This window comes from Lagenorhynchus albirostris, chromosome 21 (genome assembly GCF_949774975.1).
Source record: "Lagenorhynchus albirostris chromosome 21, mLagAlb1.1, whole genome shotgun sequence".
Lineage (NCBI taxonomy): Eukaryota > Metazoa > Chordata > Mammalia > Artiodactyla > Delphinidae > Lagenorhynchus > Lagenorhynchus albirostris.
The window spans coordinates 28720884-28865062 of record NC_083115.1 but is presented as its reverse complement, the minus strand read 5'-3'; the positions used below and the strand labels follow the sequence as shown (position 1 = coordinate 28865062).

Below are 144179 nucleotides of genomic sequence, written 5' to 3'. Positions count from 1 at the left end.
CTCCAAGTCCAGTCTGGTGGTTAGCGGTCAGCGTTGCAGTCAGCCTAGCTGGGTTCTAGTCTCTGCTCCATCCCAGAGAGCGTGTGATCCCTGCAACTTAACCTTTCTGTGTGACGTTCCCTCGCTCTGAAACAAGGGTGATAGTAACAGCCCGTGTTAAAGGATCGTGTGTAGAATCGGGTGGGGTAAGACCCGCCAAGCTTCTGGACAAGTATTTGGCACAGATGAAAAACACAAGGTTATTAAAGATTACTTTCCCAGGTGGTAGGCACGTGGGGAGAGCTGAGTAAGCCACGAACTCATTATTTTCTTGCCTACATTTAAAACTACATCTTTTCTCTGAGACGTTTGAAATCCCTAGAAATGTGCAATACCCACTTGGCAGACTTTGCCTGCCGTGTGCTCCCAGGAGGGGTGCCCTGGAGGGATGCCCCAGGAAGGAAGCCCCAGGAGAGGTGACCCAGGAGGGATGCCCCAGGATGGGTGGCCCACGAGGGATGCCCCATGGTAGGGAAAGGACACCAAGACTCCACCCTGTGCCTTGTGGGCTCGCTGTCAACCATTCAGACTCCCATAAGGCCAAGGTGAAACTCCTACAAGGTCTTTTGGGCCAAAGATAAAGGCCAGGAGTAGCTCACATAGAACTTTCTTTAGGGGGAAAAGAAAGATTACAATTTTTTCATGGTTCAGAGTTTTTGACGTGCTTCTTCTTGTTTTTCTTCATACTTGGGGACAGCAGAAATGACACACGGCCACCCCATAACCGTGGTGTGCTCTCCAGTGGACCATGATATATTTACTGAGAAATTTTTAATAAATAAACCACAGGCTTGAACCCATGTGCCCTTATAAACCAGCCGGTTCTCATGGGGAGAGTTCAGGAGTTTTTATGGAGCGATACTATGTTCTCATGAGAATTTTATTAGAAATCAGAGACTTGAAATGCATCAGGCAGGGAATTTATGAGGTTACATGGGAACCATCCTTTCATTTTGTCATTCTGGGTTAATTTACTTCTTTGCAGTGTGTTGATTTACTTTGTAAATTTCAGTCATGAATTCTGAACTTTTCAGCAACTTTAAGCCAGCTCCTTGATTTCTTGAACTTTTCAATTCCCATTTTTATCCTTAAAATAAGATAGGTAATTATTGATAGCCTATATAAGAAAGTCCCAGCATCTATGGGAAACACATATTCCTGGTCAGAAGTATGTCCAAGCAGGTCTTTCCAGACGCCAAGAAATAAACAGAGCTTAGAGAAAAACATTTTTATAACTGCATGCAATTCTTTACGTCTCGAACTTTTCCACTTCATAGTTTCTCCAAATAATTTTTTAAATTGTGTTTTGCAAAGTACCCAGTTAAAGTTTCACTCACCAAAAAAAAAAAAAAAAAAAAAAAAAAACTTGTTTATTATCATGTAACCTAACTTGGAAAATAGCCCATACCCAGAATAGATGTTTGTACTGGTGAAGTGGGGAGGAAGTGTTCTAAACAAGTTTTTGTCTGGGCCTGTTCCAGCATTTCATTAATTGTGTGTTGATGGTGTGAGGAAAGACGCCAGGCCAGGACTGGCCTTGGCTGGAGTCGAGAAAGTGAGCGAGGGATGCGGGAGCTAGTCTTCTATTAACCAGCTATTAACCCCTTCTATTAGCCCCTTTACTGATATCTGAGCTTGACTCCTGGGTGAAGTCCCCAATAGGTATTTTCTCTTAATCTCTAGATTTCATTCTCAAGTCCTAACTGTGTTTTTCCATCCAAATATGTGCTTCAGGAGTTGGAGTTTACTGAGCTGTGGCCATGGCATAACTATGCTTTGTCTTAACCTTTTCTATCTACTCATCACCCCCAAACTCCTAGACACCCATTTTAGAACAAAATATTCATAATGAAACAACACAAGAAGACACCCTGGTTTCTGGCTTCAGATTTCCTGGAAAACGATTTCAGCTCCCTTATCGCAGCTCAGCTATTATTTGGACTAATGGAATCCGGTCATTCCTCCAAAATGCAAACTGAGCAATCCTCATCACCGTCCACTGACCTTTTCTAGGGTCGCCCACGTGCCAGGCTCCGAGCTACGCTATATACATCAGCAGGTTTACCACTGGAAACAACCCTCTAAAGAAGGTCCTAGAGGTTTCCCTGGTGGCGCAGTGGTTAAGAATCCACCTGCCAGTGCAGGGGACACAGGTTCAAGCCCTGGTCTGGGAATATCCCACATGCCGTGGAGCAACTAAGCCCGTGCGCCACAACTACTGAGCTTGCGCTCTAGAGCGCGCGAGCCACAACTACTGAAGCCCGTGTGCCACAACTACTGAAGCCCGTGTGCCTAGAGCCCATGCTCTGCAACAAGAGAAGCCGCTGCAATGAGAAGCCCGCGCACCGCAACGAAGAGTAGCCCCCGCTCACCGCAACTAGAGAAAGCCCACGCGCAGCAAAAAGAAAGGAAAAAAAAGAAGGTCCTAGGCTTCTCCCAGGCTCAGGTGGGTGAAGTGGCTTCTCCGTGATCACACAAACAGACATGCTCTTACTTGCCCTGAGGTGCCCAGACTCTTCGGGAATAAGCTCCGACCTAGGAGACGTAGACTCTGCCCTCGGTAAGCTCTCTTCCTAATTTCAGGAATAAGGAACGTGAGACCAAGGCCAGTGCTCAGATCCCAGTGACTGCCCAGTACGATGCTGTCATTGTGTGGGAGAAACGAAGCTCTGATGGCAAATAAGCACATGAAAGAAGATGCTCTGCACATCATATGGGAAGTGCAAGTTAAAACAGCAGCGAGAGACCCCACACACCTATGAAAATGGCCGGATCCAGACACTGACATCAGTGTCTGATGGGCATGCGAAGCAGCAGGAACTCTCATTCATTGCCGGTGGGAATGCAACATTTCTTTCTTACAAATTAAACACACTCTTACCTTGTGATCCAGCAATCACACTCCTTGGTATCTACCCAAAGGAGTTGAAAACTTACATCCACCCAAAAATCTGCACGTAGATGTTTATATCAGCTTGTTCATAGTTGTCAAAACTTGGAAGCAACCAAGATGTCTCTCAGTATGTGAATGGATACATAAACCGTGGTCCATCCAGACAACGGGATACTATTTAGTGATAAAAAGAAATGAGCCGTCAAGCCATGAAAAGGCATGGGGAACCTTAAATGCATAGGACAGAGTGAAAGAAGCCAATCTGAAAAGGGTTCATACTGTCTGGTTCCACCTCTATGACATTCTGGAAAAGGCCAAACTATAGAGATGGTAAAGATCCTCACAGGTTGGGGGTTGGAAAGGATGAAGGGGTGAAACATAGAGGGTTTTTAGGGTGATGAAAATACTCTGTAGGATGCTATAGTGGTGGAAACGCAGCGTTATCTATTTGTCCGAACCTATAGGATGTACAACCCCAGGAACGAAGCCTAATGTAAACTACAGACTCTGGGTCATGGTGATCTATCTGTCAGTGGAGGCTCATTGATTGAAACAAGGGTAGCACGTGGTTCAGGGTGCAGCTGGTGAGAAAGGCTGTGTGTGGATGGGGCAGGGGATCTGGGGGGAATCTCTGCACCTTCCACTCAATTTTGCTGTGAACTTAAAACTGCTCTCAAAAAATAAAGACTATTAAGAAAAAGAAAACAAATGATCAAAGGTGCCCTGGACTCAGGGAACGGCGACCCCAGTGGCCTGAGAGCAGGCACCCTGAAGCAGGGTTTCACCATCTTAACAAGCATCAAAGTACATCAAAATGAGCAATCCGGCTCATTGCTGTGGAGGATGCATCCTGCAGGGCAAAGAGTGTTGGTCACAAGATGGAGACAGGCAGGAAGCCTTCCTGGTGGAGGAGGCCTTGCAGGGCGTGAGGGCCCATGGCTGGATAGGAGGCAAAAGCCGGGCCTGGACCAGGGCCTCACTCATCTGGCTGTGGTCTTTGCCCTGGGATTTTGCCTCGAGATTCCTCTGCTATCTGCCCTGGCCTCTTTTTTTCTGAGAATTGTTAACAAATTGGTTTCTTCCACCTCCAGGCAAGCTGTGTTTTGGAGACGAGCCAAGGAAAATACCCACTGAATACAAACCAGTCTCACAGAACATGCCCAGCAAAGTGCACAGGAAACGCTTTGTTCTCAGCCAGCACTGCAGATGGTCTCTCCTCCCTCCTTCCTCAGAGGCCTGAGGGCCTGGGTGGCAGGTATCGAGGGACCACACTCTCCACGGGTCTGCAAGGAAGGACAAACGGGCCCTGGGTGGGGGGGGACTCCTCCCGCCTCAGTTGGGATGTTTCCAGCATCGCACACAGAGGAAAGTCTTCCAGCCCTGGGAGAAAGCTCGGCCTCCTGGGAGCTGCTCCAGAGAGCACAGCCTCTAGATTAGAGGCTTCCGGGGGTGGGGACCACAGCGGGGTTAGAGGAAAACATGCTAAGTCCAAGTGGCCCCGGCTGGGGCTGCAGCCTACCCCGTGTCCCCGCTCCCAGCTTGGCTGGCACTGCTGCTGCCCAGACAAAGGGGTCTCGGGCATCACAGTTGAGATTCCAAACCGGCTTCCACCGGGGCTCTCGCTGCGGCCCGTCCCCAAGGCGCTGCTCCAGTCTGGGCGGGAAGGTGACCCCCTGTCCACTGTCTCCTGCTTTTAACCAATTGCCCTGTCAGGGGTTATGATGATGAGGGTGCCTGGTGTCTTCCTTTCTTTCCTCCTCCGGAGAGCTCCCCAGCATTTGGAGAGGCTCTGCACCCGAAGCCAAGGCACTGAGGCTGGGCAATGGTCCCCTTTCTTCAAGGGAAGGCGCGGACACCCTCGGTGGCGTCTGTGCCAACAGCTGCGACCCACCACCCGCCTGTCGTCCTCACCTACAAGGCTGAGCTCAAAGCAGGACGCAGGGCAAAGCCGCTGCACCTGCACGTTCGGGAGCCCCACCCTCCGGAAAACAGCTTCGCCTGGGGTGAGGGCAGAGCCTGGCCAGAGCCCAGCTGCTGAGCGAGGGACCCGCTGGCCTCCTGGAATCTGTTCCTCCTGCACACGGGACGGTAACCAGCTCTCCGTGCAGGGCCGGGGGGCGCGGCGGGTGAAGGAGATCCGCTGGAGGTTCTCCTTCCTGTGAGCTGTTTCCCTGCACAGGTGGTGACCGTGGCCTCTGATCGCTCCCATCAGACGTGGGTCCGGGGTGGCTTCGCCCCGCACTGCACCCCGGGGCTTAGGACCCTGCCTGGTTCTAATACCTTAAGTACTCAATATGCATTTATTGAATAAATGACTTTTCGATGCCTTTGTCTGTGCAGTGAAATAGCAAGGAGACCCTAGATGGTCCTCTTTGGCGTGGTGAGTCTGGAGTGAGGGGCATCTCCAGAGCCTGAGGAGACAAGGCCCCCATCAGCAGCTGTTGAGGGGCCCCTGTGCTCCCCTCTCCAGAGGATGCGTGTGCAGCTGGTGAGGGCCCCGAGCCCTTCCCCACCTCCCCTTGGTCCCCACAGGCCAGACCGTTGCCCAGAAGTTCGAGAGGTTTGATGGCAACTTTAACTCACCCTCCAACACTGATAGCCGTTACCCAGGCTCTGGGAGGAAACCCGCAAAGCAGGAAACCAGCTTCACTGTAAATCCCCCTCTTCACTCTGAGGGGGGCTCTTTGTGCTTCTTCTTCGGAAATGCGTGACCCACCCCCTTCTCCCCTGCGACGTCACCCACGGCACTGACACTGACACCCTCCCCTGTGCCTCAATTTAACCGAGCTGGGAAGATGGACCCCATCAGGGGAGCCTCTTAACTTCCCATATTTTCCCCTGGAAAGCGGTTGGGAGTTTCACGCACCCTCTCTTCTATCTCCTGTCCTCTTCCTTATAGGATCCCGTCTCCCACCCTGCCACCTCCATCCCTTCCTGCTTCCCCCGACCTCCCTCCATGAGTTATCCTCACCACCTCTCTCTACATGCTTCTGCTAAGACTCAAAACACACCTGAGTGTCCACACAAAGAAGTATTGCTTCTAACCCTTCCCCGGCCCTGCCGCCTCCTCAGGCCACCTTCTCTCCCTTCCCTGCTGCGTCTCCAAGTCCAGCCCAGCCCCTGAGGCTGCCCCCATCCTCGGGCTCTCCCTGAGGCTAACCCTAACCCTAACCCTAACCCTAACCCTAACCCTAACCATAGCTCCCATCCTTGGGAGCTCCCTGAGGCTAACCTTAACCCTAACCCGATGCATGGCCTCCAGCTGACACAGAGAACGTATTTGGATCTCGAAGAAGCCTCAGGGGCCATCGAACCTGACCCTCTCCTTTCAAGGCTGAAAGACAACAGAGGTGACATTACTGGCCCAGAGTCGCAGGAGTTAAGGTGGACTCAGGATCTGGACCCTGACCTCCCCTTTTCCGTTCAGAGCGCTCTCCAATCCCACTCAGCTCCGCATCCCGGGACCGCGCACATTTCAGCACAGCAGACTTCCCACTCCACAGCTCACCGGCTTCTCTTCCTGCCTCTCCGAAGGCTCCTGCTTGGGCTGGTTCCCTCCCCCGCCCGCCCCTTCCCCACTGGCCCACAGATGCTGCCATCTGGACACTAACTCTTCCCTAACCCCCTAGCTCCCCCTTAGCCAGCCCTTCCAACCCTACACTTCATCCTGATGCCAGCACTCCTCTCCTCCTGTGATTTAACACAGGGAACCAATTCTCTGCATTTACTTCTCCAGGCTCTGCTCTTGAGGTGGGGTGTCTCTCCCATCTCACTGCGTTTCTGCAATAATGATGAAGACAGTGTACACAGACAGAGCCCGTGTTCCTTGAACAGTGGGGAAAAGGGTTGAGGCAAAAGACATTTTAAAATAATTTACTATCCAATGATCAGTTTGTTAAGTATGAATATTTTCATAATTTCCTTTAAACAGAACATAGTTCCCTTTCCAGAGGGCAGATTTACGTCCTCAACAAATTCTTTTCGCATCTGTCTCAAGTCCTGAGTTAAAGCACCACCGTACGTTTGTCCGGTAGAAGATATGCTGGATGCAGTACCACTGTACCTGCTGCATGAGACTTAGACATCCTCTGTTTAGAGAGCTAATCAGGGAAATGTTTGTTTTATTTTTTTCTTTCCCTCCCCACATATCCCCAGGACAGTCCTGCTGAAAAAAAAAAAAGAAAGAAGAATTCTAGAACTTGTCCACTGCACCCTAATAATAGAAACAATAACACTTTGTGCAGAAATGTATAATGAGGTTGTTTAAAATACCTTCTTTGTAACACTTGGCAATTTTCAAGATACTTTCTCATCATGCTTTGGCCATCTCCCAGAAAGATTCTATTTTTATCTGAAAATGTACACAACATCTATAAACTCAGGGTGGAAAATAAATGCATCATTGAGCAGCAAGACCTGGACCTCCAGGAGGGGCAGGCAAATGCAAAGGGCAGTGCTCGGCTCTGTGTCAAGCGGGCCTGCCGTGACCTCAGTCGGGGTCCCTGCCTCCTGCCTCAGTCTGCTCCTCCAGGAAGTGGGCTGAACGCTAGCGCCTGTTTTGCAGGGAGGTTGTAAGCCGTTTTGAGGTCACACAAGGAACGGGCCTACCGTGGTGTTTGGCATGTGAGGCTCGCAATATATACTAATTACCAAAAAAAGGAAGCAAGAGAGAACCTAAATTGAAATACTGTAGCGTAAACCTCCGCGAGGTTAGTTTCTTCCTCTCTCTGGATCGTCAGCCCTTAACTTGGTTCCATGTGCCCCGCCCTCACCGCCACCAGCTCCCGTCGCCCCGTCCTACACGGCAGGAAAGTCTGCCCTGTCTGGTTGGGTTTTAGCTTGTCCTTCACCCCAGCCAGACGCTTGCTGCAAAACACAGCTTCCACAGTGATGCCCGCCCCAGCGGCCCTGACTGCTGCGGCCCCACCTGGTCAGCATCAAGACCAGGTGTAAATGGATTTGTATGTTCGGTTCTCTAATCAACTGGTCTCACTCTCTGCCAGTAGGTAATTGCTTTCAGTGCTTCATTTCCCGCCAGGTCCCCAGTTTAAAAGGCCTCCCTGGGGCCTGGGATCTTTGCCAGAGAACCACACAGACAGGCCTTTGAATTCCCCTCACAAAACCTAACCAAAAATTCCTGCTGGTGGGGGTCTGGGTGTCTGCTGGAGCACAGCCCTGCATGAGCTGGGAACATGGCAGCTTCTAGAAAGAATGGCATCAGCTGGAGGGGCCGTCGCGTTGCCTGCATTAAAACCTCACAGCAGTTTTTATCATAAATGGGTGTTGAATTTTGTCCAAAGCTTTTTCTGCAACTACTGAGATTATCATATGGTTTTTTTATCCTTCAATTTGTTAATATGGTGTATCACATTGATCGATCCAGATATACTGCAGAATCCTAAAGTAGGCATAGAGGGAAACTAACTCAACATAATAAAGTCCATATATAACAAACCCACAGGCAACATCGTCCTCAATGGTGAAAAACCGAAACCATTTCCTCTAAGATCAGGAAAAAGACAAGGTTGCTCACTCTCACCACTATTATTTAACATAGTTTTGGAAGTTTTTGCTATGGCAATCATAGAAGAAAAAGAAATAAAAGGAATCCAAATCTGAAAAGAAGTAAAACGGTCACTGTTTGCAGATGACATGATACTATACATAGAGAATCCTAAAGATGCTATCAGAAAACTACTAGAGCTAATCAGTGAATTTGGTAGAGTAGCAGGATACAAAATTAATGCACAGAAATCTCTTGCATTCCTATACACTTATGATAAAAAATCTGAAAGGGAAATTAAGGAAACACTCCCATTTACCACTGCAACAAAAAGAATACAATACCTAGGAATAAACCTACCTAAGGAAGCAAAAGACCTGTATGGAGAAAACTATAAGACACTGATGAAAGAAATTAAAGGTGATACAGAGAGATATACCATGTTCTTGGATTGGAAGAATCAATATTGTGAAAATGACTATACTACCCAAAGCAATCTACAGATTCAATGCAATCCCTATGAAATTACCAATGGCATTTTTCACAGAACTAGAACAAAAAATTTCACAATTTGTATGGAAACACAAAAGACCCCAAATAGCCAAAGCAGTCTTGAGAAAGAAAAACAGAGCTGGAGGAATCAGGCTCCCTGACTTCAGACTATACTACAAAGCTACAGTAATCAAGACAGTATGGTACTGGCACAGAAACAGAAAGATAGATCAATGGAACAGGATAGAAAGCCCAGAGATAAGCCCACGCACATATGGTCGCCCTATCTTTGATAAAGGAGGTAAGAGTATACAATGGTGAAAAGACAGCCTCTTCAATAAGTGGTGCTGGGAAAACTGGACCGCTATATGTAAAAGAATGAAATTAGAACACTTCCTAACACTATACACAAAATAAACTCAAAATGGATTAAAGACCTAAATGTAAGGCTAGACACTATAAAACTCTTAGAGGAAAACATAGGCAGATCACTCCATGACATAAATCACAGCAAGATCTTTTTTGACCCACCTTCTAGAGAAAGGGAAATAAAAACAAAAATAAACAAATGAGACCTAATGAAACTTAAAAGCTTTTGCATAGCAAAGGAAACCATAAACAAAATGAAAAACAACCCTCAGAATGGGAGAAAATATTTGCAAATGAAGCAACTGAAAGAGGATTAATCTCCAAAATATATAAGCAGCTCATGCAGCTCAATATCAAAAAACAAACAAACAAACAACCCAATCCAAAGACGGGCAGAAGACCTAAATAGACATTTCTCCAGAGAAGATATACAGATTGCCAACAAACACATGGAAGGATGCTCAATATCACTAATCATTAGAGAAATGCAAATCAAAACTACAATGAGGTATCACCTCACACCAGTCAGAATGGCCATCACCAAAAAATCTACAAACAAGAAATGCTGGAGAGGGTGTGGAGAAAAGGGGACTCTCTTGCACTGCTGGTGGGAATGTAAATTGATACAGCCACTATGGAGAAGTGTATAGAGGTCCCTTAAAAAACTAAAAATAGAACTACCATATGACCCAGCAATCCCACTACTGGGCATATACGCTGAGAAAACCATAATTCAAAAAGAGTCATGTACCACAATGTTCATTGCAGCTCTATTTACAATAGCCAGGACAATGGAAGCAACCAAAGTGTCCATCACTTTGATGAATGGATAAAGAAGATGTGGCACATATATACAATGGAATGTTACTCAGCCATAAAAAGGAATGAAATTGAGTTATTTGTAGTGAGGTGGATGGACCTAGAGTCTGTCATACTGAGTGAAGTAAGTCAGAAAGAGAAAAACAAATACCGTATGCTAACACATATATATGGAATCTAAAAAAAAAAAAATGGCTCTGATGAACCCAGGGGCAGGACAGGAATAAAGACACAGACGTAGAGAATGGACTTGAGGACACGGGGTGGGGGAAGGGTAAGCTGGGACAAGTGAGAGAGTGGCATGGACATACATACACTACCAAATGTAAAATAGATAGATAGTGGGAAGCAGCCGCATAGCACAGGGAGATGGGCTCCGTGCTTTGTGTCCACCTAGAGGGGTGGGATAAGGAGGGTTGGAGGGAGACGCAAGAAGGAGGGGATATAAGGATATATGTATACGTATAGCTGATTCACTTTGTTATATAGCAGAAGCTAACACAACGTTGTAAAGCAATTATACTCCAATAAAGATGTTTAAAAAAAAAAAAAACCTTACGGCAGGAGAAGTGAGGAAGCAGCCGCTCGGAACTCGCTGAGTCCAGGGGCAGGGGGTGTCTGGAAACCCTCTGCACCTTCCCCTCAATTTCGCTATGAATCTAAAGCTGCTCTAAAATATAAAGTCTATTTAAAAGGGGAAGAAAGTCTGGAGATGGATGGTGATAATTGAAGTAGAACAATGTGAATGTATTTAATGCCACTGAACTGTACCCTTAAAATGTTTGAGAGGGAACTCATACAACTCAATAGCAAAAAAACCAGACAATCTGATTTTTAAAATGGGCAGAGGACCTGAATAGACATTTCTCCAATGAAGACATACAGATATCCAACAGGTGTAAAAAAGGTGCTCAATATCACTAATCATCAGGGAAATGCAAATCAAATTCACAATGATATCACCTCACACCTGTCAGAATGGGGATCATCAAAGAGACAAGGGATAACGAGCATTGGTGAGGATGTGTAGAAAAGCGAACCTTGTACGCTGTTGCTGGGAATGTAAATTTGTGCATCCACTACGGAGAACGGTATGGAGTTCCCTCAAAAAACTAAATACAGCACCATACGTACCAGCAATCCCACTTCTGGGTATTTATCCCAAGGAAAGGAAAACACGACCTTGAAAAGATACACGCACCCCCATGTTCATTGCAACATTCAAGACGTGGAAACAACCTAAGGGTCCGTCAGTGGATGAATGGAGGAAGAAACTTATCTATCCTTCTATCTATAGATACGTACAGAGATGGTACCCAACTCTACTGAAAAGGTTTTGACTTTACGATGATGCAATAGCCATAGGTATTGAGCACACACCGCATCTCGTATTTTGAACTGTAGTCTTTTCCCAGGCGAATGATAAGCTGTCCGATAACCTCTTATGACCCCCGGCATCACCAATTAGTCACTAAGAATAACTATTTCGTCCTAATGATGACAGCATCTGTGAGAATAAAGGAGTTAAGGCATCAGACTGAATTGTGATTTTAAAAATCTGTTTGACGAGAAGAGTTCTAGCGGGATTGGCAAATCACAGTTTTCTCGGCTGGTGAGGGACATGTGTTGACTGTGAAACAGGGAGAGAAGAGTGTGTGAAGACGTGAGATAATGCGTGAGAAGTGAGATAAGTGCGTGCCCCATGGGGTGTGAGAGTGACTGGGAGTGTGTCTGTGTGTGTACATGTTAGTGTGTGCATGAGAGTGTGTGTGTGTGTGTGTGTGTGTGTGTGTGTGTGTGTGTGTGAGTGTGCGTGGCGGAGACAGTCCAAAGCACAGCCCAACGATGAGTGAACAGGAGGGACTGATTTTTTTTTTAACTTCTATTTTATATTGGGATAGAGGTGATTAACAATGTTGTGTTAGTTTCAGGTGTATAGCAAAGTGATTCAGTTATACATATACATGTATCTATTCTTTTTCAGATTCGTTTGCCATTTAGGTTATTACAGAATATTGAGCAAAGTCCCCTGTGCTACATAACCAACAAGGAGGGACTGATTTTTTTTTAATTTTTATTTTTTAAAATTTATTGGAATAGAGTTGATTTACAATGTTGTGTTAGTTTCAGGTACACGGCAAAATGAATCAGTTATACATAAACATATATCTGCTCTTTTTTAGATTCTTTTCCCATATAGGTCATTACAGAGTATTGAGTAGAGTTCCCTGTGCTATGCAGCAGGTCCTTATTAGTTATCTATTTGGTATATAGTAGTGTGTATGTGTCAATCCCAATCTAAGGAGGGACTGGTTTTTGAAGGAAGACGGAGTGACTAGATCTGCAGAATTTCACTACACTGGGACTGAGGGGGCAGGGCATGTGCTAACAGCCCTCAGATATGGGAAAGGTGTAGCAAGCGGGAGGCATCGCTGTACAAGGAGCTGGAAGCAGGAGTAAGGAGTGTCCTCAAGGAGAAAACTTCCTGCCAGCATCACACCTGCCCACTGGCCGGCACGTGGGCTGCAGAGGAAGACAGGGCTGGAGACCATGTGCTCATCCCAGCACTACCCAGGGCCGTGGCGGTCCTGCTTCTCTCCTGAGGCCAAGAACACAGGGTGAGAGGGATGGGACTGAGGGATGCCGGGGCCGTGCGGGCGCTCATGAGGTGGGCGCTGGTGACCCCAGAGGCCACCCTCCGGAGCCAACAGAGACTGGAGCTGACCTTCCGGAGGACCCCAGCCTGCGACTGAACCTGAACCTGGCCACACGGGTCCTGGAGGCTCAACGGTCCCCAGGGGAGAGACAGCTGGGAGGGAAGAGACCCCACAGACCTCCCTGCTCCACCCACCTGCCACTGAACTCGGGGTGGTCCCTTCCCGAAGCAAAACTAGGTGAACTTCAGCCAAGTCCGCCAGTCATTTGTACCATTTACATCTCACCTCAGAGCCAATGTGGAAAATTACTAGGCTGGAGAAAAATTTCCTATATTACTGCTTTTGTGTTTGATAGAGAAAACAAGGGTGTGCACATAATAGCGATCGTGGGGAGACCACTGCTTCACCTGAGAACTAGGTCATCACTACCCACTAACACCCATCCCACTGCCCCCCACCCACACAGGACTCCACTCACAAATGCTGGGTTTATCATTCTCTTGCTTTGCATCTGTTTCTAGTTTCACGAGCTAAAGTCATTTCTAAGGAAAAAGCATTGTTTATAAATGGCAAGTTGACTAGTAACTATACGTGATGATTTGTGAAAAGGATGACATACCCTAGAGCCCTTGGTCCTGGGGTGAGTGAGGTCTTTAAGGAAGATACACCACAGCCAAGAGGTGGAAACAACTCAAGTGTCCACCAAACGATGGGCAGATAACGAGTATGGTCTGTCCATACACTGCAATATTAATGAGGCTTAAAGAGGAAGAAGATTCTCACCCACGCTACAACACGGATGAACCTCGAGGGCATTAAGCTAAATGAAATAAGCCAGACAGAGAAGGACAAATACTGTATGATGCTACTTACGAGAGGTCCCGAGAGGAATCAGATGCACAGGGACAGGAAGCAGAGTGGTGGGGGCCAGGGGCTGGGGGAGGCGGAGGGCAGTTCGTGTTTCATGGGGACAGAGATTCTGTTCGGGAAGATGAAAAGGTTCTGGAGAGGGATGGTGGTGGTGATGGTCGCACAACAATGTGAATCTAACTGATGCCACTGAGCTGTACACTTAGAAATGGTTAAAAGAGTGAATCTTATGTTATGTATGTCTTACCATAATTTCTTTCAAGTAAGTAAGGAAAGAAAGGTACATGGTTACTGGTCTTTGGGGAAGGCCTCCTCGCATCCCCAGACCAGGTACCACAGGCGGAGGCTGTGCAAAGTTCAAAGTGGTGCCAGCCCCAGCTCACCGCACACCACCCTCTACCTGGCTCTGGGTGCCACGCCTTCTCCGGGCGGGTGTATGCCCTGTGGCCCCTCCCCTCCCAACCCCCTTCCTCCCCACTGAGCCATTCCTCCCCGCCCCGGGAAACGGAGCAAAGAGGGGGACACTGGAAGCTTTATTCAAGGTATACACTAGATGCCAGCCGGCTCTGCACACCGCTGCCTGAGGTCTGTGCAGCAGTGGTTTCTGAGTCCTTTCTACCACCCTCTCCAGACAAATGCTTTTAGGTATATGGTTGGATGTGAGTTGGGGTAAAAACTGGGAAATTGTTTCACCTGTTACCCTCCCTTTACACTAAAATGCAAAGGGCTTTGGCAGCTCCAAGAGTTGGTAACATTGTGATTCTGTGCAAGGTCTTTAATCTCTCACAGCTTCTCTGATGTCATTTACTTAAAACAATGGGGGGAGGGGGAAATGAGGTGCTGGCCAAGGGGTACAAAGTTTCAGTTATGCAGGGGGAAGGAGTTCTTGAGATCCTCCAGCATGGTGACAACGGTTAGGATGGACCTTACATCATCTCACCTCACGCGCACATACACACGGCAACTATGCAGAGGTGATGGATAAATTATTTAGCCAATTTCGAACGTTTTAAAATTCATACATATGTCAAAACATCAAGTTGTACACCTTAAATATTCACAATTTTTATATGTAAATGACATGTCAATAAAGTTATTTAACAATAAAGTAATAAAATAAAAACGATGGGGGAAAGAGTAACAAATACTAAGATAATTGAATGAGATAACATATACCACTTGCGGGGAGCGCTAAAGAAATGAGTTTTAAAAAAAGTTTCTGCTGTTGTGTGAAGTCCAGTCTATCCTCTGTACACTGGCTTATATCATAAGAAAATATGATCTCCTTTGGGTCAAAACAGCAGCATCAAAAGGCACATCAAGATGGTCCTGGAAGCAACATGGCAGGGTCTCTATAGCACTCAAGACACCAGGAGACCTGCTTCCAAGAGAGCTGGACCCCAGCCTTGTCTCAGCTTCCATCAGCTTCTCTCTGAGAAAGTTTCCTGCACGGAGCAACATTCCTGTCACCCTCCAGGATGGCACTATCTCTCTGATCTTCCTCTAGACCATCTTTCCATAACAGTTGCATCTCCTCCTGAGCCGCCTCATAAAAAATGTTGTGGCCTTTGGTGCCTTCCTTGGGAGACAAGTAGTCTGGAAGCAGTTTGACAAGTCTCTTCCGACACTTAGAGAACCTTGCCAGACACCTCTGGGGGACCCCGTAAGGGGTTCCATTTTTCTTCATCCAGACAGAATTATTTAAGGTGGTGAGTGGAGAACTTGAGGAAAAAACATCTCTGCTGAAGCTGGCTGGTCCAGAGTGGGCAGGCAACTCAGTGGCCAAAAGACAGTTCACTCTTGTCCACAGGTGCCCAGCAAGGACTTCCTCCGTGCTGACGAAGAGAAAGAAATCATCTGATGGTAAGGAAGTATCAGGCACAATAGAGAAATTGCTTAAGAAATGCCAACTGGATGGATGGATGGATGGATGGATGGTTGGGTGGATAAATTGATGGATGGATGGATGGATGGATGGATGGATGAGTGAATGGATAGATGGATGGATGAATGATTGGATGAGTGGATGAATGTCAGGTGAACATATCAATAGACTCACATCATTAGCAACTTCCCAAAGCAGAGACAGTATGGCTTTCCACCCCAAATCCTCTCCTAGTGTTTGCTCAGTTATCAGCACATGACGCAGGTGGAAAGAGCAGACATCTGGCTTCATAATCTTCTCTTTCAACTTTTGTCTCCACATGGACACAGATAAGAACAGGCAAGGCTGGGTCTCCTCAGTTTGCTTTAGACGACGAAAAAGAAATGGACGCATCGTGATCACTTTTGTCTCCAGGTATGGAACTACTGCACAGCCTGTACAAAGCACGCTTGCGATCTGGGGGCGGGGGGGCTACTTCCAAGGGGTTTCCTGCTACACGTTGGCAAATTCTGATCTACCACAAGGATCCTGTGTTCACAGAAAAAGTCATAACTGGGTGATAAGGCGTTCTGTTCTCTGCGATTTATAGGAAAGGATTCAACATGCCCGCTGGAAGTTCAAGCAGTTCTACTGCCTGTCCTAATGTAATTTCTTCTCAGTCTGTATCAAATGCTTTTACAAATGAAGTTTTATGATTATCGGTACTCGTAATAACTGGCACAATTACATGTTTCCTGAGATAAACACTTAATAGATGCAGAAAAATTTAGAGTTACCAGATTGAGTGAATTCTGCTTTTTTCTCTAGATGAGAGCAGGTGGAAGAGTCCCCAGACACATTTGAGGGCTACAACAGATCCCTGCTGAACTGAATCACTGATATCCAGCACTTAATATACTAGACGTGTACCACAATGTTCACTGCAGCTCTATTTACGATAGCCAGGACACGGAAGCAACCTAAGTGTCCATCGACAGCTGAATGGATAAAGAAGATGTGGCACATCTATACAATGGAGTAGTACTCAGCCATAAAAAGGAATGAAATTGAGTTATTTGTAATGAGGTAGATGGACCTAGAGTCTGTCATACAGAGTGAGGTTAAGTTAGAAAGAGAAAAACAAATACCGTATGCTAACACATATATATGGAATCTAAAAAACAAACAAAAAAAACAGGTTCTGAAGAACCTAAGGGCAGGACAGGAATAAAGATGCAGACGTAGAGAATGGACTCGAGGACACTCAAGTGGGGAGGGGAGGGGGAAGGGTAAGCTGGGGCGAAGTGAGAGAGTGGCATGGACATATACACACTACCAAACATAAAATAGATAGCTAGTGGGAAGCAGCCGCATAGCACAGGGAGATCAGCTCAGTGCTTTGTGACCACCTAGAGGGGTGGGATAGGGAGGGTGGGAGGGAGACGCAAGAGGGAGGGGATATGGAGATATATGTATATGTATAGCTGATTCACTCTGTTATACAGCAGAGACTAACACACCACTGTAAAGCAATTATACTCCAATAAAGATGTTAAAAAAATATACTAGACATGCAACCCAAATATTGTATATAGATAAAATACTATTTGTAACAAGGTAATCTTGATTCTTTAGCAAACTTATGTTTAAAGGCATCCTTTATATCTTTTAAGTGGGCTGGCTAGTATTTTGAAAGCAAACAATAATTTTCTAATTTATCAGTTTTACTTCATCTAGAAAACTATGTATGTTCGAATCCTGTCCCTTCATAGATATTGGTCTGCCCAGCCAGCTTGCATGTTTATCTGCGTTTGGAAACTTCACCTGCAAGTAGGGTTAACTGCGTTTGGCAGTAGGTTTTTCTTCGGTCCAACAACTTTGCTACGTATAAGAATGGTTGATCAGACCCAAGGGAACCTCAACTTCTCCACCTAATTTTATTCTGAGTTAGAATTCCTCATTAAATCAGTTAAACCTCCCACCCCAAACCTGTATGCATTTCCTAGGGCTCCCATAACCAAGAACCACAGACTGGGGGGCTTAAACAGGAGAAATGTAGTGTCTCTCAGCTCTGGAGGCTGGACGTCCAAACTCAAGGTGTCAGCAGGGCCACGCCCCCTCTGAAACCCCTCCTGATGGTTTGCTGGTGAGCTCTGGCGTCCCTTGGCTGTGGACGCCAGTCTCCAACCCTCCGGCTTCACGTGGAGGATCGTGTGTGTCTCCTGTGTGTCTTCACTTCACCCTCCTGCTGCACGTGTGTTTATCATTATGTACGTGAAATACAATTAGGACTTACATATTTTTCATATATAACACACATCTAATGTTGCAGAGACTTTTCTGGAAGTCTCCAGGAAACAGACTTCCTCCTCCTGGACCCATACGGACCATGTTGCCTGGTGCTGACCTGTCTTACTGGATAAATGACTATATGCCTTTGACCTCTAGTTACGAACGTTCTACAAGCTTTTGCTCTTACGGTTTCCACAACCCTCTTAACCTGAGCCTCACCGACACGTCAACCCTTCCCCTCCCACATACTCATATTCAACTAATATCTAGGCATCGAGCATTGTATAACAAAATGTCACTTCCCTCGGTTTTATTCTGTTAGACGGTTTAATCACCTCCTTTACCGATGAATACACGGGAGCTGAAAAAGAAGAATTTCTCAAGATCATACAGTTTGTAAGTAACCGTTAGGATTTAAGACTGGACTCGCTGGATCCAGCCCTCTTTCAACGAGCGGCCTGTGCGAAGGCCATTCCTGTTCATACCCTGGGCAGCAGCCCCCGTAGGAATAACGTTAAGGACGCTTCCCAACTTGAGGCGGATGGCTGTGGCTTGGGGAAAACTCTCGTTATATCAGGTGGACTTTCGTGTCTGCAATGGGGTCAATGCCTTCTGGCGGTCGGACTCCAGGGAAACGAGCTAGGAAATGCTTCTGTCCATTGTGAGATGCGAAGGATTCCACGACCGTGATGTGATCTCTCCCATTAAATGCGGTTTTTCCATGCGGAAGGAAAGCCATCACCTAGTCACAGGCCTGGTCAGTGGCTGGTGGGAACTGTCCTCACAGCACTGCAGATGGAAAATTGGCCTGCATCATTCTGTCCAGTCCCGGGAAGGGCATTCTCCAATGATTCCATGAGCTGGAGCAATGGAGCAATGGCTTCTCCCCGGCCCCCAGGGAGGGCCTGAAATTCAATGGCTCATGCAGTTGTAAATTTCCTTCAGTTCATTGGCTCATTTAAGTTCCGGGAGAGCTTTTTTTTGACTTTTTTTTTCATGAAAAACCAAACCAAAAAAGAAAAATAACACCGTTCTTTTTTTTAGCCTAAAGATGATAGCTTCCCAGTCACCGAAAAACACACCAGCTTAAAATTTACTTTGATTTCCATGAACTTCTTTTAATGTTATACTGTCTTCAGGTCATAATTGCAAACATTTATCAAGCACTTATATGCCAGCCCTGATGCACCGTTTCATCTGATTTTCCCAACAATCCAACGGGGAAGGAACTGTTACCTTCTGCAGTTGCAAATGAGGAAACCAGGCCTCAGAGAGACTCTTCCCCGGAGCCACTCAGTAAGGGCAGGGGGCCCAGGCTTATATGACCACCGGACACTAGACATGGGAGCAAAAGCCCGCACTCCATGCCCCTCCTGTCTACGCCAGCTTCATTCAATCTGGAAAGGAACGCATTTCAATAGTAACCCCAAGAATTAGGATCTGTTGCAGATTAGACATGGGCCCTAAGTATTTTAATAACATTCCACAATGCATTTCTTCCCAAGACCTTCTTCAGACCTTGCCGTGTGCATTTAGGGGCAGGATTTTCCACTAGTCTGTGGAAGGGGAATTACCGAGGGGTGTTTCCTCTGTGTCTCCTGGCCTCTGAAATCCCCGAGCACCGCAGGCCTCTGAGGCCAGGCTCTCTGTGATTCCCCTCTCTGCAGCTCTTGGAAGCTGTCCCCTTGCTCTATGCTTGCAGTGAATATCTTTCCTCTGGTGTCCAAAGAGAAAGCAGATATCTCTACTTACAGGTATTCTGCACAGAGGGAAAACCAGTCTCCCCAGCACGTGTTAGCTGGGCCTCCACCACTTACCAGCAACAGCAGCTCTCCTCCGGGGAGAAGGAAGCCCCCAGCCACCCAAAGGCGGGGTTGTATCCTAACAGAAGTGCGGGGCCCGCGTTACTGGTGTGTGAGACTGTGAAAGTGGGAGGTTCCGGCCCAAGGTATGAGGTCCACAGTACACAGGGGAACTTCTGTCCTCGGCGTTTATCATATGAGCCATTTCCCCTCCTCCACGGGCCGCATTCCTACATCCAAAGGCCACCTGTGTCAGAATCGCCCGACAGGTGGTGATCAGAGTGAATTTCTGGGCTTATCTCAGACCTGCTGACCCCGTCTCTGGAGGATGGGCCTGGGAGCTTAAGGACCAGACCTCCCGGGTCCCACCCCACCTCTCCCCACACTGCGAGGCAGGGGTGACTGCTAAGGGCTGGGGAGCTGTCCTGCCAGAAGGTCAGTTCTGTCCTCCCAGCAACTGGGAGGCAGGAGGGAGACGGCGAAAGGACCAGGTCACCCTTGGGGCAAGCGAGGGCCCAGGAGAGAACCCAAGACCTGGGGCGGCTACAGGGTCGCTCCGTGTTAACAGGATGGCCTCTTGTTGTCACTGCTGTTGGTTTGTCCTCTGCATCTTCGTATTTACCTAACGACTTGGATTCAGGCAGACTTCCCACCTCGAGGGGCTGAACAGTCGTCTCTCCGCTCGCCACTAGATGGCGCCCCACCCCGGTCTCTGCCCCTCGCCCGCCGGGAGCTGCGGGCCAGCGCCCACCCTGGCTGGGAAGGCAGGTTAGAGGAGAGAAACGGGCAGGGGAGTCAAATCCAGGGGAGAATTTCGAAAGCATCCAGGGAAAAAAGAGACAAAGGCAAATGTGCTGCATCTGGAAGCCCGTCTGGGAAAGAGTATGGAGCCAAAATAATTCCTGGGTCACAGAGGCCGGGATGCTCTCCATGGGAAGCATCGTCTCAGGCCCCCAAAGGTGAAAATCTTACATGAAACGGGGGCCCCCCACCGCCAGGAAGCCGCGGGGCCGCCCACGGGCCTCCCTGACTCCCTGTCTCCACCGCAGTTGCGTTCTCCCGGGCTCCGATCGGAAGCAGGGGGTTGGTGTTTTTTTCCCATCAGCCTGGTCCATCCCCCGCAGGAAACCCGAGCTGTCGGTGCCTCTGCGTCCACAGGACAGGCTCCGGCCTCCAGTGTTCACCAGGCTGGTTGCGAATCCCTTAGCACCTAGGGCAGGCTCATCCCCTGATGAGCAGAAAGCTACCACCTTTGTGGCTCGTCCTGTGGAAACTGCCTTTCCGGGCCGTGACTTTTGAGTAGGGCCCTTGGGAGCGGCAGGCGGCAGGGGAACTGGCTCAGGCAGCTGTGACTTCTGCATCCGGTGCCGTCAGCGCCCGCAGGATGCTGCCCTCCCAGGAGAAACAGGAAGGCCTGGGCAGAGGTCTGAAGAAGCAACATTCCCAGCTTCCCTGAACTTCACCTTGATCACCTTTGAGAGTGGTCTTCTTATCACGGAGGGGATAGAGGCTTTTCCTCGCCTCCTAAAACATCACCAGTTTGTTTGCTTCTGCCTCTGAAGTAAAATGAACAGAAACAATGAGGCCCTAAGTTTATATAACGTCACCTCCTAAGTTGCTCCAGGCTCGCGGGCGGGATCCCTAGTCCTGGAGACTCATTAATTCACTTCGTGTTAATGGAAATCCTTCCAAGCCCTGTGCCCCATGCAGAGAGGAAAACTGCTTCCCCCCAGGGGTCCCCGTAGACCGTCTCAGTCAGCCTGGGCTGCTGTAACAAAATGCAACAACGCACGTTTGTTTCTCCGGGTTCTGGAGGATGGAAGTCTGAGATCAGGTGTCTGGTGAGGGCCTGCTTCCTGGTTCACAGACGGCCGCCTTCTCGCTGTACCCTCACATGGTAGAGAGCGCGCCTGCTCTGGTCTCTTCCTTTAAAGGCACTAATTCCATTTTGAGAGCCCACCCTCTTGATCTCATCTAACCTAATTACCTCCCAAAGGCCCCACCTCCAAATACCATCACATTTCGGGGGGTAGGGGTTTAACATATGAATTTTGGGGGGGACACAAACATTCAGTCCAGAGCAACCTGGACCTGGTTTAACAAGGAGGGATAGTTTTAAGAGGTTTAACAAGGAGGGATAGTTTTAAGAAGGTACTAGTCAACTCAACTTGGGGGAGACAAACCCCTGAGTTGGGTTTTGAGAGACGTGTAGGAGTTTGCCAGGGACATTACAGACCAGGGGACAGGGGATCCCATCCAAGGGTGTAAGTAGTATCAATCTCTCTCAATTGTTCAAAGAGTGAAACAATGAACAAATCCATCCAATAAGTCACTCCTCCAAAAAGCATTTGCCTCAGCTCCTATGGGTGTCCCTCAGAGACCAGCACAGAAGTCAGTCCTTGGAGAACCTCCAGACTGACTGTTCCCCTATAATGGACCTTAAGAGATCTCAAGACTGAGAGTTGTTGAGTTGCTTTTACAATGTCAACAATAAGAAGTTTATAGATCTCAGCAATTTTAGGATGGAAGGGAGACGGAAAAGCCTCAAGGGCATCTCAGTTCACTTCTGTCTAGACAGTTTCTGTGTATTCTTGACCCACCTGAGAGAGTATTCCGGCCCCAGCAGCAGTGGAGCTGGGAGTGGAGCGGCAGAGGGGAGCCCATTGCATTTCTGATGGACCAGGTGTTTCTCAGGTGTCAGTGTCTTCTGCTGGACAGGGAGTCTCTGAGCCCAGCGATGATGTGTTGTTGATCTCTGTGTTCGTTTGCTCGGCTGCCATAACGAAGTACCACAGTCTGGATGACTTAAACACCAGAAATGTACTTCCTCACAGCTCCGGAGGCTGCACGTCCAAGATCAAGGTGTTGGCAGGGAGGGTTTCTCCTGAGTCCTTGGCTTACGGACGTCCGTCTCCTTGCTGTGTCTTCACCTGGCCTCTCCTCTGTGCACATGCATCCCTCTTCTTGTACGAATGCCAGTCCTCTGGGATTAGGGCTCCACCCTAATGACCTCACGCTACCGTAATCACCGCTTTTAAGACCTTGTCTCCAACTACAGTCACGTTCTGAGGTCCTGGGGGTTAGGCTTAAACATACAAATCCGGGGGGACACAGTTCAGCCCATAACCCACAATCCAGCACAGACACACGGACAGCTGGCATACCTGTGATGGCGGAGGGACGGACACATATCCGTTCATTCACCCTGCGGGTCGCTTTGCTTCCACTGGATGCCGACAGGCCCCAGAAAAGAGGGCTGACAGGTCAACAGTGGATTTGCACAGACTGGACACCCCAGGCGTTTTGAGAGCTGGGCTGGGCTGGGCATTTGGGCAGGGTCGAGTGCACGGGAGGGGAGAGTCAGGAGCGCCTCTGGGCCTCTGCAGACGCTCCTTCTTGGGGAAATGCCTACCTGGTGTCCAAAGAGCCGCTTCTCCCCAGGTTTCACCTCGAGCATCCACACGGAGTGGCACCACCGGGCAGACAGATGCCCAGCGAGCGTGCATGTGGATCTGCTCACCGCCCCCACCCACCCAAGTCGATTCTTCGGCCCTGGTGTCACCTTACTGTCCTCACTTGCTTTCCTCTCTGTACATGCAAACCTCCCCCCGCCCTGCCCCCCAACACACACCCCCACGCACAGCAGGAGCTTGTCCGAAGAAAGCAAACCAAAGCACAGAAAAGCTGAGAAACCCTGAAGGAGAATGTGCACATCGCAGCCTGTCCTCTCTGGGTTTCTGGATGAGTTGGTACAATGAGGTCATGGTGGTCCAAGCCACAGCTCCCCTGAAGGGAGACGCTTTGTGAAAAGGAAGGACAATGAGAAAGCAGGATGTCTGACATCAGGAAGAATCAGACCCTCGTCAAGGCTGATTTCAGTCCTGCCGGGCAGGTCCATCCTGGAGAAAGGGGAAGAACGCAATCAGAACTGCTCCACTGGGCTTCCCTGGTGGCTCAGGGATTAAGAGTCCGCCTGCCGATGCAGGGGACACGGGTTCGAGCCCGTGCGCCACAACTACTAAGCCTGTGCTCTAGAGCCCGCGAGCCACAGCTCCTGAGCCCGTGAGCCACAACTACTGGAGCCCGCGAGCCACAGCTCCTGAGCCCGTGAGCCACAACTACTGAAGCCCACGCACCTAGAGCCTGTGCTCTGCAACAAGAGAAGCCACCGCGATGAGAAGCCCGCGCAAGGCAACAAAGAGCAGCCCCTGCTCGCCGCAACTAGAGAAAGCCCGCACGCAGCAACGAAGACCCAACGCAGCGAAAAATAAATAAAAAAACCAAAAAACCAAAACTGCTCCACAGTAGCACGCGGGCTATGACCCAGGTCACCTGCCCAGGCTCGCTCTATGGGCAGAGTGCAGTCCACAGCCAAAGAGCTTCTCAATTAGGCATCGGTTGGGATGACTTTTCTAGAAAACTGACCTTTCCTGAGTCTAAAGTGAAAGTGACCTTGCGGATGCTCTCAAGCCACCAACTTTCCCACGGACGAGGGAAACAGCCCAGAGCCACGGGTGCCGGGCCAAGCAGAGCAAAGCCAGGGCCACACCAGAGCTGCTTCTCCTCATTTCCAGCCGGTGATGGTTCTGGAGGCCTCACAACGGAGCTTCATCAGAGGCTTTGGGGGTGGGGGGAAGCCCTGGTGCTGGGGTCAGACACACCGATTTGGACCTGGCTCAGCCCCTGACTCTTTCAGGAACTTTGCATAAGTTACTTAATCTGTGTGAGCTTCACTTGCCTCAGCTGTTAAAACAGGACAAACTTCTGTGTCACTGGGGTTTTGTAAGGAATGAGTGGGACAGTGCACAATTAAGTCCCCAGCGCGGCACCGCTGTGTCCCAGGCGTGAGCCGTACATCCTCTCCGTCCCCGCAGCCCCACGTGGTGTCACCGCTACACATGCTGTCCCCACCGGCAGGCCCGGGCCCGACCTCACGTGCTCTCCTTGCCGGAAACGACCTTCCCTTTCCACCTCTCTGCCTCCTAGGGCTTTTCATCTATGACCAGGTCTACAGCCTCGGGCGTGTCCCTTCCCAGCTCTGAGACTCAGTTTTCTCATCTGTAAAGTGGGAACAGTGATGCCTGCTTTATAAAACGGTGAGGATGAAACATGTCGAACAACAGACGTGCGGCTGGTACTCGAGATACGACAGACGCGAGTCGCTTTCGCTGTCATTCCTCGAGTTTAGCTCAAGACCCGGCTGCTCTGCCAGGCCTAAGTGCCCCCTGGAAATGAGAGACAGTTGACACCTCACAGGTCTCGGGTCATTTCCAGGGCTGGTCATGTGTCACCCCCGGGCTGTGTGGTGACGGCACCCGTGGGCCAGAGGTGGCCCAGCGGGACCCAGGAGGACCGAGTGTGACCCTCACTGCTGAGCTGTCGCGGCCGCCGGCCGCCAGCCGGCTCTCCAGCAGTGTCACCAGAGGCGTCACTGTCCCTTCCAGTGAGGCTGGAGTCTCGTGAGGGGCCACCACCCTGTCCCTCCTGTTATTCAGGAACGCGCCTAACACCTGCTCAGCTGCAAATTGGCAGGAGTCTTGCCTGAGGTCCTCCCTCGGGGGGGCGGGGGGACGCGGGCGAGGTCCAGGCTGAGGGCCGCGGAGAATTAGGCAGAACGCACCATCTCCCCCCTTGCTCTCTCCCCATGGAGACGGAGGCGGGGCCACAGCCTCGGGCCAGGGGCCCGGGGTCCTGCCGCGGAGCGAGGCGCCCCGGGGGGTTCCACGCCCCTGGTCGCTCGGTGCAAAGTGGGGACCGAGGCGCGAGCGCGGGAAGGGCCGGGCTTTGGGCTCAGCGCCCGAACGTTCCCCATCGCTCCTGGGGTGGCCTCGGGCCACACTGCGCCTGGGGGCCGAGCCCTCCCGCCGGGAACACAGGACCTCACCCGCCGCCCGCCGGGGCCGCCGAGGAGAGCGGGCCGGCCCTGCGGCCACCCTGGCGTCCAGGACCCTCGGGCTGAGCGGCTGCCGGCCAGGGCGGCCCGGGGCCGAGGCGACGGCGGCGCCCCACGCCGAGGGGCCCGGAGCCGGCAGACGGAGCCCGAGGGTCCCCCCGGCCCAGGCCCGAGCAGGGCCACAGGTGGGGGTCGTGCTGGGATGCCCTCGCTGTGCCCCTCACCCTGCCACCTGGGTCCAGGGGGACCACTGCCCCGGGATGGCTGTCCCTCGGCCGCTGCGGCATCTGGGGAGACCCGATCGCGGCCCCCCTGCCGGCCAGGCTGAGGCCTCTGTGCCCTCGTCACCGTCCCCGTGGCACACGTGGCGCAGGACAGTCAGGGACGCGGGGTCCAGGGCCCCCGGAGGAGGTGAGCCGGGGAAGGTTCTCACCCACGTGGCCTCCGGCTCTCACCTGAGAGGCACCTCCACTCCGTCTGCCCGGCTCGGAGGCGGCCCCGCGGGGTCCCCGAAGCCTTGGCGGCCGAGTCTATCCACTGGCCGCAGGAGATCACCCCTATCCTAACAAGACCCCAGGTGCTGTCCAAGGCACCCCGACCAAGGCACGGGGCCGCCGCCATTCCTGCCCCGACGTCAGCGTGAATGAGGATGAGGCAAATGCCTCCCCCGAGGCTCCTGCCGGCAAGTGGCCACCAAGGTGGGGGTCGAACAGTCATGGAAAAGGGGCTGGAATACAAAGGCCCGAGGGCGGCGTTCCTGCTCACCCTGTCTACACTTGATGCCCGCCTCTTACCCCAAAGTCCGTGAACCTAGAGGAACCCACCACTACCCACAGGGTATCTGGAAGTAGGCTTCAAAGTAACTTGTATCGTGAAAATCTAAGGTATCGTGCAATACTGTCTATGAACTAGGCCATTTCTTTTCTTACATGTTCACGGTTCCAAAAGAAATTATTGGTGACTTCTTTTACCCTGTAAACCCCTGCCCTCCCAGAGGCAGGGGAGGTGTTTTTCCAGCTGGCCTTGTCTCTGCAGACCTGTTTCATCCTCTATGGACATAAGAGCAAATGTCAGGCGTCTCTTAGGACCCAGCTCTGCTTTTGGATGAGATTTTTCAAAGGTAATAAATATTCATTCTTACGACTAGGACATTTTAGGGACCCCTATCTACTTCCCAAGGTTACTGTGAGAATTTAAGTAGAATGTATGAAAAGCACTTAGCACGTTGTCTACCAGATAGTAAATAACGGAGCTATTCTAATTATTATGAATGGGGCTTTTATTTGAAAATGGGTGTGGCTGATAATTTCAGAATTTTGTCAGCTGTGAAACCCTTTATTGATTAAACATTTTTGCCCTAGTTTAGCGAAGACAGATACACATGGCATGACTATACATATAAATGTAGTATGTTTTAGGAAAGAAAGATTTCTACGAGGTAAGAGAGACAGTAACAGGGCATGGATGGATATCAGAGAACACAAGAAGGCATGTAGCAAAGTCAGCCATCTCTGGGACGAAGTGAGAGAGTGGCATGGACATATATACACTACCATGTGTAAAATAGATAGCTAGTGGGAAGCAGCCGCATAGCACAGGGAGATCAGCTCGCTGCTTTGTGACCACCTAGAGGTGTGGGATAGGGAGGGTGGGAGGGAGACGCAAAAGGGAGGGGATATGGGGATATATGTATATGTATAGCTGATTCACCTTGTTATACAGCAGCTACTAACACACCATTGTAAAGCAATTATGCTCCAATAAAGATGTAAAAAAAAAAAAACAAAGTCAGCTGTCTCCAAATTAACTAGGAGGCTTCAGGACAGAGGTTGGTTAAAGAGTTTATTATGCCATTGAATAGGAGGTCACCAGCTCAAAAAGTGTGAAAGGACTCTTCAGGGAAGGTCCCCAAGATTCTGGATTCAACATTAAAGATGTGAAGAGAGGTAATTCAGTATTGCCTAAGAATCCTGACCATCAATTGTAAATCATATTTTTTTATACATGGGCACATATATACACACATACATCTCATTAATATGAACTCAGGTTTCCACATCCTATACATTCTTTTGAACATATTATACTCCTAATAAAGTCCCACCAACATTGATGATTACAGTTCAAACTGGCTCTGGTTGGCATCACCACTCGCCCCTCTGCCTGTGAGATCTGAATCCAGTCCCCATGCTTCCTTGGTCGTCACAGTCATTTCTGTAAAGTGAGCCAGAGTGCTTGACTCTCTCTCTCTCTCCTTGGTTTTTCCAACTCAAGCTTCCCTATTGTATCACTGCCTCGAGCTATTTAGAAACTGATCTGATATTGGAACTATTAGTCTTAACCTACAGTGGAACATTATTCAGGAGATTACAAGATTGTTCTAACAACTCAGGGGGAATGATCTTGTTTCCTATACACTGCTGGAAATTAACTGCAACCTTCTTAAAAAGTCTCATTCTTTTGCTGTCAGCATTTTTAATGTGTCTTCTGAGGCCATTATAAACACACTGCCTTTCAACACAATTTATCCCAAGTAATTCCCTCTGGGAAGAATGAAAGGAGCAGACAGAAGTGACAAGATTTTAGCTCTTCATTAGAAGCCGACGCAACAGCACACACCTATTTCCAATAACTACTTGGAAACACTGTACCACATAACATTAACCGATGACATTCATTTAGATACACCAGATAGAGGATTTTTCAATCCCGGCAGATTTTAAGACTTTACTGATTAGTAATGATAAAAAAGTGTTGACATTTAACTAGTCATCATGATACCATATGGAATCATGTTCAGATAACATTGCTAAACAAAATAACCTATGTGCCTAGTATTGATAAAATTTAACATTTTTTAATTTGGAAAAACTTATAGATTAAAAAAAAAAATCCCCCTCTCCCTGCACAGAAAATGGTTTGATGTAGCATCCGCTCTAAGCCCAACCCACATTTCAACATTGTCCTGTTTGCCTCAGATTGTTGTTCCTTGGTTGTGCTTTACTGTCTTGAACATCAATTCCTGGATGGTCCTTCCAAATAGTAACTTCCCTATCACTTTTTTTTTCTTATTATTTATTTATTTTTTTGGCGGTACGCGGGCCTCTCACTGTTGTGGCCTCTCCCGTTGCGGAGCACAGGCTCCGGACGCGCAGGCGCAGCGGCCATGGCTCACGGGCCCAGCTGCTCCGCGGCACGTGGGATCTTCCCAGACCGGGGCACGAACCCGTGTCCCCTGCATCGGCAGACGGACTCTCAACCACTGCGCCACCAGGGAAGCCCCCTATCACTTATTGAATGTTGGTTATACCATTTACTTTTAAAAAAGAATTTGTTGACTTCAGACTATAAAATTAAGACACAATTGCTTTAAAAAACCTTCAGTTGATATTCAATCTGATGTCACGATGATTAACCGTAAACGGTCGAGCCTCGGATGTGTACCTATTGAGTGAGTTTAGCAAACCTTGCTGGGTACCTAACGTGCTGGGAACTGGGGTGGGGTCTCAGGACCCACAAGCCCCGGCCTCTGTCATCTTGTAGACCAGTCTGTCCAAAAGAAACCAACGCCAGACACATACGCACGTTAGAGTGAGGCCGGCAGTCAGTAATAAAATATATCTGGAAAAAAAGAGCCACAATTGATAAAGTTAGAGGACCAGCAGGTAACCAGAGTGAGCGCAGGAAGAAGAGTGTCAAAGACAACCTCAGAGCCAGGAGGTACCCGAGAAAAGGACACATGGAGGGATGCTCTGTACTGGATTTATTTCTGATCTAAAATCCTTTATTTATCTCAACTTCTAGAAGGAGAATGGGGAAGGAATACAGAGACCAAAAAAAAAAAAAAAAAAGAATAAAGACATTAGTGCACAAGAAGAGAGGGATACACTTTTGGGTTGACCTTTTCGATATCCTTTATTTCGTTTCACAATGTGAAGTTTGTGTCTGTCACAGGCCAAATTAGACCAACATACCAAAAACCTGAAACAAGAATGCTATTAGTTCTAGTATAAGGCAGAGCCAGTTATGGACATATATATGGACAAAGAATTCGAGGTAGTTTACAATAAAATACAATAAAAGGCACAGGTACACCAGACTTGTATGTAGTTTAGCTACCAATTTAATACTGGGATTCCTGGGCGGAAGGGTGGCTGCCAACCTCATGGCTCTGAATTTTCAGAACACTAGTAATAACAACAGCTAACATCGAGCGCTTAGAACATGACAGGCGTACTTTATCATCCAGGAACTTCATTAATCATTAATTATTCATTAATCCTCACAACCACTCTATGAGGTAGGGACCATTCTCATCATAGCCATTTTATAAGTGAGGAAACGGGGGCACAGAGACTAGGCAGCGGACCAAGGTCGCCCAGCTGGTGCGGAGCTGGAGGGTTCAAACCCCAGAGGCCTGGCTCCGGAGTCCATGCTCTTACGCCGGCCTCTCCACTCACTCCCCCCCACCCCCACTCCTCCCCAAATCTCCCCAAACAAAAAGCATTAAAAGACAGAATGGATGATAAAGAGCTACACGAAGCCACTCTCTGAAGAGACACGAAGTGTGTAACTGACAGCGTTGGGTGCTGTGACCCCCCCGAGGTGCTAGCATCCTCAAGATCCCCAAGGCCAGAGCAGCAACGGAGCACGGGCTCCGGGCGCGCAGGCGCGGCGGCCGTGGCTCAGGGGCGCAGCCGCTCCGCGGCACGCGGGATCCTCCCGGACCGGGGCACGAACCCGCGTCCCCTGCGTCGGCAGGCGGACTCAACCACTGCGCCACCAGGGCAGCCCGCAGCAACTGCTTTTACTCTTCCTGGTTCCAGGCGAGTTGCCTCTCGGAAGAACGTGCCAGCAATGGATGGCGTCACCAACAGCCGTCATCCGTGTAGGTCCTCGGAGCACCATCGTGCTCTGCGAAAACCTGAACCCGTGTCCAGTAGTATCCCCTACTTCCTAAGATGTCTTTGGCTTTGCCGGATTCTTCACCATCTCTCCTTGCACCCTAAGTAGGCTCCTTTGGAAAGAGCTGTGTCAGCTCAGCCCTCGCAGGTGCTCCGTGATATTTTGTGAGGTGAATGTGCCATGCTGGCTGCAGCTGTAGAAAATCTGGGGAACAACAATCACACCCCCGAAATCTTTAAGTGACAGTAACTGTGCTGCTAGCTCTCGAGATCGCCTTTCAGCTAGAAGGTCAAACTGTAACCCCCACCACCAAGAATAAAATCAATCAGCCAAAGCAGGCACGGGACAAAGCCCCGTAGATATTCTTCAGACACCTTCCAGGGTTCCAGCATGTTCTCCGTCAGCTCCCACACCCCACACACAGCAGCTCGACAGGGACGTGCTCCATTACTTCTAGCTCTCTTCAGCGGGTCCTCAGTTTGAAACTGCTCTTTCTTCTAAGTTGGGTTCTTTCTTTCTTCATCCTGGTTTCCATTATACACAGCAAGAAATGATCTCCAAATGTGCTTACTGGTATGTCCCATTCTGAGCAGCGAGAAGACACTGGCATGGGGTGGGGAGTGGGAAAAACACAACTTTCTCTGGCACCTTCCCCGAAACGAACTTCCAAAGACCTCGTAAAAGATGGAGACCGTCGTGAACACATGAAAACTGGCTAATTGTCCTGTGATGCAGATGCAAAGTAACTCCAGGATGCATGGACCGAACACAACATAAACAGGATCCTGAATGACTCAAAAATGTTTAGTGATAAATATTTCTATGTGCATCAGAAAATAATTATTTAGTCACACATTATACAGCAAGTAAAGCTGAAATAATTTAGAAGAATTATAATCATCCCACTCATGAACTTTACGTAAGAATGTATTTTTTTTTGGCTGCGCTGTGTAGCAATGCGGGATCTTAGCTCCCTGAACAGGGATTGAACCCGGGCCCCCTGTAGTGGAAGCACAGAGTCTTAACCACTGAACCGCCAGGGAAGTCCCTGTAAGAATGCATTTTTACAACTATTATCCCATTTGACTCTTACTAAACTCTGTAAGTATTCTCTTCATTTATAGATAAAGGAGGGCTCGAACAGGGAAGGTAATTTTTCTAACATTATAAACATGTAGTGATAAAGCCTAGATTATTGTACAGTTTGTGATTTCCCTTAGTAAGGGGACTTAGGTGGGATCATTTCAAACATTACGCTCCTCTGTGCCACTGTAAGGAAAGCCCTCTGAACCTGCTGTTACACCTCACCTTTACCAACGTGGGAAGGATGCTGTGCTACCAACCTGAAGGACAGGCACCTCCTTGGCTCTCAGGACCAACGTGGAGTCTGTTTGGAGAGACCATGAGACTTCCCTATGAAAATATGGAGAATCTTTCCTTTTATGATCTCTGGATTATTTGATCTAGATTTAAAACAAAACCTGTTATCTTTAAATAACTATGATCATAGTTACGACCATCCACCTTTAAAGGCACTTAAGTAGCTTGAAGTACTGTGTTACATCGTCACTAAGCAGAAAAGAATGGGAGCGCTTTTTTCTGCCCGGATTATTAGTTATGTGACTTTGTATTATTTTATTCAAACTCTGAGCTTCAGTTTCCTCATCTGTAAAACCGGAGGCAGGAGGAATCTTCCAAGAACAAGACTTATTTAGCACCGGCTACATTCCACGCACTACATATCGTGCTTCAGATGCACTGACTTACTGAGTCCTCAGCAACTCTTTGAGGTAAACACGATTAGTATCGCTGTTTTACAGATGAAAAAATCGGGTCACAGAAACTTTAACTTGCCCAAGGTCAGATATCAAGTGGTAAAACCAGGACCCAAAACCTGGCAGTCCGCCTACAGACTTGTTACTCTCAAAGGCCAACAGATCCCCACTGCTCGGGATCTATTATGAGGATTAGAGATCATGCCTGTGGGTAAGCACAGCGCCCAACGCATAGTAAGCACTCAACAAGTCTTGGCAAGTATAAAAGCAAAATGAGCTTTTAAAACAATATATAGTATTCTATCGCTACAGGTGTCAATAAAACATACTTACATATCACATATACATGAAGTAACTGTAACCAAATATATCCTTTACCATCCCATATATCACCAAATAACTTTTGAGATTTATATTTTCCTTTTTGTTGAAATAAGGAAACACCAATAAGCCCAAGAATATAAGTCAGAATTTATTCTGAACATACCGTAAGGAGACAAGGCTGTTAGTAAATATTCTCTCCTGCTGGACACGCGGAGAACATCCACAGCAACTTCTTCCACTTTTTTTTCAGATGTAAAGATTCATAAAACTAAAATTTTAGAACATGTCTCTCTTACATATTCACATATAAGATCATGAATTGTCACTAATTTGGATGAATGACTGACCTGTCTCGTCCCCATCAGTAAACATTTATTGAGAGTTTGCCGCCCACATCAGATTTTCTCCCACACGGTGTAGAAGGTACCGAGCTTTCCATTTAGAGTGGCCTTCTGAAAAAGTTTTTTGTTTTTTTTTTCTTTCTACTCAGGATAAAAACCAGGAATCTGTCTCTTTGACCTCAGGCATGAATGAGGTCAAAAATGACCCCCCAGCTGGTAGAAGTAATGGATTTACTTTATCATCCACAAATTGGAAAAGGTGTCAATGAAATCTTAGGGATAATGTCAAATCATAACTACTCTAAACTGACATAAATTAGTGACTGCAAACATGGCGCTCCAAAATATCTGAACGAAAAGTTTTAGATTCCGTCATTGCAGATTTTAGCTATATAACATCAAATATCTGAATATTTCCAATTATCAGTTTGGCCAAGTACCAATTTTCAGTCTAATGCTTAGGTGTTAGGTTAAGTTAGTGTGTTTATAATGCCAGTTATACCAAATGGTAACATAATATTCCAAGTTAGCTAATCTTCAATCTAAAAATGTGTAATTCATAATAAAAACACGTCCCTACCCAAAAAAGAAAACCTACTTATAAGCAAAGATGACATCTGGAATAGGGGCCAAGGAAACCTCTTCCCCATCTGACGCTTCAAGAACAAATATGATTAAGGTTACAGTTTAATTTTACTTGATGGGCAAATTTTTTATATTATTTCTTTGTTTTAATGGTCAATTTATTCAGATCATTTTATTGACATGGACCTATTCAGTGAACACTAAGTATAAACCACATAATATTACTAAGGAAACGATAAAGTTTACATAATCTGGCTATAAAGGAGAACTGTACCATTCTAACTGAGAAAAAAAATCACACGGAAATGATACATATGAAAGAAATCACTGGTATGTGTGATGTAAGGATTAGTCAGATTCACACTGGACTCACCAACCTGGCTAATTTTAGGCACCTGACATGTTTCTGTGAGGTCTCCTAATTATCACAGAATTGTTAAGTAATTAATATTTGCCATACATCTTATAAAGTATATGGATGAGTTAACCAAATATACTGCTTCACAATTTTGAAGATTTTAATGTATTAAAAAAACACTTGCCCAATACTTAAGAAAAATTATTATAGTTTTATATATTCAGAACACAAGGCCAGCCATGAAGCCTATTTTATGGAATAAGAGACTGTTGGTGAATTTTTGGGTCACAAAATAGCACAGACATTAGAGACAGTGAAAGATTTTATTTTTTCTTTTACTTTCATCCCAACACACCCTTCTGCGAAAAACATAAAAGCATGCACATTGATTGCATTCTTTTAAAGATAAACCAAGTACCAACTAAGCTGTAAATCAACAGTAGCACAAACAAAAGCTTAAATGATATTATGTGAAAAGATTTACAGGTATACAGGGCTCTTAATTTCATAAAATAATTCAAGTCATATCAATACATGTTAAAAAGAAGCTTCTAATTTTCCAAATATTTTGATACAAAAAAAATTTTAAACAAATATTTTATAGACCTTTTGCGAGAATATAAAGATAGTTACAAGAAACATGCTGTTCAAGTGATCTTATGCAGGTCACCTGGCCTTCTTCAAATCAGTTATAATCAGCATGATTCCAATGGTATTGCTTCTTAAAATTTAAATTGAGAACATATCCATGACATTCAAAGTAAGTTACACAACTTACATTTATTGTGATCTAATTAGAAATAGTTTCTAAGTTTAGGACTGTTAAAAAGAGTATTTAATGAAGACATGGGGTTGATCTAAATTGCACTTTACAGGGTAAGAGAAAATTGCAGTTTGGCATGAGAACAAGTTTTACCTGCACCCCCATTCATAATGAAGCCAACTGTGTCCTGTGGGAATGTGTGTATCAATACATACACACATACTAATAACATACACAAACCAATTCACACCACCCAACTCTTCAGAGGGGTTACTTGAAATGGCTTACTCTGGTTCTGGAAAATCAGACCAAATTTCCCTTAATTTGTGTTTCCATTTTGTTTATCATGATTTAAATGGTGATAAAAATCCATTACTCGGAAGCAGAACTGGTATCTTAAATGACCAGCAGGTAATCAAGCTTGAATTGTAACATTAAAAATAGAGCAGATCACACTTTAAAAAAGGTCCTCTTCTAGGGGATTTATCGTTCCATGACTGAAAATTGTGTGATTTGGTTCCTGAAACACAGCTCTTCTTTTCAGGTGATACAGATGAATTGTGTGGCCCCATTAATACCAATGGGAATGAAACAAATTCACTCCGTCCTGATGGATTAAGCCTGTACTTCACTGGCTTGAGGAAGGTGATTTCTTGACATAAGACGAACGCAAAATGCCTTTGCTGTGGATGGTGGGCTGCTCACGAGAGCTTACAAGGCTCAACTCCGCATCAGGACCAACGCTGGCTGGCGACACAGCGCTTTCCCGTGAGCCCCTGGGCCAGCCCTGAGCAGCACCCCTGCCAGTGATCCAAAGGAAAAGAACACGAATACAGTGGAAACCGACCACGATGACATAAACAAAATGATTTGGGGATTAAACAGTTTGATAAACCCAAGAGTAACAGGCAAAAGGCACATGCTAATAAACCTAGTCAGGTGTTTGAGAGCTCCCACCATCTCAAATATCTATGGACTCAGGTCCAACAAAGGTTCACACTGATTATTTCGATATAAAAAATAACAGGAAATCTTAAGGTTTTCAAGTACTTATGGCACAAATGTCATGAAGTGCTAGGAGCTTAGCTTAAATCTTCAAAAAGCTGAGCAATTTAAAGTTCTGCTACAATGAATCAGGATCACAATTTTAACTTAAACTTAATTCTCGTATTTTTATACATTATTCTTTTGTATAGAGTACAGGGTGTGCAAATGAAGCTGTTTCAGTAAATACCAGAGATGCTAATCACTTTGCCAACATAAAGTGAACTCGGCTAACAACACAATACAATACAAGTCCTCGCTAACCAGAGCTCCCCTCACCAGCATTCCTCAGCCTCTCCTCGTGTCCTTCTCCATACTTAACTACAATTTCTTTCATCGACTTGGAGAAATTAAACACAAGGCAGAATATTACACAGCTGCAAGACACTAAATATTTCAGTGATAAGAGTTTGGACCAGTCAAGTTGTAAAAAACTGAAGATAACAAATACAGTGACATATACTGCAAATTAACGTTCATGAATGCAGCTATCGGAATTACAAAACAGTAACAAAATAGATAATCCTAACAGTCTTCTGGAGCTGACATTAGTTCACAGGAAATGCCAACTATAACATAAACTCTGTTTATCTTTTCCCTTTCCAGCAGCTTCTGGACTAAAGTTGTAAAACCATGTATGTTTGCCTAAGACCAACTGCATATCGGCTTCAGTCAGAAATTCTGTTTCATCCAATGTTCAATCAACAAGGCTTTATTTACACTTCTTATTAAATTCAGGAACAATCGGATGTAATGTGCAGCCGCCAGTAATAAACAACGTAGCACATCCCACTGCCTGGAGACAGCTACGCGTTTACGCTTTAATACTAACCCACAAGCAGCCAATTAAGGTTCCATAAATCCACGTTTTTACATATAGTTTCCTTCCAGCCTCGGTCATAAGCATTCCAGCAGTCAAACCACTTAGGATCAAGAATGATGGTAAGGTCTTCTTGAGACTTAGTTTAGAATTAACACTTTCTCCGGGAAATTTGTTTCTTCTTTCTGGATCCAGTGAATCATAGAATTCTATAAGCAATCTATGGCCAGAATGAAAAAAGAAAAGTGTTAACTTTCAGGTTTAGCCATTTCAATATTGTAATTCAACAAATATTTATTGGCTGCCTATTATATGCTGGAGAAGTTATAGGTCCTTATAGGAAACACCCAGAGAGTTGGTTTAATTGGAGTTTCTAGACACTAAAAATATCTTTAATATGCTCTATGATTAATGTATAGGAATTATATGTAATATGTAAAGACAGATGGTTTCAAGTAACTTTATGGGGATGTTTTTTAAACTTTAGATCTTTAAAACTTCACAGGGACCTGACACGCACGCGGCCTTTTTCTCTGCCTCCCCCCGTCTTTACCCCTCCAGACACTCCTCAGCGCAGCTCCTATTCTACCACAAGTCAGAGAAAAGACCAGCAGCTCTTATAGATGGAGAGTTACCCCCCAGCGCCCCTATTCGCATGGAATTACAACAGCAGGTAAAAGAAGGAAAAGTAGCATAGCTAATGCAGTTTCCTTATTTTAAAAATGTAAAGTTATAATAGCAGAATACACTCAACATAAAAATCGGAAACACAAAGTACAAAAAGGGAAAGTCTTTCTGTTGCCTTTCAACTCACACTCCCTAGAGAAAATCACTGTTTTAAAACGTCCAGACTCATTCTAAATATAAACACCTATAACACAAAATACATAGGATATTAATCATATTGTTCAGGGTTTTTTTTCTGATAACAGATTTTCAGGTCAAAACACATAAATCGTACTTTTAAAATTTCTTCCATATCCAAAGTGGGTAGCGCTGATTAATTGGTTTAACACATTGTCATGTACAATTGAGAGTCAATGAAATACAGAAATTTGTTTATAAACTTCATATAGTTTCATTTTCAACACAGTACATTTTTAATAGCTTTCACTTGTTAATCTAGGAGGGTTAATTAGGAAATATTTTACTGCCATACAACAAGGAGAGAAGAAACAATGGCAGTTTCCTGAGAAGAAGCATTTTAGGAGACTAAAACACAGGTAAAATTTCTGAACATAAACAGAATTTTGGAAGTATTTTTTTCTTGCGGCTGCATTGGGTCTTTGTAGCTGCACACGGGCTTTCTCTAGTTGCAGCGAGCGGGGGCTACTCTTCGTTGCGATGCACGGGCTTCTCATTGCGGTGGCTTCTCTTGTTGGGGAGCATGGGCTCTAGGTGCGTGGGTTTCAGTAGCTGTGGCTCGTGGGCTCAGTAGTTGTGGCTTGCAGGATCTAGAGCACAGGCTCAGTAGTTGTGGCGCACGGGCTTAGTTGCTCCGCGACATGTGGGATCTTCTCAGAACAGGGCTCAAACCCGAGTCCCCTGCCTTAGCAGGCGGATTCTTAACCACTGCGCCACCAGGGAAGCCCTGGAAGTATTTTCTAAAGCCTTTAAAAACCATTCTTTTCAATGTGGTCTTAATAAATTTAAATGGTGCATCCTATAACTCACAGAGCCATTTTTTTCAGAAAGAGGAAAAAAAGTATAGATGTTTAAAACACATCTTTCAAAAAACAAAAAGGATAAAATTTCCACTGAAAACAAAACGAATAGTAAATAAATAATATATGCTGAAATTTTCATCCACGGAAATTCAATTTCTAAGTATTATATCTAAACCTAAGAACCCAGTTTTTATCTTCCTGAAAAGAGAAGAAAATTCTAAAATTTCTACCTTTAGAAATCTGTGTCAATCACAGGGAGACTAACAGGCTCACCCTCATCTGACCTCGAGCTCCGCCTTCGCCAGAGGCATCCAGAGGCCCCGCCTGGAACTTAACTCACAGCAACTCTCAGCCAGGGGCCAACACTGCACTAGCTCCCAAGTCATGTTACTGGTGGGAGAAACACAAGGCCAACCCCAGAAACGGTTTAGGCCCCAAAATACTAAAAGCAAAAGGACACTTTTTTCGTGAAAATGTCAACCGCCCCTTCTTCTTCCAACAAATACACTGGAGTCAGTTCCACATACACGTGAGACACCATCCTCCACCCCACAGCCCGATTCTCCACACACCGCCGGCCTGCCGGCCTGCCCTCAGCACGCACACACTCCCCTGGACCCGGGAGGGCGGGCCTGGGGCAGCTCAACAGTACAAAGCTTTCTGTGTGTCTCTCTCTTCTTTAAAAAATTTTATATCTTTATACACAAATTACTGAAATGCAGTAAATAACAAAGGACAGCCCCCATAACAAGATCTTTCACAGTGACCTGTAACAGTCAAGTTTAAAACATGGACAGAGGAGGCATGGAATGAGATCTGACTTGAGTTCATAAAAGGCTTTCTTAAGATAATAAAACTGTTTACATTCGTCTCACGCTGTTTACTATAGTGACTGTGTTGAGCCACTGTTTCTGAAGGGCTAGAACTGTCGTTACTCACTTATCTTTTATTTCAAAACGTTCGTGAAGCCATCTTTTCATGTATACTTGTTCTTCTGGGACATCTTTTTTGTCTATACGATCGATGTGAATATGAATTTTTGGACATTCTTTGCAGAGAAATTCTAACAAGAAACAAAAATATTTCATTTTTATTATTTTAGAATTCACAGTTACATAAAACGATAAAAATGAGCTTTAAAAAAGTTTAAAAACAATGAAGACCAGATTTTTTCTTTAGCTAAAAAAAAAAAAAGAAGAAGAAAACAGAGATCATAAACTGGTGGTTTTGGGTTTCAAGCTGAAGTAGTAATAACTTCCAAGTCTTCCACAGTTAACTAGGTCACGAGTTAAATCAACCAAATGTGACTTTCCATACAACAACCTTTAGTAGATTCGACAGGCAGCCCACGGTCAGGAGGCTGGCCTCTACCAGAAGCACGGACCCACCCTCCAAAGGGATCCCCAGATGCTAACCACCATCAGACCCACCAATCCCCTTCACGGGGCCACCAGCCTCCGGTCCCAAGCCTAGGGCTTGTCGTGCGTCCCCGCTGCTCCCACTGGGCGGTGAGCCCCACAGGGCAGGGATGGGTGTCGCTGGCAGCACTGGGCGCACAGGGGCACTTAACCCCTCGGTCCTAGTGCTGGGCCGGCCCGGGCCCTGCCTCCACGGCTCCACAGTCCTCCCCGCTCCTCCGTGACTTGCCAGTGGTTTCTACTCACTGGTACTCCTTGCTTTCCTGATCCTTGCTGTATTTTAACGTATTCTACGTGGTTCGGGAACCAAATTTCTTTCCGTGGAATAGCTATGAGCCCTTCAATAATTACAGCTCCCAAAACATGCTAATTTGAAAAAAGCAGATGGTCCTTTTTGCAGCCCACATGGCACAAGGGATAAGGTCAGGATTTATTCCAAGATAAGACAGAACTTTGAGTCCGGAAATACCCTTTTCTGCAGGTGGCTTTCTGTGGAGACATGAGCATATTAACATACTTAAATTCCTGGAGAACAAGGAAATATTGCTACGAGATTTAAGAGAAGACTATGTTCCCTGGGTGGGTACGCAAGTAGGAGGCCGAGATCTTGGCCTCTTTTATCTCAAGCCGATATGTGTCCAAAGACGTGTTCTGAGAAGCGGTGACTAGTGTGCTGCAGAGTTTGAGGAAGACTTGAAGCTAACCCTTAAAGAGGGTTCCGCCTCTGGACCACACACACCTCTTTCTGCTAAGTGCTCGCTACAACTGCTCTGAGTAACATGCTGCTGCACTTAGGTCGTCAAAAATTCTCTCATTTTTTCTACACTTTTAGGAGTGAATTGGCTTTGATGATAAATGTGCAAAAACACTGCCACAGGGAAGATTTTACTTTTTCAATATTTTTCTCTTAATTTTCCTCAAGTTCCATTTCCCTTTAAATCAAAGACTGGCTTAAGAAGTGCTTTCAGGAGCTGAACTGGGCATGGGCCAAGAGCACAGCCAGTGAGCCAGCGGCCTGGGTTCTGAGCCCTCACCAGCCCTGCGCATACCTGTCAGCCTCTCTGTGCCTGTTTCCACGTGCGTACGAGGGAGGTGACAGCAGCAGCCCCTGCCTGAGAAGTTGTCATGAGCTACGTTATTATGAAGGGAAACAAGACGTAGCCGACCACGGAAAGCCACCTCCTCTGATTCCTCTTTGCAACGTGAGGGTGTTGGGAGCACGTGGGACAGGACCCCACACACGCGTGCGCTGCAGGTGACTGACCAGAATCTGTTGGCTGCACGTGGCTTCTCACCTCACCTTCCTATTTCTATTTCTGATACATAAAAACGCAGATGCCGACACCAACTTTCCTACCTTCACTTAATTACCTACGCCTGCCCCTCAACACTTCTGTTAATTAAGTGGTCATCCAACTGACACTGCGTTTATCCTTGATATTCCAAGTCCCGTGCACAGACGTACAGAGTCCGCAAGGAAACGAAACCAACTGCACTTCCAGTGTCAGGAACGAATGCTTGTGAACTCAAGTGTTTGGGACGTGTCAGCAAGGCCTCTAGTAAGATGCTGGCGTGAGGAAAGGGCCCTGAAGTTCGCATGGGTGCTTTTAGGTTTTCCCACCTAAAATGTACACGGTACTGTGGTATTTACACCACGCTTTCGTGCACGCCACTTCATTGGACCTTCGTGCACCTCTCTAGGCAAGGACTGCTGTCTCCCCGTGGGGATGAACGAACCAAGGCCCAGTGTCATCAGCAGTGGAGACAGGCTGGCCCAGTCCCTGTGGTCAGGCGTCCAGATACAGACCATACAAGCACCAGATCAACTCTCAGCGCACCCAGGGGGTTCTCCCACCAAAGATAAGAAATGAGTAACGAATACTTTCCTCGACAGTCAATAAAGCTTTTGTGTCTATATTAGTAAAAACGCTTTTAGTTGGGGCACATTTCATAGGGCATGAGCAACAATTATCCATAATATTTAGGGAATGTAGGAAAGTACTCAAATTAAGGTGTAATTGTTTTCTAACTATAGCTTTTCCAGCAGGTCCCTAGAGTATATTGATACGCTAGGGCCAAACAGAAAGTCTTCCAAGTATCCACACATGTCACAAGGTCTAGTCTCTCAGAGACCGAGTCCCGAGTGCTCTGTGCCTGGGGAGCCTAGCGAGAAAGGCAGAGCACAGACAGCGGGGCCCAGGATGTGTGCAGGCTGAGCTGTGCGCCTCTGCACGCTGGGCCCGCAGGTGGTGCCCATACTGCTTACCGTCCGCCTTACAACCTGCCCCCTTCCCTCTGAAAACAAAAACAAAAAACCAATATGACCTAAATCCAACAAAAACTGGATAGATACATTGTTGTATATTCACACCAATGAACACTACGTAGCCTTATACAAAAATTACATAAGTGTATATACTGACATGTAAAGATGTTCATGACACACTATTAAGGGGAAAAAAAGCAGGATATGAAGATATATATACATATATAAAATCTCATTTAAAAAAATACATAAAGGCACATCACGCCAACATACAGACATTACAGAAAAGAAGACTTTGAGGGAAACATCTGAACTGTTGTCTGGGGCTGCATCTGGACTTCTTTCCCTCTGAATATGTTTTCTTTTCATATAAGAAAATATTAAGACAAAAAAGTTACCCAGAACCATATAAAACGCTTAAACAATATCAATTGTTGTCCTTTAGCTCACAATTTCTTCTGGTACACCACCCATTTTAAAAACAGCATTTATAAATCAATTACAATCAAACTGCCCTGTCTCACCTCTGCCCAATGGACGCTGTCCACGAAAGCGCTCAGACTTTGCTGAAAAGACCAGATGAACCACAAGAGGACGCCCAGATGGCTCTGAGCCATACCCACATTCTAATGAAACAGACCACGAAACGGGAAGGACACGGTTCACTACCTGCCATCGCCCTCTCTGACACGAGGCCTCCTGAGACCCACGCTACTAGACGCTGGCCACCGCAAGGACCCCCGCAGGGCCACCAGCACGCAGCTTCAGCCCCGCTGCAGCGAGCCCGTCAGCAGCCTGCAGTGCGGCTGAGGCCACCCAGGTAACTGATGGAACCTCGATCCTCCTACAGGGCTTTGAGAAACACCGGCTACGGCATATCTATGAACAATCTAGCAACTTTATGGAAAAAAAATTTTAATTGGGCTATTAAATATGAATATTAAATAACAGCCCACTGTGTATGGAGATAACATTTAATACTTATGCAACTCAGCCACAAGGTACCTACAATATTCCAAGTTATGGAATTTTATATTTAACCCTACTTACATCTAAATTTAAAGTGAATCTTAATTTATACTAGACTAAGTAGAGCGGCGTATCAATCAGTTTATGTAATAATGAGTTTTTCAAGCTACAGGTCTCAACTCACAATCAAAATCAACACACAACAGATGTCATCTCTTACGTGCACAGGTATATTTGTAGAATAATGTCTCAGCAGTGGGAATGTAAATGCTTTTGTAACTTTGATAGACATTGTCTGGCCAACTTCTACAGAGGTTGTACTGTATTGCACTCCTACCAGCAAAGTATGAAAGTCTCTGAGATACTTTAATCTCACCCACAGGGCCTGTTATCTAACCTGTTAATGGGGATTTTTGCCAGTCTGATAGTAAAAAAATGGTATCTCATTATACGTTTTAATTTTTCTTATTATGAATGAGGTTGAACAATTTTTTTCTGTGAACTGTCTGTTCTTGCCCTTTACCCATTTTTCTACTGAGTTACTACTGATCATATCAATTTATAGGAACACTTTGTACATTAAGGAAATCAGCCTTTTTCTCTGCAACCCTCCGCTTGTCTTTTGCTTTTACTCTGCTGTAGGCTTCCTTGCGGAAATATTTACTCTTAATTGACGAAATGACACATTTTGTTTTCCACATGGCTTCTGAGTGTGACAGCTAGGAAAGCCAGCCTTTTCAAAAACAGAGACTCTCCGTCATGAATACACAAAGCCCCGTCGGCTACGGTGCAGAGCAAGTGGAGCAACGAGATGGGGCACGGGGTCTGGAGCCCGGGAGACACAGCTGAAAATGGTTTGCCTCCAAAGGCACTTCTGATCTACCTGGGCGGGGGCAGATTAGCCACATGCCAAGTGCTAACCTTACGTGTACTTTGTGCCACGGGAGTGGAGAGCAAGAGGAAGCTTCGTGAGCTAGCAAGCAGAGGAGCGAGGGAAGCCTTCATGGGGACAAGGTTGCAGACTTGGATGAGAGCAACAGAGGGGAAGGTGGCCTGGCCTACACACGGCCCTCGGTCAGAGCCCGCATGGAGGCGCAGGAGGGTTTCAGTGACAGCGAGGAAAGCGGGCCCACCCAGCGAGCAGCACAGAGTAGGAGGAAACGATGTGAAGGAGGGGCTTAGGGACCAGGATGCTGAGTCCCGGGACGCCAGCGCTGATCCCGTGGGCGCGGCCCAGCCCACGAGTTCCTAGGACTGGATGGTGACATGATAAAGCAGCATTTTTAAAAGGTTATTATGGGAATTAGATCTGGTTTTCATAAACAATAAAAATGTGTTTAATCTTACTTTTTGAACAACGTTTGGTAAACGGATGGCAATACTGCTGAATAACTAAATGCACTGTCCTCAAATGCAGAACTGGGTGAATGACTCCTTCCATGGTTAAAAAAGAAAAAAAGTATTATACGTTGCCTTTTCTGTAAGAGGGATGGACAGTAAATTTGTACACACGATACACAAGAAAGGAAGAAAAGTGGTTACCGCTGCGGAGGGGAAGGGGGAGACCAGGTGGATGGGGACAGGGTGGAAACAGGCCGTTTCACTGTACACTTTATATACTTTTGATTTTTAAACTGTATGATGTATAATATATGCCAAAGAATTACACTTAAAATAAAATTTAAAAAGCGTGAGCTTCCGGCTTTCCTTGGAGTTGAAGGCGGTCACGAGAGCGGTCGGTCGGTCTTGCTTTAGGTGCAGCCGCCCCAGGTCTGACCTCCTCCCGCCACCATCAAATTTGCCACCTTTTAGTCCCTTCCCGCCTCAGCCGTCTGTCCTCTCTCCCAACGTCCGGGAGCTACCCTCTGTGCCCCTGAACACGTTCTGAACAGCCGCCTTCAAGAGCTGCTACGGAGAGAAGCACCTGACAAGCAAGCTAGTCGCACGGCCGCCAGCTGCCAAAGCGAAGCGTGAGGCCCCAGCCTGACACCCCGAGGAGGGGACGGCGGCTCCACACGCGTCCTGTGCCCACCCCACGTCCCAACGGCGACAGCAATCACAAGTGTCTGTGGGTATGATTAACTAAAACATTCTGCTTGCTTACAATTCTAGTTTTTTCTGGTTATTCTGACATAAACGGTAGCTCAAAGGTCCCTAATACCTAGCACATGGCTGAAAAAAAGAAAAAGTCACGTAACTGTTAGTGACACTAGATGTCACCGATGTTATATGAAAAACACATACAAAGATAGACACTGAGCATCAGTGCACACCTCAGCGCTGCTAGGTTGCACTCTCCTGCCTCACTCCTTCCTTAGATTCATCTCGGCGCTGCTAGGTTCCACTCTCCTGCCTCACTCCTTCCTTAGATTTATGTAACTTTTCCATTTCTTGGTGTAAACCTTGGGAGGAAAGAGGCTGAGTTAATGATATTGGGCAAGTTCAAGGACTAATAGGACAGCCAAGAAGTACCAAACTTAGCAGGACTAATGAAATTTCAACTGTTACAGATTAATAAAAAATATGTGAGAAATACAAGTATATATACTTGGAAACCATATCAATGTAATGTAGTAGAACACACCCACCTTTTTAAAGAATAACTCTACCTGGGTGAACATACATGACTCGCTCGAAACCAACTTACCAGCCATGGACGGCGCTTCTTTCCGCTGCCCTTTATCATCCACAGTCCCCTCAAAAGCCACTGTAACATCATAAATTGCATCTAAGTAATTCTTCATAGAATCAAAAGCAACATGAGTTGCCTTTATTCTTGGTGTCAGCACATGTTTTAATACTGGAAGGCCTAGAAAAGAAGTTGATTCAGTGTGGCCATACATTAGTCACAAAACACCTTGGAAATAGAACATAACATCTAAATTGGTTTTAAGTTTCCACTAATAGACCAGTATATACTTTTGGTTAAATCTCATACCTACAGGACATTAAGAAAGTTTAGACAGCACTCTCACATGACTTTCTCAATTTAAATCAACATTCATTTAATACACATTTATTAAACATCTACATGTATAAGACCCGGTGGGAAGCTGTTGGAAAACCTGCCCTCAAGAAGCTTATGGCCTCTCAGAAACCCTTTGATTTGGAAAACTCTGACAAGAGTAAACATATGATCCTCATTTCTGGCAACAGAATAAAGGTGGTAGCACCTTGCCCATGGTCACTCAAGATTCAGGAACAATTCCCTAATTTCTGACTCCAAGTCCCTGATTCTTTCAGTTCTATTTCTACTCAAAAGAGATGCGGTGGGAACCTAAATGACCCCCACTGTGTACAATATTTGAACTAAGAGCTGATGTGGTCTATATAACATGAAATACTGGCCTGACTTTTAGGGTAACCAAAGAATCTAATTCCTCGGTAAACTTTAAAAAAAATCTGAACTCTAATTCACATACCATAAAATTCACCATTTGTAAAGCATACAATTCAATGGTTTTAGTTTATTCAAAGAGCTATACAACCCTCTCCACTAACAAATCCCAGACCATTTTCACCACTCCAAAGACACCTTTCAGCCACGGCAGACACTGCACACTATCCTCCCCGGCACACACCCACCCCACTACCACAAATCTACTCTCAGTCTCTATGGATTTCCCGATTACGAACATTTCACGTAAATGAAATCAGAGCATGTGGACGTTTGTGTCCGGCACATACATCAGTACTTCATTACTTTTTCTGGCTGAATAATGTTCCATCGTATGGATATGCCACATTTTGTAAATCCACTGACTAGCTGACAGACATGTGGGTTGTTTTCACCCTCTGGCTATTGTGAGCAATGCAGCTATGAACATTCATATAAACTGCATATGAATGCTGCACATGGACAAGTCTTGGTATGAACATACGATTTCAATTCTCTTGAGTATATTATTTATATATATACACACACATATACTTTTATTTTTTTTAATTTTTATTGGACTATAGTTGATTCACAATGTTGTGTTAGTTTCAGGGGTACAGCAAACTGAATCAGTTATATACCACACCTATACTTTCAAAAGCTTCTTTAAGTGAGACAATATTGCAATTTATATAGAATAATTCATCACTCATTAGTGTGCCTGCTAACGCTAAGAATTTGTTCCTTTCCCCTTCCTATTTCCTACTGTCCCCCTTTTCCTGGATTAGAATATTTATTGACAATTTAACAGAAAAGTGTAGCTCTCCAAAGAAGTGACATGAAAATAGACTAGAAAAAAACTTGATTTGGATTTTCTATGGCTTCTCTCCAGGGAAAATTAGCTGCATAAGAAAGAACAGCTATAGTATGTTGGGATCTTCCCGCAGAAGAATTTTTAAAATGCAGAGTGGTGTGGGAAAGACAAAGATTCCCACAACCACATGTCTGACTTGAGTCCCTAGGGCAGCAACAGTTTAATTTATTCACAAACTTATAACAAAAATCTGAATAGTATACCAGGCTGGGAAACATTGGTTTGTCAATTAAATTAGTTAATACTTCCTTCTTTGCTATTGGAACTCACCCAGTTTTATTACGTCCATAGTTCTACAGAATCACACTGTGGTATTCAGTAAGAACAATTATTAGAATCTAAGTTAAGTCAGTAAGAAAATAAGAAGACAGAAAAGTAATACTTCCCTAAAAATGAGTTATAGTGAAGGTTTGGAAAAATCAACTTTGTGGCAGATGAATAAGAAATACCTATCACTAGTATGTAGACAAAGTGAAGGCAGTCTTCTCACTGAGGAATGTACTAGGGGCCGCTCCAAACCTTGGGTCATTATTATAAAACCAATTTCATAGGGACTTCCCTGGTGGCGCAGTGGTTAAGAATCAGCCTGCCAATGCAGGGGACACGGGTTCCAGCCCTGGTCCGGGAAGATCCCACATGCCAAGGAGCAACTAAGCCCGTGCGTCACAACTACTGAGCCTGCGCTCTAGAGCATGTGAGCCACAACTACTGAGCCCGCGTGCCACCAACTACTGAAGCCCACGTGCCTAGAGCCTGTGCTCCGCAGCAAGTGAAGCCACCGCAGTGAGAAGCCCACGCACCGCAACGAAGGGTAGCCCCCGCTCGCCACAGCTAGAGAAAATCCGCGCATAGCGATGAAGACCCAACGCGACCAAAAATAAATAAGTATAAAATAAAAAATAAAACCAATTTCATAATAACACTATAGAGACCAATTAGAGTTTCAGTACAGAGAGAGCCAGATAACAGGCACTTATAATTAACTGCTTGGGCTCGAGCTCACCACACTGAGGACTGCCTCTGCCTCTACGGAAGAGAAAACCCCTGAGCCCTAAATAGGAAAATGGTAGCTAATTAAATTGTTTCTGGTCAATATCTAGCCTGTTCTAGTATCTGCTGTGCCTTGTTTCCATCTCTAGATCTCCTGAACTTCTAGTTGGTACTAATGATACTCTACCCTACCTTTTGACCGAGCTTCTCCCCGAGGGCCATTATAGTGATGTTGGTATACCTGAAATTGTGTTGTTAGTATTATATATTGGAAACATAAATGAATGATACTCATTGGACAGAAAATCTTTATTGATCCATGCAGGAGATTCTACATTATATATATATCTATATATATATAATATATATGTACATGCACACACACATACGTATTATCATCTCACTTTACTCCCACTAATTAAGTAACCAAGGTTCAGAGGGATAAAATCATTTGCTCAAAGTCACACAGCTCACAAGACTTTATAATGTCTTGTTCAGTACTTTCTTATTCAGTAATTATTAACACGATACTACTCTAAAACTATAAACATGTAGGTTAGAGGTTAATGAGACAATAAAGTAAATAGCTATAGTACATGGTAGAATGTCTTAAGGGATTAAAAATATCCTCAGAATGTAAAAATATTACTCACACTTAAAAGATACTGTCACTCACTCATAACTTACTGGTAAAGGCTTCAGGAAAAACAGCACGTTGGAGCGAGGCCAGGATGGAGGCTAGTAGGGTAGAAAGTGGGGGAAAGCCTAGCGGATGAATGAAGGAAGAGAGGCAGGATGTGGAAGGTCTGTGGAGCACATGTCCAGAGCCAGTAAGGAGTTAAGACTGCTAAGTGCACCGGGAGACACTGCTGAAGGCTTTAGAACGATGGGCGGATGTACTTATGTTGGTCTGTGGGACTCCATGGATTTTAGGCCAAAGGAGAAATAATATCTAGGTGCTAAGAAGAACGGTTTAGGTTTCAGAAATAGTTTAGGACATCAGGTCATAGGCAATGAGGTCCTGAATTAGGACTGAAGTAGTGCAACTGGAAAGAGAAAATGTAGTCAAGTGATGTTCAAAAAACCAAATACACATCGATTCAGCAAAAATTAAATGTGGCAGTTAAAAAAAAAAAAACGGAGTAAAAAGTAACGAGGCTTCTGCCCTAGAAGACATGGACGAGGCTGGGCCATCAATAGGAAGAGATGGGCATGAGGAAGCGCGGCGGAGGGTGTGTGTGTGTCAACGTGTGTACGGATACCCATCGTGCAGAAAGAGCACGAGTGGCAGAACACGAGGCAGCTAACAAGGAAAAGGTGAGTCCAGTTGGGGCGCTGAAGCTGAAGTTGGAGAGAACCCTCTACAAGTAGTTGAAAATATGGTCTATAAAATGGCAGAAGTAAACATTTGGGAATCATCTGACTAGACATGACAACTGAAGTAACGGCAGCGACTGAGAATACTAAAGGGAGAGATGACAAGGCGAGCATAAGTAATGACTTTGTATGTTACGTGCACATTAACAAATACGACAAGTGACCACAGTGACGTGACACTCCGTTGAGTCAGAGCTCACTGGGATTAGCTCCTGGAGGCTGGGTGGAGTAAATGTGAGCATGCATGGGGCCCACACTTCTCTAGCGCCAAAGAAAAGGACAGAGACAACAGCAAAGCCTTAGGTGGGGTGTATGTGCACACTCTCACACACACACACACGATCCATCCACGTGAGAAACAGGCTGTGCTTGTGAACCGGGGGAACAGTGTGGAGGTAATGCGAGCAAAAGGCAACTGCTGAAGCAGCAACATTAAGATTTTGAAACAGAGATAAATATGATTGTATGATACAATCTTGTCAGAGAAACATAACTTCTTCAAGGCAGAGAAACCCTGAGATGTGAGGGGGGAAATCTGAAAAACAGAACAGATAGTCAAAAAGAGAAAAATAAAGAATCGCTAAACACAGCGTAATTGGCTCAGCTGAGATTTGATGGTGTGGATTGGTTGCAGACGGCAATCAGCATGGATTTTTATCACGTTCCCAGTTGCTGAGAAGGTAGAAAAAGCCGGGTTACTGACAGCTAAGGACTGTCAAAAGGCCAGGGGACGGGAAGTACCAGGTGGGGGGAGCAGAGTGCAGGGCCAGGAGACACAGGAGAGCTCCCGAAGGCCTTCAGAGTTACAGCAGGGCCAAGGAAAGACAGGTCAGAATTAAGCCAAAAAAGAAAAAGGTTCAGAGGAAGGAACAGCAAGGAGGAGGTAGAGGCAGAACCAGCTACATGATCTGCAGGACCCAGTGCAGTTTCAAGACTATAAACGCAGAGCATTAAACCATCACTGGATCCTGTGCAAGAAAACGGACTTTCACTGAGAGCCTACGAACAGAACTAGTTATGCCCACACTGATTTCAGCCCGTGAGACCCATTTCACACTCCCGGCTGCCGGCACTGTAAGAGGACACATCTGTGGCAATCTGTCACAGCACCACGGGAAACAAATATGTCGTCTTAGCGCCCAGCAGAAAGAGAAGTGTGTGTTTTCCACCAAACCTGGGCCAATACTGGGCAGTAACTTTCTTTTTTAATGTTTGCCAGGTTGGCCTTCAAAAGCTGGTCTCACAATGCGCATTTAATTTGTATTACTTTGATTATTAGGGAGGAAGGACATTTGTTCACTGGTGTGGATCATTCATATCTCTTAAATTTCCTATTCATGTCCTTTTCCCCATTATTTCATTTGTCTTTTTCTTACTAATTAGCAAGATCTCTTTCTATACTAAGTTTATTAATATGCCATATATTACAAATATTATTAGCTTGCCATTGCCACTTAAATTTGTTTATATGATGTTCCAGATATACTAATAACTTCTACTGAGTGAAGTCTACCAAAAAAAATCCTTTTGCTTTTATGTTTTGAAAGGACCCTTAAACCTATACAATAGGCAGTGTTATTCAAAGGATGAAAGCTGAATTCCACAAATCCTAAAGAGTTTTAAAACTACAAAGATCTTGATCAATAATATAACTTGCTCAATAACATGAAAATTCTAGGTATCCGTTTTGCCATTATAGGTGTGTCACTAAAATTTCTGTCTTCTACTACTAGAGTTCTAAAAGTTTATGTCTATCATCCTGCTGGCTGCTGTGGTAAAAACCACTTCTGAGCTCACTTTAATAGCTGCAGGGGGAAGATTAAGGTACATAAGATGCCAATTTTCCTAGCAAAATATCTAAAACGCTTCTAAGGAAAATGAGTTCAAATGAAACACCTCACATAACTGAGAAAGATTTAAATTAGGAAAGCAGTACCTGAAGTTTACAGGACCCAGATGGAAAGCCCCTTCCCTATTCCCCATGTCTGTTCCCTACAATGGGTAAATAACTGCTATTATTTTTTTCTTTTTCTTAATGAAACAAGAATAAAATGAAAGTTTACCAATAAATAATAGATCCACATGTTCTAGTTAAAACACCAGAATCTGACCCAACTAGCCTGTTGAGCAAACAACTAATCTCGCTTGGACCAGTGGTTCTAAAACTTTGGGATGCCTCAGGGTCATCTGCAAGGCTGAGCCTCAGCCCCAGAGCTTCTGAGGCAGTGGGTCTGGGGTGGATCCTGAGAATCTGGATTTCACGCCAGTTTCTGGACAATGCTGATGTTGCTGGTTCCGGCACCAATCTGGGAACTGCTGACTGAGAGTTTAGACCAGGCTTGAGTGGATCAAGAATTCGCAAAAGGGCAGCTGAAAGGACTGTGAAAAGGCAGGAGGAGTAAACAGCAATATTTATTCTGGTAAAATTTTTAAGTAGGGCTTCCCTGGTGGCGCAGTGGTTGAGAGTCCGCCTGCCGATGCAGGGGACACGGGTTCATGCCCCCGTCCAGGAAGATCCCACATGCCACGGAGCGGCTGGGCCCGTGAGCCATGGCCGCTGAGCCTGCACGTCCAGAGCCTGTGCTCCACAACGGAGAGGCCACAACAGTGAGAGGCCCACGTACAGCAAAAAAAAAAAAAAAAAAAAGTACTTGTTTTAGCATTACAAAATTAGTGTGCATTTTTAAAAATAAGTAACTTTTAGTAGCTATATATAAGCTATTAAATTTATAAGGTAATAATATTTATATAATGTATTTATAAACATTGTTTTTAAAATGATAAATTAAGAAATATTAGTATTAAATGTAATTACATATAGAAAAATAATTTAAGGCTCTGTTATGGACTGAAGTGTCTGTCTCTGTCCCCACCCCACCCCTGCCCCACTAATTCATTTTGAAGCCCTAACCCCAAAGGGTCTTTAGGGAGGTAATTCAGGTTAAATGAGGTCATAAAGGTGGGGCTCTAGTCCAACAGGACTGATGTCCTTATAAAAAGAGGAAGAGATGCCTGAGACCTCGCTCTGTGAGCGAGCCCACAGAGGAAAGGTCATGTGAGGACACAGCAAGAAGGTGGCTGCCCACAAGCCAGGAAGAGAGGCCTCAAGAGAAACCAACCCTGCTGGTACCTTGATCTTGGACATCCAGCCTCCAGAACTGGGAGAAAATAAATGTCTGCTGTTTAAGCCATTCAGTCTGTGGTGGCTTGTTACGGCAGCCCGAGGTGACTAACACAGGCCCTAAAACCTGGACTGAAACGACAAATCTGCGTAAACATAACACAGTAAATAAATCTATTTGCAAATAACCATTTGTCTCACCCAACTGAAAAAAGTACACCAATATTTAAATAGGAATACACACACACACACACACACACACACACACACACACACGTAAATTGTACAAAAGAAATCATTAGTCCTTCAAAGCCAAAACACACAATAATTCTATGTTATTCTCCACACAGACAGTAATCTGGGATTATACTCATTCCATCATGCAAACTTATTATACCTCAACAACAACTAGTGATCTGGCCCGTGACAAGATACAATAAAATGTCCCGGGCTAATTCTGACTTGCTTAATATATTTAATGAATTAGTCCATCACACATTATAAAAGGGTTGTAAGAGGCGAAGGTGTTGAAAACAGCGTACTAGTTTCTGGACATCTGGTTACTACTGTGAGGACCTCAACTGCCCCTGCGGAGCCGCGCTCAGGCCTTTTTGCCAGTAGCGGGAACCCCCCCAGGCTCTCACTCTGCCCTACGCCCCACACACTGACTGTGCTTTGAGACAGCAGAGAGCTCTCAGCGCTCCTGGGCTCGTGCCACACTTTCCTACTGAAAGGCAGCCTCCCCACGACCAATGCCTTTTCCAGCGAGGCTCTTTACAGCCGCCCAGATGCTTCCTCTCCCAGGAAGCCTCACCGAACCCGCATCTGGAACTGAGTTAACCTCAAGTGCACTCTGCTCATCGGTGTCTCATCACAGTCTAGCGCGATGTCACTATTTACGCAAAACTCCTACTTGAGCACCACTGAGGTCGGCAGCCTCTAGCACGGCCCTCTTTGCAGTCATACCCCTGTACAGTCTCCCCTGGGGTGTGGGCTGGACCCAGTGAACTGTTTCTAACGAAGAGAATATGGAAAAAGCGACGGGGTGTCACTTCTGACGTTAGGTTCTGAGAAGACCATGCTTGTCTCGCTCACCCTCCCCTATGCTCCCACTGTCACTACCTCTCCCTCTTCCTGTCCCCGCCCCTCCCTGATCCATCGCTCTAGAGGAGCAAGCTGTCCTGTTGTGAGGAGCTCTGTGATGAGGCTCAAGTGTCAAGAAACGGACTCTGCAGCCAACAGCCACAGAGGACCCGAGGCCTGTTGACAGTCGTGTGATGAGCGCGGGGGCAGCTCCTCCCCAGGGAAGCTAGGATGTGACCACGGCCCCGGCGGACACCTTGACTGCAGCCTCAGACCGACGCTGAGCGCGAAGCCACCAGCTAAACACATCTGACCCACAGAGACCGTGAGATAATAAATGTTTGTCATTTTAAGCCATTAAGGTACGGAATAATATGTTACACCTCAATAGATAACAAATACAATCATGTTTATCTCTCCTATTAAATTATCAACTCCTAGAAGATATTATGGCTAGTTGTACCACCTTAGCAGAATGTGTTACATGTTAGAAATCAAAAATGAAATCAGCACAGTCTGTGAGGACTTAAAGCACTCTAGGTCAACTTCTCCAGAGTTCAGCTCTCTGTTCAATTCATTGAAAACACGTGTTCCAAGATGTAGTTGATTATTTAATGACAACAAAATGCATCAGATTTTACAAGACACATGAAAAGTAACAGGAAAAAAATCCCCAAATATTAAGTTTATTGTTTCCCTTTCATCTCATCTAACATAAAATTGTAATTCCTAAACAGAATTAAAGTGGATATAAGAGGTGACACACAAGTGTAACTGAAAATTTATATAGTTTATGGCCTTCATAACTCAAGTTTTTATGAAGAGTCTCAAACTAATTCATCTATAAACTATTTTAAGCTTCAAAGAGTAAAATATATATTTTGTTAAAGTCAGGGCTCAGCAACCTAGAATCATTAGAGAAGGAATAATTCAGGAGAGCCGCAATTTTCTGAAACCATAAAAATTTACTTCATGAAAACCCCAAATTTTGTGTAACCATTTTAGATCATTGTTTTCTTATACAAATCTAGAAAACGGTTCCTTAAACAAAATAAGACATTTTCACAACAGTACTTTTCTGAGACTAATACACAAACGTGAACTATAACTCCCTAAGGAAAGGATACACAATGCAACATTTTCTAAACCCGTTTGGACATGAAACACTTTTTTTCCCCAAAATATCTTGTGGGCTCAGTTATAGAACATGCTTTTAGAAAAATGGAATTAAGACTGTGACTTCTTAAATAAAACATAATGAACTAATTACAAAGAATACTGTTCAATGACTTCCATTCAACTCTGCAGTGACGTCCAGACCACGAAGCCTAAAATTCGCCGCCTTCCGTGACTGATACTCACGCCAGCCTGACGCACTGAACTCACACAGCTCTCCTTCACTCATCTTTTGCTTGAAGACATCAAACTCTTTGCTCTTAACTCCATGTCTTTGCTATTGTTATTTCTTATTCCCTCCCTTCCCCATACGTGTCGGCCCTAATTCTACATTTCCGACGTCACCTCCTCTTGGCAGTCATCCAGACACCCTGTGTGTCACTAGTTCTCTTTTCCTTCAACTCCCACGGAGTGTTATCTGTACTTCTCACATCTTATCTCTTTGTACATCATATACGTGTGTTCTTATCTATCCTCGATTGGATAAGGACTCATATCTGCTTTGTAATAAATATTTCTTAAAGGAATGTGGTTACAAGACATAGCCTTGCTTGCCTTTTACATAATAGCTCCAAATGGTAATGACTGGAGTTCTTACATCCAATTTTATTAGCCCTTCTGTTTTATCCCTCAGGATCGGCTATCAATTTTTGCCATTATTAATAGATTTACCTGTGGTGGTACCTCTCCTCCATTTTCTAAGTTAGCAGTAATGACTTAGTAAATATATATTACATACCAGGCTTTCTATAAACATTATGTCACTGAATCTCACAAAAGCCCTATGAAGGAGATATTATGATTCCTGATTTACAGATAAGGAAATAGACCAAAAAAAATAAAGTAACCTGCCTAAGGTTATATGAATTAATATGTGCTTGGGAATGCAGCCCAAAACTAGTGGTAATGTTCATCTAAGACTAAATACTAGTTCAAGAGGGATACGTGTATATTCTGTAAAGAAAAGCGGAAGGAACCTTGAAGAGAGAGGCCCAGCTGATAGAGCGCATGAGTGGAAAGGTAAATACTGTATTTGACACACCAAGTTTGGGACATGCCTTTGAGTCAGTCAGGTGAAGCTCTCCGCTGGGCCACTGTGAATACAGGTCTTGAGTCAGGCACAGAGGTGCGGATGGGAGAAAGCTTTTTGTGAGTCATCTGCAGTGAAATACATGGTGGCGACAGCTCTGGATTTTAGATGAAGGCCACCATGAAAAACACAGAAAGTGAAATAAATGAAAAAGACCAAAGTCAGACACCAGAAATAACATGAAACAGGAAAGCAGAAGAGGAGGCTAGAAAGGAGACTAAGCGGGAAGCACCAGAGGGTAGGAGGAAAATGGAGACTAGCCAGATGGAAGTCTAAGGGGAGAATTCCGTCTCAGATCATGATGAGTTGACTCAAACCAGCTAGAATTAAACATGCATTTCCTCTGATGCACCAGCCACATTTCGAATGATCACTACCACATGGGTCAGAGCAGACACAGAACAGTACCACCCTTGCAGCAGGCTCTCATAACCTCAGAGGCCCTGGCAGAGCGCTGCAACAGGGCATCTGTTCAGGTAGCGCTGCTGATCAAAGTAGGCAGACCACGTGCTAATCCACGGTCAATCTTTAGAGACACCTTTGAGAACACAGCCAATTTGGTTAAATTGTATAGCTTATTGGTGTATCAGTTATCCAATTTTCTAAAATATGATGTTAAGAACATTCTCATTATTGGGGACATTAATAGCTTTTAAGAACTGTGAACTAACTGTGTGTAATATTCTCCAGTAGGAACTTCACATATCTTCTACTTTAATTCTTACAGACTTAGGCATACCCCTTGGTATCCACAGGGGATTGCTTCTAAGACTAGCCCCAATCCCAACTCCACCCCTTGGACACCAAAATCCACAGATGCTCAAGCCCCTTCTATAAAATGGCCTAGTATTTGCACATATCCTCCTGTATGCTTTAAATCAGCTCTGGATTTCTTCTAATAACCGATACAACACAAATGCTACGTAAATAGTTGTAAGTGCAACGTAAATGCTTTGTAAATAGTTGCCAGCATGGCAATTTCAAGTTTTTCTTTTTGGAACTTCCTGAAAAAAATGTATTTCAGATATTTTCCATCTGTGGTTGATTGAATCCATGGATGCAGAATCCACAGATCTTTTTTAAGAGACGAGCAAACTCATGCTCAGTCACATCAGGCAGCTTGCAGCCACACTGCTAATAAATGTCAGAATCTGGATTCCAATCTAGGTCTGTCAACCTACAAAATAGAAACTCTGTCCATCACACAGAACCCAGACTGCAGAAAAAGGTTCCATCTAAATAATCATGTGCCCAGATAGATTTTGCCTAAATCCACGGCACTGAAATACGTACTGTAGGAAGCACTTGAATTTAATCTCTCAGACATATGGAATAACATACATATGAATTAATGAGAAGAAACTTCATTTCCTAAGAAATAATACAGACATTCATTCAAGGAATAAAAACATTCATTCATTTCATCTGTCGTAAAACATAAATATCTTCTCTAGGAACAAAAATTTAAAAGGTCATTATCTTTAAAAATTTTATTTTCAAATACAGGTAATGTTTTACTTACCTTCTTGAGCAGCAAATGTCTGACTAGCTGAAATGACCTTTGTTAGTTCTGGATTATACCTTGTTCCCTCTGGAAAAATCACAAGATACATCTGTGAAGCCATAAAGAAAATTTGGTTTGTTTTATGTGAGTGTTTTTATTGTTGCTGTTAACTTATCAATGCTAACCCTATTAATCCTAAGAGTATTTCCCACGGTGGGGAAAAAAAAAAGTATATTCAATTACCTATGACCTTCATTTCAAGCAGAACAACCAAAATGCACAAATTCAATTAAGTCTTAATATTAACATAGACTATATGCGAAATACAGTCCTACATTCATTTGTAGGTCAGTCATTAAGAATCCAACATTTCTAATTACATGCAAATATTCACTAATTTAAAAACTGGCCATAAATGACTCACACAAAGCCTCAATTCATCAATGAAAGAGCTTTTTTTCCCCCTAAGATTCTGCAAAATGACTTTTGAAAAGGTGTACATTTTAGGGCTTCCCTGGTGGCGCAGTGGTTAAGAATCCGCCTGCCAATGCACGGGACATTGGTTCAAGCCCTGGTCCAGGAAGATCCCACATGCCGCGGAGCAACTAAGCCCGTGCGCCACAACTACTGAGCCTGCGCTCTAGAGCCCACGAGCAACAACTACTGAGCCCGTGTGCCACAACTACTGAAGCCCATGCGCCTAGAGCCCGTGCTCTGCAACAAGAGAAGACACCGCGATGAGAAGCTTGCACACCGCAACGAAGAGTAGCCCCTGCTCGCCGCAACTAGAGAAAAGCCCACACGTGGCAACGAAGACCCAGAGCAGCCAAAATAAATAAATAAAAAGAAAACGTGTAAATTTTAGACATCAGGGTCCCTAAGTACATCTCATTTGAGGGATGAGATATATAGTTATATACATAACTATATAAATTTCCACAATATAAAAGGTAATAGATGTTCGTATTTCAAAAGATTCACACAGTATTCTTATTTTATAAGACTCCCTTAATGCATTTTAAATGACTCAATTTACAAGTGGCCTCATAAATTAAAACAATGCAATTATAAATGAGTTATAAATCAAGCTGGATGTTTACTAAGTAATCAATTAGTCTAAACTTAAGGAGCTCATGAGAGAAAAGTATGCTCATTTTATCCATCCTTACCAGATCCCAGGTAAGACCATCTACCTCGATGTCCAGCACAGAAATATTCTTTTATCTGAATGATCTATGATTTTCACATAGATATAAATGAACCTATGTGAAAATTTGAATTTTTTCATTAGATAAACATATGATCATTCTCTTCCAAAGTTTAACCTGAAAAGCTGGTATAATGGTGGCTCTGCAATTTTGTGTTTTCAACTTCCATGCAAATGCAGAAGTTTTTTATCCATCTGCATATATAATTTTTAGAAGCTACTATCTTTGCCTAACTTAGAAATTAATAGGTTGTGTTTGGTTATCTTTTCAGAGTGGTCAAAAAATGTAGAAAACTGGGTAAAAAAAATTTTTTAATTAAGAATTCCTTATTATGTTCCAGGAGACAGAAGGAAAAACCAGAAGAAAAATACTAAAATTAGTTCCCAAAACCACAAATTCATTCTCATGAGAAAACATTTTAAATTAGTGAAGTTTGTATTCAAAGCCATGAAAGCAATTAGTGAAGGTTATTAGCTTTTCACTCAATCATTTATAAATAAAACAGTTCATGATTGGAATGGTTAATAACTCATGTGGTATTATTTTCTGTCTCTCAGATGTTTTACTTAAAAAACACTGACAGGGGCTTCCCTGGTGGCGCAGTGGTTGAGAGTCCGCCTGCTGATGCAGGGGACACGGGTTCGTGCCCCGGTCCGGGAAGATCCCACATGCTGCGGAGCGGCTGGGCCCGTGAGCCATGGCCGCTGAGCCTGCGCGTCCGGAGCCTATGCTCTGCAGCAGGACAGGCCACAGCAGTGAGAGGCCCGCGTACCGCAAAAACAAAACAAAACAAAACAAAACACTGACGGTTAGCAAGAAAATAAGAAAGAACTATTCATGCAGGGTTCATTCAAGAAATATTTCTTGTACACCTATTATGTGCCAGGTGCTATATACAGAGTAACAAAACAATATGGTCTTTGGAGACAAGTGAGAAAAAAGTACACTAAACAAATACAAATATATAATTACACACTATGTGACTACGAAGAAAAAGAACAAGATGATATGAAAGAAAATGACACGAGGGAAACTAGAATGGATGATGGGTCTAAGGCCTAAAGAATGATAAAAGAACAGGTGCTTTCCCCAGCAGACAAGGAACAAGGCAAGGACGCCCACCCTCACCAGTTCTATTCAAGGCTGCTCAGCAGTGGTAAAAAGAAACAAGCTATTGATACATACAATGACTAGAGGAATCTCAAAATGATTATGCTAAGTGGAAGAAGCCCAACTCACTCCCAAACAAAGAGTACAAACTGTATGATTCCATTTATATAAAGTTCTAAAAAGTACAAACTAATCCATAGTGACAGAAAGCAGCTCGGTGACTGCCTTGAGACGGAGCAGGCACAAAGAGGCACAAGGACACCTTTGGAGCTTGTGGATATGGGCAGTATCTCGACTGTGGCAATGGTTTGTATACAGACACCAAAACTCATCAAATTCTACACAGTAACCGTCTGCAGCCTACTGCACGTCAATCACACCTCACCAACAGTGCTTCAGTGCGAGGGAGCCACCAGATAGAAGACACACTGTGTGCAGACTCTCAGGTGGGGAAGAGCTGGGGCGCTGCAGGACTAAGAAAAAGCCAGTGTAACTCAATGTGGAAGTGGAAGAATGGCATGAAGCAAAATTAGACCACACAAGTTGTACAGATTTTCTAGGCGCAGGATGGGAAGAGGAGCAAGCAGGGAGCGACTGCTAAGAGGCACAGGCTCCTTGGGGTGATGAAGACGTTCTGGAATTACATAGTGGTGACGGCTGCACAACTTGGCCAATATGTGGAAAACCACTGAATGACATGCTTTAGGATGGTGAATTTCACAGTATGTGAATTACATCTCAATAAACAAATAAACAGGCCAAAGCCCATTACTATCTTCCACAAGTCAGCGAATGGGTTCCAAACTTTAAAAGAAACTAATCATTACACAGAATAAAAGTTACATTAAAAAAGTAAAATATGACAGTCACACAATGAATTATTATTAAATTATTAAGGTCACTGGCTAAACAATAAATAAAGCTATTTTATGGCCATTACGCCACAGAGTAGGTGGTCTTCTATGGGAAATTGTATTTACAAAGACTGTCACTAGAGAAAGCACAGAGCAGTATGAATAACTGACTTCAATCCCGACTCTCCCCTCACAGGCCCTGTGGCCCTGGATGACCTCCTCCTCTCTGCACCTAAGTTTCCTCATCTATAAAATGAAGCAACAGTGGCACCTACGCCTCACTGGGATGTTACAATGACAGAAGGTGGTAAGTCGACGTGCCGCTGGGACCTGCCATGTCCAAGGCCTGGAGCTGCCGTGACCGTGGCGTCAGTCATTACCACTGCGGACACGCCCCACGAGGACGTGATTCCCGCAGGCTTCCCGAGCAGCCCTCCCTCTGCAGCGAGATGCCCAGGCGGACCACCGCGGCACCCGCCGGGCAACCTGCTCATCTGACGACAGGCCCGTCAAGACCTTCGACGTGCTCAGCGGAGGAAAGATTCTCGTCGCCGACCTCAGGCGTCATGAGGGTCCTGTGTGGCAAGTGGCCTGGGCCCACCCCATGCATGGCAATGTCCTGGCATCCTGCTCCTACGACCGGAAAGAGGAAAATGGCACCTGGGAGAAGACGCATGAGCTCACGGGACACGACTCCTCAGTAAACTCTGTGTGCTGGGCCCCCCATGACTACGGCCCGATCCTAGCCTGTGGGAGCTCGGATGGGGCCATTTCTCTGCTGACTTACACCAGGTTGGGCCGGTGGGAAGTGAAGAAGACCAACAGTGCTCACACTATTGGCGGCAATGCCGTCTGCTGGGCCCCTGCTGTAGGACCTGGAAGTCTCACAGACCAGCCATCTGGGCAGAAGCCCAACTACATCAAGAAGTTTGCATTAGCTGGCTGTGACAACCTCATCAAACCGTGGACGGAGGAGGAGGGCGGCAGTGGAAGGAAGGGCAGAAGTTGGAAGCCCACAGTGACTGGGTTTGAGATGTGGCCTGGGCCCCCTCCATCGGCCTGCCTACCAGCACCATTGCCAGCTGCTCCCAGGATGGTCCAGTGTTCATCTGGGCCTGTGATGGTGCCTCGGGCAGTGCGTGGTCCCCCAAACTGCTGCACAAGTTCAGTGATGTTGTACGGCACGGGAGCCAGCCCATCACAGCCAACATCCTGGCTGCCTCAAGGGGAGACAATAGGGTGACCCTGTCGAAGGAGTTGGTCGACGGGCAGTGGGTGTGCATCAGTGATGTCAACAAGGGCCAGGGTGCTGTGTCCACTTCAGTCACAGAGGGTCAGCAGGACGAGCAGTGGCCAGACAGGCAGGGCCTGGTCCCCACCTGCTGCCTCCAGGGCTGCCCCGTCCTGGGCCGACTGACCACACAGCTGGGATGAAGACCGTCCTGCTCCCACAAGGTCACTTGCCCGGGAGTCATAACAAATGCAACCAGATTTATCATCTGCCTTAACATGGTTTGACATGGTTTGTAATTTACTGTCCAGCTGAACACACACTTGCTCTGAGGGAAAAACGACAATTAACCTTCAGCTCTATTATTTTAAGATATTTTTGGTCATTTTTATGTACCTTTCAGGTTCAGGCATCATTTGGGGGGTGACTGTTCCAGAGTAATTAAACTCATATCGCTTCTTAAGAAAAAAAAAAAAAAAAGGTGGTAAGTCATACAGTCTACTCAGTACGGTGCCTGGTACAAAATAACGCTGCAATTCGCTGTTACAGTGAAAACAGAGCTGCTCTAGGAACCTGCGATGGTGCATCTGGTGGGAAGAAGCACAACGTGACACGAGTAGCTAATCACCCTGACCGAGGGGACCTGCCTTCCCTGCCACCAGCTTGGTGTGTTGCCTTCTCAATAACTCCCTCCAAAGGCCATGAGACAAAGCAGTTCTGCTTCTCTCAGGAATGAGAGCCCAGGACAACAGAGGTGTTCTCATCTGATAACTTCCTTGCTACGGCTTTCAAATTGCTGACCAAAAGGCTGCTCCCTTCTTTAGTTCCCCTGGAAATAGAGAAGGTGGCAGCAGAGGAAGTGGAGGGACTAAAAGTAGAGCACTAGGGCAAGAGAAGAACGGCCACAGGGACTGACATTTCTGGACCTGCTTCTCAATTAAGGAAAATATAAGTGAAATCCCTGCTCAAGGACAGGGAAGCAATGAGGAGGACAGGAAAAAACTGACAAACTGTCACAAACCAATCAAATTATGCACAAGATTTTTGCTACTGTTCATGTAACTCTTTTATTCTGCTAAATTTTCATTTGGAAGGAACCAGAGAGTCTGTTTTTCTTTAGTGACGACCTTCCACATAAGAAAAATCTATATTCAAGATGTGACATACCACTTTAAACACACGCACTTTGGCCCCTACCGGAAAATTAGCAGGCTATTTCACATTAACAGTCTACTCGAAAAGAAAAGAGCTATTTAAGAGTTTAAAATATATTCAAATTGTAACCAACTATTGAACTGATGATTTTCTACTAAAAACAGCCTTTTCTCCATGCTTAGGAAAAGTTAATTTACTTTTTAAGTGAACCTCAGTTTCTCACTCCCAAATGAAGACTCAGGGTTGCTGTGAGGATTAAAGGAAATATGTGAGAATATCAAGCCCTGTGTGGCAGCTCTTCATATTGTTTCCTCCCCCGCTGGTTTTTAAAAATTCTACTAGTTTACTGAAGAGTTCCAAAGCAGGCACATTTATACAGAAATAATATCTCAGAACGTAATAAGTTTTGATTAGCTAGACATCTTTTAATTACTTGCTTTCTCTTTAAATAAAAAGCTATTTCATACTGAGATGCACAGAATATAAATAAGATGGTTCCTCTCTGCCTTCTGTCTCCCAAATTAAACCAATCTAGCACAGTATAACTTCTTTATCAAGTTTTCTACATTTATAATCAGAAACATTCAACCCATTAAAAATTCCATTGCACATTTACAGAGGAAAGAATACAAAAATGTGGAAGATACAAAGTACCTCTTTCCTCAAAGAGTATATTATTTAATTATGCAAGTGCCCTATGTATGATCAGAAAACAGTGATAAAATCACACAGATGCACACGGGCGTGGCAGGCAGAATAACGGCCCCTCCCCCAAACGTCCAGCTCCTAATGCTCGGAACCTGTGAATAGGGCAGGTTACAGCAAAGGGGGATTTAAGACTACCAGCCACTGGACCTCAGGGTAAGGGCTGATAGTAGAACACCGGGTGGGGGGGTGGGGGCAATGCGATCACGTGATCACAAGGACAGGAAAGAGGGAGGCAGAAGAGTCAGAACCACAGACACGGCCAGCACGAAGGAGACAGACCGGCCACTGCTGGCCTTGCAGACAGAAAGAAGTCGTGAGCTAGGAGGGCAGTAAACCTCCAGAAACTGGAAAAGGCAAGAGAATGGATTCTCCCTCGGAATCTCCCTAAGGACCTCAGTGCACTGCCACCTTGACTTTAGTCCAGTGAGACCCATTTTGAACTGCTGGCCTCCAGAATGATTTAGATAATAAATTAGGATTACTTTGTTTTCTGGCTTTATTGAGGTATGATTGACAAATAAAAACTGTATATATTTAAGGTGTACAATGCGATGCCTTACTATACGTGTACACCACATAGTTACCGTATTTTTTTTATGGTAGAACACTTAAAATCTACTCTTTCAGCAAATTTCAAGTACGCAATATGTTATTATAAAGTATAGTCACTATACTGTACACTACATCTCCAGAATTTATTCATCTTGTAACTGAATCTCCCCATTTCCCCCAACTCCCAGCCCTGGGAACTACCATTCTACCCTCTGGTTCTATGAGTTCAGCCTTTTTAGATTCCACATATAAGTGAGACCATGCAGTGTTTGTCTTTCTGTGTCAAGCGTATTTCACTTAGCATAATGTCCTTGAGGTTCATCCATGTTGTTGCAAAGAACAGGATTTCCTTCTTTTTTAAGGCTGAAAAAATTCCATTTTGTGTGTGTGTGTCTGTGTACACCACATTTTCTTTATCTATTCATCTGTCAACGCACACTTAGGTTGTTTCCATATCTTGGCTGCTGTGAATGAACATGGGAATGCAGATATCTCCTCCAGATAGAAATTTTATTTTTTTGGATATATACCCAGGAGTGGAATTGCTCGATCATACGGTAGTTCTTTTTTTAATCTTTTGAGGTACCTCCATTCTGTTTTCCATAATGGCTGTACCACTATGGAATTCTTATATTCCCACCAACATCGGCTAACTTTTCTATATCCTTACAAACACTTCCATCTTCTGACTTTGTGATAACAGCCATCCTAACAGGTGTGAGGTGATAACTCACTGTGGTTGTGACTGGCATTTTCCTGATGATAAGCGATGCTGAGCACCTTTCATGCACCTGTTGCCTATTTGTATGTCTTCTTTGGAGAAATGTCTTTTCAAGTCCCTTGCCCATTTTCAATTGAGTTATTTGTTTTTTTGCTAGTGAGTTGCATGAGTTCCTCAAATATTTTGGAAATTAACACCTTATTGGATAGGATATGTGGTTTGCAAGTATTCTCTCCCATTCTGTAGGCTGCTTTTTCATTTTGTTGATTATTTCCTTTGCTGTGCAGAAACTTTTTAGTTTGATGTAGTCCCATTTGTTTATCTTTGTTACCTGTGCTTTTGCTGTTATATTCAATATTTGTGTTATTTTAAGCTGGTAAGTTTGTGGTACTTTGTTACAGCAGCAATAGGAAAATACAATAAGCATAATTTTCAAACATGTTATTTAATCCTATCTACCAAATTAAGTAAATATTAACAAATTTACCATATAAGGAAACTAAAGCTTAGAGAAGTTAAGTGATGTACAAAGTAACAAAGTTTAAATGGCAGATCTGGAATTTAAACTCAAATCTGATGTCAAAGCCAATACTCTTATGCACTAGGTTGCCTCATATTTGAAAAGGAACTTCAGTTAAATTTGGGAAGAAACAAAGCACAAGATTCCATATTTGTGCTGTAAACTGCCTGGCTCCAATGCTGACTAAGTGACTTCTATAGATGAAGTAGTTATTTTTGTCATAAATGTTTCATTTGCACCCCCAACTGATAAGTACCTTATAAAAATATTGTCTCAGCAATATTTATTGAGAAGATGTATTTCTTAGTAATTGATAATTCAGACATATTTTTGGAAACAAAATTCTGCAGTCTCTCAAATAATACTAGTAGTGAATAATAAGAGCTGATTTAATGATTAACCATAGATTTCTGTGAGGAAAATTAAGCCATATGGAAGTTGACTTGATAAATATATTCCACCCTGTCAATTATGTGATTAACTTTCAGAAACAAAAGAGCATAATGAAGAGTCTGAGATTATGTATGTTTCATAGCCTTTAATATTAAAAAATGAAGGGCTTCCCTGGTGGCGCAGTGGTTGAGAGTCCGCCTGCCGATGCAGGGGACACGGGTTTGTGCCCCGGTCCGGGAAGATCCCACATGCCGCAGAGCGGCTGGGCCCGTGAGCCATGGCCGCTGAGCCTGCGCATCCGGAGCCTGTGCTCCGCAACGGGAGAGGCCACAACAGTGAGAGGCCCGCGTACCGCAAAAAAAAAAAAAAAAAAAAGACGATTCATCCAGACTCTAAGAAACCGGCCTCAGACCTGTAGTGACCTGAAGTGACAGCGGCTCACAGCACTGCCTCACGAGCCTGCCATTCAGCATCACTGCATGAACATCAAAACACTAGACTCTTGCCCTTGAAAAACAGAAAAGTTCTCCGGTAGCCCAAGATTAGGTTATTTGAACTGACTTTCCTACTGAAAACAACTTAAAAAGCTGGATATAACATCATCTTAAAAGTATCCAAGAGCTGACAAGATGGTAAGACCAAGATTAAAGCAAACACAGTAAGGCAGAAGTAAGCCCAGAAAAGAACTTCGTTCTAAGAGATTCAAAAGGTGAGGGGAACCGAAATCGAAGGCCACAGACCTCCTGTTGGAAACAGTGAGAGTGAACCAGAAGTGGAGGGAATGCCACAGGCTTCACTCCTGGTGCAAAAGTAAAGCAGGCAATCCAGGCCTCACGTGCACTTGCCACCTTGGTTGCGTCGCCTGGGTGGTCCAGTCAGCCTCAAGCTCAGCATTTGGTCTGGGCGGGCCCGGAGGAGAGGCGCCTCGCCTCGAGGGGCCCAGCTAAAACAAATGCCACCGTTCTCTGGGGGAAGGCACTTTCATCTTACGCTTGAGCTGATTTCTGCAAATAATTTTCCAGGTACAATCAGGAGCAGACAAAGATCACCAAGCACACAAGGAAAGAAGGCACCATGAGCAAGAAGAGAAGACGCGGAAGGTGGAGAGAGGGGGCAACTGGGCGGGGAGGAGGAGAGCGGGAAGGAAAGAAGAAAGAAGAAAAGAACTGGTAACTGGGAGCTAAGCCCCTGAGCACCAGGACAGAAAAGCATGCCATGCACTGGGGAATAAAGCTCAGGAGGTCACTGCAGTCATGGTGCTCTGTCCCCGGAGAGTGCCGGGGAAAAGCTATAGGGCAGCAATCGGCATTCTTCAAAGAGAATATTGAGATTCCTTCTGGGCGGAGCAAGGTTTTATAAGTAACATTTACACTCAATGATTCTTCATTTGTAGATGTTCATACTTTTCCTGACTTTTCAAATAACTCAACAGATACAAGAAATCCAAATTTATACCGACAGAAAACAGCTGTTCTAAAACTCCATGTGACTGAAGAAGCAGAGTTGGAAGAGCTCTGAAGTGGCTGAAGCTAAGGTTACAAGCGCAGTTCTGTTTTCTATTTATAGACTGAAGACAGCAAATGTTCTTGTTACTCCTCTTTAAGGTCAATACTGACAACTACCAGCAAAGGATCCAATCGCCTGCCGCAATCTTTCGGGTGGCCAAAAATAACTGCTTACCTATATTTAGAGGGTTTTTGTTGCCTCGAAAACTCTGAATTATTTATTACACACGGGATACTATATTTTCAAAACAATTCTTAAATGCTAATTTAATGTTTAAATTAAAGAATGAGAGTTGATAAGAAAATTAATGAAAATGAGCGTAATCTTACTGGAGCTCCTGCATTGATGTAGCTCTGCAGCTTTTTTCTCATCTCCTTTTCATTGAATTTGGCACTTCTCTTTACATAGATCCCTCCATGCTGCCACATAAAAAAGAAAAAAAAGGAAAAAAGAGGGGAAAAACGTATTTACTATTAAAATATCCAACGGCCAGTCATCAAAAGGGTTAACTTTATTCCCAAAGAGTGAAGAATAAAATTACATTTTAGGAATTAAATTATATTTAATACATTCATCTGTTAGCATCTAGAGAACACTAGCTGAAAATTCTCCTACATTTTTAATACAATTCAAATAAAACTGTGTGTGACATTTTACTGGAAAACACATGAATATTTAGTTCTGTTGGCAGTTAAAAATGCTTTCTTTCTTAAAAATACATTTTTTTAAAATCAAAAATTCAATCAGATGGATCTTAGCTCTCAATTTCTCCAATGACTTATTATGGAATAACTAAAAATTCTCCTTTCAACAAATACTATCTTTGAAATTTTAGAAACTGACCCTGCTACATATTTATGTCGTACTGTCATTGACCGAATTCTGTTCTCCCCCCTGAGATTCTTATGTTGAAGCCCTAACCCCCAATGTGACTGTATTTGGAGATGGGGCTTTTAGGAAAATAAATGAGGTCATAAGAGTGGGCCCTGATCCAACAGGAATGGAGCCTTATAAGGAGAGATTAGGACACAGACAAGTGCATGCAAAGGAGAGACACAGGGAGAAGGCAGCCGTCTACAAGTCAAAGAAAGAGACCTCAAGAGAAACCAACCCCGCTGACACCAGGACTTGATCTTGGACTTCCAGCCTCCAGAACTGTGAGCAAATAAATTTCTGTTGTTTAAGCCACACAGTGTGATACTTTATTATGAGAGCCCTAGCAGGCTAATACAGGCACCTTCATAAAAATTAAGGTAGCCTTAATTAAACCTCATAAGTGCACTTCATTGAAACTTTGCATCAGGTCAGCTATTTTTTTGTACTCCTTTCTACTATTTGAACGCATCTGTAAAATTAACTGACTGGATGAATTTGATTTTGTCTTAATCAAGAATATGAGTCAAAGGAAATAAAGAGAAGCAAGGAGGGGATAGGATAAAGAGGAGAGGAAGGGTGGTCTTAGATTCTGGTCATGGTTCCTTCCACATATGAACTGGCTTGCCTGAGTACGGAGAAGAAACTCAAAATGCTCTACAGAATGTATGTCACTATTTACCCAAACTAAGAGGACTGATGAGAATAAATTCATTCTTCACTAACTCTTTAGAATTAAAGCCAAAGAGTGCATATATTGCAGTGTGAAACTTTCCCAAGCTTTCAATGCCATGACGTCTATTCTTCACATACTATTTCTTCCCAGTCATTTAATTTGCTTATTGAAGTTTTTTTTTTTTAGAGAACTAGGAGCATCTTTTTTTAAATATATATATATATATATATATTTATTTATTTATTTATTTTTGGCTGTGTTGGGTCTTCATTGCTGCACACAGGCTTTCTCTAGTTGTGGCGAGCGGGGGCTACTCTTCGCTGCGGTGCGCAGGCTTCTCATTGCAGTGCCTTCTCTTGTTGCGGAGCACAGGCTCTAGGCGCACAGGCTTCAGTAGTTGTGGCTCGTGGGCTCAGTAGTTGTGGCGCACGGGCTTAGTTGCTCCGCGGCATGTGGGATCTTCCCAGACCAGAGATCAAACCCATGTCCCCTGCACTGGCAGGCGGATTCCCAACCACTGTGCCACCAGGGAAGTCCCTTAAAGTCTATTTTAATTAAAAAACATCTGAGTGCTTTCCCAGGTATATGGAAGCCACGGAAGTGAACACCAGGTATCTTTCCTTAGGAACTCCCTGATTAGTGAGGAAGCAAAATATGTATATGTGTGTGATATAAAGAGAATTGATAAGTGTTATAATAAAGATAGCCAGAAACGAAAGCAGAGTGGAGGAAAGAGAGTGGAGGTCAATCACAGCTGTCATACATATCTCTAGTTATACTCACAGGGCTTAAATGAGCAAAAGCTCGCTATTGCCCTTTTTATTTATTTATTTTTTAATTTAACCCAACAGTAAGGTTCCCAAAACACCTGCTTTTGGTTGGGATGAGGGAGCAAAGAGATCTCTGTTCTGAATGCTACAGTTAATCTGTACCTTATAATGCTCACAAGTTGGCAGTTTGGAAATATTTAGTTTTCTGAATGTCTGTATTAATATGCATTTTTCTACATATATAAAATACTTAATATTTTATAAATACAATAATTATAAGAAATATAAAACTGGAGAGTCTGTTTCCTTGTATTTTGCTTGTAAATAACTATTTTTGAATAGCATTATTTCTGTTTCATACAAACTGTAAAAAAAAAATCCTTTTAAAAGAAAATTTTACTTTGTGGCATAAATTCCACTACTTATTAATCTATTCCCATTTATACATGCACCCAATAGTTTAAAATACTTTTTGTCAAAATATATATGAATTTTATTTCCCTTTAAAAGACTCAGGAAAAGAGGAAAGGAGACGGGCAGTAAGTACACTAACCTCCAACACCACAGGGTCACTGATCATGGGACTTGGGGCAGCACGGATCGGTGGTACCACTGTCTTGTGTCCAGCGGATGACTTTCAGATTTATATATTTTCAGAGCTCACCATAACTTTAGCTTTTCTTCTTTAATCGATTATTAAAGTCTTATTAACAAGTCTGTCTTCCATACAAATTTCATTCTTAATATTTAGAAAATTACATATCAAATAATATATTCAGAAAAGGCATAGAAAAATGCTAGTAATCCCCTTCTGAATATCAAAGAGCCTGTTATGTAGTTCCATGACCTGATGGTTATTATGTAATTTTAAAGGATTTGCATAAAGTAACATATATTGAATATTTATTATGTACTTGACACTCATGCTAGGCACTTTACATATATAGCTCACTATTTTTTTATATCCTACAGATAATTACTTTTTAGTTTCTTAAGGTAAGTGTCCATCAAGTTCTAGGTCTTTAAATTTTTCTATTTATTTGGTTTTTGTACATTGGCATTTTTTTCTATTTAATTTAACAATCTGGGTAACCATATATATATATGTAAACACACACCATTAAAAATGCCAGACAAAATCATATTAATTTAGAATAAACTATTAAACCCATAAAAATAAACCAAAAAAACTCATACATTCATATTAAATGTATGTAAAATTTTAAAATCTAAAATTTTCATAAGCTACATATATGTAAAGAAAGAAGCATGGGAAAGTTACCTGAGAAAAATAACACCCATACAATGGAAGCCATTTGAGCCCATCTTTCAGCACATAGCGCACGTGTCCGAGAGCGTTCTGCCTGATGGCCAACATATCAGCAACGATCCAGTCAACTGCAAAGACAGAATCAATTAGTGCATAAGCGGCCCTGGCTGAACGCCAGCATCCCCTCCACAGAAACACAAAATGCCTCTTCACCAGACTGTATGAGGATATGCTTTGAAAAATATTAGGGTTGGAATTGTTAAATTACTTTAAAACAACCTCAGACATTTGCAAAATATAAATTCTGTGGAGTTTTTTAGTTGGTTTTTGTTTTTTTTGTTTTTATGGTTCTTGAAAAGCTTCTCGTCTCAGGGATAAAATGCAAAAGTCACAAACCATCAGAGTAATCCAAAAGCAGCATGAACAAAATAAAATAGGCTTCTCTCATTCTTGACGTCTAGAAAACATGAAATTATAAGCAAAAAAATGGCTAAATGAAGCTGTCATGTGCAAGTAAATATTCTGTATATACCAATATGTTCAACAAGAGGCAAGGACATTTTATCTTGACCAATGACTTTCAGGACACAATAATAGGTTATAATGGAATTCAAAACAAAGATCTCTCAAAGCTTACAACTATGCTGGGCACATATGTGTTCTTTACATAATCAAAGGACACGTAGCCAGGTTGCTAATGACTCTAATTCCATAGATATGTTATGACTGAAAGTTCAAAAAAAACAAAAATAAGAAGGCACGAGTGAGGTGCCAACAAAGAACTCAAAAAACCTATAGGAAGAAACAGGTTGTTAATTGATCTTTCAAGCAGAGCAAATTCTGAACAGAAGTAGCCCTTCCTTGGGACTAGCCTTCCTGCCAAAGCAAAGAACCGGAGACCAGCAACCTGTGCAGAAGATGGCAAACAGAAGAGATGATTTAAAGAGATCAAGAGGAAATAAAATGAAGTTAAGCCAGCAAACGGTAAAGGGTCTGGAGGACCAGAGAGATCTGGATTTGAAAATAAATGGCTGCCAACTACCCTATTTCTTCATAAGAATGAAAATGATAAAAATGAAATGTGAGGGCTTCCCTGGTGGCGCAGTGGTTGAGAGTCCGCCTGCCAATGCAGGGGATACGGGTTCGTGCCCCGGTCCGGGAAGATCCCACATGCCGTGGAGCGGCTGGGCCCGTGAGCCATGGCCGCTGAGCCTGCGCGTCCGGAGCCTGTGCTCCGCAACGGGAGAGGCCACAGCAGTGAGAGGCCCGCGTACCGCAAAAAAAAAAAAAAAATGAAATGTGAGGGAGACTTTTCTCGTATCTACAGATGAACTGGAAGATGGGATACTTGAAAAAAAATTAGTAAGAATCTGTGAAAGGATTCAGTCATCGGATCACAAGTGTATTCAGGGCCAGGGAAATGAAAACAAAAGGAGCAAATTCGAGAGGAAATTTTTTTTTTTTAAATAAAAACCTGGTAGGAAATAAAAACCAAGAAAATAACGGAGTAACAATAAAATTTCAACCAAAAGGGACAGTTTTCCACAGGATTACAGGAAGATTAACTCTTAGCTGTGTGATATTCTTTAGGCAATGCACCATACTGGACAGAATATCCTAAAGAAGTATATTAGCCAAGTTAAACATTAAAAATTATCCTTTTGCAAAAACGTTTTATCAATTATTATAAATCTTTCTTTTTAATCTTTTTTATCATTCATAATTAACTTTCTTGATGATTTAAGAGGTACAATGATTACATCTATAATTCCTATTATGGCTCCTTTAAATAGAGTGATGCAAAGATTTTCCCCTGTAGTAAATGATCCCCAGCAGTGGTGTCTACCAGTTGGTGACGCCTGCTCTATGGAACTATCAATTATCACTTTTCTCTAAAGTATGTACCTCCCTATAGAAGCCCTCTCCCTATCCCCTTCCCTGTAATTCAGATCAATTAAACAGTCACTGATAAACACATTTCTTTCTAACCATGTCTTGGAAACTAAATAATCAAGCTAATGTTATAACTATACCTAATGTAAAAGTAAACAGACTCAGAATAAATTCAGAGACCTTAGTGTATGGTTTCCAGGCTACAGTATATTCTGGAACATATTTGGGATACAAGGCTAAAAACAAGATTTGGTATCTTTTCCTGAAACAATCATTTTTTAAAATGTGGAAGAATTTGAAAATTCATTTTTATATTAAAACACACATGGTTATATGGTAGGCTAGGATACATCTTCCAATAACTTTTACGAGAAAGTGTAAAATTTACAAAGTATGTCATGTTGTAACGGACTGTCCTGGCTATACCCTTAGATTTCTGAACTATTTAGTGGAAAAATTTTAAGAACTAATTTAGCAGTCAAGAGACACAAGCTTTGTGCCATCATTTTTTGCTACTCAATTATCTTTTTTACTTTTTTAAATTCTCAACTAGGTTTCAGATAGGAGACACTAGACTACAGCTGAGTTACTGACGGCTGAGATGCTAATGTATTACCTTTATAATAACTATTCACACATTTTGTGTTCTGGCATGAGATCAAGAAATGCAGCTGCGTAAGAATTCTTCTATGGTGATCCGGCCCAAGCCGTTGTTCCCATTAACTGGGAAGAGAGGAGGGGAGGGCAGTGAGGAGAGGCAGCAAGAGAAGATGACAGCTTTTTCATCTGTGTTATCAGGTGCCAACAGCTCCCAACTCATAAGGGCATAGCGCGGTCTGAAGGAGATCCTGCATGTGAGCACTCGCCTAACACGGATCTGGCGTGCCCTCGGGATTAGCTGTCATCATCATCACCCCTACTGTTCGCTGCCCGTGTGAGCCGGGCTCTCTGTGAGATTACGAGCTAGCCTATGGAAACTGCCTAAAAGCCTTGACCAGTAGACATGACTCACACCTGACCAATAAGGCTCAGAGAGGCTAAGTCATTTGCCCACAGTCACACAGCCTATTGCAGAATAGCTTATGAATTGGCGTCTGACTCCACAGCCCAGACCTCACCATACATGTTGTTAGTCAAGACAAATGTCACCTAAACCAAGAAAAGGGAACCTTCGTGAGATTAAAAAGGTACAGTGTCCAAAGCAGAGAGCTAAAGAAGGCCGAGAGGAAGGAATAGTGGTCACTGCAGCCTTGCTGACTCTGGAGATAAATAAGTTAACAGAGACTAAGAATGCAGAGACAGCAAGGGCACATCAAGTGAAAACAGGGGACCAGAGGGACGAATTCAAATGCCAATTCTTTGGCTGCCCGGCCAGGGAAAGACTCTTGTATTCTGGCAGGCCTCGCAGAGGGAGAGCAAGGAAGCCTAAGCTGAACGGCAGTCCTTGACGTGCTCTTTCTGCTACTGACATTTTCAGATTACTCGGTTGTGGTTTTTAATACCTCAAAAGGGTTTTAAAAGGGGTACCTAGACATAGCAGGCCAACAAGCCATGTCCCTGGATAAGCTTTAGGGACCCTGGAACCTCAAACTCTAGGCAAAGTTTTATGTGCCCATTTTTCTGGGAAAAGGTTACGTATCTTCTATCATATTCTAACTGAAGCCTATAATTCTAAAGTAATTTAAAGTCACTATCTAGTTATGTTCCTAAATTATGGATTTTCTAAAGCATTCAAAAAGCAACCTTCTTAACCCCGAATGACGGACTGGTATGGGGCCGGTACTAAAAGTCCAGGCACTCAGAGGTCAGGTGAGAGGACGGGAATGCAGACTGGTTCTCTGTGATGAGACAGGTAACGTTTTCACGTCAGCCGTGGGCTGCCTAAGGAGCTCACGCTTCCCATTTTACCCTTCCAGGTCCAAACACAGAATCGTGAAAACTCTGTGTCCTTCCAAATGTTTTCCCGGAAGTCCTCACTCTGAAGTAATGGATATAAAGGCTAACACATAGTAAGCAGACAAATGACAGCAGTGGCAATAATTTTTGTATTATTATTTTTATTGCTACTACTCCCACCTCCAGGAATGTTCAGGGAGTACTTATTCCACAGGTTTGTGCTAGTACCAAAGCTCTGTTAGCAGAACACTATTTCCATTGAAACCTGGAAAAAGGAAAGTTGGCATGGAACCTGAACAAGGAATTTTAAGAGAGAATTCTTTAAACAGAAAGAAAACTCTAAATGAAATTAACCAGGGGCTCAATATAAAGGAAATTGGGCTATCATGAGCCACTCCCTGCCCTAGACCCACAAATCCTTTTTATTTGGATATTGGAACCCTGGTAGACATATGCCATCAGCAGCAGAACAGGAATAGCAAGACTGTGTGAGCAGTAAAAAGTCCGATATGACTGGAGAAACAGTCAAAATAAAGAGGAAGTCAGGCTGCTTTATAGGTCAGAGTTAGAAGTAGACCCTGACCACAGGGCTGGTTGCTTTGCTAAAGTCAAATGTAATTAAATCAAATAGTCTTAGCAGTCATGGTAATAAAGCCAGGGAAATACAGATACATCAAATTCCTATTCACCCTTCAGAGCATCAGCTCTTGACCTAGAAAACTGAGTGTAATCAGTAACAAGATAAGTTGAGAAAGATGCACCTCAACTTCTTTACCTTTCTTTACCTTCTAGAAGGTATACGTAGTAGTAAAAGTAACCGTGAAGAAACACAGCTGACAGGAGGAAGATAAAGGACAGCCACAGGCATTAGTGATTTCTCAATCAGGTGTTATCATTCATCAGCTTGTTTTTAGCTTTGAACTTCTGGGTACTACATTTTTTAAAGTAATAAAAATAGAATTTAGGAAGTGTGTATCAAAAGCAGTTACAGCTTTGAAAAAATATGAAGTGGGATGTTTCTTGGACTGAATTATTTGGAGAACGGAAAAGTACCTTAACCACTGTTAATTTCTTAGTTTGGTTACTGTATAAGATGCCGTCACTGGGACAAACTTGGTGGAGTCAATGGACTCTACATAGTATTTTTTTAAATCCTTGTGAATCTACAATTATTTCAATATAAAAAGTGTTTTTTTTAAGTACCTTGAGCTAATTTAACGTATATACTGCGCTACACTGGAGAGCAGAGTCTTCTGTGATTCCTCTGATAGAAGAGCAAGATATAATTAAACCCAAACATTTGAAGAAGCAAAAGGAACTGCAGACATTAGTAATTAATACTGTGTTTAAGGAAATGAGTACTCACAAATCAGTACAACCTTTCTGCAGCTTAACAATCAAAAATATAAAATGTTTATACAGTATGATCCACAAATTCCACTTCCAAGAACAAAACTTAAAAAGGAAGAATATTCAAAGAAAGAGAAAAAAAGGAAAGAAAATAGCTTATATACACCCAGCAGAGGGAAAAGGAAAATTCACAGCTTTCACATTCCTGATTTTCCAAAAAACTAAAATCACAAAAATACGAGGTCACATATAATATCTGCATTGAAAATTCATGTTTTACCAACAACAACAAATCCATTTAAAAATATCAGAACATTACTTTGAATTACTTTCCTACTGTGCGTAGAGAAACCTGTTTCATGCAAATGAAATACAAACCTGTGCTTTGATGATTTGCCAAATATATTATATTTTCTTTGTTTTTTGGCAAATCTCCATACAGCAATATCTAAAAGATAAAATAAAGAGAGACATTACTTTGATATTTTAAAACATGTACTACTGTAACATACAAAATATGACAATGTCAAAAAATTGACAAATACGCGATGTCATGAATAGTCCCACCCATGATTAACAACTATTAGACTTCTCTTAGGAGTCTCAGGGACTATAAACAGCGCATGTCCATAAAGCAGTTGAGCGCAGGGCAGGTTAATGGTCATAAAGTAAAGCAATGATCAGTATCCAATGAGTTTTTACTGACTGCTCACAACATCTGAAACACTGTTCATAAGGTACGGCGTCCTTCAAAGAGTCTACAGTGCAGTGGAAGAGACAGGCGTGCATACAATAACTGTGATGAGACAAAATGCAGATATTATGAAAATACAGTCTATTTTAAAGAACTGTCAACTGCAGGCAGTAGTAGCATTCATTAGGTGCGGTTTCAGCAGAGAAGGTGAAGGAAGGAATGTTCATGAAGAGAGTAACAAAGGAACGGAAGCAGCAGCATCTGAGGCCAGTAAGGGTGCACCTGGCAGGGTGCCGGCACACCCAGGCTGCACCTAGAGACGGTGAGGGGTGCAGGCGGACCGGAGGAGATCTGAACCAGAACGTACAGTCTTCTGAATACCAAGCTAAAGATGAAAACTTTATTCTGTAAGTAATGGGGAAACTTGGTCCCACGATTGGGACTCTTTACATCTCTATACAGAGCACAGGGAGTTCAGGATCAGTGGCTTCTAGGAATGCGAAGCTGCACCACAGGGCGGGGTGTACACAGCAGGCTGCAACTCCAGCTGTCGTGCTTCCTTTCTTTAGCTGGGTGGTGGGTACACAGGCGCTCCTTATGAGTCTTTCTGTAGTTCTCTCTGTCTCAAATATTTCATAATAAATTATTTAAAGAAATTGGAAGTACATTTTTAAAGACTTCAAACGAAATGACTCCTAACAGTGGTATTTTTTTATTCAGGGCGTTTTTGCTTCTGTATCTTGTCATCACAGATTATTCAAGATTATGAATTAGCTACAGATCTATCTTTTTAGATAGCCACAGAGATTATCTTTTGATCACACCACTACTCATCTATATCTTAACAACAGGACAAAGAAAAAGACATTAAGCCAACCTCTCTGTAGATAAACGGAGTTAGATGACAAAGTTCTGGAGACCAGGGACTCAGACTGAGATTTCTTATATCTTCCCCAGAAAACTATACAGTGTGATGCAGGTAATACGAGTTTAGATTTCTCCTCAAGAGTTTTTCATTAAGAAAGCTTATCAGTGCCAAAACAAAAGGACGAAGTCAATCACTTGATCCACGCAGGGTTAAAAGTGGAGTCCTGGTGTGTGAGCAATGCCCCTTCCTACCAACGAGCCAGAATTGCTTTGAGACCATTGGGTGGCACGCACTGGGTTTAAAGTACTGCAGCTACACGACAGAGTATTTCTGGCTTGACTTCCGTGGATGAGACATTCACAATGGAAGGCTGTGGTTTAACGGATTCAATCTGAATACCACTCTTTGGAGACCTGCCTGCCCCCAGGCTGAAGACAGAACTTGAACCACTAGGAGACTCTCCTTCCCTTTTCTTGCTCTGAGCTTCATTTAGAGACTACAGCCTTTTAAGGTAAATGGCATACAAGCTATTAAAAGGCATTTTTTTTAGTTTCATTGTGGTAATCATTTCATAATGCATACGTATATCAAAACATCACATTGAACACCTTAAATATGTATAATTTTATATTTTTGAAAAATAAACTAAAACTTTAAACAATGGGTGAGCTCCCAGGCCGATCCCCTGCCCTCCAAAGCCCCCTCCAGGCTGCGTAGGTCCTTGGGGGCACAGGATGGAGGCCCGGCAGATCAGGAGAGGCAGGTGGAAGGGGCCCTCCCAGACCGCAGGAGCAGGAGAGGAGAGGAGAGGAGGGTGTTTGCCCCGCCCACTGGAGCCCAGGAAGCCTGCTGGGCTCCCAGGTGAGGTCCCCTGCCCTCTGAGACCAGGGATGGGGGGCACGCCTGGGCCCCTTTGTTCCTTGAGCTCAAGCCCCACTGCCCACAGCCCCCAGGGGCCTTTTCCAGCCCTGTGGGTCCTAAGCATTGACCCCGCCCACCACCCAAAGCTTGCCCCTGCTTAGGCCCCACCCTCCACAGCCAAGGCCTCCCCCCGCCCCCTTTCTTTCTTTTCCCTCCTCCTCTTTTTTACTATTGTGGTACTAATGTACCTTCCGGTTGTTGATTCAGCTATATTTTTATTTTTATATTCTTCCTAACATACCTATTAGTTTCCTAGTCTAATTTTATTTTTTACTTTGCTATTTTTTTTTTGTTTTTTGGGTTTTTTTGCTGCCTCAGATGCCTTGCGGGATCTTGGTTCACGAGCTCCTTGTCGGACCAGAGCTCCTGCAGTGGGAGCTCCGAGTCTGAACCACTGGACTAACAGAGAACCTCAGACGCCAGGGAATATTCATCAGAGTGAGGTCTCATGGAGGTCCTCATCTCAGCACCAAGACCCAGCCCTACCCAACAGCCTACAAACCCCAGTGTAGGAAACCTCAGGCCAAACAACCAGTAAGACAGGAACACAGCCCCACTCATTAAAAAAAAAAAAGAGAGAGATGGCAAAAAAAATATGTCACAGATGAAGGAGCAGGGTAAAAACCTACAAGACCAAATAAATGAAGAGGAAATAGGCAATCTACATGAAAAAGAATTCAGAGTAATGATAGTAAAGATGATCCAGAATCTCAGAAACAGAATGGAGGCACGGATTGAGAAAATACAAGGAATGTTTAACAAAGATCTAGAAGAACTAAAGGACAAACAGAGATGAACAACACGATAACTGAAATGAATACCCTAGAAAGAATCAATAACAGAATAACTGAAACAGAAGACAAATAAGCGAGCTGGTAGACAGAATGGTGGAGATAACTGCCGAGGAGCAGAATAAAGAAAAAAGAATGAAAAGAATTGAGGACAGTCTCAGAGACCCATGGGACAACACTAAATGTGCCAACATTCGAATTATAGGGGTCCCAGAAGAAGAATAGAAAAAGAAAGGATCTGAGAAAATATTTGAAGAGATTATAGTTGAAAACGTCCCTAACGTGGGAAAGGAAACAGTCACCCAAGGCCAGAAAGCACAGAGAGTCCCATACAGGATAAACCCTAGGAAAAACACACCAAGACACATATTAATCAAAATAACAAAAATTAAATTCCAAGAAAAAATATTAAAAGCAGCAAGGGAAAGACAAAAAATACCATACAAAGGAATCCCCATAAGGTTATCAGCTGATTTTTCAGTGGAAACTCTGCAGGCCAGAAGGGAGTGGCAGGATACACTTAAGGTGATGAAAGAGAAAAACCTACAACCAAGATTACTCTACCCAGCAAGGATCTCATTCATATTCGATGGAGGAGTCAAAAGCTTTTCAGACAAGCAAAAACTAAGAGAATTCAGCACCACCAAACCAGCTTTACAAGAAATGCTAAAGAAACTTCTCTAAGCCAGGAAACACAAGAGAAGAAAAAGACCCACAAAAACAAACCCAAAACAACTAAGAAAATGGTAATAGGAACACACATATCGATAATAACCTTGAATGTAAATGGACTAAATGCCCCAACCAAAAGACACAGACTGGCTGAATGGTTACAAAAACAAGACCCATCTATATGCTGTGTACAAGAGACCCACTTCAGACCTAGGGACACATACAGACTGAAAGTGAGGGGATGGAAAAAGATATTCCATGTAAATGGAAATCAAAAGAAAACTGGAATAGCAATAGTCATATCACATAAAACAGACTTTAAAATAAAGACTGTTAAAAGAGGTAAGGAGGGACACTATATAATGATCAAAGGATCAACCCAAGAAGAAGATATAACAATTATAAATGTTTATGCACCCAACATAGGAGCACCTCAATACATAAGGCAAATGCTAACAACCATGAAAGAAGAAATCGACAGTAACACAATAATAGTAGGGGACTTTAACACCCCACTTACACCAACGGACAGATCATCTAAACAGAAAATAAATAAAAAAACACAAGCTTTAAATGACACAATAGACCAGATAGATCTAATTGATATTTATAGAACATTCCACCCAAAAGTGGCAAAATACACTTTCTTCTCAAGTGCACATGGAACATTCTCCAGGACAGATCACATCCTGGGTCATAAATCAAGCCTTAGAAAATTTAAGAAAATTGAAATCATATCAAGCATCTTTTCTGACCACAATGCTATGAGACTGGAAATCAGTTTACAGGAAAAAAACCGTAAAAAACCACAAATACACGGAGGCTAAACAGTGCACTACTAACTAACCAGGAGATCACTGAAGAAATCAAAGAAGAAATTAAAAAATACATAGAAACAAATGACAACGAAACCACGACAACCCAAAACTGATGGGACACAGCAAAAGCAGTTCTAAGAGGGAAGTTTATAGCAATACAATCTCACCTCAAGAAACAAGAAAAGTCTCAAAGAAACAATCTAACCCTACATTTAAAACAACTAGAAAAAGAACAAAGAAAACCCAAAGTCAATAGAAGGAAAGAAATCATAAAGATCAGAGCAGAAATAAATGAAATAGAAATGAGGAAAACAATAGCAAAGATCAATAAAAGCTGGTTATTTGAGAAGATAAAGCCAGACTCATCAAGAAAAAAGGGAGACGACACAAATCAATCAAATTAGAAATGAAAACGGAGAAATCACACTTGACACTGCAGAAATACAAAGGATTATACGAGACTGCTACAAACAACTATATACCAATAAAATGGACAACCATGAAGAAATGCACAAATTCTTGGAAAGGCACAACTTTCCAAGACTGAACCAGGAAGAATTAGAAAATATAAACAGACCTATCGCAAGTAATGAAATTGAAACCGTAATTAAAAATCTTCCAACAAACAGAAGTCCAGGACCAGATGGCTTCACAGGTGAATTCTATCAAACACTTAGAGAAGAGCTAACACCTATCCTTCTCAAACTCTCCCGAAAAATTGCAAAGGGAGAAACACTCCCAAATTCATTCTACGAAGCCACCATCACCCTGCTACCAAAACCAGAAAAAGATATCACAAAAAAAGAAAATTATAGACCAATATCACTGATGAACATAGATGCAAAAATCCTGAACAAAATACTAGCAAACAGAATCCAACAGCACACTGTAAGGATCATACACCATGATCAAGTGGGATTTATCCCAGGGATGCAAGGATTCTTCAATATATGCAAATCAATCAATGTGATACACCATATTAACAAATCAAGGAATAAAAACCATATGATCATCTCAATAGATGCAGAAAAAACTTCTGACAAAATTCAACACCCATTTATGAAACAAACTCTCCAGAAAATGGGCATAGAGGGAACCTACCTCAACATAATAAAGGCCATATATGACAAACCCACAGGAAGCATCATACTCAATGGTGAAAAACTGAAAGCATTTCCACTAAGATCAGGAACAAGACAAGGATGTCCACTCTCACCACTCTTATTCAACATAGTTTCGGAAGTCCTAACCACAGCAATCAGAGAAGAAAAAGAAATAAAAGGAATACAAATTGTAAAAGAAGAAGTAAAACTGTACTGTTTGCCTATGACATGATACTATACATAGAGAATCCTAAAGATACCACCAGAAAACAACTAGAACTAATCAATGAATTTGGTAAGGCTGCAGGATACAAAATTAATGCACAGAAATCTCTAGCATTCCTATACACCAACAACGAAAAATCAGAAGGAGAAATTAAGGAAACACTCCCATTTACCACTGCAACAAAAAGAATAAAATACCTAGGAATAAACCTGCCTAAGGAGGCGAAAGACTGGTACTCAGAAAACTATAAAACACTGATGAAAGAAATCAAAGATGACATAAACAGATGGAAAAATTTATCATGCTCTTGGATTGGAAGAATCAGTATTGTGAAAATGACTATACTAACCAAAGCAATATACAGGTTCAATGCAATCCCCATCAAACTATCAATGGCATTCTTCACAGAATTAGAACAAAAAATTTAACAATTCGTATGGAAACACAAAAGACCCCGAATAGCCAAAGCAATTTTGAGAAAGAAAAAGGGAGCTAGAGGAATCAGGTTCCCCAACTTCAAACTATACCAGAAAGCTACAGCAATCAAGACAGTACAGTACTAGCACAAAAACAGAAATACAGATCAGTGGTACAGGATAGAATGGCCAGAGATAAACCCACGCACATATGGGCACCTAATTTACGACAAAGGAGGCAAGAACATACAGTGGAGAAAAGACAGCCTCTTCAATAAGTGGTGCTGGGAAAACTGGACAGCTACATGTCAAAGAATGAAATTAGAACACTACCTAACACCATACACAAACATAAACTCCAAATGGATTAAAGACTTAAATGTAAGACCAGACACTATAAAACTTTTAGAGGAAAACACTCTGTGACATAAACCACAGCAAGATCTTCTTTGACCCACCTCCTAGAGTAGGAAAAAAAAACAAAAATAAACAAATGGGACTTAATTAAACTTAAAAGCTCTTGTACAGCAAAGGAAACCATAAACAAGACAAAAAGACAACCTTCAGAATGGGAGAAAACATTTGCAAATGAAACAACAAAGGATTAATCTCCAAAATATACAAACAGCTCATGGAGCTCAATATCAAAAAAACAAACAATCCAGTTAAAAAATGGGCGGAAGATCAACATCATTAATTATTAGAGAAATGCAAGTCAAAACTACAATGAGGTATCACCTCACATCAGTCAGAATGGCCACTGTCAAAAAATCTAGAAACAATAAATGACGGAAAGGGTGTGGTGAAAAGGGAACCCTCCTGCACTGTTGGTGGGAATGTAAACTGATACAGCCGCTATGGAGAACAGTATGGAGGTTCCTTAAAAAACTAAAAATAGAACTACCATATGACCCAGCAATCCCACTACTGGGCATACACCCTGAGAAAACCGTAATCCAAAAAGAGTCATGTACCACAATGTTCACTGTAGCACTATTTACAATAGCCCGGACATGGAACCAACCTAAGTGTCCATTGACAGATGAATGGATAAAGAAGATGTGGCACATATATACAATGGAATATTACTCAGCCATAAAAAGAAACGAAATTGAGTTATTTGTAGTGAGGTGGATGGACCTAGAGTCTGTCATACAGAGTGAAGTAAGTCAGAAAGAGAAAACAAATACCATGTGCTAACACATATATATGGAATCTAAAAAAAGATGGTATTGATGAACCTAGTTGCAGGGCAGGAATAAAGAGGTAGACATAGAGAATGGACTTGAGGACACGGGGAGGGAGGGCGAAGCTGGGGAGAAGCGAGAGTAGCATGGACATATATACACTACCGAATGTAAAATAGTTGGCTGGTGGGAAGCAGCAGCATAGCTCAGGGAGATCAGCTCGGTGCTTTGTGATGACCTACGCGGGTGGGAAACGGAGAATGGGAGGGAGGCTCAAGAGGGAGGGGATATGGGGACATGTGTGTGCATATGGCTGATTTGCTTTGTTGTGCAACAGAAACCAACACACTACTGTGAAGCAATTATACTCCAATAAAGATCTATTTTTAAAAAAATTTAAATAATGGGCATGTCTCACAAGATTTACAGTGTCAATCATACAGAAAACATAGCACTGCAAACTTTATCTCCTATAAAACCCAATATATCCCACTTTAAAATAAAACAAGCATGTTGAGGGTGAAAAGGAAACCACAAAAATAAGCACAGTCATCTAATGTCATGACAAACAATTCCCAACAGTGAATATAGTCAGTACATGCATTGCCACCAGAACGACGTCTGGCCGTATCTGGTCCAGCCTCTGATTTCACGCTTTAGCAGGCTGAGGCACAGAACCCCCAAGTTGCCTTGTCCAGTGACCCATGATCAGTTAATGGGCACCACCAGTTTAAGATGCCACACCTCCACTACTTGGGCTCAGTCCATATACTATATACCAAGCTGGCCTTAAAATGCCAAGTTTTCCACTTTGTTTACAGACACAAACATGAACTGAAAAGCTTTGCAGGAAAGCCATCTCTGCAATCCCTGTAAAACTCAATAATTTTCTGCATCCCTAAATGGCTTCCAAACAATCGACATTTTCTATATTTAGCTTATCTCAGTAACAAAGTTAAACATGCCCAGTGTTTAAAAATAGATCTTCAGTGGTTATCTAGAGAAAGTAAGATAAGTAATGAATTCTGGTGGGCAAAACAGATGGGCGAAATGTGAAAGGAACAAAATCTTAATTCCTAGCCATTGAAGGGAAAATAATAAATACATAGTTCATACTTACTAAAGTTTATTTTTCAGTATGCATCTCACTGAAATAAAAGCTATTTCCAATTATGATGCAAAAGAAGATGGTAAGCCTCTGACATAACATAATTTAGGATCTCAAAGAAGATATTTGGATTGATTGCCTCTTGTTTCTTTTTTATTTGTCATTATCACTTGTTTGGAATTCAACAGAAATAAAAAGTTACAAAGAATAGCCCTTCGTATTTAAAAATTTACAAGCTCTAAAAGCAAAGTAAATGAAATGATGAACTGCAAATCTTATTGCAATAGACGCAAATTATTAAGTACTTCAAATAAATGTTGATTATCCAAAGAAAGGAATGCATGGTTACAATGTTTATGTACCACATATATGCAGTTTTTAAGGCCCTTCACTTAATTTATTTCCGAGGCTGCAATGAAAAAGCATTTCACTCCAACTTAAAATTATCAAACTTCTTCTGTTCATTGAAGTGAAAAGGTTATTTGCTTTTAAATTTACTAACATGGAGGGCAAGTAAAAGTTTTCATTTAAGAGTACAGATTCTCAAAATACTTAATAAGACAGTTACTACTATCTTACTAACAAGTATATAATTAATAAGATAACTGTAGTGTTTTCTGAATTTAATAATAACTTACAAAATGCCCCTACAAATAAATTCTTAAATGACTCTCTGATTACCTAAAAGCCCCCTGCGCTCTCTCGTTGTAGTCATCTTAGATCAGCTTTTCCGCTTGTTTACCTCCTCACGAAGCCCCCCTGCCTTCTAACCCAGACCTCACAATTAGTCTCTCCCCCTTTTGCATTACAACGAACCCGGTCACGCTGTGCATCCTTATTTCCAACTCACATCACATCCCCCTCAAGGCCCACAGCCTCCTCAGGGGCAAGGACTGCATCCTTGTTCGACCCAGAGCCCAGCACTCAAATGCTTTTCAACAGATGTTCACTGAATCAAGAAGCTGCACGTTTATTTTTCACAAGTGGATAAGCTAAACCTCATTTTCAACAGTAAAGAGGCGGGGAATAAACAAATACTTTAAATGCACCAGTGACGTTTTAAAGGCACCATTCTGTGAATCTTCTAGTACATGTATTTCAAATTACAATCACTTTCCGGCAGGTAATTTGTTCCTTCGAACAAGCCATGTGAAAAACACGGCTTTTTGGTTCTTCCTCATTCTCTAAGTAATTTTAAGTCATCATAATTGTTCAAGTTGGGGGTCCTCCATTTTTAAAACACTCATGTAAAGTCCCTCTAGAGGAAAATAACAATGTTCTCTCTTCATTTTATTAATTCAGTAAAAATGCTCTTTGAATGATTATCTTCATTGCGACTGACACACTAGTTACAATGCTGCTTTAGTCAAACAAGCTTGTTTATCTTGGACAAAGCGCCTTTCAGAAGACTTGGATTTAAATGCAGACACTCTCCTCTCACGTGGCTCGCCTCTTCACCTTGTTTTTGATTTGCTCCCATGATCTGATAAGCTCCCTCTTTTGTATCCTGAAGAGGTGGTAAAATGGACTCTGAAGTAACCACGTGTCTAACGCGGTGGAATATCTAAGCAACACCGCCTTGGGCACATAAGGCACAGCACTCTTCCTCTTCAAAAAAAGAAAAAAAAATTGAGATATTATTTATCTCAATAATATTCGTTTCCTTTCCACATGCACATTGAAATTTTTTTAAAAAAAACTTCTTTCACTGTCCTTAGATACAGATGATGCTGTAGAAGGGGATCAGAACACGCCGCCCCAAAACATGCCACTTTGACATGAGGATTATTTTGAGCTGAGGGCAACTGAGAAGCAGCACACACAGCTCTCTGCCCTCCCCTTTTCCGCCTAAAGGAGGCCTAAACTTCACTTTGTAACAGTGACATCAAAAACACTCGTAAAGCTTTTCCTTCCTAGAGGACCAGGAAGATCAGAGACAGCACGGAGATGAGTCAGCAAGCCTTACTTAACAGTCCTTATCTACCATACATTTCCTAGGGACCTTCCCACAATGTACCAGCCCTAGGAGCCCAAACCCACCTTTCCCGCACCTAGCTGTGCCTCCACAGGTTACTGCCTTGCGCTGACTCTAACCGCCTCTTTTAGTTTCCCCTTCTTTTCTGAGAGGGGCCAGTAAAAACCCTAGCGTGTAAAATATTAAACTACACGTAAAGTATCAACGCCCGTTAAATCTGTGTGCCTCTTCTCCTGCGGATCTGGCCTTGTCAGTTTGATCTGCGGGCCCAGCTACAGACAGCTCTATCTCCTCTATGCACAGCACACCAGTCACTAAGGGCCCGGGCAGAAACCCTGGGTTTAAACTGAGCCTCGGACCTGAGCACTAGCCCATCCCCTCACCAACTACGTGAACTGCAGCAGAAGTCCCTAACCTCCCCATGCCTATTTTTCCTTACCTGTAGAGTGAATGTAATAATGGTAACTACTCACCACAGGTGTGGCGAGGTAAACAAGACCATGTAAGCTACCTGCCACAACTCCTGGATCATAGGAACTGTCCCTCAAAATGTTAGCTGTTGCTCTTATTATTATCCAACAAAGTCAGATTGTTTACTCAAAATCGTGTTAAATGATGAATGGATAGGAGAAACATCTATGTAATTTCTCTTCCTTAAAAAAAGGTCTCTGATTACATACAAATGCAGCCATAAAGAAATGCAGCATAAATAAGTTTGCAGATATAATTTACACTCTATGACACTTCAAAATCATTTGAAATGATTTTTAAATGTATTTCTGTGCCAATGAAATACATCATTTCAAGATCAAGTACAAGACTTCTACCGTAATACACACAAAACTATGGTCTTTTTCTGCCCAATTTGAAACCTTTCCCTGAATAGGAAAAGTATGACGCCCCTCCGAAACAATGTTAAAATATAAACATAGTCATTTGTCTAATAATCAGTACACAAAAATAATTATTATGCAACATTTAAATGGAACCATACAAATCACAAACTTCCTTTTATACATTCGTCATATCTGTCTCTCTGTATTGTCCTCATTTACAGGGCGTGTTTTTCCTGAGCATCTATGATGTCACTGAGCTCAGCAGTTTCACATATTATCTCATTTAGTCTTCACAAAATAACATGACAATAAGTATTCCATTTAAGAATGAGAATGCTGAGTTGAAAAGTTGATTTATTCAAGCTGACAGAGAATAGCAAAGAACTAGGAATTATACCCAGGTTTCTCACCCCAGATCCAAAAATCTTTTGACTACAACAAAATTATTATCTGCAAAAATTCCAAATAAAAAATGTCAAATGAGGCTTCCCATAAATTAGAAGCTTATGCAATTCTTTCACTTTGAACATTAATCACAAGGAGATAAGAAACTCAAGAAAAACTGACATAAAATACTTTCCTACAGAAAAATACAAATTAAGAATGAGAGCAAAGCAACACGTAAGCACACGAAGAGCTGGCATTCAGTGCATCGCATCTAACGTGGAAGAATCATTTCCTTATATTCACACACCTCCCCTCAGTTAAGCAACCACTTGCATTCAGTTGTAGTACTCCTGTATTTCCTCAGCTCTTTGCTCATTTTGTCATTTCGTAACATCTCATTATACCTTCAGTTAAAAAAAAAAAAGGGTACTTCCCTGGTGGTGCAATGGTTAAGACTCAGCGCTCCCAATGCAGGGGGCCCGGGTTCGATCCCTGGCTAGGGAACTAGATCTCACATGCATGCCGCAACTAAGGAGCCCATGTGCCGCAACTAAGGAGCCCACGAGCCACAACTAAAGGAGCCCACCTGCCGCAACTAAAGGAGCCCACCTGCCGCAACTAAAGGAGCCCACCTGCCGCAACTAAAGGAGCCCACCTGCCGCAACTAAGATCTGGCACAACCAAATAAATAAATAAATATATTTTTTTAAAAAACTGACCTCTTTCTAACTGCTAAACTGTGCGCTGAGCGTAGAGACTAATTTATCAATGGAAATGCTAGTGCCTCACATGTGGTTAGCACTTAACATAACTCCCCTTTCCAGGTACCACCCGCCTCACTTCTTTCTGCCTCCAACTATCACTTACACTTACACACACATACAGCCCTCTAAATCCCCATGCAACACTGCTTATTTGGGGTTTTCACTGCTAGACCATGCAAAGCAGAGGAAACAAAGCTTACAGAATTGCTTACCTTTAAAACTTGCAAAAAGTACAGGTTTTTACTGACAAGTAAACAAAGCCTTCTCTGCATTGCTAGCTGTTCCAGAATCCCCTCTTTTATAAGGTCTCTGACCTTATTCTCAGTCTTACTTCTGTGGGTAGAGTGCATGTTTTCTCCCCTCATCTATTAAGTAAAGAAAGCAAATTGACTCAGTCCACCTGTTGACCCTGTTAGATCAAAACTTGTCAACTAGAGGGCCATTCAAGAGCCCCCATGCCTTAAAAGTGAGATTCTCATCCACATTTCCACAGAAACACAGACCACTGTTCCCTGCAGAGTGCTCTGCCCTTTTGTTAAAAGGGAACAATCAAGGCAAGTCACTCTCCACTTTATTGCCACCTCCGTGGGGCTACAATCTTGTAAAGGGGATAACATATATATTAAAATAAGCTAATGCTATGTTAATATGACATATAAGTGATCCTGACATGGAGATGGGGTGAGATCATAACACCCCATGAGATCATGAGGAAAAGCTGCCCGAGTTGCAAGGAAGTGTACAGAGGAGTCCAAAAGCACATTCTTGAGAATGCACTGGTAATTTAGGGGAGGGACTGGTGAGGAAGCAGTAGTTGGGCTACAGTGAAATCAGTGAATGGGAAAGCTGGCCAGGGAAGAACTCAGACAGCCTTGAATGCCATGCTTAGGAGTATTCATCTTCATTCAGTTATCAGTTGAGAACCTCTTTTCCCTTAACACACCATGCTACTCCTGCTTGAAGTAAAAACTCACAGAGGTTCATAACAATTGATATGGCTTCTTGAATAACCCAGCAGAGTCACATTCCCTTTGCAGCACAAAGCTAATAAACACAAAAACTCTACTTTCAGTATTATCCTCTACTGTAACTGTTTGCCAGTTACAGTAGAAGGCACTCCTAGAAGGCACACCTTGAGAGTGGGGCTGTTCTCTCAACAAATATAACCACACCACCTAGCAAAGCATCTTTGGAAAATGGACCCTGAAGCTAGACTGCCTTGGACTAAATCCTGGCTTGACCATTACAAGTGTGAACTCCGGGTGCCTTAGTTGTCTAATCTGTAAAATGGGAAAAACAGCGCCTATCTGGTAAGGATGAGATGACTCACATAAGACAACAGTACCTGGCACACAGTCAGCGCTCACTAAATGCTAGGTGTGTTGCTAACACAATCCTCTCCTTTCCACTCCGTATCCAATTACAAAGCCCCATCAGCTACCTTAAAATACTTCTGGGATTTTTTCCATTCTCTCCGTGCCCACTCTTTCCACGACTCTGACCATAATCTCTCACCTAGATTACTACAATACTTCCCAAACTGGCCCTTTTCAGAGCTCAATGCATATGTTACTTGCTCAGGGACATTTCCCCAAACCCCCAACCTCTACCCACTAGGTTAACAAAGTCACAGAGTACAGTGCATTTTAACTTTCTTCTTATATTTTGTGTCCCACTAGAATGTGAGTTCCATGAGGGCAGGGACCTTGTCTATGTTTTTCTTCATTCCATCCCATATAGTCCAGCACAGGACCTGGAATTCAGGGCACACTCCAATATCAGATGAATGAATAAAGAGCGGGTTCTGAGACGTTACTACTTAGTTTTGGATCGTCTAACTACTAATATTAACCTCTGTTTAAAAAACCATAATAAAATGAGAAAATATCATAGGAAAAATTAACTTATAATTCCATTTAAGAAGAGCCCACTCTCAGTGTATTCAGTTCTACAAAATTAGACAAATTTATGAAAGAGGGAAAGTAAATTGTGTATAGAGTCATATTTTCTTTTGCTTTCCATAACAATGGCACAGAGGTGTCCCCATAGGTTATGGTATATTTGGTGTTACTATAAAACCCATCCAAGAAGTTAATTAAATGGAGAAGGAGTCTTCCCACAATTCATACATTTATATAAAAGCTCTTGGCAGAAATCCAAAGTTACACACCAAACTGTTGCAGGCCTAGGAAAGGTGTGTGTAGGTAAGGGGAACTTTAACTTTCTCAATATATTTTTGCAGTGTTTGAATATTTTATTGTACCTGTGACTCACAACAGAAAAATAAGGTATTTTAAAAAATCTTGCACAAATGCAAACTAAAATAACTGTCTTGCGCAGTCCAGGATTTATATTTATAGAAAGTATAGAAACAAGGTTCTAATTACATTTCTCTAAGAGTTTCTTATAAGTCTATTCCCTGGCCAGACTTAAATTGTGTTAGACTGGAATCACATTTGATTAAGAAATGTTTAATTTCCTCTTAAAGGTTTGTGTCATTCTACTTAAGCAAACCCAGAAGCACATCCAGATCTCCCTGGCTCTGTTACTCCCAGTTAAACTGTAGGAAGGTCTTTAAAGGTCTTAACATGAATGATAAATAAATAGAGAAAAAAAATTAAGGACACAAGCAACAATTTATATTCTATCTAGAACTACTGATATTTGAGAAAAATCTGGGCAACATTTTAGCAGAAATGCAGAAAGAATCCAGACTTGAAAAAAAAAGGTGTTGGACTTGTGAGGTCCCTTCTCTGATTCTAAATAAACATGTTTCATTCAAATACAACAGTTTAGCTGCTTTTTCAACAAGATACAAATTACAAATTTAATTCATTAAGAGTTTAGGACTATTTTTGAGGACACAGTGCTACCAAAAGAAAGAACTAGTTATAAATGGCCTCTAGACATGAAGGCCTTGAGGGTTTCTGAGGAAACTGAAACAATCTTTCAAGTAAATGTATAAATTATTAGAGAAGTTAAGGGTATTCTAACTGAACACATTATATATATAAAACGTTAAAATCTTAGACTTAAATTCTATGTTTTTCTTCCAGTGTTATTTGAACTAATTTATACTTGAAGCAGGTCAGCTGAAAAACTAAATTTATTTTATATCAAATTTTACTTTTGATTGTTATAATGTATCATGTTAGCATTTGGGGAAGTGGGGATTAGCAGACAGAGCCATTAGTGTAAAATATATTTTAAAGTACTGATTTCAGCAGGAAGAAAATGGTGACTAAAATATTTAGAGGGTGTTAATGACGAGGCATGTTGCATATGCCTAGAAATAAATATCACTAGATATTTTGCCCTGCAAATATCAATGATCAGTTTTTGGTGTATTCCAGTAGAAGGAGGGGAAAGAGCAACAAAAAAAATTTTTTTAATAAAGAAAAATGAATTCTGACATTTAGAAGATTATAACTGAATACTGGTTCTTCACGTATTTATAAAAGGATGTCTGATGGCCCTCAATTATAATTCAAAATTTTATTTCACGCAGTTTCCTTGATGAAGTTTGTTAGGAATCCTAGAACTGAGTGTCCGTTGATCATCATCAGATTAAACTTTTTAAAAACCATGTGCTGAGAACTCAAACAATAAATTGGAGGTCTATACGGAACAAATATAAGGTAAGATATACAATTTGAGAAATACTGTGAAATTTTACAGTCATTTTTTTAAAATAAGAAACTCGGTAAACACAAATTACTTCAATGGTATATGTTACATTGCATGGGACATATTATATGCTTTTAACGAAAATTTTAAAACCCGCCATAGGTAGAATTACTTTTCTAAGAGGTAAATGACTGTCGTATATTCTGATCCTGTATCCTAGCCCAGGCCAGTTGTCATATGATGTGAAATTGAATACTTATCATGATAAAACCATACATTTAGACAAACGTGGTGAGGTAAGAACAGAGTGGGGAAATGACTGGTCTGAATTAGTGAAAATTTTAAATGTGGCCCATTGAAAAAGTCAATTATCAGGAAACCAGTATCTGGAAAAGCGATCTTTCTTTCTTTCCTAGGAAACACTTATAGATACTGATTTAAACACAGTCCCTGGCTTCTAGTTCCCTTCCCCCAAACCTCCAACTGGGGCAAACGCATAGAGTCATCAGGAATCAACAGCAATGCAACTATAAATTCAAAATGGTAGCTGGTGGACAAAAGGCTGAAAGCAGCTGCTCTAGGGGGAAAAAAGAAAGACAAAAAGACAAAATAATGCCACCCCATTCACTCCAACCCATCCCCACCAAGAAAAGAAAAGAAGAGGACTAACTGAATATAAGGAAAACCAAGAATTAAGCTCTCTTTTTTTTTTTTCAAATTGGGGAACAGAAGGAAAACACAACTGTTATTCCTGTGTAAGAGACTTCAAATAATTAAATGGAGTTAAAGGGGCCTTCTACTTTTGTTTGTTTTACAAATTTAATCTACAAATCCAATCTCTACAGAGAAAGAAAATAACAGAAAGTAAGCAGACAAAAGATTAGCCACACATGTAAGCCTAGTCAAAGTTGGCAAGAATTTTATCTCCGGTAAGGCTTCTACAGTAACAAATGGATTAATTTCCTTGCCCAGCTTTCACTTGTACTGCGGAAGAATGCAAAACAAAGTTGTACTTCTCGCCCAAACAGTAACACCAATCTGTTTCAAGAAAAGGTGTCCGATTTTTAAAAGCGCACTGTTGAGTTCAACCATTACCATCTTCTTAGACCAAACGCCATAAGCTGTCAACTGCTTGCCCTATTTAAACGTTCATCTGCACCTACTTCTCCCAGCAAGACAGGCAGTTGCAAGAGAGGGGGAGGGCGGGCGGTGGATCCTGCTTGGGGCCGCAGAGCAGCGTTACCGCAGCTACCTAGTAATCCTGGAGTACCCGCAAGGAAGCACCTGGCCAAACCCTAAGCGAGAACGTGAAACTGCCCCCACGGTGGGAGGACGGCGTAATGGCACGTGTTCCCGGGGCCGGATCTGCCCGCCACGGCGGGGCGAGCCTACACTAGCGGGACGGACGCTGGGTGGGTGGCAGCTGGGGGATGCGCCTGCGACCCCCCCAGGGCCCCAGACGCAGGGAGGGGCTGCAGGTGCGGCGGGCGGGGCCTCACCTGCACGCCGGTGCAGTTCTCGAAGAAGAAGAGCACCATGCTCTGATAGATGCAGTAGAGCCGGTCGTCTACCGCCTGGTAGAAGCGCGAGGGCAGGAAGGCGGAGAGCAGCCGCCAGGCCCCCCAGGCCAGCACGTAGGTGGGAGCCGTGCCCAGGAGCACGGCGGCCGGCAGCACGCAGCACATCGAGTACATGTGGAGCACCAGGGACAGCAGCATCTTCCCGGCTCCGCACGAGGAAGGCTCCGCCGGCTCTTCCCCGCCCCGCCGCCGCCGGCCGCCCGGCGGCCCTCAGTCGGCGGCCAATCACCGGGCTGGGCCGGGCCCCGCCGCCGCCCCCTCACCTCGCCGGGCCGCCGGCCGCCCCTGAGACGCCCAGCCCGCGCCGGATCCGGCCTCCGCCCCCAGCCGCATGGGCCGCGCCGCCGCTGGACGGTGGGCGGGCTGGCGAATGAGGGGCCCGGCGCGCTGCTCCAGGCCACGGGGCAAGAGGAAGACGCGGCCCTCGGGGGGTCGAGAGCTCAGGATCACTCACACCCCATGACCCTCGCCCGTCACCCTATGCCCCTACCGGGGGCGGGGCTCCGCGCCAACAACACGACTCCTGATTGGCCGCCCGTTACCATAGTCCCCCTCCGTGGGCGGGGCTCAGCGGCAAGAACTCGTCTCCCGATTGGTCGAGTCGTGCTGACAGTCGACACGCAACTGCCGCCCGGACGCGTGGACTGCCCGCTCTGGCTACTGCGCATGCTCCAAAGCTTGCCCTCCCCCCCCAGCCCCTCCCCAAAGGGAAGCGGCGACTTCCGGGCGGAGCGGGTTGAAGGTGGGTGTCGGCCGAGGAGGGGCCCGGGCGGCCCTGTGCCCCTTGGTCCGGCTCTGGGCGCAGATTGACTTGAGGGAACGCCCCACCTCCTGCTTGCACACCTGAGGGCCCCTGGACCCCGGGACGGACCCTTAAGCCGAGATGTCCCTTTCCGAGGGGCGCACCGGTGACCAGCGGTACCTCGCAGGTGCTGCAGACCTTGGCTTCGGGCGGCTAAGAGGACTCCTGCTGGCAACGGAGACTGGTCAGGCCTGCTGTGGGAAGGCCCGCAGTGACAGCAGTGCGATAAGCGCTGTCAAGGCGTCAGCCCTGGGTTATCGGGCCAGGCTCACCTTCCTCTCCACGGTGGCTATCACCCCCTCCGCCTTCCTGGCTTCCTCCTCTTCTCCCAGCCGGGTGCACAGGGTCTCCTCTCCTGCCCTTCACTCGCCCACCTGCATGTTTCTGAGTCAGGCCCCTGCCTTCCCATCGCTACAAGTTTACGCACAGCTGGACAGCCTGTTTACAAGGTTCTTGACACACTGGTTTGTTTTATCAGGACTTATATGAAATTCACTCTTGCTTCACCTCCCCAGGCCTGGCGCTTTAACTTCTGATAGTTTATGATGAGCCTCAGTTTTTGAGTAGTTCTTGAAGGTACTTGAGTGCACATGTGGGATAAAGTACTAACATACTTCTGTGACCTTCACAAAAATCTGGGAAATCAGGGCAGCCGTTTTATTGATGTCAAAACAGACTCTGAGGCCTTCTGAATCCTTCTACTGCCCTTTGGCTACAGTGAGTGTGGTTTACTGTGTAATCCTTTCCAGGGATATTTGCACTTCAGAAGAATGCCGAATGATTTAAGTGGGAAAAAAAAATTTTTTTTTTTGCCTGAATGCAAGCCTGTGCGTAGCTTTATGCAGGAAGACATTTTAGCGGAAAATTCTAATCAGGGCCAGGACGGTGGCTGCTTGATTTGACTGTCTCTACATGATTGACATCATGTAACGTGATTGGTAAATGGTGACCTTGAGGGACAAGTCCAGGTGAATAGAGATTGCTCAAGGAACAATTATTTGGACAGGTATATTGCCACCAGGAAGCATTAAACACTCAAAAGATTTTCAACGCGGTTTCCCCTCTTTCTGTGGAAAGTAATGCCCTGTGAGAGCTAGACTCATTCCGGAGGGAAAAAGTCGGGTATGGATACTGTGCACAGCCAATGCTAATCACGCTTCCTTTAACTAACTGAGACCAGACATCCCTGCAATTAGGAAAATGTATGAAGAGATAACGCTGGTTCAGTGTTAATGTTACAGTCTGTACTACATGCAGTCAGTAAATGTTGTGATGTGTAAGTATGTTACTTCCTGTGAATTACCCCCATATTACTGTTAGTCACCTGGTTGTAGAGTTTTGTGCCAGGTTCTGACATGGGGACACTGAGAACGTGAGCCTCTCTCGTCTCCTGTTTATATCCAAACCCAGCCCGACACACTCACTTATCCCCCGTGCTCTTCAGCCTCCTCTCTCCCTGCTGGTCACAGATTTACCCTCCTTTCTGCCTTCACCTCTCTCAAGCTGTACTCAGCGCGCACCCTCTGCCTCTACTTCCTTACGGTGTACATTTTTTAACCCCTTGCAGTCTGACTTCCTTTTCCACCACTCTACTGAAACGGTTCCTTGTAAAGAGCGCGTCTAACCCAGCCTGCATACAGTGGCTCTGGGATATAACAGTGAAAAGACTGATTGCATTTAGCAGGGACTTAGGTGTGGGGTGAGCTTTACGTAAAGGGGGATATTCAGGATACACTGGGGACGTATACCAACGAGATCTCATTTAGTCGGGGCACATAGAAGGCTTCTCAGGTAGAGAGAGATTTGAGATGAAGTTTGAGGGTGGAGTTAGATGAGAGCTAGAGAAGGGAAGGAGGGTGAACGAGCCTTCCAAGTGAGAGCAGCGAGTCTCAAGGACTGAAGCTAAGAGCCCACAGATTCTCAAGGCTGAAGAGACCTGTGTGCAGCATGGTAATGAGCCGCTCTTCTCTGTTTTTTATTCGGATGCTCCCTAGAAGTGTGCTGTGTATTTCCCTCACACATTTGTAAGTTAATAGCTAAAATTATTTTTATCATAAGTTTAATTAGTTACAAAAGAAATAAGTTCTGATGAGTTATAAGTGAAATTTTAAAATTAATTACAGAATTAAAAAATAGTTAAAATTACAGAAATCTTATAAGTGGACCCCATGGGTTATAAATACCATAGTGATTTAATACCAACATTCTCCATGTAAAAAAGATTTTTACCAATTAGAATTTTACATTGATCCTTTGTCTCCTTGAAAACATTTTCATTCCACTTCTGCCACATAATTTTATCTTAATGGAATATATTTTATGCTTCCAAGTCTTTTATTGATCAGACTATGTCATCAGGGTCCTAAGAGTTAAAATTTCTTCTGGATTGAGCTATGACTCGTTAGCAATATACAAATTAATCAATGTATATCACAAAATCTGATAATTATTGTAAATAAAGGTAAAGTTTGATTGGAAATGCTTGTCTTAATGGTACCTTAATTAAAAGAAATTGGCGAATTATCCTCTGGTGTCCTAAAGTTATTACACCTTTCCCACCTCACTGCAGAACAGTGTGGTAAGGTTGGGGGCTAGGGAGCAAGTGGGCAGGACGGTTGTGAAATGCAAGGTGGTCTGTACTCCATGAATCTTCTCAGGCATATCAAATGGACAGATACTTCGGAATCAAGAAATCTACTTAAATGAACAGTCAGTAGCAGAGTGGTTACACGAATACACAAAGATGACACATGAAATGTTATGCAGCAGTTAGAAAAAGACCAAGTAGACCCAAATGTACCTAAATGTACCCGAATGATCTGCACGTTAGGTGAAAAAAGCAAGTTGCTGGATAATACATGCACTATTACCTCATTTCTGTAAAAAATAAAACAATATATTTCTAGATGCAAATGTCTAAAAACTGATGACGGCGGTCTTCTCAGGGGAGGGGAAGTAAGATTAGATGAAGTTCAGCTGGACTTCCTGTATTGTTTCAAGTTTTTACAAAGAAATATTGATTCAACAAATATGTATCCAGTTTTCCATATCCCACTTCATGCTGGGTGTCAGGTAAAGAGAGAGAACAGATAAAGGCCCTAAGGTCATGACCCTTGCGGTCTGGGGTGGGGCAGTGGGATTAATTTATTTCAGAGGCAAATAAAAATAAAGGAGAAAAATAAGAGATGACTTTTGCAGGAGATAACTAGAAGGTGGGATCCACGGGAGTCTTGACCTTGGTGATAAGGAGGGGCAGGGAGGGTGAAGAACGCCTCCCCAGTTGCAGGCTTGAGTAACCGGGTGGCGTTTGCTTTCATCTACGAGGAGTGGAAACAGGTTCTGCGGAGCACAGAGCTTCCAATCAGCCTGTGCTGCAGAGAGCACTTCAAGGAAAAGAACACAAGTTTACAAATAAAAAATTGGATTTGAACATGGATATTTACTTAGAATGAGAAAAATAATTTTTAAGTATATAAATTTTTACAAGCTGACATCACAAAAATAAAATATTCAGAAAAATAACTTTTATTATGTAACTATCATATCAGTGATAAAGTATACCTTTGTTTTGACTGTGAAAACCATTTTGCATTTTCTCTACAGAAAAGTAATTGCCTTTCTAGCATGATAAATGTAAACTTGGTTTTTATCATTCATTGTCAGGATGCATGATATTCAACCTCACACTATGTCTTTAGTACATTTTCAGTAAAACTAGGTTTATTTTGTGAAGAGGGGGAGGTGTGAAGGAGAGGGAACTTGACAAACGCATTGTAAAATTCATGTAGGGAAACAACTCAAAAATTTTTGAAGAGGAGGGCTACCGAGCATGGCAGTCGGAGTGACGGGCATCCGAAGACATCCCTGTAATTTCTGGAACCCATGAATACGTTAATTTGCTTGGCAAAGGAGAATTTAGGGCACAGGTGGATTTAGGATTGCCAATGCATGACCTTACGGAGCGAATGCCCGGTTTTCCAGGTGGGCCCAATGTAGTCACGAGGGGCCTTAAAAGTGGGAGGGGGCAGTTAAGGAGCGGAGAGCGACGTGCTGGGGGCAGGGCTAGCTCGCTCGCCCTCGCTGGCTTCCTAGACGGAGGAAGGGGGCCGGCGAGGGAAGGCAGGCTCCAGAGCCTGGAAGGGACGCGGGCGCGGACTGTCCCCCGGAGCCCCAGGAGGACACAGCCCTGCTCGGTACCTTGCCGACTCCAGTGACACCTGCTTTGAGCTTCTGACCTCAAAACCGTAAGATACGTTGGTTTTATTTAAGTTTCTAAGTAGGTGGTGATTTTTGATAGCAACAATAGGAAGCGGGTCCATGGAGGGAGGGATTTTTCCGGTAGGTACCAACACATAGTGTAACGCTACAGTAATAGTGTCTTGCTAGTGTGGAAGCGGACGGCTCAGCGGGGCAAAAGGAAGAGTCTAGAGACACAGGTGCTGCTGTGTATGTGTGTTTTGTATTGTGTCTCATGAAAGTGGCATTTGAAATCTGAGGGAAAAGAATGAATTAGTCAAAAAATGCTAGTACCTCTGTACATTTGGGGAAAATGTTATATAAACAAACTCGACAACCTACACCCAAATAAAAGCCAGACGGGAGGATTTAAACATAAAACTTCATCTAAAAAGTTAAAAACAGGCTTCCCTGGTGGTGCAGTAGTTAAGAATCTGCCTGCCAGTGCAGGGACACGAGTTCGAGCTCTGGTTCGGGAAGATCCCATATGCCGCGGAGCAGCTAAGCCTGTGCGCCACAGCTACTGAGCCTGCGCTCTAGAGCCCACAAGCCACAGCTACTGAAGCCCGCGCGCCTAAAGCCCGTGCTCCGCAACAAGAGAAGCCACCGCAATGAGAAGCCCACGCACCGCAACGAAGAGTAGCCCCCGCTCGCAGCAACCAGAGAAAGCCCTCACGCAGCAACGAAGACCCAACGCAGCGAAAAATAAATAAATAAATAAATTTAAAAAATAAAAAGTAAAATACTAGAAAAGATACAGGGTAATCGTTTGATAAACTTCACGAGGAGGAGATTTTACTTGGCATGATACTAAGACAAAGTATTGAGTCTCATGTGATCTTGGCGTCTCCATGGAGCAATCTGACAGCAGAATTGAATAAACTTGTGTCTCTGAAAAACCACGAACGTTCACCCTGAATGCTGTGAGGTCTTAGTGTGTGTGAGGGCCTTGGAACACCTAAATTGATCCTACCTGAACTCAGGTGTGGAATGTAATTAAAGAAAGCTGTAACATGATCAGCTGTACTGTAAACTAATTACCGTGAAGTGGGAACAGAAGGGTGCTATCTGAATGTAGAAGCAAAGGGAAGCTTGTCTCGGTGTGAAGGAAGGGCACAAGAGTACCTTCTCTTCACTAACAACTTAGAATGTAGCCCAGCACTGCCTGTGTTTGTTCAGCCTCCATTCGAGCTTTCATTTACTTTTATCTGTAAAACTAAAACGAAAAGGCATTCTTTTTTTTTTTTTTTTTTGCGGTACGCGGGCCTCTCACTGCCGTGGCCTCTCCCGTTGCGGAGCACAGGCTCCGGACGCGCAGGCTCAGCGGCCACGGCTCACGGGCCCAGCCGCTCCGCGGCATGTGGGATCTTCCCGGACCGGGGCACGAACCTGTGTCCCCTGCATCGGCAGGCGGACTCTCAACCACTGCGCCACCAGGGAAGCCCAAGAGAAGGCATTCTTGTTCTAAAAGATTTAAACACTGTTTTGAATATTGAATGAAGTTCTTGCTGCTGTCTCGAATCCGACTTACGCACCTAGAGGTTATGGTTGTAATGAACACCTGGAGGTTATGGTTGTAATAAACATAACTTTCTAGTTATTTTCTTGTGTTTCCGTCAGTGGATGTTTGTGCATGCCCTGCCCTGTTCCGCTCTTGAGAGCCCTAAGATTTCCATTTGGATCAGATATCCACCGCTCCCCAACAGAACTCATGTGCTTTGGGGAAAGTTGATTCCATCCACTGTCTCAGGAGAGGCCATGATCCATGTAAGGCAGTGGTTTCTTGTGGGTTTTTTTGTTTTCATTTTGAAGTCTGGACATTGATCCCTTGAAGCTCCTGAAGACCTTTTCAGGTGGTCCAAAGTCAAAAGTATATTTACAATGACACTGAAACAGTATTTGCATTGAATTTGGAGTAATGGTGGGTAAACCTGCTAGCACCTTGGCATCACTTTGATACCAAAGTGCATGGTGGCCACGCATTCATCGCCATGGACTCCCGGTGAAAAACCACTCATTTCACTTAAGAATACCCTTGACAAAACAATAAACATGAATTCTATTAAATCCTGACCCTTGAGTACACATCCTTTTAACATGTGTGAGTAAAAGGTAAGTATGTGTGAAGCATGTTTGCACCCTGATTAATGTACAGTAGTTCTCTAGAGGAAAAACATGGATTTGTGAGCTCAACTAGCTAGTGTTTTCATAGAACATAATTTTACTTGAATAACAGATAAGCTATGGTTATTCTGGTAGATATTTTATCAAAAATGAATAAACCGTCTCTGTCACTTCAGAGAAAAACAACTGATAGTATTGCTGATAATAACCTCGAGCTTTTCAATGAACATTAGAATTTTGGAAAACCTAGATTTGCTCTCATGAACTTGACATGTTCTCAGTAGCTGGACTTCTTTAGTTCTGTGGTGATATTACTTATTGTGCTTTCAGTATTGTATGTCAACATTTAGAAGATCTGCATAACTCAGTGAACCAATATTTTATAAATCAGTGCTTGGACTCTAAAAATCACGTGTGGGTAAATGGTTATTTCAAAGTGCAAGACAGACAAATGGGTTTTAATGTAACAGGGTACAGAAATTTGATGTCAAATTCCACATTGCTAACAACCTTTAAGAAATGACCAGTTCCTGAGTTTTAGTGTAATACGAGATAATATTCACATTATCTGAAGGCTATTAAAACTCTTTCCCTTTTCTAATCACATATCTGATTGAGGCTGGATTTTCTTCAGATGCCTCAACCAAAAAATCATGGCAGCAGATGGAATGCAGAGAATCCAGCTGTATTCAATTAAGCCAGACATTAAAGAGATTTAACAAAAAATGTAAAACAATGCCACTCCTCTAAATTCTTTGTTTTGAATTTTTTCCATAAATATTAACATACAATGGACTTTACTGTTCTCTAAAAGAACTTACTAAATATTTTAAACTTTCCACTTCAATTTCCAGTATAGTAAATAGCAGTAAGTATAACGTGGGTTTAAAAAAACAAGGTAAAAAACGGGTAATGGGTTCCTGAACCACTCCTCTAGGACAATCAAAGCAGCCCTACTTCTGTTTCCACACAAAAATTGTTTAGGGATGAACTTAACCCCCTTAGGGCTTCTGAGACTGAAGTGGAGGTTATTGTGGGTCCTGGAAATGAAGCTTGTTGATTCTGCCAAAGATGCTACCAGAAATGTTCCTTCCTCTCTTTGGGCTGATGAATTAATATTAGGGTGAAACTTGGCACTCTACAGCCAGGAAGTCGGCTCCAACCTGAAGGCAGAGCTAAGAAATAGGACATGAAGGCTTTGAAATCCTTAGGGTGTGTTTCACAGCTGATCTGATTCAACAGCCCATCTCTCAGCGTTCTAGTTAACGAACAAAGAAGCCTCTATTAAAGCCAGGTTGAGGTGGGTTTCGTCTCTCATCTGCTCAGTCCTCCCTGCTGGAAACCTAGAGGTTATTCTGTTTCCCTGCTCCTCTCCTGCTACACCCATTGGCACTAGGTCATTCATTCATTTGCTCACTCATTCAATCAATTATTGAGTGCTTGTTATGTACCAGGCCCTGGTCTAGGACCTGGTCATATAGGCAGATAAGGTCCCTGTCTCAATGTCAGCAGTGAGAGATGGATCCAGTTACAAGGGCAAGCAGTGAATTAAAATAGGGAGGTGTGAGAGAGAGTTGTGAAGTAGTTCCTTTAAATCATAAGGTCAGGAAATGCCTCTGTACGGAGGAGACATTTAAGTTAAAACTGGAATGATGAGCAGAGGAAGATGAGAGCATTTCAGGCTGAGGGAACAAGTGCAAAGGTCCTGAGGCAGGAAGGAAGGAGCTCAGTAAGCAGCAGTTCTAATCTACTGGTGGCTAAAATCCGCAGTCATTCTTTTTTTTTTTTTTGGCTGCGTTGCGTCTTCCTCGCCGTGTGCAGGCTTTCTCTAGCTGCAGCGAGAGGGGCTTCTCATTGCGGTGGCTTCTCTTGTTGCGGAGCATGGGCTCTAGGCATGCGGGCTTCAGTAGTTGTGACTCGCAGGCTCTAGAGCGCAGGCTCAGTAGTTGTGGCACACAGGCTTAGTTGCTCCGTGACATGTGGGATCTTCCCAGACCAGGGACCGAACCAGTGTCTCCGGCATTGGCAGGCAGATTCTTAACCACCGTGCCACCAGGGAAGTCCCCTTAGTCATTCTTAACTCTGCTCTATCCACCCCACATCCAATCCCTCAGTAAACTATTAGTTTGACCATCACAGTTACCCAGACCCCCCCCCACCTCATCCAGGTGCTGTCATGTCTCAACTGTACGAATGTAGCCTCCCTATTTCCATCCTTGAGCCCCCTCCCCCTTCCCAGTCACTGTCTCTTCTGCAAGCAGCTGTTGTGGGTGAACTTTGTCCCCTTGAAAATCCATGTGGCGAAGTCCTAGCCGCCCCCCACCTCGGGATGTGACTGTATTTGGAGATAAGATCTTAAAAGTGGCAGGTGGGGTAAGATGAGGTCCTGAGGGTGGGCTTTAATCCAGCATGACTGGCATCCTTGGAAGAAGGGGAAACTGGGACACAGACACACAAAGGGAAGATGATGGGAAGGAACACAGGGAGGAGACGGCCATCTCCAAGCCCAGGAGAGAGGCCTGGGGCATATCCTTCCTCACAGCTCTCAGGGGGACCCAACCCTGCCAACATCTTGCTTTTGGATTTCTAGCCCCCAGAACTGAGGGACAATTTCTGTTGTTTAAGCCCTCGGTCTGCGGGGCTTTGTTCTGAGCGAACAAAAATGGCAGCCAAGGCCATCTTTCTGTTAATTCTCTGCTCGAGGTGGTTGACCTTAAACCACTTGGGGCTAGGGGCTCTGGGGCTCCACACCACCAAAAATTCGAGTGTAACGTAAAGGTGGTTCCTCCAGTACTGTAGTGTTTACCATTGAAAAAAGTCCAAGAACAAGTGGACCCTCGCAGGTCAAACCTGTGCTGTTCAAGGGTCAACTGCACTCACATCTCGGAGTCAAATCCAAATTAAGCCCTGCCTATGATGCTTCCCCGACTCCAGGCCTTACCGGGAACACCCTCCCCACTGTGTGCACCACAGCCGTGCCTGGGACTCCCAGCTTCAGCTGCGCAGTGGCCGTCAGGACGGAGCCCTCCTCAAACCCAGACCCCCCAAACCCATAAATGCTCTCTCTTCTCCCATCTGGGTGACATTCTTTACTGCAGTAAGGAACTGGTTTCAGTTGATCCGTGAGTTACCCTGGTCATTCTAAAGCGTCAGCCACCCTGACCTCTTGCTGTCTTTCCTGTGCATCGAGCAGGACAGGCCTTCCCAGAACCTGGAATTTTCCTCCCCATATATGGACATGCTTGTCGTCTCTCTGCCAGTCTCGGTTAAATGTCATCAAAGAAACTCTTAACCACGTGTGCCCTTTTGTTATTACTTGTTTACCTTGCAACAGACATTGCTAGTTTTTCCCCAATACCCACCTCCCATTTTATAATCATTAGATCCCTCATTTTTACCTAGGTACATGGCTGCCTAAAATAAAGACTGTTTCCCAGCTTTTCTTCCTCCTAGATGGTTTGACTATCCAATGAAAGGTAAAAGGAAGTGGTGTGTGTGTGGTATAAGATGCGCTGTGTACTCTTCTTTCTTACTGAGTAAAGTCGGGTGTAATGGCTGGAGCGTCAGCCACGTTGGCAGGCACACATGGCAGAACAACCATATGAAAATAGCTTGAATTCCTGACACTATGGCGCATCATACCAGCATTGAGTTTATTACCTCCAGACTTCTTGAAAGCAAAAAAACCAAAACTACAAAAACCTTTTAACTTGTTTAAGCTTGTTTTAGGTTTTTGTTATTTGCAGCAAATCTGATCCTAATGTAATCCCTCTTACTCCGCTTGATGTTGTATTACATTTATTTCTATGTGACACAGTATGCATTACCTGTGTCCCCCTTGCTGTAATAAGGTAGGCTCCTGGAGAGGTAGGACTTTGTGTTTTTACTTTATTCGCTAGGCATTGATCAGGCTATAGAAATAATCAAAAGCTGATGAATTAAACAGGAAATCTGCACTCCAGGAAGACGTGCCGTGTGTTTTCTCTAGGATTTACTGAATACCCCCAGCACACTCCTGCTACGTAGAAACATGGGAGGTGCTTTCCTACTCTATGCCCCCTTCTTTGGCAGTGCTCCCCAGAGGCAAGACTAAGTGAGACAGATCTATAAGATCAGGTTTGTACAAGGGAATCCCTCTCTCCAGCCTCCAGTGTTGGATCCTAGGTCATGAAGTTGCAGACCATCAGGTACAGATTATGAGCCAGACAGGACTAAACTCTAGAGCATAGGAGTCATGAGGAATTACAGTCATAATTGGTGCTATGGAAACCCCAAACACACGTGTTGATGCTTTGGGAGAAGAACAAATGAACGTGCAGAGATATGAGTGCAAGTTGCACGCAGCTCATGTGCCCTGAAAGAAGGGGAGAGAAGGAAGGCAAGCTGCCCACGGACTCTCCCATGATCTCCAGCTGACTTCCAGCACCTGGCTTCGTGCAAGTTCCTTGATTCTTCGTGATAAATTCCCTTTTACCTAATCCACTCTGAGTAGGTTTGCGTTCGTTGTTTAGGAACAATCCTGCTAAGACTTCTTACGTCTCTTTGGGGTACGTGCTCTTAAGGACACCTGTAAAGCTCTTCCCAGTCTGGTCCAGACCTGCCTTTCTGCCAATGTTTACCATTGCTTGCCGCCTTCTAAACTAAGCTGCATTCCCACAGACCCCTTTCATGGTTTAAAACAGCCATGCTGTTTGGTATCTTAGCATTTTTGTAAGCACCATTGTTTCTGCTGGAATGTTCTTCCTCTCTAATTTACCCATCCGGACCTAGCTCAAGTTTTCTTTCTGCTGAAAGAGCCCCCAGACCGTAGTAAATGCCCCTTGACCTTCAACACTCCCTTCAAGGTGCCTCTATTGCAGAACTTACCCTAAGTTATTGCCATTTGTCGAAATACCCATTGGTGTTTCTCTTACCCGAGAAGGTGCTTTTGACACCGTCTCTTCCTCCTCTTTGTGGCCTCCGCCCAGACCCTTGTCCCCGTGTCAGATGCTCAGTCCTTCACTCAACCTTTTTAAGCCTGTCTGTGATCAGCCTTTGCCTACTGAAAATGCCTCTCCGCACTAAACCACTCTAGTTCCCCAGACGTCCTTGAGTTTCCATCTAGGTTTGGCTCATCCACTCTTTGCTAATGGCCCCCAAATCCACAGATTACTTCTCCCGAGCTACAACCATTTTTTTAAAAACCTGCTTTCTTGGACTTCCCTGGTGGTGCAGTGGTTAAGAATCCGCCTGCCAATGCAGGAGACACGGGTTCGAGCCCTGGTCCGGGAAGATCCCACATGCCGTGGAGTGACTAAGCCCATGCGCCCCAACTACTGAGCCTGTGCTCTAGAGCCTGTGAGCCACAACTACTGAACCCACGCGCCTAGAACCCGTGCCCTGCAACGAGAGAAGCCACCGCAAGGAGAAGGCCGTGCACCGCAACGAAGAGAAGCCCCCGCTCGCCGCAACTAGAGAAAACCCACGCGCAGCAACGAAGACCCAACGCAGCCAAAAATAAATTTTTAAGAAAATCTGCTTTCTCGACATCCGAGCCTAAAAATTCTACAAGAATTTTATATGTTCTTAGCAGAAAGTATCTCCACCACCACCACCCCACTCTTTTCCCTGAATCCTCTCAGTTTGCTGCTAAAAGACTTGACGTCACCCTTCCATCTTCCCTCAGTTTCATCCGTGCACACCCTACCCTATATATTATCCAGCTGGCTGGCGGGCTTTCTTTATTCCAGTTCCTTTTTTAGGAGATGCCTTTTGACTTCTCCTGTCTTCTGGTAGCAGGGACTTTGCTGAGTCCTTGACCTCCTCTCATCTGGACCGCTGTGCTGCCGCCCTCCTTCAAATCCTCCCCACGCTGCTGCCAGTGCCACCTCGCTAAAACAGTCTGATCTCACTCTTCCCCCTCTGGAAAGCCTTCAGTGACTCCTCTTTTCTAAGCTTAAAATCACACTCTTCATGGGCTCCTAGGCCTTTCGCAGTCTGGCCCCGCCTGCTCTGCAGCTGTACCAAGCACCATGTAAGTCGCTGGCTCTACACCCAAGCGCTGGCCTTACAGCCACCTTCCAGCTGCCCTGCTAGCAGCAACCCTTCTGCAGACGCTAACGTCCGGCCACCTGTTTCTCCTGGACCCCGTTTCAGATATGACTCATGCTTTTGGCGGGACGCTGCAGTCGTGACTTTTCTAATTTTGTCTGTTAGTGAAATATTTAAACTTGACATATGGTGATAACTTTTCATTAGTTGTGTGTACATTTCAGTCTGTTACAAATAAACTATGCGGCAGCTTACAATGATGCCTGTAGAACAGAACAAGTAATAAAATGAGAACACTGAGGAGAGGTGGGTACCTGATAGCAAGATGAGGTTGGCGCCCTGCAGACCTCTTCGTGATGAGACGACAGCTTTATCCTGAAGTAGGCTCTCAGCTTTTGGAGCTAAGAGTACAGAGAAGTACAAGTCGTTTTTACGTTTAACACTAGAGAATGACAATAATAAATATGTAACAAGTAACACAGCAACAATTGCCCTTGATATACACAGTTTATGGTCACCATGCACAGCACAGGGTGGTGACTGAGTAGAAGGCTTTTTAATGGTCTTGCCAAATCCAGGTGTACAGTAAGTCCCCTACAGGCGAACCTTCAAGTTGCAAACTTTCAAAGATGCAAACGTGCGTGCTAGTCCCTGTATATCAGCTGTTGTACTGTACTACTGTACTTTTCAAGGTACTGTACTGTTAGATTAAAAGTGTTTTCTTTATTTTTTGTTTGTTTTTTATGTATGTATTTGTGTGAAAAGTATTATAAACCTATCACAGTACCGTATTATATAGCCAATTGTGTTAGTTGGGTACCTAGGTTAACGTTGTGGGACTTACAAACAAATTGGACTTACGAACACCCTCTCAGAACGGAACTCGTTTGTATGTAGGGGACTTGTAACTAGGCATCTGAGCCAGCTGAACTGTGATTTACACATCGATAAAGTAGACAACCATTTTTCTTCTCCCACTCCCAGGAAGAGGAAACACACACACACACACGCACACACACAAGCAGCTGCAGTATAACAATTGCTGGCATCTACTGATAGGCTTGGAAACATTATTTTTGGGTTAGAGGTAGTAGCGGAGAGCCCTGATATCAGTTCTCCTTTTCTTTATAGAAAGAATCCAGAGTCAATCTAGGAAGATTGCCATGCAGCTAGATGACTGCCTTTCCTAACTTCCACTTGTAGCCAAGTGTGGCCACGTTGACTACATTTCGGTCAATGAGACATAAGCATAGTTGTTGTGAGACCACTGGGAAATGGTCTTAGAAAAAAAGGGGTGTTTTCCTTCTCTCCCACTTATCTCTTCTGGGTGGTGGAATGAAAAAGTGATGGCTGGAGCTTGAAGAGCTACTTTGGGCCATGTGGCAGAGGAGTAAGATGGAAAGAGCTGGGATCTTGGAGCTTCTAGGGCCATTGCTGAGTGTGAGTGTGTATGAGAATTATAGCTAAAGCTAATCTTAACTGAGAAAAAGGGGATGTTGTTTGGAAGCTGGAGTCCATGGCCCCCAGTGGGTGACTGTGAAAGATTACGGTCAATGGAGGGGGATGATTTGACATGTTTCCCACCTGGCACCTTGGAGGAAGTTGAGTCCTCAAACTTAGAATTCTCTCAGAAGCTAAAAGAACCTTTTTAGTGAGAGACTTTATAAAAGTTTGGGCTAAATCAGAGGTCTTTTGGTTCCTGAGAGATGGTGTCACACATCTAGGGGAGAACCGCTCTCTGCATCCTCAGAACTATTAGATGGAGAGAGGCCAGAGTAAGTACCCTTCACACAGATGTTGTTGCTCTCCTGGTGGGGACATTCTCATTCTATGGATCAGTACTTCTTTCATTTTAATTGTGGTATAGTAATTTATTATATGCATAGAGTACAATTTATTTACCTATTGTGTGGATGGGCATTTGTATTGTGTCCAGATCTGAACTGTCATGAATACAGTTGAACAGTCTTATACTTGCCCTCTGGTGGACGTATACAATACCATTTTGTTCACTGTTTTCTGGCTGTTCTATAATTCCTTCGTTCCTTTCTTCTCTTGCTCTCTTTCTTTGTGATGTGATGATTTTCTGTAGTGGTATGCTTAGGTTCCTTTCTGTTCAGCTTTTGTGTATCTATTATGGATTTTTGTTTTGTGGTTACCATGAGGTTTATATAAAATATCGTATATCTATAATCGTTTATTTTCAGCTAACAATCTAAATTTGAACGCATACAAAAGCTCTACATTTTTACTCTAATCCATTTTCGTTTTGATATCCCAATTTACATCTTATTTTATTGTGTGTCCCTTAACAAGTTGTTTATAGTTATTTTTAAGACATTTTTGTCTTTTAACTTTTATTCTCACTTTGAGTAATTTACCCACTACCATTAAAACATTAGAGTATTCTGAATTTAACTATACATTTGCCTTTACCTGTGAGATTTATACTTTCATAGTAATTGGCACCTTTAATTGCAGCTTGAAGAAGTCCATTTACCATTTCTTGTAAGGCAGGTCTAATGGTAATGAACTCCTTCAGCTTTTGCTTTTCTGGAAAACACTTTATCTCTCCATTTCTGAAGGACAGTTTTGCCAGGTGGAGTATTCTTGATTGGCAGTATTTTTCTTTCAGCACTTTACATACATCATGCTACTCACTTCTGGCCTGCAAAGTTTCTCCTGAAAACTCTGCTGGTGGTCTTACGGAGGTCCCCTTATATGTAACACGTTGTTTTCCTGCTTTTAAGATTTCTCTCCTTGTCTTTAACTTTTGACATTTTAATTATAACGTGTCTCAGTATGAGTCTCTTTGGATTCATCTTCTTTGGAACTCTAGAATTCCTGGATGTAGATGTCTGTTTCTTTTCCCAGTTTAGAGAAGTTTTCAGCCATTATTTCTCTGAATAATCTTTCTATCCCTTTCTCTCTTCGCTTCTGGTATCTCTGCAATGCAAATGTGGGTGCCCTTGGTGAAGTCCTGTAAGACTAAGCTGTCTTCATTGTTTTTCTTTTCTTTTTGCTCTTTGGACAAATTCTACTGCCCTTTCTTGGAGTTTGCTGACCGATTCTTCCTTTGCTTCATCTATTCTGCTGTTGAACCCCTCTGTGGACTTTTTCAGTTCAGTTATTGAATTCTTCAATTCTGTGACTTCTGTTTGGTACTTTCTTGTATTTTCTATCTCTTTGTTGAAATTCTCACTTTGTTCATGCATTTTTTTCCCTCCTGACCTCGGTGAGGACAAGTTTGAACTGTTTACCAGGTAAATGACTTATCTGTTTCATGAAGGTCTGTGCTGGAGTTTTATCTTTTTGTTTGGAACATAGTCCTCTGTTTCTTCATCCTTCTTGACCATCTGTTGTAGTTTCTGTGCGTTAAACAGCCACCTCTCTCAGTCTTGAGGGAGTGGTCTTGTGTAAGAAATGACACTTATCCTTCCTCCCAACCCCACCTCTTGATTCCTTCATGCCTGTGTGAGTGACCAAGCTTTCTTCTTTGTGTTTGGGGGCATGGGGGGAGAGGGTGTTGTTTGTTGTTTCTGGCTCCCAGTAGTTGAGGGTTTTTGAAGAACTGTAAGCGTCCCAAAGGAGAAGCCAGCCCCTCAGGCAGCAGCTCTTAAAGAATGCAGATAGACCTCTTTAAGGGAAAGACCGGGAAGTGGGTCTTTCCGTCTCCTCCCTCTGGACTGAGCCCTGGGGAATACCCGGTTAAGAACTGCTTTGTCGTTTGTTACAGTCCTGTGGGACCGGTGAACGTAAGCTCTCTTGGCCGCCACAGCCAGGGGGCGTGACCCCAGGGTAGCAGCTGCAGAAGCCAGCGCATCAGACATGTGCACAAGCTCCTTTCAGGGAGAGACACTGGTGACCTGGATTCGGGAGAAGGAGCGTGGCAAGGTGGTGCCGTCAGCCTTGCTGGTCTGCAGAGAAGGGCCCAGTCAGCCCCTACATGTGTGTTAAATAGAAGCCTGACCATCAGACTGCGGCTTTTAAGATACATAAATAGGCCTAGCTCACGGAAAGACCGCGAGATGGACCTGCCAGTCTGCGGCCTCTGTGCTGAGACTTGGGGGTTCACCACTGAGTCCTGCGAGCCCATTGGTTTCCTATACGTTGTGGGTCTCGTGCATGCAAGCCCCGTTGGCCTTCAGAGCTAGGTATTTGGGGGCTTGTCCCTTGGGTGGAAATTTAAAAGCTGGGCTGCGAAATTTTGAGTTCAGACTGAACCCACACTCCTCCTTGGATGGGACTTGAACCCACCATCCCTGACTTAGGAGGGGACTCGAAACCACTGTCTTTTAATTAAAACCATTCACCTGGTCTGAAACCGCAGAACTCAACTCAGGACTTAATGAAGTCCAGGTTCTTCTGTCTCAGTGCAGAAAGAATTCACCAAGAGGCAAATTGACAGGCAACAGAAGTCATTTATTAGTATAGGATGCTTGTGAGAGATACAAGCGGGCAGGCAAGAGGGTACCGTCCTGAGAACTTAGTGGGCTACAGTTTTAGAACCGAAGGAAAAGTGCGGAGGGGGAAAAGACCACCTTCTTCCTTGTTCTTTGAGTCTTCCATCATTAACTCCTCCTACACTTTGGGTTGGGGAGTTTTTGACCCTATATGGCCCAACCGGGACTGTCATGGTGCTACGGAAATAAGCAAAAAGGTGGTAACATATACTAAAATATGGTAAATCATCTCAGGTTTCAGTATAATGTCACCTTTCCCCTGTATTTTTATTTTTAGTGTGCATAGAGTGACCTCAACCAGCAGGGTGCAGGTGTCATTGCCTTGATTTACAGTTTTGTTAGTTTTGTTGTTAAGCAAGCCTGCTCTCTTGACTGATCATTAACTTACAGGGGTCTCCCAAAGTTCCCTCTCTACTTATGATCCCCTCATGGGATTAAGTATTTAATCACCTACTTTGTCCCTTTACTCCGTCCCTCTCAGAGCCCTTCACTCTTCAGAAAGGAGCTGGGAGTTGTGAGTTCCTCCTGAATGTATGTCACTGTGCGAGGGGATTTCTGGACTTCTTTCAGAGGGAATTCTTTTCATTTGTAGCTGTAGATTCAGTGTGTCCCCGGGAGAGAGTGAGTTCAGGAGTCTCCTACGTGACCATCTTGAACCAGAATCCACCTACGTTTAATTTTTCAAGGAAACTCCATATTGTCTTTCATAGCGGCTGTACCAATTTACATCCCCCAAAACAGTGCATGAGGGTTCCCTTTTCTCCACATCCTTGCTAGCATTTCTTACGTTTTATCTTTTTAAAGATAGTCACTCATGGAAATTCCCTGGCGGTCCAGTGGTTAGCACTCTGCGCTTCCACTGCAGGGGCACAGGTTGGATTCCTGGTTGGGAAACAGATCCTGCATGCCGTGTGGTGAAGCCAAAAATGAAAACAAAAAATATAGTCATTCAGCAGGTCAAAGGTGATGTCTCATTCTGGTTTTGATTTGGAGACTTTAGGAATATGAATATATATATGCATATGTATATAAAATTATGTTATCAAATATAGAAAACTTAAATTATTTCTTTCCAATTCTTATGCCTTTCATTATTCTTTTTTTTTTTTCTTGTGGTACGAGGGCCTCTCACTGTTGTGGCCTCTTCCGTTGCGGAGCACAGGCTCCGGATGCGCAGGCTCAGCGGCCATAGCTCACGGGCCCAGCCGCTCCGCGGCATGTGGGATCTTCCCGGACCGGGGCACGAACCTGTGTCCCCTGCATCGGCAGGCGGACTCTCAACCACTGCGCCACCAGGGAAACCCTTTTGTTCTTTGTTTTTTACCTCATTACTCTGGTTAGGACCTTCGGTACTATGATGAACAGCAGTGGTAGGGGTGAGCATCATTGTCGTGTTCCTGATCTTAGGGGAAAAGCTTTCGGCTTTCCATCGAGTATGGTGTTAGCTATGGGTTGTCATGTATGGTGTTGTTATGTCGAGGTACATTCCCTCAATACCCACTTGTTGAGACTTGTTATTATAAACATATGTTGAATTTTGTCAATTGATTTTCTGCATCTATTAAAATGATCATATGATTTTTTTTCTGGTGCACAACAGTGATTTGGTATCTCTATACATTACAAAATCATCGCCACAATAAATCTAGTTACCATCTGTCACCACACAGACATATTACATTATCATTGACTGTATCTTACAACTGTACATTACACCCCCATGACTCGTTTATTTTGTATCTCTAATCTCCCTCACTTATTTCATTCGTCTCCCCTCTGGCAACCGCCTGTTCTATGTATCTATGAGTCTGTTTCTGTTTTGTTATGTTTGTTTACTTGTGTTTTTAGATTCCACTTGTAAGTGAAATCATACAGTATTTGTCTTTCTGTCTCTGACTTATTTCACTTAACATAATACCATCGAGATCCAGTCATGTTGTTGCAAATGGCTTTTTATGGCTGAGTAATATCCCATTGTATATACATAAATATATATATCACATCTTCTTTATCCATTCATCTGCTGATGGACACCAGATTGTTTCCGTATCTGGGCTATCGTAAATAATGCTGCAATGAGTCTAACGGTGCATGTACCTTTTCAAATTAGTGTTTGCGTTTTTTTTCCAGAAAAATACCCAGAAGTGGAATTGCTGGATCATATGGTAGTTCTATTTTTAATTTTTTAAGGAGCCTCCCTACTGTTTTCCATAGTGACTGCACCAATTTTACATTAATTTTGTAAATCATATTGATCATATAACTTTTATCCTTCATTTTTTTAAATGAAGTTGTATATCACCTTGATTTCACAGATATTGAACCATCATTGTATCCCTTGAGTAAATTACACTGACAATGTTGTATGATCCTTTTAATGTTGAGTTTGGTAATATTTTGTTGAGGATTTTACCAACTATGTTTATCAGGGATATTGGCCTGTAATTTGCTAGTATCATCCTTGTCTGGTTTTGGTATCAGGGTGATGCTGGCCTTGAAGATGAACTTAGAAGTGTTCCCTCCTCTTCCATTTTTTGGATGAGTTTTAGAGGATTGATTGGTATTAATCCTCCTTTTAATGTTTGGTAGAATTCGCCAGTAAAGGCTGAACTTTGTTTGGAGGTTTTGTTACTGATTCAATTCTCCTTACCAGTAATCTTCCTGTTCATGTTTTATATTTCTTTCTAATTCAGTCTTCGTAAGTCATATGTTTCTAGGAATTTTCCCATTTCTTCTAAATATCATATTTGTTGGTGTATAATGCTTTTTATAGTAGTCTCTTAATCTTTTGCATTTTTATGTTATCAATAGTAACATCTCCTCTCTCAGGTCTGTTTTTTTCATTTAAGTCCTCTCTATTTTTCTTGGTGAGTCCAGCTACTCATTTGTCAATTTTATCTTTTCAAGGAACCAGTTCTCAGTTTCATTGATCTTTTCTATCGTCTTTTAAAACACTGTTTTATTTCCTCTCTGATCTTTGTTATTTCCTCCCTTATAACTTTGGCCTTTGTTTAATCTTCTTTCTGCCTTGTTCCTGAGGTATAAAGTTAATTTCAAATTGTTTCCTGACGTAGGTATTTTTGCTATGAACTTCCATCTTAGAACTTGTTGCATCACAAAAGTTTCGAAATGCTGTATTTCTAATTTCATTTGTCCCAAGGTATTTTTTTATTCTTTTGATTTCTTCTTAGACCCACTGAGTTTTCAAGGAGCTTGTTGTATAATCACATATTGTGAATTTTCCTGTTTCTTTCTATAATTGATTTCTAGTTTTATACCATTGTAGTTAGACAAGCTGCTTGATATGACATGTCTTCTTAAATGTATTAAGACTGGCTTGTCTCCAAACATATGATCTATCCTGGAGAATGTTCCATGTACGCTTGAGAAGAATGTGTATGCTGCTTTTGGGTGGACTGTTCTGTATCTATGTGTTAAGTCTAGTCTATTGTGTCAGTTAAGGCTAATGTTTACTTATTCTCCACTGATGAAAGTGGGGCATTAAACTCACCTACTATTATTGTGTTGCTGTCTGTTTCTCCCTTCTGGTCTGTTAATGTTTGCTTTATATATTTAGATGCTGCTCTGCTGGGTGCCTAAGTATTTACAGTTATATCCTCTTGTTGGATTGACCCTTGTATTATTTTGTAATGCCCTTTTTTGTCTCTTATTACAGTCTTTATTTGAAGGTCTATTTTGTCTGATGTAAGTATAGCTACTCCAGCTTTCTTTTGGTTTCCATTTGAATGGAATGTCTTTTTCTGTCCCTTCCTTTCAGTTTGTGTGTTCTTACATCTGAAGTGAGTCTCTTGTAGGCAGCATAGAGTCTTGTTTTTTATTTTTAATCATTTTTTAAAAATTTTAATTAAATTTTTAAATTAAATTTTTAATCACTTTTTTTCATTCTTCTTTTTGCTGCTCTGAGTTCCACTGCTCTTTGAGTTCACCGATCATTTTTTCTGCCTCATGTAGTTTGCTCTTAAACCTCTCTAGTGTATTTTTCAGTGCAGTCATTGTGTTCTTTAGCTCTTTGACATCTATTTGGTACTTTCTTATATTTTCTCTCTCTTTGCTGAAGTTCTCATGGTGTTCATCCACTCTTCTCCTGAGTTTGGTGAGCACCTCTGCAACCATTACTTTGAACTCTTTATCAGGTAAATTACTTCTCTCCATTTCATAAAGGTTTTGTTTTTTTTTAAGTGAGATTTTATTATGTTCTTTTGCTTGGAACACACCCTGTGTTTCTTCATTTTTTTCTTGACTCTGTTTTGGTTTCTGTGCATTAGATAAAACAGCTCCCTTTCCCAGTCTTGCAGGAGTGGCTTCATGTAGAGATACACCTTATCGTTCAACACTACCCCCACACTTGGTGGTCTCTCAGACCTTTTGAGTGTCCAACATTCTTTTATTTCTGATGGTTCACTCTGTTTTATTTTCATTTGAGGCTATGCCAAGACCTGTCAGTGTCCCAGGATCTCAGTCAGCACCTAGATTCAGGCTGATTGTAAGCCAGACCCTCTAGCAGCAGTTCTTTAAATACGCAATATATACAGTCCTGTGGGACCACAAGTCTGGCCACCAGTGCCAGATGAACTAGAAGTATGCCCTGGGCAGCAGTCACAGAAGTCAGGGCTGTGGTCTGGGGGTACCAATGAGCTGTAGTGAGAGGGAGTGCACAGATGGCATGCACTGGTCTACATCCCCTGAAAACACATCTGCAGTCCCCTGGATGTGTGCTAAACTGGAAGCCTGCCCTGGATTCAGAAGCTCCAAGATAAGCAAATAGGCCTCTTTTAAAGAGAGACCAAGGATGTGTTTCAGTCTTGTTTTTATACAGCGCCCTGGTGGTGGTAGCATGCCAAGAACTATCTTTCAGGTTGTTACAGTCCCATGGGACCCAGGATCACAAGGCCCCCTGGCCACCAGTGCCACAAGATGCTGGGGCATCCTCGGGTAGCAGCTGCAAAGACTGAGGCACCAGATGTAAAAGCCAGGGCACCATATTAGTGTAAATGCTTCTCTTTAGGAGATAGCGGTATTCTGCAGCACAACAGAGAGAGTGTGAAGGTAGCACCTGGTCTCTGGGAAGGATTATAGTTCGATGTGTGTTTAATTAATCTAATTAATGCATCTATGATGATAAGCTAATAATCTTTCACAGAAAGACTGAGCTCCTGGGTCTGTTCACTCCTGCCGTGCCACAGAAGTGGTAGCCTTTAAAGAATCCTTTCTCTGTTGGTTACAGTTCTGTGGGACCCCTGAGTGTAAGCCCCGTTGACAAATCAGAGCCAGGCAAGATAGAGATGTCCCATGGTGACAGCTGCAAAAACCAGGCACCAGGCATAAAACCAGCCCACCAGATTCACGTAAAAGGTCCCCTCTGGGAGTAACTGGTGCTCTGGAGTGCAAAGATGATACCACTGGGTGGAGCAGAGGGTGAGCAACACGATGGCATCTGCTGGGAAACAGAAATGAAAAAAAGAAAAGAGGCCTCCAGCTAGTGCACGAGGCAGGGTGACTGTGAAGATGGTGCCCACCGGCTGGAGGAAGTCAAAGAAAGAGTATAGAGATGGTGCCCCCGGGAAAGAAAAGCCTAGAGTTAAAAGACAATAGCACCCACAGCTATAGCAAGGCAGAGGGAGAGCCAGAGCCGGCGCCCAAGAATCCTCTGTCCCCAGGCAGCCCCCAGGTGTACGTCAGATCAGAAGCCGGCCCTGGGCTGATGCTCCCAGACAAGCAGATGGGTCTCCCCAACACAAAGTCTGGGCACCCCTCGATCAGCCACTTCCACGCTGGGCCCTAGGGCACCTGAGTCCAGGTGTGTATGCCCTTTAAGAGCTGTTTCTCAGGTTGTCTATAGCCTTGTTGGGGACACAAGCCCCATTGGTTTTGAAAGCTAGATGGTTTGGGGGCTTGCCTCTCGGGGGCAGGTCTTAAAAGTTGGAGTCCTGATGTGGGGTTTAAACCCTTCACTCCTCAGGGGTTGCTGAGTTCCCTCCTGACCGGGGGTTTCGGCTCTGGAGGTGGGGCTTTACGGCGAGATCGCGTCCCAGCCCCTCTCACCTGCTTCAGGGTGGGCTGTCTCATTTGTGCAGTGTGTAGGAGTCAGTCAGCCAGGTGTTAGGCTTTTTCAGAGGAAGTTGTTCAATAGGTAGCCATAGATTTTGTGTGTTTGTGAGAGGGGGTGAGTTCAGAATCCTCTTACGTCACCATCTTGAAATGGAACTGTCCAGATGATCTTTTTTACATGGAGATAATAAGATGTTCTACCAGCTTTGTGGATTTGAATGTCCAACTCCTTCCCCAGGTTTGGGAAGTTCTCAGCTATTATTTCTTTAAATAAACTCTCTGCCCTCTTCTCCTTCTGGTACATCAATTATTCTTAGATTTGCTTTTCTGATTGAATCGCGTCACTCTCAAAGGGTTTCTTCACTTTAAAAAAAATCTTAGTTTCTCTTTCAACTGAATCATTTCTAACTTCACATCCTCTGAGTCTCTCATTCTTTTTTCCATCTGATCTGCGCTCTTACCTATGCTGTCTAATGAATTCTTCTTCTCATTCATTGATTTCTTCGGCTCCAGAATTTGTTGGTTTATTTTTATAATTTTAATGTCTTTGGTAAAGAACTCCTTCTGTACATTTTTGAGTTCATTGAATTGCATTTCTGAGTTTCTTGTAGCTTGTTGCATTTCTTTATGATAGCTATTTTGAACATCTGCTAGATCTCAACGTTCTGTGCCTTTGAGTTCAGTTGCTGTAGAATTATTTTCTTTTTATGATGCCATAATACCATGATGTTTCAAAATGTTTGATGAAATAGTACCTTTGCCTTCACGTTTGATGTAGCAAACACTTTTCTTCATTAAGGAATTATTTGTTTACTTTGGGTTTTTGCAGTTCAGCATGCTGGCGCTATATGTATATAGTGTGTGTGTGGTGTCCAGAAAGTTCCATAGGCTTTCTTCACTCTTTTTTTCTTTTTGCTCTTCTGACTGAATAATTTTACATGACATACATTCAATATTTGAGTTTGATTCTTTTCTCTACGTGGTTGAATCTTCCTTTGAAGCTCTCTGTTGAATTCTTCAGTTCAGTCATTGAATTCTTCATCTCTATAATTTCTGATTTTGTTTCTGTTTCATGGTTGAAATTCTCATTTTGTTCATGCATTGTTTAATTTCTTTGTGTGTCTCTGTGTTCCTGTATTTTACTAAAGTAAGAAGATTATTTTGAGTTCTTAGGCAGTTCATAGATCTCAGTTTCTTCAGGGTCAGTTATGGGCGCTTTGTTAGTTTCATTTGGGGGTGTCATCTTTAACTGATATTGTATGTGTGTGATTCCTGGTTCCTTACATTGGTATCTAAGCGTCTGAGTAAGCAGTCTCCTCTTCCAGACTTCACAGGTTCACTCTGGCAGAGACAGTTCTTCTCCAGTCCACTCTGCTTGGGTTTTTGAACGGGGCAGCTGGTAGCATCCTCGGGCACATGGTGTTGGCTGTTGGGACCTGGTTTTAGGTGAAGCTGCTGCCTGAGCTCTGAGGTCTGGGGGCCGGGGTGGGTGGGGCTGACTGAGCACTGGTAGATAGCACTGCTGGCTTGGTTCCCTGCCCACACACAGGGTGTGGATGGGCCCTGCAGTTGTCTGGATTCTCTGGTCAGGCTTCCTCGTTGGGTGGGTGTGAATTAGCATCACTGTTTGGGGGAGGGTGGTAGAAAGGGCCCCAAGGCCAGCATGGCTCATTGTCTGGGAACTCAGATCCAGCAGAACGGCACACTGAACTGCCTGGCCAGATGGGGCTGCCGACTTTGCTCTGCAGACAGACAGAGCTGCTGGCTGGCCTTTGCTCATTTGCCACTTTAAGTGGGGCTGAAGGATGGGCGACTCAGCTTCCTGGGTGCACTGGCTAGGTTTCCTTATCAGGCAGGTCTGGGGACAGCAGCAAGCAATAAGTTGGGCTATGAATGAGTTTTCCTGCCTGGGACGGGCCGGCAGAACAGGCCCCAAGACGGCAGTGGCAATGAACATGCTCCAGGGCTGGCAATGCTCATTGTTTAACGTCTCAAATGAGGCAGAACTGTGCGCTGAGTTCCCTTGCCAGACAGGGCCACCATCTTGGCTTTGCTGCCCTGCAGAGCAGCTGGCCGGGCTCTCAGCTTGAGTGCGCTGGGTTACGTAGCTTCTCAGGTGCTCCACCCAGGCTTCCTGGGCGTGTGGGACAGGGAGCGTATAGTTTGCAGTAGATGGGGCTATGAATTAAGTTTCCCTACCTGGGAAAGTCAGCGGAACAGCCTCCAAGCCTGGCAAGTCTAGCCATTTGGGGTCCTAAACCAGGCAGGACTGAAGTTCCCTGGTCAGACTGAGGCACTACTTGGGCCGTGTAGATGTGCGGAGCTGCTGGTACACACGACTGCTTGGGTGCAGTGCGTAGGTACTCATTCTGTCAGGATCTGAGAGCCGGTGGCCATAAAGCCCCATCTCCTTCTGCCACAATCCGATCTGCAGTCACCACCAGGCCTCACAGGACTCCACTTGAGAGGTGGGCGTGAACGGGCTTCCTGGGAAGCAACTCACAACACTGGGTGTCCAACTTGGGCTTTCTTTTTCCCACTGGGGAACCTGTAGGCCCAGGGATGCCCTCTCGGGGCAGTGCTGCAACGGCCTGGAGGAGGGGCGTCGTGGTCCGAATGTAGCTGCTCTTCTTACCCTTCTAATATGAGCCTTCTTGGTCTCCAACATTTGTGTCGTTTTTTTCCCTCTTTGTCAAACTTATTTTGTTCTTGTATTTTTAAAATTTAGACGGTTTATCTGTGTTCTCCGTAGCTGTCTGAGCTTCGTTTGATGAATTGTTTTGAACTCTTTATCAGGCAACTTGTGCAACTCCATTCTGGGGGGGACGGTCAGTCACTGGTAGTTTATTGTGTTTCTTTGGTGGTGTGTTTCCGTGACACCTAGGAGCCCTGTAGCCCTCCATGGGTATCTGCGCATTTGAAGAAGCAGTCACCCCTTCCAGACTTCATGGGCTGAGTTTAGTGAGGAAAGACCTTCTTCTGCGGGTGGGGACGTGCTTTAGCGTACTGTGGCCCTGTGTCGAGCGGCGCAGGGCACCAAGCGTGAGGGCACGCGACAGCGCTGAGTTGGGGGTGGGCGTGGTGTCGCGCTGGCTCAGGCCATCAGGGTCCACGACTTCAGTTGGGGTTTTCAGTGATGCCTCCGGATCAGTGGTGTGGGATCCGGGCAGGTGACTTGTCATGGCAAGGGCTGCTGGTACAGAGGCTGTGGTGAGGGCCGGGGCCAGCTGGGGACGTGAAAGCGGTTGCGGGGCCGGGGCTGTGAGTGTGCGCTCGCACAGCTGGAGGAGCTCGGTGTAGGCGTGTGCGTGACGGTGAGACGTGGTGACGGGAATCGGGGCTTGCTGCACGCAGGCACAAAGACGCAAGGCTTAACTGGGCACACGTGGCAGGGTAGGCCAGTGACAGGATCGTCGCTGGGGCCGGATTCAGGTGCGCCGGCAGCTGCTGGGACCCAGGCTGTGCCCGTGTTCACTTGAGCAGCTGCAGGGCTAGCTGTGGGTATCTATGCCAGACGCCAGGGCAGCTGCTTACAAACGGGCGACTGCAGGGCTTCGCCCTGCTCACGTGCCTGCGGTGGTGCGCGCGGAGTCTGGGTGCCGTAGCAGCGGCGGGAGCCTGCGCTGTTGGTGCGCGCTCATGCAGTTACAGTGCGTGCGCCGCTGTGAGGCGGCCACAGGGGACTAGACTGCTGTTACGCATGCACTCCGCCAGAGGCCGGGGCTGCCTGCTGGCTTGGAGCCTCGCACCCAGGGTGCCCCCCGTGGTGCGAGCCGGGTCAGCTCAGGCGGCTGGAGTCTCCACATGTGCAGTGCTGTGAGGCCCTCAGAAGCGGACCTGCAGAGGGTCCACTGCAGTTACGCTGGCCCCTGGTCTGCTCCGCGGTGAAAGCTACTGGGTTTTCTGCACAGCACTGCACTGGGGACTCCATCACTTACACCGCACGGCTGGTAATGGATACCCCTGCCCTTCTTCCCTGTTCCTGGCCATCTCTAGATGTCTCAGCTATGCCAGTCTCTGGGTGGCGACACTGAAGCAGGTCCTTCATGAGGGGCCCTGAAAGGCGGGGAAGCTGGTCCCCGACCCAGCTCTCCCTTTCCCATAGAGGGGAAGCCTTTCCAGCCGGTGAGCTCCCTCGTGGCACTGAGCAGTGACAGCCTGAGGGGTGGGATGATGCAGGCTAAAGAAACTGTTCCTCTTACCCTTTTTGTGCCGTTATTCTCAGGGTTTTTGCTCCACTGTATTGGTGAAGCTTCTTAAGTGAATCCCTGAGCTCTCCCCGAGCGATGTTCATTTGTGGAGAGCATCTAATTGTAGTTTGCTGTGGGAGGACAGAGATGGGGGTCTCCTACTCTGCCATCTTAGTGACGTCACTCATCACCAAGGATAATTTAGAATTGCATTACTTAATTTCCATACATTCAGAAAATTTCTAGCCATTTTCTTTTCTTGATTTCAAACTTACTGTCATGTAAATTATTCTGTATGATAGTGATCTTTTGAATTTGTCGTGATTTGCTTTGTGGTGCAACACGTAATCTATTTAGATAAATGTTCCAAGTAATGGCAAAAATAACGTGTTTTCTTTGGTTGTTGGGTATCATGTTCTGTATATGTCAATTAGGTTAACTAGGGTATCGGGTCAAATATTCTATATCCGTACTGATTCTTTTGTTTCCTCAATTCATGATTTACTAAGAGATGTGTCTTAAAATCTCCAATTATGGTTGCTGATGTATCTATTTCTTTTTTATTCTGTTACTTTTTGCTTTATATCTCTTAAAGCTATAGTATTGGTTGCAGTTAAACTGTTTCATCTTCCCATGGAATTTACTCCTCTAATTACTGGGACATCTCTCTATCTCTAGAAATATTGATATTTCACCTGATATTCATGAAGATCCAGCAGTTTTCTTTTGCTTCATGTTTGCTGATTTTCTTACCTTTTCATTTCAATCTGTCCTTATATTTAGAGTACGTATGTCTCTTATAAATAGTACATAGTTGAGTCTTTAAAAAAAATTCCCTCTGACAATTCCCTTCTATTTGGAATGTTTAGTCTACCACCTTGCTATTTTTTAGAAGAAAAATTTCCCATTTATTTGGAATCCTTGATGCTAGAAACAAATTGGGCTTTTTAGCGTGGATAAAAGGCTCAAGTAATTCCAACAGAAACACACACACACACACACACACACACACACACACACACACACACCAAGTAGCTCTAAATCACAGTTAGAAAAATGAGCATCTATAATTTTAACTTTCAATTACCACTTAATACGTAATGGCATTGCTTTCAAATATGCGTGCCTAACAGTCATGGGTTAATGTTATATCAGGACAGTGATAATGAGATTCTCTGATTCCCTGGTCTGTACCTGGGCTTGGGTGACTGTCAGTCTAAGTGACAATGTATCCTGTGACATATACAAATCAGTTATCACTGTCTGGATAGAAGATGTTTTCTATACTTTGAATTCACTGACAAATTAAAATATTTAATATTAAGTCATGATATATTCTTCTGCAGTGGATGGCTCAGATTACACAGAAAGGTTTTCCTTTCATTCTCCCATTTGTCATTATTTATAGATTATTTACTACCTGGAGAGTCACCTGACATTCCTTTTAAAACCTTTTGCCTTTGGACTTGGCTCAAAATAAGGCAGGACTGAAGGATCATTCCCTGTCTCCCTCCCCTCCCCCAATGTAGATAAATACCTTTGCCCCAAAGTACACTGGTGGAAATTGATTTTCTGCCACATACCATAAAACCACCAGAAAAACACAACATAAAGCAAACATTTACCCCCCGCAGGAGAGAATGAAGCTCAGTTATAAGATGGACATCAGCAAAATTCATGGTTTAGATTTCAATATAGGTTAATAAAGTGTTCATTATAGGTTAATAAAGCTCAAAATTAAATCATTCCGCTTAAAATCAATCACAGAGACTTACTCTACTTATTGCTCTGACTTCCTAACAGATGTTTAAAGTAGGACTTTACGTGCCTGTGGAGAATGTCTTCGGACCTGTGTGGGCTGAAGGTGGGAGGATATGCACAAGCTGCAAATGTAATTAGAATGCATTTTTTTCAAGGGAAAAATCTTTAACAACAACAAGAAAACATAGTCACCAGTGCACAAACGATTACCTGAAAAAAGAAATAGTAGGGAATAAAAGATGGGATACATATAAAAGGCACTAGATTCATTGGTCCCGGGTCATCCTGGACACACCACAGAGGAAATCTGGAGTCACCCTTCTATTTTTCATTCAGGTGTAATTGTCATAAAACCTTATACTAGTTTCAGGTGTACAATATAATGATTTGATATTTGTATATATTGCAAAATGATCACCATGATAAGTCTAGTTAACACCTGTCACCATACAGTTACAAATTTTTTTTTTGATGAGAACTTTTTTTTTTTTTGCGTTACGCGGGCCTCTCACTGTTGTGGCCTCTCCCGTTGCGGAGCACAGGCTCCGGACGCGCAGGCTCAGCGGCATGGCTCACGGGCCCAGCCGCTCCGCGGCATGTGGGATCTTCCCGGACCGGGGCACGAACCTGTGTCCCCTGCCTCGGCAGGCGGACTCTCAACCACTGCGCCGCCAGGGAAGCCCGATGAGAACTTTTAAGAGCCACTCCCAGCAAGTTTCAGATATACATTATTATTAACGATAGTCACCTTGCTGTACATTGCATCCCTATGACTTGTTTATTAACTGTAAGCTTGTACCTTTTGACCACCCTCAACCCATTTCTCCCAACCCCCAGCCTTACGCCCACCTCTGGCAACCACCAATCTATGTTCTGTCTCTGAGTTCAGTGCTTTTGCCCACAGTCAGTGAGATCATATGGTATTTGCCTGATTTATTTCACTTAGCGCATAATGCCCTCAAAGTCCATCCGTATCGTTGCAAATGGCAAGATTTAATTCTTTTTTATGGCTGAATAACACTCCATTTTGTGTGTGTGTGTGTATGTATGTATATATATGACATTTTTTTATTCATTCATCCGTCAGTGGACACTTAGATTGTTTCCATATCTTTGCTGTTATAAATAATGCTACAATGAATGTCGGGGTGCATATATCTTTTCCAGTTAGTGATGTTTTCTTCCGATAAATACCCAGAGTTGCTGGATCACATGGTAGCTTCAATTTTTAATTTTTTGAGGATCTTTCATGCTGTTCTCCACAGCGGCTGCATCAACTTACCTTCCCACTAAGAGCTCACAAGTGGTCCCCTTTCTCCACTTCCTTGTCGACACTTGTTATCTCCTGTCTCTTGGATGATAGACATTCTAACAGATGTCAGACGATATCTTATGGTGGTTTTGATTTGTATTTCCCTGATGATTATGATGTTTAAGATCTTTTCATTTACGTTTTGGCCATCAGTACATCTATAAGAAAAATGAGGCTCTGCCCATTTTTAAAATATATTAAAAAATAGGGCTTCGCTGGTGGCGCAGTGGTTGTCTGCCTGCTGCTGCAGGGGACGCGAGTTTGTGCCCCGGTCCGGGAGGATCCCACATGCCGCAGAGCGGCTGGGCCCGTGAGCCATGGCCGCTGAGCCTGCGCGTCCGGAGCCTGTGCTCTGCAGCGGGAGAGGCCACAACAGTGAGAGGCCCGCGTACCACACACACACACACAAAAAAACACGATAGTAATAGGGTTTTTATTTGCTATTGAGTTGTATGAGTTCTTAATATACCTTAGATATTAACCTTAGATATTAATCTTATTAGCTATATAATTGGAAAATATTTTCTCCCATTCTTTGGACTGCCTATTCTTTTTGTTTATATTTGTTTTCTTTGTCTTCTTTTGCTGTGAAGAAGCTTTTTAGTTTGAGGTGGTCCCTCTTGTTTATTTTTGCTTTTGTTGCCTTTGCTTTAGGTGTCAATTAAAAAAAAATTATTGCAAGACTGACATCAAGAAACTTATCCCTATGTTTTCTTCTACAAGTTTTATGGTTTCAAGTCTTACATTCAAGTCATTAATCCATTTTGAGTTAATCTTCTTTTTTTATTATCATTTATTCATTCATTTTTGGCTGCGTTGGATCTTTGCTGCGCGTGGGCTTCTCTAGTTGCAGCGAGCAGGGGCTACCCTTCATTGCGGCGTGCAGGCTTACATTCTGGTGGCTTCTCTTGTTGTGGAGCACGGGCTCTAGGCGCGAGAGCTTCAGTAGTTGTGGCACACGGGCTTCAGTAGTTGTGGCTCACGGGCTCTAGAGCGCAGGCTCAGTAGTTGTGGTGCACGGGCTTAGTTGCTCCGCGGCATGTGAGACCTTCCCGGACCAGGGCTCGAACCCGTGTCCCCTGTGTTGGCAGGAGGATTCTTAACCACTGTGCCACCAGGAAAGTCCTTGAGTTAATTTTTGTGTTTAAAGTTTGCTTAAATTACTATTGAGTTTCATTCTTTTGCATGTGGCTGTCCAGTTTTCCCATCACTATTATTGAACAGACTGTCCTTTCCCCATTGTATATTCTTGGCTCCTTTGTCTTAAATTAATTGACCACAGATGCATGGGTTTATTTCTGGACTCTACATTCTGTTCCATTGATCTATGTGTCTATTTTTATGCCAATACAATGTCTCTAGCTTTGTAATATAGTTTGGAACCAGGAAGTGTGATTCCTCTATCTTTGTTCTCCTTTCTCAAGATTGCTTTGGCTGTTCGGGGTCTTTTGTGGTTCTATACAAATTTTAGAATTGTTTCATTTCTGTGAAGTGCCTTTGTAATTTTGATAGGGATATAGCATTATATCTGTTTATTGTTTTGAGTAGTATGGCTATTCTAACAATATTCTTCCAATCCCTGAGTAAGGAATATCTTTCCATTGATTTGTGTCTTCAGTTTCTTTCATTAATATCTTATTTATCAGTGTACAGGTCTTTCACAGCCTTGGTTAAATTTATTCCTAGGCATTTTATTTGATGCAATTATAAATGGAATTGTTTTCTTCTTTTCTGATAGTTATTTAGTGTATTGAAATGCAACAGATCTGTATATTGATTTTGTATTCTGCAGTTGTACTGAATTTGTTTATTCTAACAGTTATTTGGTAGAGTCTTTAGAGTTTTATATACACAACATCAGGTCACCCACAATTAGTGACAATTTGGCTTCTTTCCAATTTGAATGACTTTATTTCCTTTCTTACCTATTTTTTCTTGCTAGGACTTCCAACTATGTTGAATAAAAGTGGTAAGGGTGGACATCCCGACTTGTTCCTGGTCTTAGAGGGAAAGCTTTCAGCTTTTCGTTGTTCAGTATGATACAGTGGCTTTGTCATACATGGCATCTCACATTGATTGATTTTTGTAGATGTTGAACCATCTTGAATCCCTGGAAGAAATCCCACTTGATCATTGTGTATGATCCTTTTAATTTTAATTCAGTTTGATAATATTTTGTTGATTTTTGTGTCTATGTTTGTCAGGAATATTGGCCTTAATTTTCTTTCCTAGTGGTGTCTCATCTGGTTTTGGTATCAAGGTAATGCTGGCCTCATAAAATGAGTTTGGAAGCATTCCCTCCTCCTAAATATTTCAGAAGAGACTGAGAAGGATTGGTGTTAATTCCTCTTTAAATGTTAGAATTCACCAGTGAAGCCGTTTGGGCCTTGACTTTTGTTTTGGGGCAGTTTTTTCGTTACTGATTGAATCTCCTAACTTGTAATTTGGTCTGTTCAGATTTTCTATTCTTCATAATTTTATATTTTCTCCAAATTCACATCATTTCTTCATGTTTCTAGGAATTTATGCATTTATTCTAGGTAGTCTGACTTATTGGCATTTAATGGTTCATAGTAGTCTCTTACAATCCTTTCTATTTCTTTGGTATTAGTCATAACGTTTCCTCTTTCATGTCTGATTTTGAGTCCCTTCTCTTGGTGAACCTTGCTAAAGATTTGTCAATTTTGTTTATCTTTTCAAAGAATAAGTTCTTAGTTTCATTGATCTTTTCTATTGTCTTTTAAAAATTTATTTATGCTCTTTATTTCCTCCCTTCTCCTAATTTTGGGCTTTCTTTGTTATTCTTCTTCTAGATCTTTGAGTTGTAAAGTTAAGTCATTTATTTGAGATTTCTTGTTTTTAGATATAAGCATTTACTGCTATAAACTTCCTCTTAAGACTGCTTCCGCATCATCCCATCAGTTTTAATAAGATTTATTTCCGTTTTCATTTGTCTCAAGGTAGGTTTCAACTTCTCCTTTGTTTCTCCATTGACCCGTTGGTTGTTTATAAGATGTGTAATCTCCACATATTTGTGAATTGTCCAATTTTCTTATTGTAATTTCTAGTTTTATAGTGTTGTGGTCAGAAAAATATCTGATATGATTTCAGTCTACTTAAATTTGTTAAGACTTGTCTTGTGGCTGAACATGTGATCTATTCTGGGGAATGTTCTATGTGCATTTGAAGAATGTGTATTCTGTTGATTTTGGATGAAATGTTCTGTATATTTTTGTTTAAGTGTCTGGTCTAACATAGCATTTAAGGCCAGTGCTTTCTTATTGATTTTCTGTCTGGAAAAATCTATCCATTAACGTTATGTGGAATATTAAAGTTCCTGACTATTATTGTATTGCTATTTCTCTCCCTATTTCTGTTAATATTTGCTTTATATATGTAGGTGCTCCTCTGTTGACTGCCTAAATATTTACAAATGTTATATCCCCTTGTTGGGTTGATCCCTTTATCATTATGCAGTGCTCTTCTGTGTCTCTTATTGTCTGTCTCAGTGTCTGTTTTGTCTGATATATGTAAAGCTACTCAGCTCTCTTTTGGTTTCCCTTTGCATGAAATGCCTTTCCCCATCCCTTCTCTCTCTCTCTCTCTGTGTACACACTTAAAACTAAAGTAAACCTCTTGATGGCAGCATATAGATGGGTCTTGTTTTTTAACCATTTAGCTACTCTTCTAAGAATTTACTCCATTTACATTTAAAGTATTGATAGGTACTTTATCAGCATTTTGATTCTTTCCTGTCTGTTTTGTAATTCCTTGCTTTTGCTCTCGTCCTTTGTGGTTTGATGACCTTCTTTAGTGGTATGCATTGATACTTACTATCTTTTGTTTATCTACTATAGGTTTTTGCTGTGGTTATAATGAGGCTTACGTGTAACAACTTACATTTTTAAGAGCCTATTTTAAGTTAATAACAACATGCGTTTAAATGTATTCTATACTTCTATATTTATACCCCTCCCATTTTGTTTTTGATGTCACATTTTACGTTTTTATCTTGTGTACCCCATTAACAAATTATTTTTCTGCTTTTGTCTTTTAATCTTTGGACTAACCTTACAAGTGATTAACCCACTACCTCTTTATGTACTTACAATTACCAGTGAGATTTATACATTCATGTGTTTTCTTGTTACTCTTTAATGCCCTTTCTTTTGGGCTTAAAGAAGTCCTTTAACATTTCTTATAAGGCCAATCCAGTGATTTTCAACTCTTAACTTTTGCTTGTGAGGAAAACCCTTTATCTCACCTTCAATTATGTGTGATTCCTTTGCTGGAGAGACTATTCTTGATTGGAAGTTTTTTTCTTTCAGCACTTTGCAGGCCATAAGGGAGTGAATATATTCAAAGTTTCTTTTGAAAAATCAGCTTATAGTCCTATGGGCACTTCCTTGTGCATAACAAGTTTTTCTTCTCTTACTACTTTTAATAATCTCTCTTTGTCTTTAACTTGTGACATTTTAATTACGATGTGTCTTTGTGTGGGTCTCCTCAGGTTCCTCTCAACTGCCACTCTCTACACTTACTGGTTATGGATGTCTATTCCCTTCCCCAGGTTAGACAAGTTTTCAGCCATTACTTTTTCAAAACAGATTTCTGCCCCTTTTCCTCTCTTCTTCTACTGGGACCCCTGTAATAGGAATGTTAGTAAGCTTGATACTGTCCTGTATCTTCACTATTTTTCATTCTTTTTCCTGCTCTGATTGGGTGAGCTCCACTGCCTTGTCCTCAAGTTGACTGATTGTTTTTTCTGCTTCATCTAGTTTGCTGTTAAACCCCTCTAAGGCATTTTTTCAGTTCATTTATTGTATTTTATTTATTTATTTATTTTTGGCTGTGTTGCGTCTTCATTTCTGTGCGAGGGCTTTCTCTAGTTGTGGCAAGCGGGGGCCACTCTTCATCGCGGTGCGCGGGCCTCTCACTATCGCGGCCTCTCTTGTTGCGGAGCACAGGCTCCAGACGCGCAGGCTCAGTAGTTGTGGCTCACGGGCCTAGTTGCTCCGCGGCATGTGGGATCTTCCCGGACCAGGGCTCGAACCCATGTCCCCTGCATTAGCAGGCAGACTGTCAACCACTGCGCCACCAGGGACGCCCCGTTTATTGTATTTTACATCTCTGTGACTTCTGTTTTGTACATTCTTATATTTTCTCTCTGTCGAAGTTCTCACTCTCTTCATCCAGTCTTCTCCCAAGTTTACTGAGCACCTTTATGACCAGGACATTGAACTCTTTATCAAGGAAATTACTTATCTCCATTTCCTTGAGTGTTTTTTTTTCTTCATGGTTTTATGTTCTTTTGTCTGGAACATACTCTTCTCTTTCTTCATTTTGCTTGACACTCTATGCTTGTTTCTGTGCATTCGATGAAAGACACCTCTCCCAGTTTTGAAAGAGTGTCCTCACGTAGGAGAGGAACCCTCTTGTTCAACCGTGTTCTACCTCTTGGTTGTCTCTCAGACCTTATTTATTGTTGAAGTGGTCTCTTTTATTTGTAATAGCTCCCACGTGTTGAGGGTGTGCAAAGACCTGTCCATGTCCCAGAGGGGAAGATCGCAGTCAGCACTGAGGTTCAGGCTGATGGGAAGCCAGACCCCCAGGCAGCGGCTTTTCAAGTGGGCAGATATCCACAGTCCTGTGGGGCTGCAAGTGTTTCTGCTGTTGGTCCTCAGACCCAGGTGATCTGGAGGTGTCCCTTGGAGTCGCAAAATCAGGGCTCCAGAGGTGTGCATAAGCTCCATTCTAGGACATAGCGGTGGGCTGCAGCAAAGCAGAGGAGGAGCTCAAAGGTGACATCCACCAACCTGTGGTCCCTGAGAGCGCCTCGTAGGGCCCTGTGTGTGTGTTAAAGCTAAAGCCTGCCCTTTAGTCCGAAGCTCCAGAATGAGCGAATAAGCCTCTTTCACAGAAAGCTTGGGAGTGTGTTTCAGTCTGCTGCTGTCTGTGCATTGCCCTCAGGGTGGCCACCAGCCCAGAACTGTCTCTCCAACTGTTACAGTCTCACGGGAGCCGGGAGCAAACCTCCCTGGCCACCAGGACCAGACGATCGAGGGACATCCCCTAGGGGCAGCTGCAGAAACTGGGGCATCAGAAACCTGTAATAGCTCCCCTTTGAGAGGTACTGGTGCTCTGAAGCATGGTAGAGAGAGAGTGAGAAGACAGTGCCACCGCCTGAGGTCTCTTGAAAGGGTCACAGTCAGCCTTAGATGTGTGTTTAATTAGAAGCCAGCACCTCAGGCTGCAGCTACGATGGTAAACTAATTGGTCCCTTTCACAGAAAGATTGAACTCCTGGGTCTGTGTCCTCTTGCTGTGCCCTGAGCCTGGTAGCTGTTTAAGAACTCTTTCCCCATCAGTTACGCCCTGTGGGACCTGCAGGCACGAGCCCCTTGGCCACAGGGGCCAGGTGATGTCCAGGTGTCCCCTGGTGGTAGCTACAGAAATCGTGCTCCTTTCAGGGAGATGCGGAAAGTTGGAGCGAGGCAGAGGGGAGAGCGTGAAGATTGCATCACTGGCCCCATTTCCCAAGAGCAACTCCATAGGCCCCTAAATGTGTGCCTATCCAGAATCCTGCCCCCAGCCCAAAGCTCCTAGACAAACAAATAGGCCTCTTTCTCAGAAAGACGAGGGGTGCGTTTCAGTCTGCCGCCCGTGCAGTGCCCTTGGGGGCGGTAGTCTGCCAAGAACTGTCTCCCTGTCACAGTCCACTGGGTGCCAGGAACGTGAGGCCCCCTGACCTCCCTAGCCAGGTAGTCGAGGCGCTTCTCCTTAGTGGCAGCCACAGAAGCTGTAGCACCAGACGTGAAAATCAGGGCCACAGATGTGGGTGACAGTCCCCCCCACACACCCCTGGGGACATACCTGTGCTCTGGAGCGCTGCACAGGGAGAAGCGAGCAGGTGGTGCCTGATGCCTCAGGCCAGGTGGAGGGGGTGTTGATGCTTGCTGCCAGTGCGGGGGAAGCAAAAACAAAGGCCTGGAATTAAAAAAAAAAAAAAAGGAGCATGCTGGGAGCTTGGCAGAGGGGAACATTAGGTGTGGGGAGAAGGCCTGGGTTTGGGGGGAGAAAACAGATGGCAGGGGTAGGTGGTCCCTAGCAGCCTCTGTCCCCAGTGAGTATCCCTGCAGGCCTCTAGGTATATGCTAAGTTGGAAGCCTGCCACTCGGGCCGGTGCTTTAAGACGAGCCAATGAGGGCTTCCGGGGTGGCGCAGTGGATGAGAGTCCGCCTGCCGATGCAGGGGACACGGGTTCGTGCCCCGGTCCGGGAAGATCCCACGTGCCGCGGAGCGGCTGGGCCCGTGAGCCATGGCCGCCGAGCCTGCGCGTCTGGAGCCTGTGCTCCTCAACGGGAGAGGCCACAACAGGGAGAGGCCCGCGTACCACCAAAAAAAAAAAAAAAAAAGACTAGCCAATGAGCCTCTTTCACGTGAAGTGTGGGTGTGATTAGCTGCTTCTGTGCTGAGCCCTTTGGCAGGTGAGGCGGAGTGGGTGAGGGCCGTTTCTCAGACTGCTATAGCCTGTGGGTCTCGGGCACAGGAGCCCCTTTGGTTTTCAAAGCTGCATATTCGGGGGCTTATTTCTCGGGAGCAGGTCTTAAAAGTTGGAACGCTTGATGTGAGGATGAAACCCTCTGTTCCACAAGGAGAAGCTCAGGGTTGTGAGTTCCCTCCCAGTTGGTGGTGGCCCGGCCTGGTGGGTTTGTGGTAACTGTGTCCCTCCTACTAGTTTCATTGTGGTTTTCTTTTCATTTGCTTAATGTGTAGTCATCGCTCAGCTACTTTCTAGGGTTTTTTTTTTTAACAGAAAAACTTGTTCCATATGTAGCTGTAGGTTCAGTGTGTTTGTGGGAGGAGTGGGGTTCAGAATCCCCCTACATTGCCATCTTGAACCAAAAATGTTTCCCTGGATACTGGGTGATGCCATTCAGGTCCAAGTTTGTACCTGACAGTGGTGCCTCACGGCCACCGCCATGAGGCTGCAGATGCAGACAGGTTTGTCTCCCAACTCCACAACCAGTCTTCTTCTTCTTTTTTTTTTTTTTTCTAGTAAACATGTGGATCATCAAACCTCTACTAGGTGATTTTGAAGCTCTTTAACTTCCCTTTGCAGTGACACCAGAATTGGGGAGAAGATTCTAGGAAGAGTATTGCCTTTGCCAGCAAAGAGCATTTAAACTGTGCTTTTGAGAAAGAGAATTTTTTTTCTTTGTCACCGTGCTTCACGTTGGCTCTGCACCCCCAGCACTGACGGGGTCCCTCATGGCCCCGTGATTGTATCTGAGCATCCGTGCTGCCCTGGCAGGGGAAGTAGCCTAGACTGCAACGTCTTGAACTTTTACTGCATCTCTAGCTGGGCTAGAGGATGAGCTTAATGCAAAGGATACAATTCAGGGGCACCCATAAGGAAGCGATGAATGAAACCAGGTATGGGGGAAGGAGTGTGGAGCTAGCACTTCCTTTCTAGGGGCACCACCCAAAAGATCCCGCTAGTTTTTCAGCATTAAAGTTTTTTTATTGAGTTATAATATGCATACAGAAAAGTACATATATCATAAACATACAGCTGGAAAGTTTTTATAAACTAACCAATTCCATGTAATTAGTACCCAGATAACAAGGCAGAATTAGCAGCACCCAGCCCCTCTTATTCACTGCCTTCACCCAATAACGACTATCCTAACTTCTAACATTATAGATTAGCTTTTTAAAGTTATTTTTTCAACTTATTTAAACTAAAAAAAGAAAACATTTCTGCCATCCCCACCTCTAGCAACTACCAGTCTGTTCTCGGTATCTGTGAGCTTTATTTTATTTTATTTTTTAAGACTTCACATGTGAGAGAGCTCTTTCTGTATTTGCCTTTCCCTGAGTCTATATCACTTAGCATAATGCCCTCGAGGTCTATCCATATTGTTGCAAATGGCAAGATTTCATTCTTTTTTATGGCTGAACAATATTCCATTGTGTGTATGTATACCACATCTCTTTTATCCATCTATCTGTTGATGGACACTTTGTTTCCATATCTGGCTATTGTAAATAATGCTGCAGTCAACATGGGGGTCCATATATATTTTTGAGTTAGTATTTTCATTTTCTTTGGATAAATATCCAGAAGTAAATGGCTGGATCATACGGTAGTTTTAATTTTAATTTTTTGAGGCCCTTCCATACTGTTTTCCATAGTGGCTGCACCAATAATACACGCCCACCAATAGAGGGCGCAAGGGCTCCCTTTCCTCCACACCCTCACCAACACTTGTTATTTTTGTCTTTTTCATAATGGGCATTCTGATAGGTGTGAGATGATACCTCATTGTGGTTTTAATTTGTATTTCCTTGATAATTAGTGATATTGAGCATCTTTACTTTTTTTTTTTTTTTTTTGTGGTACGCGTGCCTCTCACTGTTGTGGCCTCTCCCGTTGCAGAGCATAGGCTCTGGACACGCAGGCTCAGCGTCCATGGCTCACGGGCCCAGCCGCTCCGTGGCATGTGGGATCTTCCCAGACTGGGGCACGAACCCACGTCCCCTGCATCGGCAGGCGGACTCTCAACCACTGTGCCACCAGGGAAGCCCTATTGAGCATCTTTTCATGTACCTGTTGGCCATCTTTATATCTTCTTTGGAAAAATGTCTATTCAGATCCTCTGCTCATTTTTAAATCATTGTCTGTTTTTTGCTATTAAGTTCTATCAGTTCTTTATATATTTTGTATCTTAGCCCCTAGTCAGATATATGATTTGCAAATATTTTATCCAATTAAGTAGGTTGCCATTTCATTTTGTTAATGGTTTTCATTTCTGTGCAGAAGCTTTTTAAATTGAAAAATGTAGTCTCAGTTGTTTATTTGCTTTTGTTGCCAGATTTGAAAAATCATAACCAAGATCTATGGCAAGGAGCTTATCATCCATGTTTTCTTCTAGGAGTTTTATGGTTTTAGGTCTTACATTCAGTCTTTTATCAATTTTGAGTTCATTTTTGTGTCTAATGTAAGATAGTGGTTAAAGTTCATTCTTTTGCATGTGGCTGACCAGTTTTCTCAACATCATTTACTGAAGAGACTGTTCTTTTCCTGTTGTGTATTCCTGGCTCCTTTGTCATAAATTAATTGACCATATATGTGTGAGTTGATTTCTGGGCTACTCTTTTAACTACTATATAACTACTAATACCTACTACTACTATATATAACTACTATATAACTATATGACTACTAATACCTACTCTTTTAACTACTGTAGCCTTGTAATATAGTTTAGGAGCATGATGGCTCCAGTTTTCTTCTTTCTCAAGATTGCTTGGCTATTCAGGGTCTTTTATAGTTCCATACAAATTTTAGGATTTTTCTATTTCTGCAAAAATACCATTGGAATTTTGATAGGAACTGCATTGAATCTGTAGATTGCTTTGCGGAGTATGGACATTCTAACAATATTGATTCTTCCATTCCATGGACGTGGAAGTGTCCATTTATCTGTGTCATCTTCAATTTATTTAATGTCTTGTTTTCAATATATAGATCATTCACCTCCTTGGTTAAATTTATTTCTAAGTATTTTCTTCTTCTTCTCTTTTTTTTTTTTTTTTTTGCGGTACGGGGGCCTCTCACCGCTGTGGCCTCTCCCATTGCAGAGCACAGGCTCCGGACGCGCAGGCTCAGCGGCCATGGCTCACGGGCCCAGCCGCTCCGCGGCATGTGGGATCTCCCCAGACCAGGGCACGAACCCGCGTCCCCTGCATCGGCAGGCAGACTGTCAACCACTGTGCCACCAGGGAAGCCCGGTATTTTATTCTTTTGATGCAACTGTAAATGGGATTTTTTTCTTAATTTCCATTTCTGGTATTTGTTATTAGTATATAGAAAAAACAACAAATTTTTGTGTATTTTGTAACCCACAACTTTACTGAATTTTTTAGTTCTAATAGTTTTTTGATGGAGTCTTTGGATTTTCTATATATAATATGTCATTTGAAAATAATGAAGTTTAGTTTCTCCTTTCCAATTTGGATTTCTTTCACTTTTTCCTTACCTAATTGCTGTTGCTGGGACTTCCAATACAGTGTTGAATAAAAGTGGCAGGAATGGGTATTCTTGTCTTGTTCTTGATCTTACAGGAAAAGCTGTAAAGTGTTTTTGTATTGAGTATGCTATTAGCTCTAAGCTTGTCATACATGGCTTTTGTTATGTTAAGGTATGTTCCCTCTACATTCACTTTGCTGAGGATTTTTTTCATGAACTGACTTTGTATTTTTTCAAATGCTTTTTCTGCATCTATTAAGAACATATGTTTTTCTTTTCCCTTCATTTTGTTAATGTGGTGTATCACATTGACTTGGTTGTGGATATTACACCATCCTTAAAACTCTGGAATAAATCTCACTTGATAACGTGTATGATCTTATTGTATTGTTGAATTCAGTTTGGTAATATTTAGTTCAGGATTTTTACGTCTATGTTCACCAGGGTCATTGGCCTGTAATTTTCTTTTCTTGTGTCGTCCTTGTCTGGTTTTGGTATCAGGGTAATGCTCGCTTTATAAAATGAGCTTGGGAGTGTTCCCTCTTCTTTTTTTTGGGAGGAGTTTGAGAAGGATTGATATTCTTTGAGTATTTGGTAGAATTCACCATTAAACCATCTGGTTTTGAACTTTTGACTGTTGGGAAGTTTTTGATTACTGATTCAATCTCCTCATTAGTAATTGGTCTGTTCATATTTTCTATCTCATTTCATGATTTAATCTTTGTAGGTTGTATACCATAGGAATTTATCCATTTATTCTAGGTTGTCTAATTTGTTGGCATATACAGTAGTTGTTCACAGTAATCTCTTATGATCGTCTGTATTTCTGTGTTACTTGTTGTAATTTCTTTTATTTCTGATTTCATTCATTTATGCTCTTTCATTTTTCTTGATGAGTCTGGCTTAAAGGTTTGTCTATTACCTTTTCAAAGAACCAGCTCTTAGTTTCATCGATCTTTTCTATTGTTTTTTAGTCTCTATTTTTGCTCTGATCTGAAAGTGAGTTTCGTTAGCAGCATACAGATGGGTCTTGTTTTTTTTTATTTGTTTGTTTGTTTTGTTTTTTAATCCATGTAGCCACTCTTTTTTGTGTGTGTGTGGTATGCGGGCCTCTCACTGCTGTGGCCTCTCCCGTTGCGGAGCACAGGCTCCGGACGCGCAGGCTCAGCGGCCATGGCTCACGGGCCCAGCCACTCCGTGGCATGTGGGATCTTCCTGGACTGGGGCATGAACCCGCGTCCCCTGCATCGGCAGGCGGACTCTCAACCACTGCGCCACCAGGGAAGCCCCCACTCTTTCTTTCGATTGGAGCATTTAGTCCATTTACATTTAAAGTAAGTATTGATAGGTATATGCTTATTGCTATTTTATTGTTTTCTGGGTGTTTTTGTAGTTCCTCTCTGTTCCTTCTTTCTTGCTCTATTCTTTTGTGGTTTGAAGACTTTCTTTATTGGTGTTCTTATATTCCTCTCCCGTTATCTTTTGTATATCTACTGTAGGATTTTGCTTTGTGATGACCATCAAGCTTCCATATAATAACCTATAATTATAAGTCTGTTTTTTAGCCAATAACAAGTTTGAATGTACTCTTAAGTTCTACATTTTTACTCTTCCTCTCCCACGTTTTATGTTTCTGATTCACATTTTACATCTTTTTGTCTTGTGTATTCCTTAACTAATTATTGTAGTTATAGTTATCTTTACAAGTTTTGCCTTTATCTTTATACTAGCTTCACAGGTGATTAATTCACTACATTTACTATATATTTACCTTTACCAGTGAGATTTATACTTTCATATGTTTTCTTGTTATTAATTAGTGCCTTTACTTTTTCCCTTAAAGAATTCCCTTTAACATTTCTTGTAAGGGCAGTTTAGTGGTGATGACTCTTTTAACTTTTGTCAAGAAAACTCTATCTCACCTTTAATTCTAAATGATAACTTTGCTGGATAGAGTATTCTTGGTTTGGGAGTTTTTTTCTTTTCAGCACTTTGAATCTATTGTGCTATTTCTTCCCATTCTGCAGAGTTTCTGCTTAAAAATATGATGATGGGGATTTCTTTGTATATAACAAGTTGTTTTTCTCTTTTTGCTTTATTTGAATTTCACCAGTTTTTCCAGTAATGTCCTTTTTCTGTTCCACAATCCAATCCAGAATACCACATTGCATTTGCCTGCCCTTTTTTGGTTTTTTTTAATTAACCAAATTTTCCCAGTTTTTCTCTATTAGCTTTTCGTTACATAGTCTCATAATTATTTTTGAATGTTTAGCTTTGAACAAAGTAACTTGTACTTTCTGGACTGAGCTAGTTCCTTATCTGTGGATAACAGATTAAGTTGCCTTATTATTTTTACCTAATATAATTTTTTTTACCTAATAATTATTTTTACCTAATAATAATTATTATTATTATTACCTAAAAACCAGTTACAAGTTGGGAGGTACCTACTAAAACTGACAAGTTTTGTTTTAGGATAATTGACCTCTGTCTCTGTTTCTAATGGTAGTTAGGTTGCAGGGCCGGTTATCTATTTGGAGTCTCCTAGTGTGTGATATAAACATCATCTGCACGTCGGGAATATGCATCCTCCTATTTTGTATGTTAGAAGGAGAAACACTAAGCTACACTACATAACCTGGGCTTCCCATTCCTCCCCACTCTTACACTTTATTTGCATTTGGCTTATGTGTTTGTGTACATGCTCAATCAAGAATATTCTTCACACAGATTTAAATTTGGCTTCATATGTTTCTGTTTCTCTCAGCAGATAAAATGGACTTTATTTTTCTCTTCTTGAGAGTGACACACCCTATCAGAGCTTTTGTCCTTTTAAAAATTTTATTTATTTATTTATTTATTTAGGCTGCTTTAGGTCTTCATTGCTGCGCACGGGCTTTCTCTAGTTGCGGCGAGCAGGGGCTACTCTTCTTTGAGGCGCACGGGCTTCTGATTGCGGTGGCTTCTCTTGTTGCGGAGCACGGGCTGTAGGCCCGCGGGCTTCAGTAGCTGTGGCTCACGGGCTCTAGAGCGCAGGCTCAGTAGTTGTGCGGGGACTTAGTTGCTCCGAGGCATGTGGGATCTTCTTGGACCATGGATCGAGCCCGTGTCCCCTGCACTGGCAGGTGGATCCTTAACCACTGTGCCACCAGGGAAGTCCCTAAAATGGACTTTAGAGTGAGCACTCTGATTTCTTTCTATGCAGCTTAACTTCAATTTTATTATAGCTCATCCAGTAGGACAAAAATCACACTTAGACTTGATTACCAGTTATTATTAACTTGCAAACAAAAAAGTATAAATTTAAAGGTCGTTCCATTAGTCAGATCACTAGAGCATGGAAGGTTTCTCCCCAGCTTTCCTCATAAGTCACTGGACATCGTTCACAGTTAATCACTGGTGTCGCTAGTGCCATTTCTCCCTCCTCACCTCCCCGACTGATCTCTTTTTCTGTATGTCTGTAATCCAATAATAATGATCACATTGGCTAGAAATGGTGACCATATTGTTATATTCATGTTTAAGGCCTTTCATGTTTTAAAACAAATATTGAAAATCATTTAAATTATTTTTAAAAGTGTTTTCCTATAAATAGCTTCAAAATTTCTGGAAGAAATAAGACTGTTAAGATTCAACCATACCATTTCTTGAATCAGTACTATTCGAATAATTTACGGGATTTAAACACATTGTTCTTCTGTTGAAAGGTACGTATTTTGGAAATGTTCCTTCCCCCCCCTTTAATTTTGTAACGAAAACACTACCACTGGAGACAGACCATTTGAACGACCTACAGCTATGTGTGGCTAAACATCAGTCACTCTTCTGTTCTACTAAGGAATCCCCATGATAATTCCCCTTGTCATCTGCCAAGGGATGTCAGCAGCCATCCTGTGTAATGTTACTTCTTCTGTACTGATGACCCTCGATATGGGTCACGTGCCTTGACCTGTGACCATTTTGTTATCCGGCGTCTGAGTGTCTTTCTGAAGCTTCATTTGAACAAGCACTGACACCTCATAGAACAGTTAGAAAGGACATCTCCCATTGTCTCTGGCTTTCAAACCTTTCATTAGGCATTGTTCAGAGGGGACAGTAGGCTTCCTCTCTTTCTTTATTTTCTATACCTCACACTATTACTGTTTCTCTTATCAAAACCTAAAGCCCAGATTTTTTAATGATTGTTTTTCTCTTTTTTGGAAATCCATGCCAATTTCTATTGTTTACCGAACAGTATATTACTTTCAGGTTTGCCTTCTCTGCCAAGAGCTTTGTTTATTATTTAATATTACAACAGCAAAATTCCTCTACTTATATCTTTCAAAACCCTGGTATGTCTACAGAGTTTTTATCATTAATCTCCTGTCTTAAGCAAAAGATCCATCATTCTTCTATCATTCTCTCATACTTAGTCGCCCTATACATGTTCTTGGTTAACTTCTTGTTTCTTAATCATTTCAATATTTTCTTACTCATTCTGCTTTGCCCAATATTATTTAATTCAAAACCTATTTTGATCTCACCATGTACCACCCTGGATCAGGCATATCACATCACACTGGAGAAGAGACACAGTCCATGCCTTCCTGGAGCTGACAGCCCAGTAAGAGAGATAGATGAGACTTACGTTTTTCATTTAACAAACAGTTGTTGCTCCTTACCTCTCTAGTTGATTGTAGCTAACATCTCTAAAAAGGGCACAAGCAGCAACTACCTGAGGACTGAAAAGTAAACAACAGCAGGCACATTGAGGGGGAAATAAGAATCTGAAAAATGACCAGGACCAGCGAGAGTCCAGGAGTGTTTTTCTTTTATCTTCTGACTTTCACCTGAGCGCAGTCCGAGTTGCAGAACTACGCAGCAGGTACAGACAGCAAAACCTCCAAGAGAAACCCTATTTTTCTGGCCAGAGAACTAAGAAAAGGGGACCCTGTGAGCTGAAGGGGGCAGGGGGGATGGGGAAGCTGTTTTCTTTTTCTTTTTTTTTTTTTTTTGCCTTTTTTCTCTCTCGGCTCAGCCATAAAGCTAACTCATCTTGCAGAGGCACCTAAAATCCCAAAGGAAAACTATCTTTATGGTCAGAGGAACTGGGGAAAGAGGCCCTGGAGAGTCAGACTTTGTCAGGGAAATCCCAGAGAGAAGTGAGTTTGAGAAGGTCCTCCCCCAAGTCTGTGTAGGAATCTGCACAAGCCCCATGCTCATCCAGAGCTGTGAATGCACAGAACAGACCCAGTGAAGAATAGAAAGGCTTGGAAAACTGAACCGAGATAGGAAACACTGCCACTGAAGGCAAAAAGGACTTGCAGTCTCAACCTGACCAGGCTGACGGCCCGCTAAAACAGACCACACAAAATGAGCGTTCGCAAAGCACTCAGACAGGACCCAAGTCTCATATCACAAATACTTAATGTCTAAGATATAAGGCAGAATTACTTAATACAAAAAACTAAGGAAAGTATGACCTCCTCAAGGGAAAAGACAATCAAATGCCAACAGTGAGATGACTCAGATGTTGGAATCTGTGGACAATGTCTTTAAGTGGCTAATTATAACCATGCTTGAGATAAACAAAAGGTACAAATAAGTTCTCAACAGAGAGAGAAAATCTATTTTTAAAAAGAACAAGATGAATATTTTAGGACTGAAAAATACAATGTAATACAATTTTTTAAAAAATTTACTGGATGGGCTCAATAGAATGGACACATCGGAAAGAGACACACTAGAAAATAATTAATTGAAATAATCTAATCTGAAGTACACAGCAAACAAAGATTTAAAACAAAATTAACAGAGCCTCAGGGACCTGTGGGGACAATATCGAAATAATATCTAACATTTATATCATTGGAGTCTCAGAAGGAGAAGAAAAAGATTGGTGCAGAAAAGATATTTAGAAAAAAATTGGCATGCTTAACACTTACCAAATCTGAGGGAAAACATAAACCTCAGTGAACCTCGATCAGGAAAAACTTGAAGAAAACCATGCCAAGACACATCATAACCAAACTGCGAAGAGAAGAAGGATGGAGTGGAAAGCAGGTAAGGGAGAAGAGGAAGGGGAGAAGAAGACTTAAAAGGAGGAGAGACAGACTGAGAGGAGAGACACAGGGAGAGAGAAGAAGAAAAAAAGAAAAACTATGAAAGCAGTAGATAGAAACACATTACATACAGATAAAAATTACATATGATGGAAGATTTCTCATCTGAAACCATGGTGGCATGAAGACTGTCAAACATCTTTAAAGTGCTGAAAGAAAAAAAAAGCTATCAATCCAGAATTCTATATGTACCAAAAATGTCCTTTGGAAATACAAAATACATTTTCAAATGAAAAAAGCTAGGAGCTATTGGCACCAGCACTTCTGCTCTAAAAGAAATGCTAAAGGAAGTTCTCCTGGCTAAGGGAAACTTGAAACTTAAGGAATGAAGGAATAGCAAGAGAAATTATAAATATCTGGATAAAATATTTTTTTCTTTAAGCTGCTTAAAATGTGTGTGATGGAAAGCAAGCAAACATTAGAACATTGTTTAGTGAGGCTGCCAGTGTACATAGTCGTGATACATATGACAGTAATATAAAAGGGATGAGGCTAAAGGGACTGATATGCTTGTAAGGCCTCTATGTCTTGCTTAAAAAGAGAAATTAACTGTAACTGGACTATAAAGTATGTATGTTGTAGTAGAGCTACCAGGAAAAAAATACGCAATAGGAGTTTTTTTTAAAGATAAATTTAAATGGAATAGTAATAAATACATTCAAATAATACATTCCAAAAATGCAGGAAAGGGGGAGGATAGGAACAACAACTAAAACCAGGACAAACAGAAAACAAAATGATCAGCCTAAATTCAAACACATCCATAACATTAAATGTGACAAGTCTAAATGCACCCGGTAAACGACAGAGGTTTTCATATTAGATAAAAACAAGACTCCATTATTACAGGAAACCCACTTTATATATGGTGATAGCTTAAAAGTAAAACTATGGGAAAAGTAATATCCAAACACTAATCCAAAGAAAGCTGAAGGGGCCAAAACAAAATACATGATGATAAAGGGGTCAGTTCATTAAGAAGACAAAACAATCTTAAATGCGAATGCCCCTGACTACAGGGTATCAAAAAATATGGAGCAAACTCTGATAGAATTACACTAAAGTTTCAAAAACAACCAAAAAAGCCCTGCTAGAGCTAATAAACAAAGTTGCAGGATAAAAAATGAACACACAAAAATGGGTTTAATTTTAATGCACTAGGCAATCCAAACGGGAAATTAAGAGAAAAAATCATTTATGATAGAACCAGAAAGAGTAAAATATTTAAGGATAAATTTAACCAAGGAGACAAAAGACTTGTACACTGAAAACTACAAAAATTTCTGAAAGAAATTAAAGACGTAAGTAAATGGAGAGAGAACGCACGTTCATAGATTGGAAGATTTAATATTGCTAACATGACAAACTACCCAACATTATCTACAGGTTCAATAAAATCCCTCCCCAAATCTACTGGCAATAGAAGAAAATACAGTAATTGGAATTTATCAAAATTGAAAGATTTTATGCATCAAAGGACACTATCAAGAAAGTGAAAAGACATAGAATGGGAGAAAATATTTTCAAATCATATACTTGATAAAAAAGTAAGTTAGAATATATAAAGAACCCCTGCAATTCAACAGCAAAAATCAACACAATTCAGAAATGGACAAAATACTTAAATAGACATTTCTCCAAAGAAAGTATATAAGTGGCTAAAAAAGCGCACGAAATGGTACTCAACATCCCAAGTCATTAGGAGAGTGCAAATCAGAACCACAGTGAGATACCAGTTCACACACGATGGGATGGCTATTTTTAAAAAAAAGAAAAAAATGAACCAGTATCTGCCAATAAGAATGTAAAATGTGCAGCCACTGTGGAAAAATGTTTGATTCCTCCAAAAGTTGAACAGAGTTACCATATGATCCAGCAATTCTACTTCCAGGTATATATTCAAAGGAATCGAAAGCAGGGACTCAAATACTTGCACACCAATGTTCACAGCAGCATTATTCACAATAGCCAAAAGGCAACCCAAACATCCATCAACATATGAAGAGATTTTTTTTAATGTAGCATATATACATACTAGAATATTATTCATTCTTAAAAAGGAATGAAATTTTGATA

At 43.3% G+C, this 144179-nt stretch overlaps 1 protein-coding gene, 1 long non-coding RNA gene and 1 pseudogene across 13 annotated transcripts; 2 read left to right on the top strand and 1 right to left on the bottom strand.

The window, feature by feature from the left end:
* Window positions 1-34090: 34090 nt before the first annotated feature.
* On the bottom strand, window positions 34091-94223 carry AGPAT5 (1-acylglycerol-3-phosphate O-acyltransferase 5). 12 transcript variants are annotated; one of them, XM_060136388.1, is made up of 8 exons: window positions 93901-94223; window positions 76387-76456; window positions 70882-70997; window positions 67610-67699; window positions 57341-57431; window positions 45376-45537; window positions 39015-39138; window positions 34091-36628 (listed from the first exon to the last, which is right to left on the bottom strand). In XM_060136388.1, the coding sequence occupies exons 1-8, from the start codon at window positions 94117-94119 to the stop codon at window positions 36403-36405; spliced, it is 1098 nt and encodes a 365-aa protein (XP_059992371.1). In that variant the 5' UTR covers window positions 94120-94223; the 3' UTR covers window positions 34091-36402. The 12 variants fall into 12 exon arrangements, 7 of the variants coding, with proteins under 7 accessions (XP_059992371.1, XP_059992373.1, XP_059992374.1 ...); XM_060136390.1 differs by having other exon boundaries at window positions 45376-45435; XR_009538245.1 differs by lacking the exons at window positions 34091-36628; window positions 39015-39138; window positions 45376-45537 and adding exons at window positions 51584-51926; window positions 52479-52615; window positions 62122-62183.
* On the top strand, window positions 60789-61943 carry LOC132512787 (protein SEC13 homolog; annotated as a pseudogene).
* Window positions 68335-93109, top strand: LOC132512628 (uncharacterized). Its single transcript, XR_009538248.1, has 3 exons — window positions 68335-68437; window positions 92283-92412; window positions 92818-93109. It is a non-coding gene; the product is annotated as an uncharacterized LOC132512628 (long non-coding RNA).
* Window positions 94224-144179: the final 49956 nt, after the last annotated feature.

Bases quoted from the DNA above. Each gene is read 5' to 3' on its own strand.
- AGPAT5 (XM_060136388.1), bottom strand. From the start codon at position 94,119: ATGCTGCTGTCCCTGGTGCTCCACATGTACTCGATGTGCTGCGTGCTG. The intron at 57,432-67,609 runs GTAAGATTACGC...ATGGCTTCACAG, and splicing joins ACATCAATGCAGGAGCTCCA to ATGTATCTTGTGATTTTTCC. The intron at 39,139-45,375 runs GTAAGTTGGTTT...GTTTCTTGTTAG, and splicing joins AGAAGCGCCGTCCATGGCTG to AATTTCTCTGCAAAGAATGT.